Source organism: Pagrus pagrus, assembly GCF_965226575.1.
Source record: "Pagrus pagrus genome assembly, chromosome: 18".
NCBI lineage: Eukaryota > Metazoa > Chordata > Actinopteri > Spariformes > Sparidae > Pagrus > Pagrus pagrus.
In genome coordinates, this window is record NC_140202.1 from 18,574,536 (window position 1) to 18,718,714 (window position 144,179).

Consider the following 144,179-nt stretch of genomic DNA (forward strand, 5'->3'; position numbering starts at 1 on the left):
ATATAAAATCCTCGGCATTCTTTTTCGACAAAGGGGATCGTCTTACCTTATGGTCTCCTTATTGAATCCTCCGCCTCTCTGTGGTAGATATGCTATATGTAGTGAACAATGTAACATTGTTGAGGAGGTGCACTAGCACTCTACCCTTGGGCTAGTCTGTGAAGGAGCATGATTTGATTGACAGACAGTTTCTATGGGGGTAAGTAATAAAGTCAGAGTCAGAAACAGTGCAGCTGCATATCCACCTTTCACCTGCTGTGTGGCTGAACAAAAATACAAGATATTCTTTTTCAGTTTTGCTCATAAAGTAGAAAGACGCCTTTCTTGATAAAAATGTAAAAAAATATTTTTGGGTAAATGAGTACAGGCACAGTAGAACACATTAACGGAGATAACTCTTGAAAAAAAATGTTTTTGCAGGCAAAAGAAATAAAATAATCAAAGGCACATTAAATCTATTAAATAATATTGTAGATGATTAAAATTCTGAGTTTGGATTTAGTCTCCAAAATTACATACCGCCCCTTTAAAGTGGGCCAATCATAGTGTCCACCTGTAGAAATCCTCACCTTTTCACTTCTTTCATTAGAGATATCGACGTAGATTGCTCGACTCCAATCGCGCTACGCTAATGACACACACATGGAAAAATACACAGTCAGACACACAGATGCACTCATCTCATCCTCTGTGTCCTGCATCTGGAAGTTGCTCCATGAAAAGTGGCTTCTTCCTGCTCTCGCTGGAAACATTTTCCAACCAGTGGAAGGCTTCTTCTGGGAGCTGGCCCACATCCAGGAACACTCAGGCTTCACAGCTGTCTTACAGCGTTTAAATGCAGCATATGGTACCCAAGTACCATTGTTTCACCACTAAAGACCCTGTTTTTTCATCAAGGAAGAAAGTCTATTTAATGTCAGTTTCACTCGGAGAGAAGAAAGAAGTTTTCGAAAATGAAAACTAGGCTGTGAGAAAGGGTGATGCCGTTTTTTTTCCTGTTTTTTTTGGGTTATTTTCTCAGACCATCACTAATTTTGGCAGTGATGACATTTTGATTCTCAGCCTGTGAGTTTGTGAAACAACACCATCTGTGTGCTTTCCTCTAATTAGGGTAATAGCCACAAATATTACTGCAACAGTTCCTCATGACAAGCTGTTACATGCCAATGTGTGAAGACTTTTCTGGGTTTGATAGGCACAAGTTAGCAATTGCACTGATGTAACCGAACAGCAATTCCACATTTTAATAACAATCAGGAGACCACGTTTTTATCTCATTTGGCACGGTTCCCATGTAATAAATCACATTTGCAACATAATAGTTTTTCTTTTAATAGCATTTTGTAAACACTATCAGTGTATTTCTAATTTTCTGCATTTTCAGAATGCAGTTTTATAAGGTCACATCTTGTGAAATGGAAAAAGACAGTGCGTATTACCATGTTTTCTAAAGACAATAGGACCTTTGTGCTGCATGTGATGAGTGCACGACTGCAATTACAGAGCTTCACCTGCTTCTCAACGCGCTTCACGTTACCTCAAAAACAATATCATATTCATCATCAAAACCTGACAAAACATTTCATTTCAGGACACACGATACATCACATTATCTTCTCAATCTCCTCACTTCATTTTCTTCGGTACCATTTGAACCCAAAATCTGACATTAACAAATGGAAGTTAATTTGCCTCCCTCAGAACACGTTATAATCAGTCTAAAGGTTAATGTTTCTGCTAATTTATAAATGCAGGATTGCTGTCAGCATGAGGGGGAAATGGTTTTGAAAGGCCTGACATTGTAAATTAAGCCTGTCAGATCGTCTCTCTGTGCCGGCGGATCAGAAGATGCCGCAGTCTATGATGTCAGACAGGCAGGCAAACAGCCCTGGGGGACAGACCTTGCTCCCTCACTTCCAAACACCGGAACGCTGGGAATTATGTGGCTTTGGAAAGGTAGCTGGGCACACAGGCAGGAAGGCGGGGGGTCTCACCTTTAGGGCCTGCACCCGATGGTCGAAAGCGTCTGTGCGGTTGATGGCTGATGAGATTTTAGCTAATTTAGGGAGACTCACAGGGAGGGATCGCTGGAATGAAGATGTCATGCTTTGCCAATACAGTGCATTGTGGGAGCATGGCAGCCAGACTCTCAGACCATGTGTCTGTGATTAGATTTGCACCATACAGCTATTTTTCCCCTTGTCCTTTTTTTTTTTTTTACCACTGCAGAAAAGAAAGGAAAATAAGCTCCGTCCATAGGCATTCTTGATGGATAGATTAACTGGATAGTTAAAGTTAGTAATGACTGGCATGTGTGGAGTAATCTTGGGCTATTTCTGTCTAATTCAGACATGGTCAATAATTCAGGACTTAGTTTCAATGTGTGTGTGTGTGAAGTCATTTGTTTTTAGTAACAACTAACTACTGCCTCAAACAGGTGATTTATTCAAGTTGGTTGCACAAATAAATCTGAAGAAACACCTTAGCGTGTAAAGAATTAAGCGGTGGGCAATTTGTTGCAATTTTTCACATGGGGGGCAGCGCAGTGCTGAGCAGAATGCACAGTTTTGATTGGTTGTGTAGAATCACATGAGATGATTTACAGCGCATCAGATTGGCCTGTGAGTGTCCTTGGCTGCTAGAGCCGTAAAGGCTAGAAAAGCTGCACCGGTTAAAATAAAAACACTCAGAATTTAATGATTCTCAATAGTTTATCGGTTATAGTTCTGGGTCCAGATAGGCAACATCCAAGTCCAGTGTGAAGCTTTTTTTTTTCTCGAACATCGTAGCCGTCCCCTCAACCGTCTCTGCTTGAAGCCCTTAGTATTCAATGACAACTACCCTCTACGTAAGAACGTATGTGCAACCTTTTTTTAATCAAGTAAACACTTCAACAATATTACTCGACCACGTGTGAACTAGAAAGAGCTGGTGCAACCAAGTACAGTTTCTGTCAAGTTTCTTCAAGTTTGTCCATGCTCCCTTGTATATCCACATGAATGTTGGATCGCTAAGTCTGCCCGTGAGGAACAATACTCAGCAATGCCAAGTTCACATCAACTATCTTTCCCCTGGAATCGCTCCGTTCATGCTAAGTGTTACGGAGCCTTGTGGGATGGAAAGAATTACAGCCCTGTAGCAGAGCCTATAAGCCAATCAGACATTGGGGGGTTGTTGCAGAGGTACAGGGAAACAGCCAAGCTCTGACAAGCACCAATCTAGTCCTGCTGGTGAGATGATGAGGCCAAGAAGTAAGATAAAGATTATGTCAAACCTGTGGTAGAATCAACCCCGACAAAAAAAAAAAAAAAAAAAGATTTGATCCGGGCAAATTTCTTCCTCAGTGGGAGGAAATGGCAACCGACAGATTAGACATCTTCTACTGTAATCTGTATAAAGCTTTGAAATATATGTCGGCTGCAGGCCAATTTTTTTGGTTCTCTCTCTCTTTCTTTTTCTGTCATCCCATCACAAACCCTCTCTCTCTCTCTCTCTCTCTCTCACACACACACACACACACACACACACACACACACACACACACATAAGTCAAATGACCAGAAGAGTTAGCATAGCTGCAGATAGAGAGAGGCCTGGAACTAACTGGACTCTTGTCCAGCAAGCATCTGTAACAGCAGCACAAGTATGTGTGCACATGTGTGTGTATGTGTGACTCCTGTGCGAGTGTTCACCCTCTCCTCCTACATTGGCTGTCATTACTGCAGCCTGTCAAGACCCAGTCTAATGATGTCTCACCTGACAGCCTCACAACCTTGCACCAAACAAGTGGCACACTATAGGAACAGGAGACGGAGGAGGGGGAGAAGAGCAGGGAAGAATACCAGCATCCCCTGTTGGAAAATAAGAAAACCTAGAGGAAAATACAATAGATAAACCCCATATTGTTTTTCAATGAAGTGGCAAAGTATGAAATTCATGGTCGAGATGCAACTTAAAGAGAGAAGTGTCCTCAGTAGCTTGTAGGCCAGTGCAATTGCCATGTGATACAGCGAAGACGGCCGTTGCTTAGGCAGCAAGTATGTCTTAAGGAATAGCCATTATGGTAAGCAGGTCATTTTGCTGTCTGAGTTCTGGAGCAATTTGCTTTATTCATCCAGTTCTGCGGGTATAAGTCTTGCGCTCCCTCAAGACTAAAAAGTAGGAGCAGAAGATTCTTTTGATGAGGGACAAATAGGAATATTGCTGCGCTGTGTGAATAGGGTGCAATTCCCCCGGGTTTCCATTGTCCTTGTAGCATACTGTATCTGTCCGGTCTGTACCTTCCCCACTCCTCTGCTGCTGCCCAGAGACAGATGAGGAGAAGAATGTGCAGGTGTGTTGGATTTTTCCGCCTCGTCATCCCTTTTTAGATTCAGAAAAATGAGCGTGTTGAAAAATATGCAATTTGTTTTGTTGGATACAGAATGAAAAATCAATTTTCAAGGTGTGATGTGAACGTTAGCAGCCAAAATACATTTAATTTAGCCTTCCTTTGCCATCATTAGTGAAGGACAGAGTTTTCTCCTCTTTTTTCTTTTCCTGGAGCCTGTACACGTCTGGTTATGTCTTTGAGTTGACATTCCTCGCTGTCTGTATGTCCCTGGGCTGTGATGACCCCATGCTGGGGCTCCAGGGCCCCGCCATAAGGGCCTGAAGTGCTTTGCCAGGGTGACTTATAGCTGCTACAATGAGAGACACATTCAGACACAGTCATGCACTTACATGCAGACACACGGAAACACTAATTCACACGAGTGCGTCAGACTCATGTACGCAGACACAAACATACATGTTTCCACTCTGTCAAGTGTTTTTTTTCACAGGCTGGATGCATGTTTTCAACCACCAAACCAAAAATGGTAAAATTAGTTTAATGCTGTATCTAAACTATTTTGTTAGAGTAAGTGGCACTTTTTTGCAAATGGAGAGAGAGGTCTTCATTCTTTCTTTCTTTCTTTCTTTCTTTCTTTCTTTTGTTCGCTAATCTTCCTGGGGTCCTTACAGCAAAAACTCAAATTAAAGTCACAGTATCTAAGAATTGCCCACCTGTTGAAGGTCACTCACAAACAAATAGGCTGCTAGCCGTTAGCTCAGTTAGCCGTGAAGCTAGCCATCCAGACTGGATTTTACATAACATCAAATCTGTCCTTTCTACACATTCTGTTGATAATTTCAATTGTTTTTTGGATGTTTTAAACCAGATTTTTGTTACGTATTGCACCTTTAACATCATGCTAGCCGCAAAACAAATACAAAAAACACAAAACTGGCACGCACACATGTGCCGTCAAGAAAAAAAACAAAAATTCAACAGAAAGATACTAAACCGGCAACAACATCTATGTTTGATTGCACGGTTCCAGTTTCAAAGACAGCTTGAAAAATAAAATCTATCCTGAATCTGACTAGTATTTTAAAACCCGAAGCAACAGCAGGAGGGACGTCAAATGGCAAACTCCAGCTCTAACGGCATACTCCCATAATAAATCACTCTCCGCACAATAGCAAGCACGTACACACATGTGTAGACACACCTGGCCACCCCTTTACTCGCTCCATTCTTGCTGCTCCATAGCCCCACCCAGTGTAGAACAAGAAGTGCATGACGGTGCTCTCTTGGACATGAGGATTTAATAGGTGACCCTGGGCTGCATGCTGGGTCCCCCGCTGCCTGGGCTCATCCAGCCGTAAAATGAGGCACAGGCAGGACCCGGCTGGTAATGAGAACTGGCATTTTGCGCAGGATAACCTCGGGAAAATCGCTTCTATAAATACCTTCTATAAATAAAAGTGTACCTTGGCCCAAGACTGCGTAAGGGGCTTTCTCTGAAAAGGTCATCCATTGCCCCGACTCCGCCGCGACTCACCATGTTCTTGTTTTCCTCCTCTCCCGTACCTCCCCGTCTGTCCTGTGTGTCTCCCTCTTTTTTCTTTCTTCTTCTTATTTTATAAGGTCTTTGTGTTTTAACTGCACAGAGGATGGTATGTTATCATTTATGTCATACGACCCTTGGAGGACCCGTTCATCCTTCTCACGTGAGTCCCCTCTTCTAATGATTCTGTATCCTTGACCTTGGTCAGCCGTCAGGACGTACATCCGGAATTGAGCGAAAAGGAGACAGATGAAGGGAGAAAGAGGAAGACACAGATTGAACAGGAAAGTAATGAATAAACTCAGCAAATTTGCTAAAACATGTCAGAGGAGGAACAGGTTTTGGGGTTAGCTAAACTGGCCCTGTGTTAATTACCCCCCAAAGGCTTGCATGTGTGTGTCTCTGTGTGTGTCGACACCATGGCCATGTCTCATTCGTCAGTGCCACGAGTAATCTGTCAGATTTAACAGTAGCAACCATGTTCTCTCCTAGGCGTACAGTATTTTTTGTCACATTCTTCCATACACAAAATTGTTGTGCATTTAATCTGCTAAACAGACCATCCTTCCAAGGAAAATGAATTAATTATTACAACAAATTTCATCTGTTTATTGCATTCCAAGTGAAAATGTCTGAAAGGAGAAAGAAGTTGTGATGAGAGCAAAGGAGAAGGTCAGGTGATTCACAGGTTTTGGAGTTAGTCCAGTACATCGCATCAGCTGGCAACTGCAACACATGGCTGCAATGTAATCCTTAGGGGAATCTCCGACTGTCAAAGATACGTCCCCTAAAAGGGATTGTTTTTGCCACTGACAGGCTGAGGTTTTTTTTTTAAGTGTCTGACAACATTACAGAAACAATTCCTATGGAGATTGACCTGTTTGTTTAATGATGAAATCCTTTTTGTAACCAGAAAACACGAGAGGAGAGGCCTCGCTCTAAAGTCTTGCGAGAGGGAAGTTGTTGCAGGAAGAAATGCGAGTCAGAGTTGGAGGAAGAAGTTTGGAGGCTACTTAGACAAACTGCCAGCAATATTTTTTTCTTCTGGTTCCAAAACTTATTTTTCAAAAGGTCTAATTCTGTAGAAATTGTTTGTTGTCAGACATTTAGAATAACAACCTCTGCCTGAGTGGCAAAAACAGGCACTTTTCGTGGACTTTGACATGCGGAGTTGCCCCAAAGGATTACATTGCAGCTATTGCAGCTGTGTTGCAACTGCCAGCTAGGGTGATCTATTAGACTGATACCAAAACTTTTGGTCGGAATAAATCATTCATACACCAAAACATGGAAATAAAGGGCCCAGGTTTAAAAATATTGGTATTTTAATACGAACCATGCTCTTTCTCTATACTTAACAATGTTGTTTTTGTGCCTGCTCTTAACCAAAATATAAATGGAGTATCCACTCATCAGTTTTGGAAGGCACAAACAAATGATAGCCAATAGGGGCATCAGATCAGAAAAAGCTTCAATGTGTTGTTCTTAAGGTCTTTATAGCTAAATAATGTGTATTATCACATTTTCACTGTACATTAACTTATTTATCCCAAGGCTGGGTCATTTTCAGTGAGGGTTAACTGAGAGACCAAGTGTTACTTGGTTTGAGGAAATGCTCCTTCGTCCTCAGTTCAATAAATTATTTATGTGCCCATTACATTACCTGGATAATGCATCGCAAGAGAGATTAAAAAATATTGCCATTTTTCTTAGCTCACGAGAAGTTGATGTTCGTACAGATTAGACTGAAAATTAAACTGCAGCGTGAAAGTCTGCGCGACTGTTGCATAAGTCCATTAAATGATCTGACACTTTCCTTTTTTCATTCCTCCTTCTTTCTCTGTGGGAGCTTTCATGACACAGAAGGAGCCAAGGACTCTCTCTGCAGGCCAGGTCACTTCTTAAACTTCGCTTAGCCCCCATTTTACTGCCTGCGGGCAGCTTAAACTGATTAGCCTCGACCCTACTAGGACTGGCTGACCTCCCAACGCATCCAATACCACTTATTGATCAATATTCATATTGATTCCAGGCCCCCTTTGCCGGATCAAGGGCGAATATTTCTATTGATTTAACCAGATTAGAGAAGACAAAAGGTTGCCAAATCAGTTTAGATGCAACCTGCCAACGGGATATGACAGCAAGCTGCATGGGGATTTCCAGCTAGGATTAGATTTGATGAGTGTTAACTGTGGAATTGATATAGCTGTAGGACTGTACCGATCGGTAGCTAATCAAGTAACACAGTATGTTAATGCAGTCGTGCTTGCCCTTTAAATGCATAAGGTTATAGCAATCGATTTACCTTGCTAAACCCAGCGTTAGATCAAACGCAGATAGTGGTTCATAAGTTATAGCTGGATTTTGATGATGGTGAAAAGAACAACAGCGCAGGGGGATATTTGTTTCATAACCAACATAATCACTTAATACTACTTAATACAAGTGAAATTGTGTGGGTGATAATTTTACTTGACAAGAAATTTTGAAAGGAAGTAGGTTCAGTCAAGAAATAAATTGTTTTAATAAGTGTTAAACTGTGAAAATGTGAAATGAAATCAAGGCAATTTTAAGATTTCATGACTAAGACATTAACGACATTCAATTTTAAAGGTGCAATATGCAGGAATTTTAGTTAAATACATTTGAAAATTAACTAACATAAGTCCAGCTCACTAGCTAACGGCTGCTACAGTTAGCGGTTACTCTGGTGAAATGCTGCCCCCTGTTTGAATTCAACAAGAAGCTAATTTTTACATATTGCACCTTTAAGAATAAACCACAAATTCCAAGATAGAAACTAAAATTAAATAAAACTGGTTCACAATCCCAGTTAAACTGATATTTTTAGTGCTGCATTTAATATCAATTAAAATGACTAATATGTCTGCATTAGTTAGACATCACCTGTGTTGTCCTTGTCCTAACTAGACTCTGAAGACTCCACTGACACGGTTTGTTCGACACCACAGTAAGAGAGTACAAGCTGTTACACTGCAGACAACACTCTCACATATGCATTCACATACTGTGCGTGCGTGCATGTGTGTGTTGTGCATGCACACCGCATCCTTTATTAAGCCATGGGAAAACATGCTTCCACCCCCATTAAATATTGATGTCCTTAGTGGGCTAAAATGAGTGAATAAGTCATGAAACACTGACAACACAACACTCAAAGAAATGGAGAGCATGCGGACATTTGCAATGTGTGATGTGTGAATGTTACCGCAGAGAGTGAGAGTGCTGGGGAGAGAGAGATGCGATGAATAAGAGAACATCAGTGGTGGTCTTTCCGAATGAAAAATGTGTTTAGGAAGCGGGACACAAGAAAATGTGGCCTTCCATTTAGGGCTTTGAGGATCACTGACAGTGAATAGACCCCACTTTGTTCCTTTAAAGTGGTTTTTGAGCGCTATATGCTAATAGTATATCTAGTTTTACCATAATAGAGATGTTTTATCCATACCTTTGCTTTGGCTAGCCTTATGTATAAATTGGCAGCCTCACATTGGACAAAAAACCCTTCGCGGACCTTTTCTCTTTGTGAGCTAAACGACAGTAATTGAAAGATCGAGGTTCACCGGCTGACATTGGCTCCAGCAGCTGAAGAAATGGCTGCCTCTCTTCCGCTGTCCCCGGTGGTCTCATTTTGCGGACATCACTTTTTTGGGTCAGCGAGTTAATCCCAAAAATATGTCCTGCCAGAGCCTCGCCATTTATCTGGGTGGGTATTCTGTGTCAAGCTCAGCATGGCTAATTCTCTCTGGGACTCCCCTCTGCTGTGGAAGACAGACCTGACTGGCAAACTCGCACATTATCGCCACAGTCATCTGATCCGTCTCTGCTCTTCTACTCCCCTTGAGAGATCTCCAGAGATCCAGAGCGCCACAAAACAGCGGGTTAGGCATACATGACAATGAAGACTTGCAAGACTACAAATACAGCTTTAATGTAATAAGGGAAACCATTACGCAAACCTTATTGTTGCCCTTGGCCAGATGTTTGATCTTCAAGGACCTTTATATCATTTCCAGTCTTCATCAGTCTGATTAATCACCCAGAATGGCATAATGTTTTTGAAACCTCTCACTTGCCCACCACCAGTTCCAATTTCACCTTTTTTTTTCCCAACTCTGTTTGACATCCAAAAGAGAACTTACCATCAAGCTGAAAACCATTTAAGTTGTTCATACAAAGTCTAAGCGCACTTACAGAATGCCCTCCCACTGCACCCCGGCGCAATGTGTACTTTTTCGCCACAGGCCTTTCAGGAAGAAGAATTCATAGGCCTGTCAAGTGCCATACAGGGGTTGAATGTGGTCATTTATAAGAAGCCGACTGGAGCACAAAAAAAGCAAGAGAAGCCATTTTGGTGCTGTCAGAGGGGTTTGTGGCTCTAAAAGGCTGTGGCAATGTGCTCTGACACTCGGGGTCTTGTATGGTGCTTTTAAGAGCTCTGCGTGGGCACTTTCGGCATCACACACTGCCGAGCAAGACAAAAACATACCTGTCACTCGCAAACACTACAGCTGCACTTAAAGAGATTCCTAGCTGATTTCATGCCAGCAGAGGTCTTGAGGTGACTTTTGTGACAGTTTTGTTGTACAGTAAAGCTTTCTTTCTTTCGCGGCAGCTGGACGTGAAGCCACAGCTCTTCATGCCTTCACGCGCAAAGATGTTTGTTTTTATTGTTTCTCTTAAGAAAGAGTTTGCTGAGGTGGAGTTGGAGTCTTTAAGCTGAGAAGTCTGCATAAAGATTTATATCGGAAAATATAGAAAAATGTATTTCTCTCTTTTTGTGAAGCTTTACATGATTGTTTCTCTAGTGTGAATACTGATCAGTAAACAGAAACAGAATAAATTAATAATAATACTAAACTAAATAATGCAAACCTATTGTTTTTTTGCACATTATCACTGCCACAGTCCTAGAAGTGTAGTTGAGTTGACTTATATCATATCAGCTCATCCTTAAAGCTCGCTTTTTGTTACATCTTCCTGCATTTTTTGATGAACTATGACAATTACACCTGAAAAATAAGCATTTCACATCATTCCTTTGGCACGATATCAAGTTTTGGTGAAGTTCACCTCGTTCTTGTTCTACTGCTAAGAAACGTCTGCTTCATGTGAGCCCTTAAGTGAGTCGTGATGCCTGTGTACGTCATAGGGGCACGGCATAGTTTGCGAATCGCACGCATCTTGTCAAGTATTCCGTCTCGCTTGAAAAGTCTGAAGCGTCACCGAACATTTGATTTGAAGGAATGTGGTGTGACGTGTTGATCTCCCTAATCCGTGTGAGTCTTAAATGCACCTCCGTATTAGCCGGTGGAGATGAGAGAGTGCACTTCAGAAAAAAATTTAAAGGGTAGGAATCGGTCTAAACATAATATCAGTGGTCACAAATTATTGTTTGCATTCTTAATTAACAAAGGCATTGTGCCTTGACAAATTATATATAATAAATCTGATTTTAGAAATTATTATCATCACGATTTCTTCACAAATTTTTTCGTGAAGCTCACTTTCTTTTTGCTCAAATAAACTGTCCATTTAAATCCATTGCCTTACAGGAAGGTCACAGTGTGCAAAACAAACAACACAAGAGGACAAAGGAGAGACAGTCCTCCATTATGCCCCCCTTACTTCCTTCCCTCCCCTGCTTTTTCTTTCCCTTCATCCCCTGCTACCTTTATTTGCTGCCCTATTAACAACTGTTACTGCAGCTTTAATTACGCCCCTGTGATCTCCAAGAGTGGCGGGCACGTGTCATCTCCTTCCCAGGGGAGCCTGGGTAATTACCAGCATCCATCCAAGGGCCGTTGCTCCTGTTCCTCGGTCGCCGTGGCGATAATCACACTGCCGCCGCTAACATCTGTTCCTTGGGCGAGAAGTCCAAGTGGCCTAAGCCTGTCACACCATGCCTCCCTGTGTCAGGCTTGACCTCTGACCCCACCCATGGCTCCAAAGGGCTAATTTGTTTACTCAGAGACAGGAAGGGACAGATCAGAATCCCAGCAGAATGCAAAAGCTTAGTGGTTTAAATTTGGATATTCTGTACGTGTTACTGTTACATACATATGTGTGTCATTACTCATTTCTCTGCCTGTTCCTACAAACATAAATATACATGCTCAAGTCCTTTTCTCCTGTTTGCAGCAGGCTGCATCAGCAGTGTGCAGTATTCTCAATCAGTGAAAATACAGTTTGAAGTAAAATATATCAAATACGAGCTACACACTACACTATATAGTCAGAAATTTCACATATGCTCTGTCGACCCTCTTATAGGCCTGTGTTTGAGCCCAAGAGACACTATAGGGACTAGACTTACAGCAAATCTGTCTGATGGGACCACTTGACCGAACCAGAACTGAGATTTTACAGCAGAGCAGGAACTTGTCCAGTTCCATACATGTCTCCTCAAATTCTTCCTCTCAAGTGCAGCGCTCTGCAATTCTTGGCCAAGTTTTCATGGGAAAAGAAAGGCGCAGTCACAGAGCGGGAGTCAGAATTAGGGAGCAATCAGCATACAAATCCTCAGAGACTATAAAGCCATTTCCCTCTTTCTCACTGATGAGACCCAGCAGCAAGTTTTTGCCCTGCTCGCAAACTTTTCCCATAATGAGAGCACTTCAGAAGTCTCTGGCCACACTTAGACATAAGAGAAAGAGGGAGGATTAAGTGTAGGTACGGTAGATGAAGGGATAGGTAGCTACTCTAAATAAAGATATATTGCATATTTGCAGCAGATGAGGTGGCAGAATATAAAGAAGCGTGGAGGCTTGAATAATGAAAAGCTTTCTGATCAAAGGGACAGGAAAAGCGATGTATTTAAGCAGGTCAGAATCTTTAAAAGCTGTTTTATTTATGCGCTTTTTAAAAGAAAGTCATAGTCAATATTTGGCAGCTGTGACATTAACGAGCAACGTATTATAAGGGAGGGGGATTCATAAATATGCATAAAGATATTAGTGGGGTGTTAACAGTAAGCACCTGTCTACTTAACCGTGACAGGAACTCTGTGAGTGACTTTACAGAGACCCCCCCTCCTCACGGAGCCACATGTGTCCTTCTTTACTTAGCGTCGCCTCTCCCTGCCAGTGACAGTGCCGCTGACAACCCACACTTGGAAAAAAAAAGAACATGTTTTCAGAGATGTCAACCAGCGATGGTGAAAGCTCAAGGTTAGAGTTGCTCGTTGGCTGGCACATCCGCCAGCCTGCCTGCCTGTTCTTCCTTTGCACTCTATGAATATTGGCTATCCACATTGTGAAATTAATAATGCATTTTCATATTTTTTCCCATCTCGAGATGTGGGGAATAGCATAGCATCTGTCAAGTCGGCTCCTACATCCGAACTGTCGAAAGTCAAAGGGTTATGTATCTTTTTTTTTTTAATGTTTTGTCAACGAGAAGTGAGAAGCTGTCAGGGGTATTAACTTTGACGGCGAGTGCTTCTTTGCAGTTGGCATGTGCATAATTACGTTGGAAGTTTTATTAGAGGAGGTTAATCATCATTCTTTGTCCCCTCTGATGTGAAATGTGCAGGTTGTTAAATATCATTTCTCTCAGTCGGATAAAATGCAACACAACAGTTCACGCGCAGTATATTACATTTCTGCATCAGTAACAAAAACACAAAAACTTTAAATAAAAACTGAATTATTTTAAAAAAGGAAAAATCCTATCATCATATCCCAATGCTGTCTTTATTCTTATTACGCTTTCCAACTCTACACTGTACATCAATGTTTCTGAACTGATTCAGATTTCAATTTGATCTCTAATTGCTCGTCATTACACTGCTGTAATAAATTTCACAAATAAAAACAATTCATAATTCACATTAAGAGGCAAAATATCTAATGAACTGAGTGGATTTGTATGTGGGATGGACTGATTATCAGCCATGTAAATGTATTGACACTGAATAATCTGCAAAGAGTCTGCAAAGCAACTAGAAACAAAATATATCAGATAAATGCAGTGGAATGGAAGTATAATGTAACAGAAAATGGAAACGCTCAAGTATCTTAATTACCTGAAAAGTGTACCATCTTGGGTACTTGGCGCCAGAAATAACAAATAAAAATAATAAATTCATTAGGTAACTGTTTACTGAGGTAATAAATCAAGTTAGAGGTCGGGTCATTTTCTCATAAGCTTACATACATTCAGACTTCTTTTTGCAACCAGTTTAGCCCCCTGGACATTAGTAGGAACGCAGGTTGAAGACACTTCCACATTGACCTCACTTTTTCGGACCTGGAAGCTGTGTCCGCTCTTATCGTACCGTCTATGTCACTGTGCTGTTAACCCAATTGTTCGTTCCCATTCCTCAAAGTCACACCGGAATGGCTGTCCTTCGCTGATGGGAGGTGGCGACAGCAATGGAGAGATAGGGAGAGTGAAAGAGAAACAGAGACGAGGAGAGAGGGGAGGAAAAAGTGACGGCCATCTGGGATGACTCAACATCCATGTCGGGGATCGCTGAATGTACCACATGCATCTCTAACTGTCACACGCCGTAGGATGCCAGGCTCAGACAGATGCAGGACAAAAGGTGCTTTTGTTTACCGCTATGTTCCCTCTCTCCTGCCCTCCCTTCATCCTCCCATCCTCTGTTTGCCTCTACGGGAGACGGGCCCCTTCCTGCTTCAGTCAAGCCGGCGCTGTGTGGCTGATCTGAATGTGACGGCGGAGGGAAAAAAGGAGGGCGGTAGGGTTGGTAGAGATTGAGGGCTGCGGTGGGTCAGAACCCAACAAGCTGTGCTGGGAGGCTGAGCTCTCTCTTTCTTTTTTCCCCCCCTTTTCCTCCTCTTCCCCAGCGCCAGGTGGTGTGTTGCCTGCTTCCACCTGCTCACCCGAGATGCCACTCTGCCTCTCCTGGACAATCAGCACGTGCCATGCAGATTACTTACCAACACAAGGCGAAGGGGCAGACATGTCGGACAAGGAGGTTGGTAAACAGGCGTCTTAAGTGCCACCTGCTCATGTCAGAGTTGACTTCTGCTCCCTATGTGCCTTTAAAATAACTTTGAGGACTGGAAATGCAAATTCAGTCACAGACAATAATAGTAAACCACATGTGCTACCTGCGATTTGTAGCATATTATGCTGTTTTATATAATTTCAATATTATTGTTTTGAAACAGTCCCTTTCCTTGACCATGTGATCCATCAAAACGCACATCCTCAGCCTCGCCAAGAGTGTGTTATACGTGTTCTTCCCTTCCTCTCTCCCATCCGCTGTGTTTGTTCTTTCCTGTGTTCTGCGCTCTTAAAGGCAGAGAGAGTTGGGCCTCCCGACGCCACGTGGGACCACTGAGAGCCAACCTTCTCAGACTTCTGGCTAACCTTCATGTTCGATCAATAACTCTCTATAGAGGCTCCATCTTTGGAGTTTGTTTGTTTCTGTTCTCCTTGCTTGCCGCGCTACTTACATCACGACTAAAGATGATGAAATTGATCAGGCTCGATGCTTTTAACCCCAATGTGAACTGGAGCGTCTTTGAGAGGAGACTGTTGGATACAAACATGGAAAAAGAAATAGACTAGAATAGAATCTTGACTTTGTGTTTGTACGCTGCAATCATTTTCCCTGATCCCTCACCAATCTCTCTTCAGTTGTGCGGCATTGAGTTCCAATTAACTCTTTATGATGGTTTAGAAAGGTTTCCCCCTCACCACCAGCTATTTGATACCCAGCAAAAAAATACCTTCCGCCTGCAAGATGGATGGACCCTGGCTGCTCCGACAGAGGTCAATGATTTCCCTTCCCATGTCAGCTGAGAAGTAAACACCAGGACACAGGCGGCTATTTCAGCTCAGTGTCTGGACCCATGAGCTCTGCTGTGAAGCTCAAGATCCCTATCTCTGAGAAAAGAAAGAGCGCCTGCCCTCCTCCCACTCGCCTCGCCTTGCCCCCTTCCCCTCCCTCCTCTCCTCTCCCCTCCCCTCCTTGCCCACCCCGTCCTCTGTCCTCTTATCTTCATTACGCATTTTTTGTTTATGCTTGGGCGCAACTGTGGCTGCTCCTGATGGTTTGAGGTCAGGCGTGACTGGCCACGGGTTACTCTAAATAAATACACATGGACTAGCCAGGAAGGAGCGGGTAGGCTGCGCTTGCCGCCGGATCGCCCTTGATTAATCAGCTGGCAGATTCAGGGTGACTTTTTATGTACGCTCCCCACCACCGCCATTCCTCACCCCCCCCCCCCCCCCCCCCGCAATCGACCCACACTCCCGCCACCCCTCCGAACCCATGGAAGGTGATGAAATCGGGGCGGCACGGACAGGCCAGTCCAGGCAGTCGGGCAGATGGAGCGTTGCCACAAAGTCCTGCCCGTGCAACAAACATACATATTTAACAAGCACGCACAGAAAGACATGCACAAATGCACAAATATGATTACACACAGCACGTCTGACCAACTATTCCAGCTTGTGGTCTCTTGCGAAAGTGACAGAAAGTCCTATTTTCGAGGCTGGAGTGGAGGAAGAACACATGGCCTGCTGTCACACTCTGTGGAGCCAGCGCAGTGAATAAAAACAGCGTTATTACCGTGTCAATGGTGGAAAGAGGAGGAATGTGAACTACTTGACTTTCGGTATTTTTTTACTGCAAATACAAATTATGCCTATCAAATGCATTTCTGTGGATTTGGAAGTGAGATGGATAATTATATGGTGCTGCAGTGTAGACACGCTGCGGCCTGCGATTGATCTTTGATTTGAAACATCGGTATAAACAAAAGCTTTTCACGCAGCAGGCTCTAACAGTCGATTCCATCACTGTCCACCTCTCGCTCCTTCTCCATCAAACAGTGCAAGAGCGCACGCCAACCTGCACCAACATCTCCCTGCCTTGGCTGCCATCATTAGGGGTGGTGCTGTTCTCTCACCTGTCAGCTCCACTCGACCATGGATCAGTAGAGCCTCAGCTGGACCATGCAGACCCCTGTCACTAACCCTGACCCTTCCCTCTCTTTTTGGCTCCACATCTCGGCCCCTCACCCCTCTCTGCGCCCCATTCCCGCCTGCCCTGGCCTTCAGGCTCATGCAGCTGCTGTCCCAGCATCCAGTCCGTTACCCCCCCCCCCCCCCCCTCCCCACTCCTGCTTCAGTTCAAGCTCACCAGCCCCGACTCTAGACCTAGCCCCCGGCCTAAGCCCCCTGGCCCCTGTGCCTTTCTGTTGCCCCCAGCATGGATGGACCTATCCTCGGGCAAGGTGTGGCCCCATGTGGCACGCCTGTCCAGAATACAGGTTATCAGCTCTGATCGCCGCAATAGACTTCTACCCGAACCTGCTGCCCTGAGGGGACGGAGAGATGGAGAAACAGAAAGAAGAAGAGAGAGTTTGAGCAAAAGAGGGAGTTGATGAGTGAGGGGAGGGGGAGAGTAGTGAAAGAGAAAAAGAGAGGAGGTTGGGAAAGGGATGGAGTTTTGCCTGGAGGCAGGGATGAGGCAATGAGTACCCCTCAAAAACAAGCTGGCAGTTGGAGACCACCACAGGCACTTCTACAGAGAGAGAACATGGGGGCTTTCAGGTGTGCTCTCTGTTCTCTGGCTCCGTCCCACAGTGACGTGCTTTAGCCACCCCACGGACATCCTGCGGAAAACTCAAACCAGACAGCTGAACTGCTGTTTTGATGACTGTTTGATTTAGTAAGCTCCTCGTTTTCCTTTTTTCTTTATTTTCCTCACCTTTTCTTTATTTTATTTTCATTTGATTTCTTTCAAATTTCCCTTTTGACATTTGTTTATTATTATTTTTTGTTTACATCCTCTGAATTAACTCCTACGTGGTGCCATATCACTCCCACTCCAACAGATTTCATATCTGTTGCTGGACATCGAGTGTAAAACCAAACCATATGTCACCAATTGCCGCAAATTACCCTGGATCCAGATTATCAGCACTAAAAAACCTGTCCGAGTTTGAAGCGTCATTAATTCTCCAGCAGTTTTGTTTTGCAATGAGATTGCCAAGCACTCAGTGAGGGTTGGTTTGTTATCGTGGTCGCAGACATTGTAATCAGGCCTCAATAATCACACTTCCAGAAGCGGAATGCGCCTGGGGCCCGCGCCAACAGGCCCTAATGTGGGGCGCCTCGGGCCGCTAGCCTGCAGACACACAGGGCTGGCAGATGGAGGCTGCCATTAAACACGGACAATCAGAGAGCACAATCACTGAGCAATATGTTGTGGAAAGAGAGGAGGAAGATGTACAGTCCGTCTGTGGATTAAGTGTCATTACAGGACTCTGTATGATCCTTGCTTATGTTTGATCCAACAGATGCAGGTTTCTTTATGCACCTCAGCAATTCTCTCTCCTATGGAAGCCCATTACCACCAATGAATAAAATGAAGGTGAATATATAATTAAAAAGATGCAAAAAATGCTTATGTCAAGTCAAAATGATCTCATAATGACTGCGTGTCAGACATTTTATCTCAAAATCATGACATTTTATATCATAATTGTGATTTTTATCCCATGATTTAGAATTTTTATGCTACATTTTGACTTTTTATCTCATAATTTGGACTATGTATCGCAATCATGACTGACTTTGGAAAGTTTTCATCATGTTTTTTTTTTTCCTTTACTGGCGAAAATTAGCTTCTATACTCCCCCTATCATGCAGACAAATCTTTTCTCTGTGTTACAGGACTCCTGGTTCTTGGAGTCTTGCAACATGACTACAAGTGTTTCCTCTTTCTCTTCCTGAGTGCAGGGGTGGTGTGTGTGTGTGTGTGTGTGTGTGTGTGGGAGGAGGAGGGAGTTAGTAATCTGAGACACTATGTAATGAGCAAGCTCTGCCATCAAGCCATATATCTCATTGTGACTTGTTTATTACATCTGCCTATGTTAATGTCAGAAAAGCAGCAGTGAACAAACAAAGAGGACATGTCAGTCACAACACAGGACCACGGACCATGAGGGGATGTAATGAGGCCAGCAGTTAAGTGACACCTGAATGAACCTGACATTGCCCATGTGACTGAGTCCTCCACTGGATCAGACCATCAGCACTTTCTAATCAGACTTTCAATTTCAAAAATAGCACCTCTGTAAACCGTAAATCTTTCTGTGGAGAGCTCCGGGCTTTTGTGTTTCCCTTTCTCTAATTGTCCTGTGTCTCTGGATCGTAAATCTCTCAGGGAAGAGCCATTAGCAAAAATGGCTGGTAGGTACTCTGCCACAGGGACGTTGCTGCTCCATTCACACACACACCAAGAGGATGTCCAGATACTGACTCAAGACCCATGAGTACTCGCGAGTTGCAGTCCATTCAGCGGGGTCAAATGACAGCATGTCTGGCTTGGCAGCTCTGCGTTTCATGTCAGCAACAGGCCAGCTGGTATTTGGGATTTCTGTGGTTAGAACGGCTTCCTTTCCAACTCTCAGAAGAATTGAATTTTCGCATAATGTGCCGCCTGAATGTCATTGTGTTTGGTGCTGCATTCTAACGGCTGCAAATAGTTTACAATGTGATCTGTTTCCTGAGCTCATTTGCTTGATGCAGTGTGTCTCAACACTGTAGGTATAACACAAGACTGACTCAGTACATTGTAGACAAAAACAATGGCATCAAACAAAGTCAGACCAAAATTGGTGCCGCTGAGCACTGCAAAGCAAGTCTCTAATGACTAGCAGGTCTTTAATATTTTTCTACAATGTAAGCAGCGCTGTGAGTTGTGTGTTTCATGTGTTTATGGCTTAACCCAGGGTGACGGCCAGCTCTGGGAAAACAACATGGAAAAGACTTCTCACAATCAAATATCCTGTCTTAAGTGTTTTGGGGGAGTTTGTGTAAATAGGAGCCAGTGAGTACAGCAGTAGAATGATTTCCTGTTACAAGCGCAGTGGTTTGCTGATGAACATCAAGAGGGACACGACAGGAATTGGCATCATGTAACACAGGCATGAAGCAACATGGAAGAAATGGTTAGGCACATGTGATAAATATAGATTATTTCCATGCGGGGGTAATTATCTTTTCTCTGGTGCTTTTAACCAGTCATAGAGGAAAAGATCATTTATTTTTTAAGGAATGTCTTTCTCCGAATTTTCCCATGTCTTTAAATAGATATAAGTAATTCTGTACCATGCCTGAAGTGGACAGTAATATTATCTTTAATATGGTAATCATCGCAGAAAAACCATCTTTGTGCCTTGACTTTAAGACTGTAGAACAAGTGTGGGGAATTTATGACTAATCTATATAAGCGCACCTTATTATTACTATAAATCATCTCAGAGCTGAGGAACAGAGGTATAAATGACCTTAACCATTTCATTAAATCTAATTAAATTGAATTGACATTAAAAGTCATCATTTCTGCTCTTTTTTTCATAAGTGCAGATTAGATATGAGCCACGCTGGATCTCCTCAGTGTTAAACACATACTGCGTACAGTATTACAGAGTTAATGGGACAGATAATTGACAGTGAACCATAGGAGGTTAATAATAGATGCTTAATTGACTCCTATCAATTTGTTACACTGAACATCACTGTCTCAAGATCGCATTCATACAGGGAGCAGGCGTATTCCCAGCAATGACCATATTTCTTTTTAATGATTATACACAACGACAATGAAGTGCTGCATGAGCCAGTACAGTGCGAGACAGACAGACAGACAGACATGGAAGACAGAACGAGTCGAAAACAGATTACATGAACAAAGAAAATGCATACACATATCCTAAATACAGCTACATAGCCTGCATATCAGGTGTGAAGTCACTTTATATTGAACATATCACTGTGGGCACAGGTTTAGGCATAAGGCATATGTAAATGTTTATTTTAGCAGGTGTTACATGACCACACACGATATATATTATGTACCTGCATACACAAAGCATAGAATATAATCATAAGGATGAAGGAAATCTACATTTAAGATATCATTTTAAAAAAAATTTTAAATAATTTTTTTTATATATAGGTTTTTAGATATAGGACCACAAAGTGAAATGGTGAAATGGTTTGGTTCTCTTTAATACAAGTCTTCCTGGTCCTTTTATAACTGTTGTTTGGCAGTGGTGGAATGTAACTAAGTACATCCACTCAAGTACTTTTAAGTACAATTTTGATGTACTTACGGTGGCCCTGAGGGTCAAAACTCAACCTCATTTCAGAAAACACAACTACATGTCACATTATGGAACATGTGGGTCCCTCTCCCTGTTTGTTGTTATATTTTCTGAAATGGTGTCGTGTTTTGACCCTCATGGCCACCGTAGCTACTTTTTACAGCACTAGAAATAGAGCTGCTCAGCTTATACTAATGTCCGTAAATTTGTTGTGTTTTCTAATACAAGTCTTCTTCCTGGTCCATTTATAGCTGTTGTTTGGACCGAGAGAGAACAGAAGGCTTTTTATTTACTGTAAACTACTTGAAGCATAAATTTGGACTGGCTGCATTTCATTGACTGACGGACAAGTCACGATGATCTTCTGTATACGCTACTGTATTATCTGTTCTATGACTGTGTGTACTCTGGACAGCCTGACTTCTTCAAAGCCAGCGTGTATGAGAAGTGTTTCCCACTGGAATATAAATTTGTCCATCAACATTGAGGAAGCAAGAGTTTATTTTCACTGACGCCACTAGACAGAATATGGCAGCCCTGACTCCTCAGTGTGAACGCTGAATATGACAGGTCAGCTACTGTCCCAGGCCCTCTATGCCTCTCCAGACTTTCTGCAAGACCTCCGCTGTTTATACATATCTGTTTCACCTTTTTCCTCCTAAACAATTAGAGTGCAGGCCAAGAGGAAACCCGTCCTGTGAGAGCTCGACACACATTCCAGACAGTGCAGCCAGCTGGAGGACATCAATGACATGCACATGGACAGGGTAAATGTGGATAAACACTTAATAGTCACATTTAATCACTTAATAATTAATAGTGAAGTGTTTGGAAAAGAAGACAAAACAAAATGAGTTTTGATGTCATCATTCCAACTGACGCGCGGGGAAAATTTCCCTTTATTGCACAATGAAGTTGAAACAGTTAAAAAATAAATACTCTGATCCTCTCCCTCTTTCGACCCCTTTAACTCATGCTAATTTTCTGCACCGGAGGCTCATCGACTCATGATTTGAATGAATGTAAATAGTTTGCATTGGAACACAGGGTTGGCAGCGCGCCATGCATCACTCGCAGGACCTAAACAGTTTGAGAGCAGACTGATAGATGAACCTCGCAGGAGATGTGTGGCTGGATGGAGAAGGGAAGGTGTTGGACGGTTGAGAATATTAATCATAGCAATTATTGAAAGTGTTTTTCGCTGACATCATCGTGCAGACCCATATATCAGCCGGGAGCAGCATGCTTATGACTTAGTGACACGGGCTGAGTGGAGGACATTGAGCAGTAAAAATTAGCAAGTTATGCCGAATGAAAAATGAAGCCATCAGAGAGCCATAAGCAGCCAACATTTGTTATTCCAAAGAATCCATTTCAGGAAGTTGGCTTTGTCGTTGTTACATGTACGGTATTGTTTGTATCGTGGTTGTCTTTACTGTGAAATACATTCCCTAACAGAGTTACATCCATTGTGTGCAATCACAGTTGCTTAGGAAATAAGTGTGCTAGAAGAGGGAAGAACAGCTGAATGCTATTTCATATCCGCAGGAAACCAAAGTACGGACGTAAATTGATCATGTCAATGATTCACACGCAAGTCAACTAAAAATGCAAGAGGTTTGTCCTGTTACAGGAAGCAGCAGATACCAGGCTCTTGAATCAGTGTTCTCAAGGCCGGAAGAGACTTCCTTAAGTAGAAATGAGCATTCACAGTCCTCCATGGAATTGGTTTGACTCTCAAAATTCATAGAAAGAGAAATGCAATCCAGGTTAGATGCTTTCTGTAAAACACTTCTATCTATTTAAACTATTTTGTCTCCAACTGGTCAGTAATCTTAAAGCTGGTCACTTAAAGCTGGGGTTGGTAATGTTTTCAAGTATCCAACCAAAGAAAACACCCTCCCTCCATGGCCACTTCCCCATAAGGAGCGCAGCACAACGTTGTCATCGCTAACTGTGTCCAACTACCTGATGTGTCATTCACATGTAACAAACCAGCAAACATTAACATAATGAACGTCTGAAATTGTGGCTGCACATTGTCTGCTATTCTCTTGTGACTAGCTCGCTAATAGCTTTAGCATTCTGTCCAACGAGCCTTGTGGAAGACTCCAGTGAGTGCACAGATACCAGATTTTTCAGAGTAAAATTTTAACACATCTAACAAGAAATGCATCTAAACTACATTACTTACCCTTGTTTTAAGAACACAACATTTGATTTAAAGGCAGTTTGTGCACACTTTAAAAAATAATTGGGTTCTATTCCTTGGCCTGCATCAATGAAAAAAATAATGCGCATGTCAGTCTTTTATCTGTCCTCATTCAGCTGTTTGACTGCAATGAAAGAACCACATTCCTCTTTTTTACGTGACACTTATTTATACACTGTAGCGCTCTTTCGTCATGCTCTGTGTAAGCCTGTGCGTCGCTCCTTCCCTCCTTAAATTAAAGATGTTGTAAACACGCCGCAGCCTCTCCCTCTTTGGAAACTCTCGGGAACATCAGAGGGGTCCCTGGGTCTCTTACGTCTCTCCTGCATCAGCTCCTCTGGGCAACCGCCCAACTGGCTGGGAGTCTGCTGCCCTGACCCTGAACCTTGGATACGAGGGGTTAGCCAAGGGCCAGCGACGCAGAGGCTGAGGGTGGGTGTGGTGGCGAAGGTCAGGATGGGGGAGGTGGGGGGGGTGTGTGTGGAGGGGGGCGGGTGGGGGGGGGACAGCTATTAAACACAACAGAGGAAGGCCCATCAGGATGTGTCTTTTATAGCTGGCTGGTACTTGAAGGCATCTAACCCCACTCCCACAGATGAGAGGCAGGCAGTCCAGCTAGCAGATGAATCCTGTAAGGGTGGAAATGATGGGGTCAGGGTTTTTACAAGGTCGGGACGAGGTTAGTGGAAGGTTAGGGACTCAGTAATCCCTCCTTTTTGGTCTAGGACATTGTATGTCTGTTAACTCCCTCACACCAGTAACCTCACACAGTAGATCTTGATGAATCAGGGCCTAGATGACTGAAAACTTGAAAAAGTCCAAAATTTAGGGATACACATACTTAGATGAGAAGATTAGTGCCGTTCTCACGGCTGTACAGTAGATATGTAACTGAAGCCAGCTGGAGCCAGCAGCTGGTTAGCTTAACTTAGCTTAGCATGAAGACTGAAAAGGAGGGGAAACAGCTATCTTGTCTAAATGTAGAAAATGTGCCCTCTAACACTTTTAAAGCAGTTATCAGGGAACCAGCCAAGAAATGGTCCAGCACAGAAACACAATATATAATGGAGAATTTTAGTTTTTGCACTTTAACCTGGCGCCTACATTACCCACAATGCAACTTAGCCACTGAGTTGCATCACTGGTGTTTATATGCAGTTTTGTCCTGCGGCGCTTTATACTACTTTTTCCACATATGCAGTAGTACCCCCCAAGACCTGTAAACACACTTAATGTGTCAAATTGGTGGAGTGACCCTTTAAATTCAAACCATCTGGTAAAGTCTTCAAACCAGGCAATGTCATATGATGATGATTTGTTCACAGGGATTGTTTGTTTTCATACCACAGTGAAATAAATGGACCTCAATGGCTCACCAGAGGTAGGAAATCAATCTTTAAACTCATGGCATTCTTTAAACATCATCTCTACCTCGTTTGTAATCAGCAGACAAAAAGATGATGTTTACCCACATCCACAAACTGAAAATCTGAATCGATGCACCACTATCATCATCATCACCCTCCAGATGACCCCGTCCCACTCGCGCCCCCTACCCCTTCACCACCCTTTGACCCTCCGGCCCTCCAACCTCTCCTCCCTAACACCGTCTCGTTCCTTGTTTCATTTTCATTACAACCCTCCTGCTGGGACTTGAACTTGTTGCCCCGCCTGAACTGGGGTGACAGCTCACTAAATCACTGCCTTTTAGTGGTGCTGCCCCCTTTTTTATACACTTTAATCACCAGACTCCAGTAACCGGGAATATTGGGCCCAGTGTATGGAATTCGCCTCATAAAAGAGAAGGCAGAGGCCACTGATGTGCTTCTCATGGCAGAATCGCTGCTAGAATTCATCTCGTTCTTGCTGAGACGGTGGCGGGGGGATTGATGGAGGCGGGGGGCTCTCTCGTACTGGTGACAATCAATTGCTCAGGATCAACAGGTTTGAGGCCGTAAACTTGAGGTCATCTCCTATCTAGCCGACAGTTTCTCATCTGGCGCTGCCGGTGTTAATGCTGGTGGGAGGCCTTGGATTTTGTTTGTTATTTATGGTTAGTCACAGGTTTAGAAATGGTTCTGAATGATCGGGGGCTATCTTTCACACGGGGCCTGTCACGGCTCTAAAACGGTTAACCCTCTGTGTGCATACTGTGGCTGGGAAGTGTAGGGAAAATGGTTTATTTTGAGAAACTTTTCTATATGGAAATGCTTTTATGATCCAAAGTGTTACCTTATTGAGGAAGATAACTCCACAAATCCACTGCTGAATGCGTCTTTCTTTTCATCCTTCTCCTCTGCTAGCTTGTCATCAACACACACAGTGCCTGCCTTGATCAATCCCTTTTCTCAATGCTCATCCCTGCTCTGTCCTCCTCCTCCTCTCCCTCTATTTCATCTCCAACCCAGCATTAATCCTTATCCTCCCTAAGGAAGCCCACTTCGTGCAGCAGCAGGGGTATTTAGAGCCAGTGTTGACATTGGACAGCACGTTAGACAAATATCCCCAACTCAAAAACCACAAGACAAATGGCAGACCCGGGCTCGCTGTGTTCTGGCAGGCAGTCTGCTGGCCTGGCTTAGCTGCGGCCAGCCATTCAGCACAGGTGACGTCTTACTGCGGGGTAAAAAAAAACTGACCGCTGAGGAGGGTAGGTGGATGGATGAAAGAAAAAGTGGGGGTAGAGGAGGAAAGAGGGGGAGATGGATAGAAAATGAAAGGAGAGACAAGTGATTTAGCTTGAAAATAAAGGAAACAAAGTCAAAACCAGAATGTTTTAGGATGGCTCTATCAAGAAATAACTTAAAAACAGGTAAACTAATCTGTGGCTCAAGTGTTGTGGTGATGATGATGTTTGATCGTCAGATGGAGGGGAAAAACAACAACATTACTAAATCATTTGTCTCCAGAGACCTTATGTGGAGGGTTTTGGCAAACCAGCAACTCCCACAGACGACCAGGTGGCGGCTTTGATTATGGGTGCACATGACATCATTTCAAGGTGGAAACAAACACACACATACCCACACACACAGACAGCACTCACACGCAGACAGGGCCCTGTGACTCTGACAAGCTATCTACACACGCTCAACACATTACCACGCAGACAACACGCACACACACACTCTTCAGAGATATGGGGCCTGTTTTGACAACCGCCAAGTTGACTTGGCGTTGGTCAGACTGGAGCGTTCCAAGAAAAGCAAAGCGGACCCGCGAGAGGGCTGGGGCTTTTGTGTTTGTGGAGTGTCACACTTCATCACGAGGGAAACCCGTAACAGGCCCAGGAAGACCTTTGAAGCTACGGGAGGGGTGTGTGGGAATCGCCTCTGTGGCTACCTCTGATGTCAACTCCAATATTCTGATTGCAGGCTATTTCCTGGATTAGGATTGTGTTTGTCGGCTGCGAGGGGAACTGTCCGAGGATTGTATGTCAGAGAGCAGACGAGCTAATTACAGCATCCCGCCAGACAATTTACAGATTACAAAGTATTTTCACCATTGTAATACTTAGTCAGCTCGGTTACAGCATTTATTTACAAAGCCAAAGCCAGAATTGATCCTTTAAATGCGTTTGATGAATGAAGATGCATGGAAAGAAAAATAATCATCATCTCGTTCTCGCTTCTCTCGTTTTGTCTAGAAATGATTATATGATATGTTCATACATTTATTATTCTGAGGATTTTATTTAAGACATGATATATTAGTAGGGCTTGTAATGATGGTTTGCCCGTAGAGACAGGTACATATAACTTTTTTATTTTAAGTATATAGTGTATATTACAGGGCTTGGAGGCTAAATGTCCAGCGGTTTGAATTACTGTCTCTGTAAACCATTAGACTAAAGATCCTGTATGTAGAACAGTATTTGGCAGCAGGGCCAGGTGATAGCAGTGCGTGCAGCTTTGCTTTGGCTGCTTCATAATTAGTGGAATGGTGGCGTACTTTAATGGACCACATCCTCTTGGCTGCAGCTTCACAGGGCTCAACCGCTGAAACCATAATTTGATTCGAGGATGCTAGAAGCAGGGCAAGACAATTTCAAATCAAGGAGAAGCATTCAGGATATTACATTTGTACTTATGGATGGTTGGCTGAGTCTTTTGAACGTTGGAAAGTCTCTTTTCCTGCAGAGTTGGAGAGGTCAGACTGACGGCTTTATTTATTTTGAAAATCTTGATTCATGCAGAAATCCTTTTCGGGCCTCTCACTTACATATGTTGTGTATATTTATTTCTCCAGATTAAACATGGTTAAATGAAGAGTTTTACCAGTCTGTCAGGTGGTAGGTCAGTCAGCCACAGCTGTAATATGTGTTTATACCATTATATCTGCTAAACATCAGCCTGTTAGCATGCTGATAGTAGCATTTAGCTCTGAGCATCGTGTGCCCCCAGTGTCATGGCTGTCTTTGTTTAATAATAATAAAATTGTCCACATATTAAGACCACATTTCTTAACTTGCTTGGACTTTCTCCAAAACCCATATTGTTGCTATTAAATTATTCTCAAGGAAAACAATGCAGAGCCTTCAGGAGCATAATAGATTGTTTGATTGTAGTTGATTGTACAGTATGACTCTTTTTCCATTTCAATCTATTTTTCACTGTCATCATGTATTAGGGATGTGAAATATTGTAAAACCCTTAATTAAATGGCTGCCAAATCAATTAACGTTGGATCAAAATATGCAATATAAATACAGGCAGCACTGAATCAGCACCACTTTTCCTAACCAAAGATATTTATTATTTTGAAGACCAAATAATAGTTATCAGCAAAAATGATCTCAGGGCTTTCACAAAAGAGCAGCAGCTTAGGAGGCAAAACATATTTCATCCATTTTAATGCTTTATGTAGTTTAGACGCCAAATGGAACGAGGGTAAAAGCCAGATTTTCAATTGAGGGATTTAGAGGAAAAAAAAACCTCAATTACTGTTTGCAGACTGGGGCTGTTGTTAAAGACGTTGCCATGATCAAACACAATTTGGATCAAGCCACGACTTTATTTCACATTCTCCCACATTTCCAATCAAGGACCGATTAGCCTCAGACATTAATGAGCCTACTAATCCATTTGGGCCCCTCGTGATAACAGTTAATTGTCTGTAAAAATGTGTACAGATCCCCGTTTGGGTTGTTTACTAACTGATTTGGATGTGGTTAGGCCCTAAAGAGGTATCATTATGTTGATAGTTCTTTGGAAAATGAGCCCCTGATGGAGGCAACACCAGAGTGGAATAGAGTTAAGAATACACAGGACTGCTTTCAGCCACTCACTTGAGTGCAAATTTATCACTGTTCTGAGATAACATTTGGCTGTCATCAGCTCTCATTGAACATCATTTGTATTTAGCACGAGTTTTCTGTTTTTGCTCACTACATATGGCTAAGAAAGAATACATTTTTTGTGCTTTTTTTTTAAATAAACCTCTGACATTTGGGTAGACATTGATGCACACTGCAAGGTCCAGGAAAAAGAACTGGACTGCCAGATGTTCCAGTCAAACATCTTAATTTGGCACCGCATCCTCTGTATCCCCTGCTTCATATTTGTGGCTCAGCTGAAACTTCAAGTTACAGTTAAGTTCAAATCCAATTTGTGTTCAGCATCAAGTCAGAGCAAGAATTGTATGTTGGCTTGAGCTGTAGCAGAAAGTTCTGTTTGACATCAGTTGCTAATGTTCGCTTGGATGAGAGGAAATTCGGATAAACTTTGTTGCTCTTGTTCCTTTGAATCAGAGAAAAAAGGCTCAGGAAATTAAATGTTCTAATTTTGCTACTGGAGTCCAGTAGCACATGTTTGCCTCAGTCGTTATTATTCAGCATCTCTTTGACAGAAAATCATACAAAATTGTAGTAGTTTGACAACACAGTCGGCAGAATAAGAATTAGTTAAAAGTTTACCTTTCTTTAGGTTCAATTTTAAACTTTTCTCAATGCCATGCCCATGCTCTGGTTAGGTTCAGGCACAAAACCACTTGGTTAGGGTTATGTCGCCACAAACACGGCGGGAGATGTCCCAAGGTCTCGTTAAAAACAACCTGTTTTGTCACCACAAACATGGCTGCAGATAGCCTGACTTCCTGTCAATAATATCCGTTTTTTGTCGCCACAAAAGTGGCTGGAAATTGTACCGAGGTCTTAAAAATATCCAGTGGTGTCACGTTTACAAATACTGAGTGGTAGCACATTTACAAATCATCTATCATCTATACCATTATACGCTCCAAAATCACAGCATATTAAAACAACAAAGTTGTGCCTGCTTACTGTTTCATGTTTAATCAATGAAAATAAATAACAAAACTTTGAGCTTTTATTCCAGACACATTACAAGCAAATGTTTTGCAAATACCCACAGCCCACCACTCCTATTCAGAAGGAAGTATACACAATGCACTGTGTACTGTGCAGCTTATGTACTTGCTTTGTCATGTTGTTGATGGGACCAGAAATATGTGGGTGTGTTTGTATTCTGGCCACTCAGCGTGCAACCTTGGCTGGCCTGTTCTGACACTCAATTTATCGTCGTGTGATTTGAGGCCTTAGTTTCTCATTACACCCAAAGTTTTTGTGTCCTTGTGCGACAAAAATTAGTTTGTGTGTCTGTGTAAATCACCTGTCATATGCACATGCTCCTTTAAGAAAAGGCCAAGGGTGTCATTTGATTCCCGCTGCCTTGCTTTCATATTTATGCGTCTCATATTCACGTCCATTGGCTGTGTCTCAGTTGGGCTATCCATCAACACTTTTTATCCCCATCGCACCAACAATACGGACATAAAACGCTCTTTTACGTCAGCAAAATGCTGCCACAAATAAAACCGGAACAACACACCTCTTTATTTGTCTGGGTAATAAACTACATAAATTAAAACTGATAAGTGACGCAATTTGCGTTGGTCATATCGGCCTGGGCTTTAATGGAAATTACCAGAGGCAGTGAAGCTGTATTATAAAGTATTACCCGCAAAATTGGAAAACATAGGTGATATATTAATGAGTTTACAAAACTGAAGGACAACCAGACCCAGAGGGATGTGTCCTGCTCTCTCCAAGACATGGCCATTTTTCAAACCCCACATGTCAAAGATACATTTTGAAAACTATATCACTCATTCTGTCAAATGAAATTTCCAACACTTTGTGATATATTCATTGTACAAATGTATTTGTAGTTCTTATTTGTTGTTGTGATGCATGGATTTATTTTGGCTCCCCTGTCCAGGGACAGAGGATGAATATTGCCTGTCCCAGTATCTCAATAAAATAGTCAGGGAAGTTTACATTTTTATTGCGGCTACATGAACCGATAAAAGAATAATGAATCGACCAGAAATGAATAAATACTGAACAAAGAAGGAAACAAAGGAACAAGGAATGAAGGAAAATACTCTGAATTTAAGACATCAGGATATTTGATTATTTACTCACCTTTTAACAAAACTTAGGAACAAAAAACCATCAAGTCTAACAGTACATATGACGTAAATTAAGAGCATATTCATCCATTAGAAAAGTAACCCCTGTTCTCAGTCTCTACTGCCTGTGCCACAATGCAAATGGTGCTCATCTGCAGGTTGTAGATTTTACCATATATTCAGGATGAATAAAACAAAAAAAACAAACAAAAACAAAAAAGGGAACCTAGTTAAAAGCCATGGGATGAAGAGACGTCTCTCTCAATTTTGTACACTCAAACAAAATCAGTTGCCGTTAGCCTGCTTAGGGGTAGAAGGTGAGGGAAGCACACAAAAGCAGTGCAATTATTCTGCTCTGGCACAACAACAGAGAGCAAAAAGAGCATCAAAGGCTTTCCTCTGAGCAAAATAGGGCTCCCTCAGAGGAAAAGTGCAACCTGTGTGTGAATACCAGTGCACGGACCTTTGGGCCTCTCTTGAGACACATAGAGGCAAAGGATGTGTGTTAGTGTCAGTGTTAGAGTTACACCGCATATCCACTTTGATTACATTACAGAACGGTGTGCCTCGACGGTACTTTAAATGGCACTTTACGAAATTTGCTTTGAGAAAGGTGAATTTATGAGAGCTCAGATTCATGTTTTCACATGTAAAATGTGACAAAATGTCCTAAAACCACATGTAACTTTTAATTCATCACATGTAAAATGTGTTTTTGCTTATATTATATGTTGCAATATTATATATTAAAATGTAATATTATATTTTACACTGTCTAAGTATTTATAGCACTGTTTGTATGTATTTTTCGTGTGGCTGTTTAGGGCTGAAATGACAAAAAAGACAGTCAAATAATTGTTTCTTTCAAATTTGATGCTTTACAATTCATTCAAATTGAACATGCAAAATAAAAATAAAGACAGTGCACACTAGGTCTGCCTGCATTGTTGTTTGTGTGCGCTGTTGTGTTGTAAGAAAGAGAGATTACATTTTTTTCGTATTTATCTATTTTTATAACATTTGATTTTATCTTTTATTCATTGATATTGGTCCTTTTATTTATTACTACTCATTTAATCACTTTAATTCTGCATGTTTTTCAAGGATTTTTTTGTCACTGGTTTGTTTCCTTAATTTCTTTAGTTATGGCCATAGTTATGTAAACACCATTAATTCATATTCTTATAAAAAAATCTCAATTATTATACTTTCACTCTTTACTTTGAACAGCCTGTCATTGCTGCACTTGATTATGGCCGTGTGTGTGTTTTTAAATGTAAAAATGAACAGAAAGAGAGAAAATGCCAGTGACAGTGATTTTCTATCAGGCATATTTGAAGGCAGCTTGGTATATAAACGGGTCCTTTACCAACCCGGAAGTCTAGCTCTCACATGTTGTTGTGTACAGGCACCGGTTTGCAGAGCATAGCTGTCACTTTGTGCACTGTTATCGCAAATACATTAGTCATTAAACTCTTGAGAGAAAAATAAGACGATGAAAGTGGTCGCGTTAATAAGGTAAACGCTCTTCTTCGTTATAACTGTCTCCCTGATCTGTCACGGTTGTTTTAGCTAGCATGCCTCTAACTACATCTCAGATGTATTTCTGTGAAGACATGCAAGACAACCTGTCCCTATGCAGTGTTAGGTGTTTTATTACGCCCGTGGAGTGTGTTCAAACCCAGAATATGCCATGTCGCCTGTAAAAGTCCAAAGTTATCGACTATAAGATATAAAAGTTACAAAAGAAAAAAAGCCCATACAAGAGTGGCACTTTGAAATAGAGCATCCTCAGTACAGTAGCCAAAGTACAACCACAAACAGGTTCATCATCACTGAATATTAATGTTGCTTCATAACACACACCCCGTGATAATGTATAGCTCTGCATGTTAATGATTCAAATGCAGCTTTACCTCTGCGCCTATTTCTCATTTTGTGTTTCAGTGGGGGCAAAGACAGCTGCTACAACATGATGCAGTGTGTTGCTGCTGGCCACCGGATCGTAGCTCTGGCCAACCTCCGTCCTGCTAACACAGGTGAGGAGGATGTGCTGCCTGGGTTTATGATCTACAGGGGCAAGCTGGGCAATGTGGGCCAGCCACCTGCTCTTCTGCGGACCAGCAAACTGTGAACTGCACATGAACAAAGTGCTGCAGAACTTTATGTACTCCGAATCCCACAGGAGTGTTCGCTGCATGCCATCTGATATGCTGTGGCTTAGAGCTGCAACTATAGGGCGATTAATCAAATATTTAATCCATAGAAAATGTAACTGATTTATCCTTAAACTGTATAGGGAATATGTTGGGAATTTTTGACTATCTGTCAAAGAATCAAAACAATTGAAGACATCACTAAATTACTGAATATGGCTACATGATGATATTTTTTCTTTATTTATATGAAGTTATGAATTGTGTTACCATCTAGTATGCACTGTTTGGTTCCTAGTCCGTAAGTAAGTGAATAATACAAAACACAATAAGGTAAATATTCATGCGAAACACAATAGAACATAATAAAATGAAATTCTCATGGTGACTGATGTTTGTTGGAGTTTTTCTTTCATTAAAGTTTTATTTTGAAAGCCTTGTTTTTATTTCACGCTGACGTTTTTCACAGTGACACTTTTATTTCATTATGGCACTTTTCAGAACAAAGTGAATGAAAATTGTAATGAGTTGAGTTTGAAAAAGCTTCATTTATATATTCATATATATGTTTTCGTTATTGGCTGCATGTTATGCTGTTCCTGACAACATGGATCTTAATGTAACTATTCAGCAGGTCCAGCTGTCCCAGTAGCGTATTGTTGTGTAATAAATGGTTGATTCATAGCCATGTAGTCTGATGAAATCTATAGCCATAGACCTATACCCTATCTGTCAGTTTCAACATCAGTTTTGTTAACATTTGAAATTAGCTTCTGGTTGTTTGCCCACACTTAACTATTCTTTAACATACTCATTATTACTGTTTATCCGACACATAATCAGTAGCTCATCACCTCACAGTGGCTCAAACTTCTTTTCCTCCATGCCACAGATGAGTTGGACAGCTACATGTACCAGACGGTGGGCCACCAGGCCATAGAGCTGTATGCTGAAGCCATGGATCTGCCCCTGTATAGACGCACCATCCAGGGCTCTAGCCTGGACACCAGCAGAAACTACAGTAAAACGGAGGGAGATGAGGTGGAGGACCTATATGAGCTGCTGCACCTTGTCAAGGTAGGCCTTCTGCCCCCATTTCTTGTGAGAGATAAAGGGTTTTATTCTAGCACTGCGAGTGGATGGGTTCGTTGTTCTTGACTTATTTATAGAAAGCTATTATTTTACTGTTTGTTTTCTTTTGTTGTTACATTTACACATAAATGATGCTGTATATATCTGTCTATCAACCCAGGTCCTGACCCCTCTTATTTTCCTTACACACAATACACACGCACACATAGACATTTTACTCGTTTATTTATCGTCATAATTAGTGATACTTTATACGTAAGCATTCTGTTGAACAATACGATATAATTCAAACTGCAGTATATTGAACATATAGGTCCAGAGAATTCCCATAGCAACAAGTGTTCATAAATGTCACCTCAGCTTTTTTTTTTCACATTTACAAACAATTGATTAACTTTATTTACACACAAAGAAGAAACAAATCAACACTGGCATCCCACATTTGTCTTCCTGCCGAACTTAAGCCCAAAATTCACATGGTCGTTTGTCTCCTTAGAAAAATACCTGGGACTCTTTGTCTTGCTATATGATAAAATCTCTGTTAGAGTGGAAAAGGTCCTTTAAAGTACCTATTGTGACTTTAATTAGGATACTTTGTATGTAAGTAAACATACTTTGAATGTAAGTGCACTCAAGCTTTGCAATCAATAAGTTTACATTATTCCTAAATTATCAATATTTTTCATTCAGCACCACACAAAGATTTAAGTTTAGGTCGGCCTATTTTTTTTTTCTGCATTATTATATATATTTTTTATTTTATTTATGTCCATGTTGAAACATATTGCAATCTAAAAGATAGATATGCATACACATACATGTACATTAACAGAAGCCTACATATGCGTAATGTATACACATTATAAAAAGTGTACAGGAGTAATTGCGCAAGACTTCCTCGAAGAACTCAAAGCAAAATCAACAGAATACCTCAATTAATAACAGCATCAGGCCATAAATATGCAATAAATATTTTTTTATCATAATAATTTAAAATTTTTCCACACATGATGTCTGATTCTTCACACGTTATTGAAAAAGAGAGTGACACTTATTCATATTTTGAATACAATGCACCATAATTATGTGAACTCACTTTTGCAATGCTTCACTGAGCGTACACAAAAGCAGTCATCGTTCTGACTCCTTGCCACCACTGACTTATGCTTGACTGCTTTCTAGTGAACAAGCTCTCAGAGCACCACTAAACTTCTCATCCCGGCTAAGGTTCGTGACATATGTCACACTGTTGAGATGTTTTACAAGTCATTCTCTGTGGATTCAGAGTCACTTAGTAACCCATCAGCACTGTCTCAAAGAGACCCAGCTTGTCTAACTTCATCTGGCCGGCTGTACACTAACAGTCCTTAGCACCTATTGTGAAGTGCAATCAAGCTGCTCAGGAGATTAAAAAGCCATGTTAGTGCTTTTAGTCTGTCCTATTTGGTATGTCTTGATTTCACTTTCAAAGTGGAGTAAGTTTCCCTTTTATCTCACTCCGGGAAAATAGTGTGCCTGTTCTATCAGTTAATGAAAGTTTTATGTGTGAAGTTGGAGCGAGGTGCCCTTCAACAACTGGCTTCACAGGACAAACTCTATCCTTTTTTTTATCTCACTTGACAGAAGATCAGATGCAAAAATTAATCACCAAATTAATATTTCATCAAATACTACTTTTGCCAGGACGTTGTGAAAATATTCATTTGATGCCAAATTATGTATGAGACCTCGGTGGTCTGATGTGGTGCAGGGTGGCTGACTGACAGGTTGGAGACAAGCGCGTGTGTGTTTAACACACCGCTGGCACCGCCTGGCTACCTGACCGCCTGCAGCCATGAGGAAACTACCTGGACGCACACTTCAACAGCAGCAACAGCTCTCCCTGCTGTCAGCGCAAACAGGGTGTGGGATTGATCCTGTGTAACACTTTTTCCCCTCTGCACCCCCCAAACAACCTCTCATTTTAGCTTGCAGCATCAAAATTTAAGAGCCTCTTATGGGATGGTGGATAGGAGTTTGTTGTTGAGATGGGAGTTGGCTTGACGTGGTGTAAATGAGAGAGAGAGAAGGAGAGGGGGGATGCTTGGTTCTTCCTGTAGGTCTGTGTGGAGACATGTTCATCCGGAGCTGAGGGCTGCTCCAGGGCCCCCGCATGTCCGCACACCGCCTGGGTGGCAAGGGCCAGTCAGCCTGCCTCGGGGCATTTCGCGCCCTCTGCCTGACTTTCTTTGTCGTCTTCTGTATAAATAGAAAGCTTTACACATGCGGCTACATGAGAAAGCTCTTGTTTTTGTGTTTTTCTAGTGAGAACATTCACACAGTCCGATTTCTGCTTTTTGGGCTCTTACGGTCAAATAGTGGACATCTCTCTCGTGCATGATGCAACATACCAACTCTGCCTGTGGTCAGGGCTCTAATTGCAAAGGGCTGCTAATTTCCTATTTCCAGGGCTTCTCTGGTTTGACCTCAACAGTCATACAGGCCATAGATCAGGGCAGCTGGACCCCCATGGGGCCCTCATGGGCTAGCAGACCTCCAGTCGTCTCCCCATTTACCCCTCTCACCGCCATCAACAGACCTTCACCATAAACAACAGGCTTCCTCTCTCTCTCTCTCTCACTGAGTGACGTCAACCATAAGAACACAACTTTCTATCTCAGTTTTCAAGCTACTGCTCGCTGAGGTTGCTTTTTTGGCATTCTTAATAGTCTTTTCCATTTTTACCACACTGTGAAGGGTAGTAAACTATGGCTGTCATGATACCTGAATGATAAACTTTGATATCATTCTAGTTTATGAAAATAATACCTATTTCAATACCACGGCAAAAAGAAAAAAAAGTCCTAGGCACACATAATAGGACACTTTCCTTTCATCGTACTGGTACAGAAAAGTGACTGGACACAACCAACAAATTTGTAATAATTCAAAAAAGAAGAAGCCAAGCACTCTTCTGGCAAAAAAAGGTTAAAAAGCCTTTATTGGGATCGCTATCTCATACTTAAATTCTTAAACTGAGACATTTGTAACAGTGTTACAGTGTTAAAAAATCTAATCATAGATCTGTTTTTTTTTTTTTAATAGCTCCGGTACTTGGATTCTACTTTATATGAGCAATTCACAGAGATAGGATCATTTTAAACTTGTATCGGAAATGTATCAAGGTATTTCTACTATTGACAACCTCATCAACCAATCAGCACAATTCAATTCAGTCAGAGCATCTCAAATCCCAGCTCAAAAAGTCATAGATTATGGTCATATTCAGTCATGTCCAACACGTATGCCTTGTTGACAAGAATATTTTTTTTATTTATGATTTTACCACCAGAAAGTTTGTGGTGTTGTTGATTGGTGAAGGAAATGATAGAAGAAGGAGTAAGAGAGAGAGAGAGAGAGAGAGAGAGAGAGGAAAAAAACCCACTTCTTCTGATAATGAGCTGTTAAATCACCCTCACTGAAAAAAAACACTTTTAGCATGAAAAAAAATGTGTTCTGTTTGGGGAAAGTGTGATATTTTGAAAGATTCTTTCTAGCAGTTTGAATTAATTAGAAGTTACAAGATTATATTTGGCAAATGACACTTGAGCATAGATGAAAGAATTTTTTTTTCTCAGATCCGGAGTTGATGAGTTTTAAGTGGATATTTTTCCCTCCTTCTCCTCCTCTCACAGTGCTGGCAGCAGACCCGTAGCATGAGCCAACAGTGCCATCTACGGATCAGTCTCAGAAGCTGACGAGGCTTCTCTACACTTTGGCCTCTCTTGGAGAATGTTTGGAGCCATTCAAAAGACTCAAAGGAGGAGATCATATTCTTCAGAACCATTGTTGATAGAGGGGGAAAAAAAGTCTAATTATAATAGAAAAAATGAGCCATCCATCCCCTGGCAGTAGTGATAATGGCAGAATGACAATGTGGCCCTATCGTTGGCTCCTTTGCTCTCATCGCTGGCTGTGTATGGCAGCTTGTCTTTGAAGTTTGTAACCTGATAGACATGCAAGCCACTGCATACCCCATCCCATCGTGCGAGGTGCTGATCTTTGAACCCGCTCTTTGAGGGGGAGGAATAACAGTTTTGTCAGCGGCGGGGGGGATGCTTCGCTTGTGGACATCTATGGCTGTAAAAGGTATATTTTCATAAAGCGGATGACGTCATTGCGTCCTCTGCCAGGCTTCAAAGGCAAGCAATATAAACATAATGTAAAAAGGTATGAAGCATTTTGATCCATAGCTTGTAATTCAAATACAGTCTTTGTTCATGTCAAAGTATCTTTGTTTGTGTGGATTCTGGATTTCAAACTGGATTTCGTCAGTTGTGTGTCCATACTTCATGCGTGTGCTGGTCGGTCTGCTCTCCTCTGCGGTGATCCGCTCTGATGTGTGATACAGATCAGCAGTGTCAGTCACCCCTGGCTGTAACGCCAGTCCCCCCGAAGGCCCGCAAAACCCCTCATATTAGTCATATCACATCCCTCAAGTCCTTTATCCTCTTCTCTGTGCTCTGTGACCTGACACAGTGGCTCTTTATGCCCCATGACCCTGCTTGTGTGTGTGTGTGTGTGTGTGTGTGTGTGTGTGTGTGTGTGCCCGCGCACGCTCGTGTGTTCAAGGTCAGGTCAAATCAGGCCTCTGTTACATGATAACAGGTCTATCTCTGTTCTCCTTACACACCTCTGCCTCTCTTTTTTCTGCCCCAGTTTCCCCTCATTCAACACCCTGCGGTAGAAAGAAGTGCTGTCACTGCTATCATCCCCCTACACACTCTTTTTCATTGCGCAAATCCAACTGCAAACTACTTGATATTGCACATAGTATAGTTATGTTTTGTATATGTATATGTTTTTATGTACAAGCTATTTCAAGATGCTTTATAGTGGTTTCTTTTCATATTTTTACACAAAGGTGGCAGTCAAAAAACTAATACAGCAATGTGTTCAATTGCAATGATGATTCATAATCAAAATTGCAGTCTTTGTTCTCCATTTTTAAATGTAGACTATAGCCAGAACTGAAAGAGCCTATGAATTTCTACTTTTCACAATAAGATGTTACTACAAGCCACAAGGCTGCCAATCAAGCGTCAGCAGTTCATGTCTGTGGGGACATTTCCAGTCGTTCTTGTAGCGACCAAAGCTGGCTATTTTTCACCCAAAGTCAAACCATCTCCAGCCGTTTTTTGGGAAGGAAAGCTGGCTATTTTTTCCAGGAAGTCAGACCGCCTCTAGTCGTTTTTGTAGCGATCAAAGTCGTCTATTTTTCATGGGAAGTTTGACCCTCTCCAGCCTTTTTTGTGGCTACCAAAACAGGTATTTTAAGCCAAACTCACTCTAACCAAGTGTTTTTTGTGCCTAAACCTTAGCAGAGCATAAGCACAGCGTTGAGACAAAAGAGAAACACATACTAAACATTTGTCAAGTTGCATTAAACATTATGGTTTTCCAGAAAAGTACTTGGGTAACATTTATCCTTGCGATTGGGTTGTGTAACCCAAAGAAGAACTATGTGAAGTAATTAACTCAGTCGGCACAACCGTCTAGTTGCCTACATCGCTCTACTGCCGTGTTCACATAGCGTGGATCTGCTAGTTAATGAGGTTATGTGAAGTTTGGAAACAGAAGTAAGAGGACATTAAATGCTGTGATCTCTAAGTTTCACCCGAAATGTAGATCGTGGATGCCTTCAAAATCAATCACACAAACATTTTTCAGATTGCCCGCCCCTGCTTTTACCTGCTATTTTTAAAGTTGATTTTAGGCAGATGCAGCATTTTACAGCACATAGATGTTGGGCCTTGAAAGCAGCACAGCCTATAGGGCGCGGATGGCGGCGAGCTTTGGGGCGACGAAACTCGAGCTTCAATCACTTGATGTAGTAATAGATAATTTATTAAAAAAGATAGTGACTCTATTGCAGCAACTCTGCAACCTTTGAGCTGATGAATAAAGACAAAGACATTTAAGCTCATTAGAGTGATGAGGAACAATAGATGATATCTACGCACACGTTCCTTTCTGCCAGCTCTAATTAGCCGCACTGTGACATCTCTGTCGTACCGGGACCCGGCTTTGAGAACGATGGAAATGTTACTTTCAGATCTAATTTCCCATCCTGTAATGCATTCGACTTTTCAGAAACGCTGTTTTTCCCAAGTTCTTTTATTTTTCGGATAACTGATATCGCGGGTCAGTTAACACCCTCCCCCCCTCTCTCCCTCCCTCACTTTTCTTTTTATCAAGCCAGTATTTTTTTTTTTTCTTGGAGATGTCTGGGAAAAGTCTTGGAGAGGCGCGCTGAGACCTTTAGGCCTTTGTAGATGAAACATTCCTTTCCGTTTGTGTGTGTTAAAACACCTTGTTTTTAGTGAGATAATCCTCTTCTTAAACTCACACACCCTCTTCCTCCCCCATTCCCTGTTTGACCTTTATTACACACACACACACACGCTCACACACACACTCCCCCCTCATCCTCAGTCTCTACCGCCGCTCCGTTATCGACATCAGCAGACAAGATTGGGGCCCTCTGAGATCGCGAGGCAGTCTGTCCACAAGTCCAAACATTCTTTTTCATTCCTCCCTCTCCCTCGCTCCTTCTTTCATTCTTCTACTGGCATCTTTGTCTCCATTGTATTGTCGTCGCACTTTCATCCGGACCCTTCAGAAGCCTGGCACTGCGTTGTTGCGAGTGCCCTGATGGAGGTGTATCCTGCTGTGAGGAAAGGAGGGAGAGGAGAAAGAAAGGAGCGGTGGAGGAGGTGGAGGGCAGAGGCAGGCAGGCTGGCTGGCTGGCTGGCTGGCTGGCTGGCAGGCAGGCGGAGGAATCTCCAGTTGAACCAGGAGCTCTGTGGTATCGATTAGGGAGCTGAGGTGTTGTGAGACACGTCGCTGAGGAGGGGTGTGAACTCCGAAGGAAGGGGAGGGGTGGTCAAAATCAAACACGTAGCCCTTCTCTGATTACCGGCATGGTGCAGCATTAGACGTACATTGGGGGCTCAACAGGAAAATGGATTTCTTTAAAAAGCTGCTTAATACATAAATCATGACCTCTGGGGTCACAGCGAGGGTTTAGGAGATCGGATCAATAACAAAGCTAATGCAAGCGTGTTGTAGCTGGTTTGTGGTGCAGAGAGACCTCTAAATGGTGTTATTGGATGTAGCTTACATCCCAGTCTTAAACCGATGGATAATCGCTTTGTTGAGAGTTTTGTTTTATTACATTTTCGGTGCAAATGTAGAGAATTGCACTTATATTTCAGCATGAGCCAGTATAGATTCCTTCAAGCAGCTGTATCTCTGTGTCGCCTCTCTGTGTGATAGCCATTGTTATCTTTTCCTTTGGTCTGAGGCCGCTTGTATTTATGTTGGTCGCCACGGTGGCAGTGGGGTTGAGATTGCAGGCTTGTTTTGCACATGAGGAAGGATAGCATTAGCGCTGAGATAATGGCACTGTGCATTGTTTCGCTGGCCGTGTGGAAGTGGTGGGACAGGATCTATTAGATGCAGGCCCATTTCCCTCCAACTGACGCTAACAGTCCCCCACAAACATTAGATAAAGAGCCTAGCCTCAAGCCTTTGTAATTTGTTTGTATTTTTCTGCTTAATGTACTTTGCTCAATCTTGTTTAGCGATGATGGAAGCTGATAGCCTTATCTCGCCTTGCCAAGGGCATGAGCCACTACCACTGCTTGGTTGAACATTGTTCCAACGAAGAACGTGTGCGTGTATTTATAGTCTTTTTTTTTTCTTCTGATTTTATTTTGATGCTGAATGAATTGTGCGTGTTTCTAGGGGTTATTTGCATTTGAGATATTGGCTAATATGTTCTATTATGCACTGATGTAAATACACCATTATGGAAAGTGTATTACTATAATTTCTCTTCTTGGTTGATTGTTGATATTAAAAATTAAGGGGAATCTGTGATCATTTTCTAAGCCTGGCTGACCAAATTTGATTTCTTTTCTCAGTTTGTCATTGTGTATTTTGTCACTTTTTCTTTAAAGTGACTTGTCTTTCCTTTCAAACAACTGCTACTTTTGATCATCAGAGATCTATTGTCACATCTTCGCTGTCACCCTTGATGAAAATCATTTTTTTCACTCTCTGCTTTCTTCTTTTTTTTTTAAAGACACATTTCAAGCGAATCTGAAATACTAGATTAGATTTAAATGGCCACCACAAGCCATAATAATTCTCCATTTGAATTCTAGAGAGTTGTTTTTACTCTGCAGCCCCCTGTAAGAGTGTGAAGGATAATCCAGCCATTTAAGAAAAACAGAAGCCACTGGGGAGGCTGGGTGTGTAATAAAAACCTTTTAAACTCACCAGTATCAACAGCTAGTCAGGCTCAATACTGCATGTCTCAGTTCAGACATCTGAGCAATAGTGCTAAGTCTTTCAACTCCCTGCCATTCATCTACTCCAAAATTAAGAGGGCTTTTATGTTTTGTTTTGTGAACCATTCCCCTCAAGAAATATTTGTGGCAGGCCCCATCACCTCCCGCAGCTAAAGTCATAACCAGCCGTAGAAAAACACTGTCTGGAGTCTGGAGAGTGGGTTCAACCAGCATCATTGCTATATTTTCCTCTCGTCTCTCTCTGGGGAAGGATCGGAGGGGAAAGGGGGGGTTTCATGATGTCTGTTGGCGCAATGGAGGAGAGAGGACGGGAGAGCCAAGATGCCAAGAGCCTGGAACCTGACCTCACCAGAAAAACATTTACATTTTGGAGTGTGTGTGTCTGTCTTCAGACCGCTGCGTGACTGTGTCTATATACATGGACGTCAATGCATGTGCGTGCATATACACCCTGTGGACTAGGTGGTTGTTACGGACCATGAAAAGCAACTGACGTAGTTTACCTCTCTGTGGCGTGAAACTCTTCCTTTGATTCCGTCCTACTCGCTTTCTGGAAGCAGCTTCCTGTCTGAGACGCTTTTACCTCAGCCAAGTGGGAATGTCAGAGCTGGGATTATCACTTTGTTTTATGCCCTACAGAAACTGCCGCCGATGCTTATTTATTGGAACGCCTTATCCTTTTAATGGTAAGAGGCGAGACCTTGAGTGTTTTTGGAGGAAGTTACACGATTTCCTGTCATCGTAAAAAAACGTCAGATCATCTGAGAGGCATAGAATGACAATTTGTTTAATCTAGAAACAACCATTTAAAATATTGCAGTTTTTAAAAGGCAGTCGTAACTTCATTAGTTTGCTTGAATTGCAAGTATTCATGGACATCGATAAACAACCTAATGTCTCCCTGTTGCTTCCTAACATTTGGTTTTCCATGAGTGTAGATATGGAAAGCCTCCTCGTCCTTGGCCTGATGAAACTAGGGCTTTGTGCTTGCTTTGGCCAAGGCCCTCTCCCTCCCTGCCTGACGACTGGCTGGGCCTGTGTTTACGTAACCATATATATCTGAGAGGAAACTCGTGAAACGTTAATCTCTCTACTTTTTAACCCTGATGAATTTCTACATTTTCCAGCTGTGCGGCATGGCATATTTATGCTCAGGCTCTATCACTGAAAACAGCTCTGTCATTGTAAATGAATCACTACCCAAGACTAAAGTGTGTGTGTGTGTGTGTGTGTGTGTGTGTGTGTGTGTGTGTGTGTGTGTGTGTGTGTGTAAACTCCAGGCTGTACAAATACAAACTCAGCCATGAAAAGCTGCAGGAGTACTGTACCTCCATGGATAAAATTTTTGAAGCTTCTTTTTCATTCTTCTCCAGGCCCAAATCGGTGCGCGCTGGCCTGTCACTCGTCTCGTTGCTGTGGGCTGATAAGCATCCCTCACTCATCGCACTGACGAGACAATGTCTCATGTCATATCCTCTGTTGACTGGTCACACCTGCATCGTGGCCTCTGCGGAGGATAATACTTTCCCCTATTCTGCTTCCTGTCTCGCCTTCTTGTGACTCTGGCCTGCATCATCTCAGGAACCGGTTGGGGTATTCAGGTTTATGAGCAGCTGGCTTTGCGAGCAGTTTGTTTTTCTTATTCTACCACTCTCTATGGTCGAGGACTGACACGTGGTGAGTCATCCCGCCAGCCCATCCACGAGCACAAAGGAAGAGCCCGTCTTTCAACAGCTCCTTCAAACAGACAGCCCCGCCAATTTACCAAAGGGAATGTCTCTGAAAGCCTTTTAGAACAAGATTTGGGCTGATGTTTGTTTTACAAAGACATTTGCTAAGCTTGCATGTCCATTTGTTGCTTTATTTTGACGGATCAGACATTGTACATAGTGTTTTAGTCTCAGTACGTATAAGTAGCGTATAATCTCGTGAGCATTGGGTGTAACCTAAACAGTTTAATTGGTCAAAACTATATCTTGCACCTTGTGTGCACATCTTCCACATCCTATCATTTCTTCCTCAACTCTGGGAGTCACCTTGGAGCATAACTGTCCGTACAGAATGGTAATGAGGAAGCTGATTTAAAACAAATAACCAGTGTCTCCTCCTACTAAGCTCATGCTAAGCTTGCTGTCAGTTTGGCATGTCTGAGTTGTCAGGACAGCCGAACACGCCCCGGGACTATGTCCGCATTACATTAAACACAATCGCTTGACCCTAGCTGGCCCTATCCCCTGTACCACATCTACTTGAGCTGCTACAACAAGGTCCAACCCCCTTCTCCATGTTCCCACCGTGTAGGGGAACCAGGGAGAACAATCCCATTACATTACAACAGGCCCAGAGCTGATCTAATGGAGAGAACATTAAAATCATGTCGCGTCCGGTCACTTACTTGATGGATTCTGGGAGAGAGATGGCGAGGAGAAGGAGTGTAGGAGAGAAGGGGGGAAGGGATAGGAGGCTGTTGGGTTAGAGGTGGTGTCGATATGACAGTGCGGATGCGGCAATGGAAAGCTCGTGATGGTACCCCGGTGCCCTTGAGCAAACTGTCATTCAAACCACTTTAATTAATTTCTCCACTTTGTCTTCTTCCCCGCCTTCCTGCCATCACACACGAACATGCTACACACAGGAGGCAGTAATATAATAGAAAGTATGTGTCAACAACTTTGGACTCGATTTAAAAAAAAAAAGAGGATTTTGTAATGGAAATTTGTGGCCTTGTGTTTTTAATAGGCAAGATCTGCCAACGCCGACTTCCTAGTTGTCAGAACAGGCTGAAGCAGGCATGTTGGAAACCCACCATTTTGCAAAATGGAGCTTTGTATTGTTAGGGGTGTATAATTAAGACCTCATTGTGACAGCCATTGAGAAAGAGCTAATGAGGGTTCTGATGTATTCCATATGAATATGAATATTGAATTTTTAATATTTTATGGCTTTCTAATTGCCTTGGTTGCTGTTAATGGCTTTGACTGTTGAATATTACCCAGACTGAGTGTGCGGCGTGCGTAAGTACCTTTAAGCTGAGCGCTGATAAAATAGGCGCATTCTCAAGCCGAATTCTTTGCTTTATGATTGTCGCGCATGTGTCTTTGGGGCAGATACATATCTTTGACTGAAGGCATGTCTGTGACTGTGAATACATTTGAACCACTCTTTTACTCCCGTACCAAGATGAATGTATATATAATTACAAAGTATATCACACGCACTACCTTGATATAGAGTTTAATGGCCGTATCGTTTCTTTGTCGAGCATGTCTGCTGGCCTTAATCTTCCCCACAGCTGACATCTTAATAACTCAGCCCTCTCCATCTATTTCCACGGGAGACATCCGGATGTTGGGGAAGGATTAGTTTAATGAATTTGACAATTAGTAACAGAAGTTAATGACTGCATGGGGCTAAGTACCCTGATGGACATGGCTGGGGGGACTGAGGGCTTCCATTGCTCTGGGCCATAGATCCTCATTAATAGCTTCTCTGCCTGCTGGAGAGGACAGGGGAAGCCAGACCAGGCCTTTGTTTAGTCTGCCTCTGAAAGGGCTGCTAGGGGGTTGCACTGTTGCACAACGCCACGCCAGAATTAGTCCCGCTCTGGGCGTGAGTTAATGCAGGGCCTCAGGTCCTGGATCAGGTGAAGCTTCCTTTAATGAGCTAGGGTCATTAAACGTTGAAAGAAGAAAAGTGACATGGAATCGGGGCGGGCAAGGAGCGCTTTCTTCGGATCTTGTGCCAACAGTCATGAAGGATGAAAAGTGGCTCGTGGGTCACAAGAGTCCTGATGACCTCTGCCTTGATTTATCGTTATGTTAGCTTCTTACCCAGATTCCGCCTTTAATGCAGTCAAAACATCGTTTAGCCAGATAGCTCTCATAAAGATTTTATTATTATTTATTATTATACTGTACTTCACGAGCTACCTTGTCATTTTGTCAGGTATTCCCACTATAAAGCATTTTGATAAATTTTTCAGCTACCATAAAATCAAAGTTTGTATTTTTTATGGTATCATGAATACACATGAAACACATCCCATAAAATCCATCAATTCAGATTTACACATACATGTACCACTTCTTCACAATAATTTATCCCACCTTTCCCACAGCAGATGAGAAAGTATGTCTAGAATTTGTAAAATCACGTCCAGAGCAGCATTAGCTGCCCCCTCATTCCTGCCTGTCTCCTGGTGATAGCTATAATAACAACGAAAACATAACCGCATCCAAGAATAATCGTTTTCCAACGCTGTTTGCCAAAAGGTCCACTAGCTGGAGTCTCCATTGAAAACAAGGGAATGTGTGAGAAATTTGTCTTGTTGTCATTAGTGGCGAGTAAGCCCGGGCTGCGTGATGTAATGCAATGAGAGCCGGTGAAAAGAGAAGCCATTTAATTGGTCAAAGCAGAGTTGAACCTCAGAGGCTGGAGTACCTGCAGCAGTCAGAGAAGGTGAGACGAAGAGACAGAAACACAAGAGGAGGATGTTGTTTGCTGTTGCACTGACGCTCTGTTATTCTGTCAGGCTGAGTCTGGTCCTGCCAAGTTTAAAGCCGAGGGACCAAATTGGTGTTGATGTAGCGCACTCCTTCAACACTCTCATCCCTTTTCCTCCTTCTCTCCGTCTCTCCTTATCCCGCTCTTTACCTCCTAATATGCCTCTTTAGGAAGTGACAGTTGTATTTAGGGAAAAGGTTATCATTGTATTAGAATAGAGTGCTGGCCCTGAGGCTTACCTAGAATTACATGACACTGCCTGCAGCCCCCTTCGCTCTGTGCTGGGCTGAAATGTTATCAGTCTGACTTAATTACTGTCACTGGGCAGTGGAATTGACTGTAATGTATATTCCAGCGTTGGACACAGTGGAGAGATATTAAAACTTGAGTGCTGAATCCCAAGTTAAGATCTCCTGGCGTTTAACTTCAGGTCAAAGAGTTAAATTCTGGCTGTGTATTTGTCTGTATGTGTTTAGCTTCGGCTTTATACCTCACATCCTCTGCTGCACACGTGCACGTAGCTGCGCGCACACACACAGAGCATCCTTTATCTGATTAGCTGGCACGCCTACGTGGAGCTGTGTGTGTGTGTGTGTGTGTGTGTGTGTGTGTGTGAGGCACAGTGCGTCGCAGCGTCAGGCCCCAGGCAGGGCATGGATTTCATTTAGGAAAGTATCAAAGGTTTACACGCTGTTCGCTTTAATCAGCATGTTTATCAGGCAGAGAAAAATTGCAGGAAGGGACCACAGGGAGAAGGAGGGGTGGGGGGGTTATCTTAAGGACCAGTAGCCAGGGAAATTGATAATGGCTACAAGGTAATTTACTGGAGACTTGTGCATCCCTCCACTGCTTCTACCCTCGCCTCTCATTCTAATTACAGCCCATGTAATGTTCTAATGAATCTGCAGGTGTGTGTCTGTAGGGGAGGGGCGTGACGGCGGTTGTGTGCGAGTATGCACCGCTGTTTGTTTGTGTGCGTCACTCCGGATCCTTTTTTTTTTATTTCCGTGAGAGAAGACTGAACGCATCTCAGGGCTGTGTCAGTATCTCTCGAGTGCATAGTTGTCTCACTGTTTCTGAAATATGAATATGATATGAAAAGCAATTAGATTAGCCCTCAGCAATATTAAAGATACATGCCACTCACAGACACAATGCTCCACTGATACTTCAAGTTGTCACTGCGGCACCGTCTTGCAGCCGGGCGTGCTGAGGATGGAAGCTGCGGCCAGACACACTCATCTCCTGCTCGCTCTAGACTGCTGATAAGGTCCAGGAACTGCCTCTGGTTGTGCCTCCAGTCGCACACTCACATGTCCGCAAACCTCCAGGGGATATGGGCTGAACCATAAAGGCCTTGATAGGACCAGAGTGTAAACATCCCCACAGGATTGCGGTCCAATGAAAGGAAAGAGCCGTCAGGAATTTGCTTTCTTTGTCTGTTTTAGTCTTTGTGTGTGTGTGTGTGTGTTTACATGTGTTTGTGTGGTTTTGTTCAGATAACACTTTGGGATACCATTGGAGGCTGCGCGAGGAGTGTTTGGCCTCACGGGACGCTGACGTCATGTTGCTGTTACAATGCACTTTGTATTGTAACATACTGTATAATGGAAAGAGCATGACATCTTTGCGGTTTCCTCCATCTTTTCCCCCCCACAGGAAAAGGAGGGTGTCGAGGCGGTGTCTGTAGGGGCCATTCTCTCCGATTACCAGAGGGTCCGCGTGGAAAACGTGTAAGTCAAACACACGCGCGCACTCGTGATGGAGAACACTCTTACTAACACACACCCGCTGCGTTGAGGCCTCTGAACTCAAATGACGCACACTCTGTGGTCCATTGAAGGAAAAGAGTACATCCTCTGTAGTCTTTACCTCAGCGTGTGTTCCAAACTTGGACTGAGTTTTGTTTAAACACACACACGCACACATACAGACTTTTGTTTATGCCATTTTATTTAGACTAGCTTTGATTTTCTGGGGCGGCTCAGTTTTTATGGAGCAGCGACTTCACGTGGAGGAATTAAACTGATAGTTTCATAATTGTCTTGTGATTTTTGTTAATATTAAAATTGCAGTTTTCTCATCTTTCTTATTCGCAGAAAGACGAGATGCTTTCCTTCCTTGTGACACAGATACGAATATGTCTTTGTTGTTCTTATTCTTGTTCTACTCTTTCTCTCTTTGTGTTTCGTCGCCTTCCGTCCTCTCTCTTTGTTCTCTCTTGTTCTAAACTTACACAGACTGGACACAAAGCTCTCCTCTTATTAACAAATCCTGCTGTCAGTCATCTATTGTTTCTCCTCATACAAACTAGGTGCATACACATAAACATCTCAGGCATTTCTTGAGCTGCAGACTTTTTGTCTCCGGTTACCTACCTAGTTTGTGCAGCAGCTTACGATGGAGTTTTCGTGCATGTCTTGTCTTTGAATGAAGCCACTGGCAGTGGTGGCAGGTGGTAGCATGTCCTGTGGTCCCATCAGGGTGGCAGCCTTCCCACAAATGGAGAAGGTGCCCACCTCAGGTTGCTTTGATGTTGTTCTGAAGCTGGCAAATATTCAATATTAACTGCTTTGTAACCTTCTTTTCTTTCTACGACCCACTCCTCTCCCTCTCGCCCTTCACCTGTTCCCCAGATGTTTGCGGCTAGGTTTGCAGCCCCTGGCCTACCTGTGGCGCCGAGACCAAGAGTCCCTGCTCTCAGAGATGATATCATCTGACCTCCATGCTATCCTCATCAAAGTTGCCGCCTTTGGTGAGTTTGTGTCTCACTCTTTTGTGTCTCAGGCAGCTGGCAAGAAATATGACGTCCCCTTCCCATGTGCTCTCCCTTTTTACTTTCTCCCGAGGTGCCATGTTGGTTAAGTGGTGTTTGGCATGAGGATCGAAGGGACAGAATTTGGATTAGTGAGGGAGAGGAGGAGGAGAAAGAGAGAGGTGTAACCAGAGAGAAAAAGAGAGACAAGCAGAGTAATGCCCTAATCATCAATCCGTGGCTTAGCAGCGGTGTTGAGACTTGTGCCAGCGGCGAAGGTATTGAAGCAGAGAACAATATGAAAAGATAAGAAGCACAGAGGGAGGAGGTGTGAGGGGAAGTGCGCGGTGGTATTGGAGGGAGGAGGGGAGGGTTGGCAGTTGAGAAATAATCACAGGTGATTGCCCCGCACATTAATGCAACCTGTCAATAAGCGGCGCACGTCGCCATTGTGTGAGAGAAACACTGCATTCTCTGCTTATGCATAGCTCAGAATACCCGGTCCTTGAAGCGAAGATTAAAATCTCTCATTTACGGTTTTCAACTGCTTCAGCACTGAGGGAAGAGGTTAATGTGGTGTCACCTGCTCTCTACCTGCCTGTTTTGGAGCCCGAGGACAGGAAGATCAGATTACTGAATAACAGGAGAGAGTAAAAAAAGAAAAGAAAAAAAAGTTTTCATTTTCTTTTCTCAGGTACATGACGTTAAGCTCCCTACCTGTATGTACTTGACAGTGCAGCCGGAGCCCTTTTGACGGTGCCAGTGATAAATGATAATTACGGCTACAAATGGTTCTTTTTAGTCTCGAACTACTCACGGCGATAGATCATCATGTAGACACTGTTTACGTGCTGTTAAGTGCTTGTTGTCACCTTTGGTAGCAATCAGTCGAAAAAGGGGTCCGCGGCTGACTGATGACCCGCAGAGCTGAGCAGCAGCGTTCGAGATATTCGGTGTATCTTTCAACGCTGCTCAAATGGCCTCTCGTGGAATGCACTTGTCAAGCCATTCATCTTTGGTACTTTATTTGCTGGACCCATTTCTCATTTTTAATGGTCTCATGATAAAGGACTTTCTGGTAATAAACAAAATGACTTGTCAGATGCCCGTCAGAGGAGGGATGACATCAGAATCCTTTTTTTTCCTGTGGGATTATAATTATTGTTTATAAGTCAGAATGTATTTTTATTTCCATGACACATGTAACCAGATAAGATCTGAAAGTCTGCATTTAATGTTAATTGAACCGTCATAATGCGAGCTTACCTTTCTGGAATAACACATAAAGAGAAACCACACCTTAAAGACCTCAGTCACCTCGGTAACCCAGCTACCGCCGCCAAGATTTCTTCTCTAAACACAACGTCGTCTAAAAGCAAATTCTGAACATTTTTTGGAAGATTATAATTAGAAAGGAAAATCACCCCGGGTGCCTTTTTGAGTGTGTAGCTTGGCCTCCCACTGGAGGTGTTTGTGTGAGTATGTGTGCATGTGTGTTTTGGCTACAGGTAAAAAGGAAAGATCTTATCAGCCCTGACTCCTCACCTGTCCCGAGGCGGTGGTAATTAGAAAGGAGAGAATTGAATAGGGGTGCAAGCGCCCGAGGCATTTTAGGCAGTACTCATATAATTGCAGCTTTGGTGGGAGCAGGTCTGAGCAGTGAGGTGTGCTGTTTAGGGGAGATTGGGTGACAGAAGGGCGTACCTGGTGGCCTTTGGTGTTTGCGTGCGTGTTTGCGTATGTGTGTGTGTGTGTGTGTGTCAGTGAGCGAGAGATTTGGAGGGATTTACTCGCGCAGACCCATGAGGAGAAAAAAACAACTCTCTCAGGGCAAAGGTTAAGTCTGCATCAGAACTGACAGCCAAAACGGCTTATGATACTCTGTGGTAGTATGAAATGGGTTTCGGTGGGCTCTGAATAGTGAGAAGTCATTCAAGATTAATATTCCTTCATTAGGCACTCAGAAAGACAGGTGGAAATTAGCAGTGAATAGATAAAGGAAGAAAAAAAAAGACTTTCTTTCTTAAGGGTGGATATATTCCTTGATGACAAATCCGTGTGGTGAAAAGACAGCTGTCCAAACGCAGGATGATCCTCTAAGTGAATTCTCTGGAAGTGTTCATTTGCGTGCTGATGGCAGCCTTAAACCACAAAAGAGAGAAAGAGGATTTTAGTCTTTGAAGATGGCAAATTGCGTGTAGCGAAGTAAGTTCAACTATCCGAGTCTGAGCCGATGAATGTCACAAAATGCTTCTAATTAGCAAAAAGGGGGAAAAGGGAAATGCACATTTTTGTTGGGAAACTGTCTCTTTATAATGCAATATCGCTTGAGCTAACCGCGGTAATTGGCAATTCCAAAAAGCTAGTATTAAATATTCATGTAATTAGTTAATTGATTGATTAGTGCAGGTGTGTATGAGGGCACAGGTTCAGCAGTTAATTGGTCCTCAGCTCCAGAGATAATTGGCATGTGTGAAATCAAGGTCTGTACGCCGGAAAACCTTTTATCACTGCATGATCTTTTACCCTTCACACGAACAGGGCCTTTGTGCTTTGAGACTAGGAATTTATGTCACAAATTTGCTTTCACTGATCCCCTCACCCACTTAAGGACATTGGATATCATTTAATATATACTTAAAGAGCAATTAATGTTCAGAGACATTAAAGAAAATGCACTGAAAGTCTTCCTGCCTTGTTGAAGGCAATGATTTGGCAGCCTAATTGGCGTTCTTTCTGCTCTAAAGAAACATAATACAACCTGTTTTTTCAATTGCGACCATATACCCTATAAAGGAACGTTTGAGCTATAGTTCCAAGGCATGTAGATATGACAAACAACAGGCGGAAGATGTTTTTTTTATTTTTTATTTTGTCCAGTTTACACTCCAGTATGTATTTTGGGGGAAGTTTGTGACTTTGTTAGATGGCGTGGGGGGACAGAGGGTCAGAGGATGACATGGTCAGAGAATGACATGCAACAAGATTGTTATTACATGCTCAGCACCTTAAACCCCTCATTGCTGTTCCTCTTTGCTTTTTTAAAAGAAATTGATCACCTCCAGATCATTTAAAAATTTCCACCTCACAACCAGACCTGTCACAATAATTACATTATTGATTTATCGTACATATCTTATTGACGTGTCGATACATGCGCGTGACCTTGATCGTTTTTGCCGGCTATATTAAATCTAATATTTGTTTATTGTCCAACAGAAGTAGTTTTCATGACGGGCCTACTCACAGCAAGAATATGTACATGAAACAATAACTCATGACGTTCAGCACCTCGACAACTGTTTTACCTGCCTGACCTGTTAGACACTGACTGTGACCGTAACTGTGACAGTTAAATCAAATTGACATTCTTGAGCAGTTAGTGTAGGGGTCAGAGTTCAGCTGAAGCAGTCGTAAACAGTTTAGGTATGATGGGCAGAAGTGTTTCTCTTTTTTAAAATCTCCTGCCACACGTTGGACATACATGTGAAGTCCCTAAAACAAACAATCTATTAATTTGCACAGGTTTTTTTCCCCAGTCATGTACTGCATGATTGTAAGTCCTCCCGGTTACTCCTTTTTTGATTTGTTGGACTGAAAAGATTTCATCTTGATGTGATTGCTACACAACTCATGCTGCCTATTATTCTGTTCACAGACGCTGAATTTCAGATAAGAGCCTGACAAATTTCACATATAACCTTAATCTTATCATCCTTTGTACGGTGCCGCCTCCCTCCCCTCTTCTACTCCGTTCTGTATTCCTCTCTCTCTCTCTTTCTCTCTCTCTTGCGAAGATATGGTGATAGTGAACAGCTATTGTTTCGGCGGGGGTCTTTGAGAGTGTTGTTTAAAGGCTGATGCAGCTCACCTACCTGGGAGGAGATGCTCATTTCATCCATTTAAAGGCTAAAATGTTACACATCATGAATCCAATTTTCTCTGCCTTTTCTCTCTGAAGGCAGGGATTAAAGCCGAGCTGTCAGCTGGCACGCCAGATCTTAAGACAACCCGCGGATGTCTGCGATACTGCGCTCAGCTCAGCTCAGCTCAGCTCAGACAGTATCTCGAATCTCCCAGCTTTTAATTTAGCATTAGGCTCAGTAAGCAAAATCACAAGCGGTTTCAATTAAATAGGTAACGCACTGCTGTGGGTTTAAATTAATCAACTTCTTCGAGGTAGGAAAAGGCCAATCATGACCGTTAAAAAGAATTAGTGCAAAGGTGTGCTCTGGAAATAATTGCCATTGACTTTTATAAGGTTGGAAGTGAGAGCGGCATTGTCTGTAGAGTTCAGAAGGAGAATATGTTATTTATCTTTTTCTTTTGGTCCAAGACTTGAAAAAGTGAATTTTTCAAGCAGAATCAAAGGCTTTTCCAGATTTCACTTGTTATTGTGAGGTTTCTGCTATATGGTTGACTTGTATTGAGTCTTATAATGTTCCGCACAAAGTTTTAAACATCTGTTTTTTTTCATATTTCAATATAGAAACCAAGTTTAATGTCCCACTGGCTCTCACTTTCCTGGTAAAATTTTTGTTCTTGGCTAATTTCAGCCTACTAAATGTCAACAAGGTTTTTAAAAAATGCTCTCCCTCATTACCGAACTCCCCGGTTTTTAAAGTTCACTGAATTTAATTGGAGTTTTATAGGATAATACGAGGTAAAAAGCCCTTTTACAGGAGGGCCATACCTCTCAGTCTCTCTTAAGGAAGGTCCTCTCTCTCCAAAGTGCGCTCTTGCTGTCTCTGGCGGCAGACTAATGGCAGCTTCTAGTGAGCTTATTTGGGTTTAATGTGGCATAATGAGGTTAGGTAATTGGGTTTAGGTCAAGTTGTAAAACAGGTTCAGAGGAGACAGAGATGTGAAGATCATGTAAATGAGTGGCGTCAGATCGCTGAAGGCTCGCACTGGTGGCCACTCGAAAGACTTCTCAAAGAGCATGTGTTGCACAAAGACGAGCTCGCTCCACCTATCCTTCGTTTCCAAATGGTTTCGGTAACCTTAAGTCAGTCAGGAACATCAATTAAGAAAACACTCATACAAGTGCTAAGTGGTCTTGCGAGAAATTCCTCCACGTTAATGCCATCTTCGTATCATTTTATCACTCACTCCTGTCTCACCAGATTTCCATCGTCCTCGTCCCTCCTTGTAAATATCAAGTCATGTATCATATATTATTTAAGAGCAGGGAAGTTAATGAACATATTAAAAAACGTGGCATCCCCTCAGCAATTTGGAGCCAATTATTAAAATTTGTTAAAAGGCATGACTAATTAAAGAGGATATTTAAATGGGATTGAATTTTAATGCTTTTTTTCTCCCTCCTTATTACCTTTGTGGCAGGGTTAAGATGAGAGGATGTTGAGATTAGATATTCTCACACTAATTAAGACCACAGATCCCCTGGGAAGAGAATAAGGGCCTGCTCATTCTCTCCCTCCACACTCTCCTCCCTCCCTCCCTCCCTCCCTCCCTCGCTCACTCCGCTGTGGCCCCTCAGTCTCTCCCCCGTAGTGCTGGACCACCGGGGCCCTGGAGGAGAGAGACACAGCTGGGATTAAGATGAACCCGGGATGGGATGCGATGTCCCGCCGCCACGTCCTCTCCACTCTCCTCCTGCCTCCCATCCATCGCTCCCCATGGGGCCTTGCTGATGACACGTTAACCTTTGAGGTTGTCAGGCCATGAGAGGAGAGAGATTCTCACATTACGATTAACTTTGTTCCTTTAATTAAACACATGAACGTGCCGATGAACAGGACCACGTGACACCTCGGAATAGAGGAGCTATATTGGATTTTGTAAGACATCATTAGGGTCAATTCAGCAAATTTGTCTTATCGCGATGGCATTATGGTCACAACTGCATGTCACTCCATAGAAGTCATCAGTAACTTGTTAATGATTATGTCAATCAATTAAAGATAGGAAAGGCGATTCTGGAGAAAGATAGTTGATTGTTGAATCTCATTTCCAGGTTGTCAAGTTCCAGTGCTTTGTGTTAGAAATTCGGGTCGAAAACCAACCCAAAAGATTGTAATTTGACGACCAGGGGAGGAGACTCAACAATCAGCTATCTTTCTCCAGGATTGCCTGAGAATGAGGCAACTCCAGTGACCCCTAAAGGGACAGTTCACCCCAAGATCAATCCATCCATCTAGATTGCCTTGTGTGCATATTTACCTTAGCGTCCTGTTATGTTTTAACTGTTCTATTCTTTGTAGTAATCACCTGGCCTTTTTGTTTTCTTTCTTTTCTCTGGAACAGCGAAGAATGAAGGAAAACCTAGTTGTTGTTGACAGTGTGAGATGGAGTTTGGTGTCATCAGCGACAGATAAGATTGGGATTAAAACCCTTGGACACTGGTTAAGTGCACCCTTTTATTCCTGGTAATATGTACTGTACTTAATCCCTAAATTGGACTGAACACAGTGCTAATCTATGGGTGAAGCTATGGTCTTTGGATGTCTTATTAATAGGGCAGTAGTGTATGACAAAGGGCTGCTTTTCTACAAGTGCACTTGGTTGGTTGGTTTAACTTGTTTGTGTCTGGGGAGTGAGCGGCAGTGAGCTTGTATTTTAGGAGCGTGGCACCACCGGGTATTCATACAAAAGCTCTCCTCCAACCTCCTCTCCCCTCCTTCTTTTCTCTCCCATGCCTCTGAGTCACTTCCATGCACCATTTCAGGGGAAGGGGAGGGAAAAGGCAAATAAACAAGATCTCTTTCCAGAGTTTATATTCTCAAAGGGAACTCGACGAGGGGGCGGCGGGGTGATGGGGGCGTGGGGGGTCTGCGGCCAGCAATTGAAAACTGTTGCCCTTACCCGGAGAGATCTGTGTACACTACTTGCAAAGTCAAACAAATAGATCCAGGGTGCAGGTTTACGTGTGTGTTTGTGCGACTGCCCGTAAACCTCCCTGCCTGTCATCTTCAATCACTGTTCTCTGTTCCTGATCAGAACCCTCTCTCTCTCTCTCTCCCTCTCTTTCCATACGTGTGCCTGTGTGTGTATTTCTGCGTTTGTGTATCGCTGTGTGTATGTTTCGCATGTTGCCGTGCTGCGTTTTCCCACGTGGGTGCCAGGCCTGGATCCAGAGAAGCACTTGGGAAAACCTCTGGCTGACATGGAGCCCTATCTGAAACAGGTCACAGACTGGCGGATACTCTGCCTCCCCGTTTACTCTCTACACTGCAGTACTTCCATGTATAAGTACATGAACACCATTTCACAGTCAGGTTACCTGATGCTCACGTACAAAGTCATTTAAAGTTTGAAATATCTAAAGTCATAGTCCATCACATTCTTGTACAATCGCTGCTTTTTATCACACTGTTTTTCACATATCACATTTTTGGGGGTATTTTTCATTTAAACTGGCAGAGGAGGCAAAAGTACACACATTCTTATGAAAATAAATAGAAGTACAGATAAGTAAGAAAGTACAGGCTCTGAAATGTACTTAGAGTATAAAAGTAAAAAGTATCCCTCTGAAGGACATTTCTACCGTCAATTTCTGCGCAAAGCTAACTGAACCTCACGTCATACAAATATACATTCCCAGGACGTGAAATGCCAACATTTTGGGATGGTAAAGCATCCCGAGCTCAACAAAGAAATGAGAAAAGAAGAAAATCCAGGCAGAGGGCTGCAGGGTCTCTGTGGATAGAAGAGACACACAAACGCCTTTTCTCCCTTTTTGTTTTGAAAATGTAAGGAGTAGAAGGTACAGATATTTGTGTTCAAATGTAGAGTAAAAGTAAGAAGTTAGAAAAATAAATAAAAGTACAGATACCTGAAAAACCTACTCAAGTACAGTTGCAAAGTATCTGTACTTCGTTTCTTCCCACCTCACCCCAACTGGTGTCAAAAATCAGATAGTTTTAAACTGAACATGAAGACACTAGTAATGAAAGACTTGTATTATTTGTAATGGCAATCTATTGTGTTTCTAGACTTTACATTTACATTTTAGTTGAAATTATGGACATTGAGTGGTCAGTTACAGCGACAAGTATTTTAATAAGGTGTTTTGTTTTCACTGATCAGCTCTCCCAGAAGTATGGAGTTCATATTTGCGGAGAAGGAGGTGAATATGAAACCTTCACTCTTGACTGCCCCCTCTTCAAAAGGAAGATGGTTATGTGAGTAAAGCAAAATAAACTTGCAAGAATTTGTCCTTACTTCTTCTGTATGTGACCGTTTTTTGTGTGTGTGTGTGTGTTTTCAGTGATGCAGCGGAGACAGTGATCCACTCAGCCGATGCCTTCGCTCCAGTCGGCTACCTGCGCTTCACCGGGATGCACACCGAGAGCAAAGACAGTGTGAGTCGAACTTCTGAAGGAATCCATGAGTGTAACTTGTTTTACAAATAAGATCAGCGCCGTTCGATGCTGAATCAATCATCTCACAACAAAAGTTTGAGCGCTGCGGGGTCGAGATACTTTAAAAGCACTCTGAGGGCAAAACAAATGCAAGAACAAAACCTTTTGGTGTCTGATAACTTTGTCGAGCAGAAGAGAAACACAGCACTGCGGGGCAGAGTTCAGATCGACCTCCAGAGGGCCTCCCTCTCTCTCGCACTCTCTCGCTCTCGGTCTCTCCCTTCATCCCTCGCTCTCTCTCCTCTAGCCCCACATGGCCTACTTTGACGTCTGCAATATTCACTGCAGCCCGAAACTAGGCCCAGCTTAATAAACATGTCTGCTCACATTAAGGCGCTTTGCATTCAGGTAGCTGGCTAAGCGGACACAGGCGGGGGTTGCGGGGAGGCAGTAGGAATTGGCTTTTGGTATATTAGAAAGAGCTGAATTGGGCTTTGCAGACAAGAAGGGTGACACTTTGAAAAACACTTCACTTCCCCTGCAAGAACAGACAACTTTATAATTCTTAGTTCATTGTGAAAAAAACCTGCAATAGAGACGCTGACCTCATTTTATGGGTGCTTTTAATTACTCTGGTTCAAATTGTCGGCTTTAATAAGACACCTACCGGCTGATGAGCGTTCCTGGCGACAGGAAGTGCTGCTTGCATGCCGTTATATTTGTTGCAGCGGGGGTCACACCGAGGGATGCTACTCGCCTGTAGCTCGACATGTCTCCGGGGTAAAGCATGTGTGTTTCACACAATAATGTGTACATTTGATGTAGTTTGCGTGCAGGAAAGTGTGTGTTTGTAGCCGTGTGTGCATCTGCATGTGTGATGGGGGCTGGGACTGTTATGGACAGAAAACATACCCCCATCCCACAACCTCCTTGACCCTGCAGCCTCACTCCCTACAGCTATATATTTTTTCACTCCCGCTGCTTCCAACCCCCATCACACAAACACACACACACACACGCGCTCCTACAGCCCCTGTAGCCCCCCCTAGGTTGCTGGGGGAAGAGCAGGGAGATCCAGGGCCTGCGAGGGGAGAGGAGGGGAGGAGGGGGGGGGGCAACCAGGGGAGAACCTGCCCTGGTTCAGCCTTCTGAAGCTCTTCTCGTCAGGGTGACAGATCTGCGGTGACACCAGCACTAGAGGAAACTGCACCGAGCTCAGGGGGTGGGGATGGACCACCATCATTTGCCCTCCGTTAATGCTAGTCAAGCTATTTTTCATGCTGGCCAGGAGAGAGGGGCTGAAGTATAATTAATTTGATTATCATATGGCCTAATGCGGTTGACAGCAGATGAGGGGGGTGACTGAGTGTGAGGGGGGGGGCGTTGAGGAAATATGAAATATGTATTCAAATGTGTGATGCCCCAGCAGGATTTGGCAGGTAATATGTATGCCTTAGAGAATGGTAATGATTTGTTATTTAAAGAAGTAGCGAAGAGAGTAGAGAGGCAAAGTATAAGTAAACAGAAGGAAAAAAACTGAAATCCAAAACATGTCTCACCCATCCAGGCATGAGTTTTGACTGACAGCCAGCATGATTGAATCTACAGTATCAGAAAACACCACTCCCTACTCGCCTGAGCCGCGAATATGTTAGCATGTTGTTTCATATTCATTCACCTTGAAGTTATGTGTGTCTGGGCCGTTGTCATAAAAAGAATGACACACACACACACGCAGCCCGCTTAGTGGGGTATTTGAAAAGGCCGGCTAATTATACAGCATTTTGTCTGTCTTTGCAAAAGGCTCCGCGCTCTTTGGTGGGCGTTTGGCCTGATGTATTCCCTGTGGTGCTTTATTGCAGGATGTGGTGGCGAGAGCTTTGCCCCATGGTAGTTGTCCTTGCCAGAGCGCCATTGACAAGATGACTGAGGAGGTGGAATATGCTGATCAAGCTGAAGACAACCAGCAAGAATTTACATCAAATTGTGACCTTAGTTGTCAGCGGGGCCACGGTGAGATTCATTTATGGTGAAACATGCACGTGCAGACATGCATGCTCGAGTGTGCGCGTCAGATGATATCTGTGTGTTGTGTGTGGTCCCTGAATCTGTGTCATGCGGCCAGCATCATGATGCTAGTGTTCTTTGAGTGATTGTTTGACAAGAGCTGTCATTTCCGCCGCGTGTTTGTGACAGCCTCTGAATTCATTTCTTCTTTGACATAAACCACCTATGCATGAATTGCTCTTCATACATATTCCCTGGTTGTAAATGAAGAAATAAACAGCCTATTTTCTACGTTCTAAAAGTGTTGATCAAGCGTTGGACCAACCGTTTGTACTACTGGCTGCACAACGTACTTGTTGAAATCCAAACCTGCTAAACCTCCCCTTTTCATGTTGCTGTATCTCTTCCTGCAGATCTCCCTCCATCCTGCTCACCAAGGAGCTCCAGAGGCTATCAGTGGATCTCTGGCATCAACGGCCTTCAGAGCCAAGAACCAGGGATCCAGGGCCAGACACAGGCAGCTTTCACACTGCTGCAAAGTAATACTTGAAGATTCTTTCAGATTCTTTTTTTTTTTTTTCCCCCTCTTTGAAAAAGCAAAAGGCACACAAACGACATTCACAAGTAAACCAATCTTTAATAAGTCATGTTTTCTCCGATCAAATACAGATTACATCTTTGATATGATCAAGGGGAAGATGATACAGAATTCCTTTGTCCAGGGGTGATTGAAGGAGCTCAGTAAAAAAAGATTCTGCAGGGCTTACTGTACCTCCTACTGAAGAGCCAAAAAATTAAATGGAGAGAAGCATACGGGGGAAAACTTCTCTGTCCCTTGGGTGTCTTTCTTTCTCCTCGCTGTGTTTGCTAAAGACACACGAGGAGGTGTGGCAGAGCTTGAGAAGTCGTTTCTTATTCAAAGGTGCTTGTCAACCCAGCAGGCAAAACCCCGCGTGTCAAAAACGCCGTCCGTCACGAGAATGCTATAGCGAGTTGGCCACCGTACAAGGACAAGCACTTCAAATTAACCAAGCCTCTTTTATTTAAAACACACACACTCAGACAGTGCAGTCATGTTGGGTGGGTTATCGTTTTTGCCCTGCAGAAGTTTAAAAGTGCACGCTTTTACAGTGCATCTGAGTCTCTTTTTTTCCTCTCTTTCTCTTTTTTGATGGAGAAAGAGGAGCGAAAGATGAAAAGCATATTTAATGTTTATCGTGGTGCTCGGCTGAACAGCCTTCACAGTGCAGAGACAATATTAAACAAGTTAATATTTAATGAACAACCTCTTTGTATGAGGGCGAAGTAGTCTGAGACGCTCGTGTTGGCAAAGGAAAAACAAACTTGAAGCTCTTTCAAATGATTGTAGGGAGAAAGGCTTTTGCTTTGAGCCCCCGTGCCTGCGTTTGCATCTAAAGCCTACGATGTGCACACATACTGTGTTAGACCGCACTTTATAGAAGGGGACAAACACCATTACCACTTTAAAGCAGTTTCAACGGATTTCAATGTCAGAAAAAAAACAACTTCTGAACTATCACCTCTTAACTACGATGGCATTCAAATGACTGAACTGTTGGAACAAACTGAATATGTGGCAGGTATAGCACCGACACTCCTACACAAGCAATGCCTGTACACCGACTTAGACTCCATGAGTATTTGTTTACTGGCAACCTTGCTTGTTGCAGTGGTAGAGGATACAACTCATAATTACTTCAAAATATGAGGAAACCAAACAAGAGAAACATACGCAGAACCAGAAGAGGTTTATAGAGGTAAACCAAAAACACGAGTCTCCAAGAACCAAAACTAGTGCTCGGGCCAAATGGGGCACTTCCTTTGGTCACAAGCCTGCAATTTTTCTTGTGTAAACACGGATTTGGATTTCATTTGGGATATATTGAATTTTTTTGTTTGGGCTATACTGCCCGTATTATTACATGCGGTACATAACAGCATTTACTGAGCATGCTTCAGTTAGCTTAGCCAAGATGGGATCAGGCTGTGGTCGGTTAAATGATGTTACTATGATTTAAATATGATGCTACACTAAATTGATCTACCTTATGATGTGTTTCCTGTGTCCAGGTGAGTTGGACAGCAGAGGCTGGAAAATGAAGGACATTATCCTGGTCCACCTGTATGTGAGGTGCATGGAAGACTTTGCTCTACTCAACGCAGTCTACAAGAAACACTTTGGCATGAACCCTCCAGCCAGGTAAAAACAGCAAAGCATTTAGCATTTATTTTTAATTTGACTTATTACTGTAGCATTCATCCCCCTCTTTTCCTTGTAGGGTGTGTGTCCAGGCTCCTCTACCTGCAGGTCAGCTGCTGCAGATGGACTGCCTGCTCCATGACTGGAGCGAGCCCCTTGAGGAAGGCTGCTTCCACCAGAGGGAAGCCCTGCATGTCCAGAGCCTGTCCCACTGGGCCCCAGCCAACATCGGGCCCTACAGCCAGGCACTCAGGGTAAGGCTCCAAGGCCCACAACAGGGAGAAAGTGGAGTTTTTAAAGGAGAAGTTCACCCAAAAATGAAAATTCAGTAATTATTAACTCACCCCCATGATGATGGAGAGTCGGGTGAAGTTTTGTTGTCCACAAAACATTTCTGGAGCTTCACAGCAAAACAGCATTGCAGCATTCTCCTAATTAGTGAAGTAGCTGGGGACTTGTTTTAAAAAGTAAAACAAGAACAACAACAAAAAACTCCATAAAGCTTGTCGGATTGATTGATTTGAAAAGACATCATTTAATCCCTTGATGTGCGGTCGAGCTTGTGCATCCACTTAGGACGCTTTTAGCCTGGCTTCGCAACCATTTTATGCTTTTTTGTTTGTTTGTTTTAACACAATTCTCCATCTGTTTCAGTTGTTGCAATGCTGGTTTGCTGTGAAGCTCTAGAAATGTTTGTCGACTATGAAACTTCCCACCTTTCCATCGGCAAGGGGAAGAGTGGATAATGATTAAATTTGAATTTTTGGGTGAACTTATCCTTTGAGAGTGTTGACAGTTTATTTTTTGGTGTAAACTAATCAATTATTCATTGATAATGAGTTTTTAACATTACAATCTTGTCAACGGATTACATTTTTTCTCTTGATCATTTTCTGTTTGTTTCAATCTTGTTCTTCACATTACTTGTTTGGCTACTGATTGCAGTTAATCCCTTAAACCCTGCCTGAGAGCCCGTGCCAAAACAAGGAACATTATTTTCTTACGTGTCATTGTTTGCAAAGCAATTCATAGTATCACTTGAGGGTGGTTAGTAATGGATTAATGGTGGCACACCAAGGATTCATTTGGTGAATGATGAATCACGCCTGTGATTCTTGTGATGCTTTATTGTGCTTGACTCTTACAAAGCAATTGAAGTGTCCCAGATTACGTGATTTGCTTTGGGTTTGCTGTGTCGTCTCTGTTTATGTGTAGGTGAATGCGTGCAGATGATTGTGATTGTTGCTTTGTGTGATAGTTTGTTCTCATTACTACTTTTATGCATAGATGTAAATATGTATGCCTTTTATAGCGGACACTGTGTATCCATTTTTGCACTTGTTTGTAAAGCTACGAATTGAACTTCTTTCATATTGTTTCAAAACCCAGAAAGAATGCTGAATTCAAAGGCAGAGCAGAGGAAGTGTGGGCCGCGGTTGCACGGTTGGCTTGGCGTTTTGTTTACCCAGTGTGTATTATATGGGATTACACTTGTCAAGGTACTGTCAACAAGGATAGTGTCCATCTCCTCCACACTGTCCTTGATCCTGCAGCCAAATCCGTCTATGAGTGAGAACATGTGTGGATTAGCCATTCGTTCAGAGCTTGACGGCATATCTCAGCAGTGTGTCACTGAAGCTCAGAGGATCTTGTGCAGTTTGGATTCCTGGGATGTAACCTACAGAGTCAGGTTTGCTTTTAACATGCCAGCAGTGTTTGATTTCCTCAATGGGGTCTCATTGAGACATGAAATTGAAGTCAGCTGTGGGCATGTACTGTTGCCTCTGGAAAACCGTCTAATCTCTCATTCCTCTAATGATCATTCATATCCAAAGCAATTTGAGAAAACAATGAGAGGAGTTTGCTCGCTCAGAGCGGTGCACGCCGCTTCATACGACCCCTGCGTCGCCTCTCAGTGTGTCTGCTCCTCCTCCACGCTACAGTGACTTAATTTGATCAAAAATGTATTAACAACTCTTCAGTACAGCTAAAGATTTTTACATATTGATACAATTACCCCCTCGCTGTGAGCACGCATGCATTGCCACCCCTCCTCTCACCAGTACCACGTTGACTCCATCTTAATGACAATTTTGCTTGGTGACTCGCCGTGTGACACCATGGCGACCGGCTCTGGTTACAACAGAGACAGAAAAAGCTTCTGTGTGAGACCAAATAACCTGGAGCCCTCCACACTCACTGTGGAAAATAATTAGTAATTAAAAGAAGAATCCATCTACACAAGGGGGTTGGGAGGGGGGTTGAACTTGAAATAATTAAAGGACGGATGTGTGATCTTAAAGCAGCGATATGCAAGAATTGGCAATTTCTTTTTTGGTGACACGGCATCCCTACAGTTTTGGGTCACAATTCATTGCGATTATGACAGGAGTCAGCGTTTTTAATGGGAATGGTAAATATTGCATTTGATGTTCACTGAAACAAATATTAAACCACAAAGCTTAATTACCACAGAGATTGATTACCTCCGCCAAGGTTGCTACGTTTTCACCTGTGTCCGTTGGTTGGTTGGTTTGTCAGCAGGATTACACAAAAACTACTGAACGGATTTCCACAATACTTGGATGGAAGATGGGTTTTGGCCCAGAATAGAAACTTTTAATTGTGGATTCAAATAAAGAGACTAGAAATGTTTTCCCACCTTCTTAAACATTATGAGATAAGGTGTTTCGCCATTTACTTTCATTTTAATTTCTCAGAGAATAATGCATGGATCTTGATGAATTAAATCAGCCATGCTTAGGTGGCTGGTATCTGTGACTGAGTACAATATGGTGCGGATCCTTGATCTGGTACACTTTGTTTAGTTCTTTAAGGGGGCAATGAGTTACGACTTAATGGAGGAAATACATAGCAAATGACTGTAGCCTTTGATAAATGACTCTGGTTTATATTCTTGTTTGCAAAGCGTAATAATGCTAACTGTGTGAATGCGCTGTAGTCAAATACAACTGTAAACTGACCAACGTCCATCTCTATCGGGACCAGCGTCTCCTTTTGTCAAGTGTCCATTTGTTTGAGAGACAGCACATGGCTACTGACAGAACATGCCACTGTGGCCCTGCAGGATTTGACTGCAGTCGGCCTCCTACGCGAAAGGGTGGTACTGGTGGAGGTAGAGACGGACGGCATCGGGGATTGGCATGTGATGGATGCTGGACCTTCAAACTCCATCCATCTCTTCATCTATCTGCCTGGCTTGTCATGTCTCTCAGCTTCAGCTCTCGGGAGCGGCATGCTGACTGAATGTCGGCTCGGCCTGGCGAGCTGACAGATTCAGATCCGACTTGATTTAAAGAATTAGTTAACCTTTATGATGTCAAAGCTGGGGGCCTCTTGGTTTATTGTATGTTAATGTATGATAAGCCGGTAGTTTAGGTAAAAGCCGCTAGCTATAAAGACAAAAACAGTGATTTAATTTATGCTTTGTTTGTTCCCTACCTGATTGACACTTTGTTGAGGTTACATTCAACATAATATGTATTACTCGCAGTGTAATGTATCATTTATGAGTGCAGTGGTATCAAAGTTCTTGCCACTAATTGTTTTGTTTTGCTGTTTGCTTGTTTTTTATCAGCGATCTGATGCAAATTTCTGTCATTTATTTCAGACACAATTTGCATAATCTAATTAAGATATGAGACATTTCACCCTTTTATTACATCAATCAATTCAATAAAAACAAAAGATGCTCTCAGACATCCGGCTTTTATTTCAAAAAATAAAAAACAAATTCTCTCACTACAACAAAAGCAAAGTAATGGCATGCTTTTAAAGGAACTAAAAGTTATTACTGCATTGTCTGTCAGTTGTTTCTTAGGAGAAGCTTTTAAACAATTATGTTGCATTAACATAAGAGCCGGAAAAAAAGGAGCACAGACTTGTTTCTTTAGCCAGCATTGTTCCACGTCTTTAAACAGGAATCCATTTGTACAAATTACAGACTATTACACTTATGAGATGCCAGACGGGAAAAAAAAATCGACGTATCATTTACTGAAGTCCGAGTTAACAACAGGAGTCTCAAACTGCAGGATTTCTCCACGTCTATTTAGATTAATGCTGCCTGTTCCGTCGCATTCCCTTCGGAGACGCGTTAACAGAGGCAAACACAATAGCCAAAACGGGTCTGAATAGAAAGACTATCAGTTGAATGGTTGTTAAACATCTCCTCTTTCCTGTTAAGGTAAGTGGCTCACCCCTGGGATATTTGCAGTGGAAATTATACTCACTGATCAGATTCTGCGGGGTGTGTTTTGGGAGCAGACTGCACTAGCCTCAGGTTGCTGGTGAGCACTAACCCCTTGCCTCGTTCCCCTAATTGTGAGTGACAGTCAATATTGTGGAAGGCCGCCTCGCACAAGCCGGCGACAGGATTTGCATTGGATTTTGAAAATTGTCAAAGTGGACTGTGAGGCATCGGGAGGGAAGTGGATCTGACGTTGCCAATTAGTGTCAAAAGGGAGGAGTGTACTGTGGCGGGTGGCAGAATTTGAATAATCTTCTCACGGGAGTCTTAATGTTTAAAAACAATGAGCTGAACTCTGTCCGGCCCACTTGATGAACAGTTCAGAGGTCAGGCTGAGTCACAGTGAGGTTGGGGCCACCCATGTAGGGCCAGAGAGTGGAGCTAAAAGTAGAACATAGGTAAAAGTGTCCTCATCTTGTTGGAATTCTGACACTTTGGGCTCTGGGAAACATTTTTTTTTGACATTTTACAGACTGAAAGATTAATTGTGACAATAATTGGCAGATTAATTGAAGGAATCAGTTGAATGAAATGTGATAAAGATCCCCAAACAAAGTTGAACATGGACGTTGCGGTTACGTGGCATGCATCTGAGACTGCCGTGTCACACCACAAGATGTACTCGTTCTAACCTATCGTTCGCCATCTGTGTTTTAAAATAAACGTACGGATGTGTCGGAGCGTTTTCCATTAGAAATGTAGTGGGAGAACAAACAGGCCATGATGTGTTTGTGGAGATAGCAGCCGTTCTTTATGTTGAACAATCAAAGAGTCGACAGCTAAAAATGAGCTAGCGTGGCGAGTGAGAAAGCAAAGGTTTTTAGTGATGAATTGCAGAAATTAAGCTAAGTGCTTCGGTTTTATGGTTTGTTGTTCTCACCCAGAATGTTTCACTACTGTAAAAGAGCCAACACGCACAATTCAGCAGCCCCCCGTTACATCAAACATCCCCCCACCTCCCCAAACTTCCTTAACCTACATCTAGAGAATACATCTACCTCAATTACCACAGAAGAGTAATTAGCCAAAAAACAGTGTGTGTGCGTGCGTGCATCTGCGTTCAGGGAGGTATTCATGCAGCACGAACAGATTAATTAGGACATTTAACTTCATTTCTAATATAACAAAATTAATCCCATAAAATATGAGGGATCTCGGAGGAGGTGCCTGTCAGCATCTGACGCCTCTCCCCTGTTTGCCATAATCTATTAAAACCTTGCTTTTATCTCACCTCTCCCCCTGTCATACTTTATGGATTTTTTCATAAACACGGCCCATACTTCATAAATGTCTCAATTTTCTAGTCTATTAACATTACTTCAAAAGCGCTTGATAAAAGAGGAGGGCATGCGTGAAATAATGCACCAATAATACGAAGCGCTGGAGGCTAGAACAGTAGGGGCGGCTCTCCAGCGTGCGCACTCAGACAATGCAAGGGATGTTATCAACTTTAATAAAAGAACAAATGATCACTTTCGCCCAAGGAGGAGGGGAGATGAGGCAGGGAGGAAGGGGTGGGGCCAGGAGGGGAACAGTTGTCGAGTAATTGAGACGATGAAAAATGAGGTCTTGAAGGCTCAGCGGTTTGAGATTGAAGGCTACTCAAAACTGCGGCGCTCTTCCGTACGTGTAGTTACTTGCTCCCAGTTGCAGCGGAGGATGTTAACACAGATTTGTTTTTCCTTTTCATTTCACTGTAGGCACAAGTGGAACAGGCTGGCTGCTTCCTCTCCTGAATGCCTGAATTGTGTGCAATGAGTTGAACCTTTTGTCTGCAGAGAGTCAGAAAGGTTTTGACTGACAGTCGGGCTTCACCTCACAGCCTTCTCCCCGGCGAGCATCGATTCAGTTCCTGTCTCTGTACATCACCCGAGTCTGTCTCTGTGGGCTTTACTCATCCTGCCCAAACACTGGGGTCAACTGTCTTCACTTGAACTGGACACACACGAAACACGCTGATCAAACCCAGTAAGGCCTTAGCGCAATGGCATGTCGGGCTGTATGCCCCGAGGCCAGGTCTTACAAAGACACACACAGACACACACATGCACCTGTGTGTTCTTTGTGATAGGCCCTGGCTGCATGACAAGGTAAACTGGTTCGGTCATTAAAATGAGTCACGGGTGACTCACTGTAAGACACTCATGACTGACTGACAGGGACAGGTATGCAGCATTCAAACCGCATTCTGTGACATGCAAATATATAAAGATGCATGTGTAGACAAACAAAATGAGCAATTGAGCACACAGATAGTATCTCAAGCCATCTGTACCTAAACATTTGTTGACAAATGTTTGCTCGTGTGCAGGTCTGTGTACCCACAACATGTGTGCATACTCTTTCTCCCCCTGTTGACACATGCTCATTGCTCCGTCCTGGGACGAGGCTGGAGCTATCGGATGTGAGTTGATTACTTGTGCCGCTAAACGTGTCCAAATCAGACCAGCTTTTTAATCTGACGAGGGGGCAGATTTATGGGAAGTGGTCGACAACAGAGGAGGTAATTATGTTCCTCCCAACCCCATCCCACACGCCCCCCCTTTCCCCCCTGCTGACCTGCCATGGCAATGGTCATTTCCCAATGCTTTCTATACTACATTATCCTGCGCTGCTGCCACTGATGCTGCTGCTGCAGCACCACGTGGGAACAGGCTGGTATCAGCTTGTACCAGGCGAGGACAGGGTAAGGACTGGATCTGTCAGAGTGCATCGACTCTCGGGCGGCCACGTACGCCGGCGCTGTGCCTCTGCCCCGGCCCCTGCCACACTCCCACTCATTAATGGGCCCGGCCCTGACAACTGATCCTAATTGCCTTTGAACAGCTCTTCATGTATTATTGGTGCCTGACTGCCTTGGTTCATGTCAACAAGCCATGGGAAGCAGGGACAGGATAGCCATCGTCGCCCTTTCCTCTTCTACATACTGGATGATGTGGAGAGACACTACTAGATATGCATACGTCGTGTGTACGTGGACTTATAGGTGGACATGTACCACTTAGCCATCCTTAATCACCCTGGAAGCCTCAAGGGACACAGGTCTCTTGTGTCTCTAGTGAATGGTCAACATCCTCAGTGTACAGGAGTGTTTCACCTTTGTGTGCTGACCGTGTAAAATTAACATTTAATGGATTTTAGCTGAACGTAATCAGTAGAAATATGATTTTCTGAGATGAATGGTGGACATGAGTGTGTATGTGTGTGTGTGTGTGTGTGTTTGTGTGTGAGATTGTTTTCTTCTCACTTTGTCACTGCTGATGAGCAGCGGAGGGGTGAATGGTTCAGAGACATCAGGAAGGCATCTGAGAAGCGTCATGTGAAGATCCCACCACGGCCGAAATCCACCAAGACACTCGCGCTATTACAATCGCAATCACAAACACTCAGTCAAAACGCATCATTATTTGTAGTGCCGCGTGTGAATTATTACCCCATATCCAACTATTTACTTCCCATTTTACCCTTCCATTTGAAAACAGGAGAGGGAGAGGTGGGGTGGCGTGGCTTTTTTTATTTGCGGAATGAAATAACTGAATAGCAAATGCATAGATAAAAAGCATAGCGGCGTGTCCTGTCCACTCCCATCACTGTCTGAGAGAGGAGAGACGTATGACCATCCCATTACTATGGTAACTAGCCACTATATTCAGAGCTGCCCGGGTGTGTTTCTTCCCCCTGCAGTGACGAGAGGGCATAGCTGACAGGGCCTACACACACACGCACACGCACACACGCACACAATCACACACACATGTATTTATATACACACACAGATGAGGAGGGTCTGGAAGATGCTCCTTGTGAAATATACACATGTGTGGCAAATACAGACAGAACAATACAGGGGCCAGTTCCCACACATACTAATGTGATGACATACAGAAACTAATAGGAAACAGTGTCAGGGAGAAATGCAGTCCCTTACCTTTTCGATTTTTTTTTTTTTCCAAATACACAAGCATTAGGGGAATGTAGCAGTAAGGGAATTAAATTAAATGAAAAGAAAAACTGCATTATGCGTTCATATTTTTGAAAGCTATCAGCCAAACAAAGAATTAAATATAACTGTCCAGCATTAAATGAATAGAGTGTTTGTTTGTGGTAACAAAGAGAAACCGTGATTGATGTTACCAACAAACACTAATTGTCACCTACCCAGAATGGGTTAGTGTGAAAGATGGCTTGTTACTGCAGCAGATTCACCTACTGACTGCTGTACAGCACCGTTATGTGTATTTTTAGGAAGCTGCTGTTTAAGAGGATCTCTATCATTATTAAGCTCTGCCATGTTTCTGCAATTCTCCAAGTTGCACACGCCTCTGGTTAGAAATGATTATTACGACCACATGCAACAGCGTGCGAGCATTCCCATTTTGTCTTCATTTATTAAGGGTTTTTTTTTTTTTTTTTAGCAGTGCTGCAGATGACTCAGAAAAGAGTTAGCGTTCACACTCCATTTACTTTTGGCCACTCGCTTCGTCATAAATTTCACATGGAGCAATTCTTCTGAGCAGTAACTTTTAACCTGGGTCATTCATTTTTCAAATGCCATTGTCATCAAAGCACGTTTTACTGAGTTAAAAACTGCTGCAGATGAATAAAATACGGTCTCCTGTTTTTTCTGCGGACATATCAGCATGTTCACTTTTAATATATATTTATTATTGATAATATGGATTTATTATGTAAGGGGATGTCAGGCCCTGCAAGTCTAGGTAATGTAATGAAGCAGAGATGCTCAGGGTAAGAGTTCATTCAATATAAGATAGAGAACACAATATTTTCCACATGTCAAGATTTATTGAGTTGAATTTGATGCTGACACAAATGTTAATATTTGCTCTATTTTTCAGGAGGGATTTAGTACATTTTCAGAACAGTGTTTTCTATCAAATTGCCATAGTGAGAATATTATTATCTCTGGTGCACATTTAAGGTAAAATGGCGTTTTTTAACCTTAGTAAAGTTGGTATAAGCAAATATTTCTTCCTTTGTGTAATTTCATTTTTTTTACACTTGTCAGCTGCAGTACACTTTTAATATTTGATGATAAAAATAAATCTAGAGCAAAAATTAGTGCCGATATCACAATGAAACCCCCCCAAACTCTTAGCATTTTTGCAATTTTCCTACATCAGTATTTCTCTATTCCACTGGTGGAATTTGTCTCTTATTTATGCAAACATTTTGACTTAACTAAAAAAAAGGAAAAAGAAAATACAAGAAGACTTGGATGCTGTCTAGCCAGACTGTCGATGGATTGAGTGGACTGTATGAATAGCATTGTTGATGCTCGCGCTCCCTTTTTAATGCAGCCATACTGCCATCTGTTGAGATGAGAGGGGACTACACCTCCTTGTGCTCTCCTCCACTGTCTTGTTTACTCTGTCTTTCATTTTTTTTGTTTGTCTGTTAGTCATCTTGTTTATGTGAACTACATGTTGTGTCCATTACAAGCAACAGAGTGGCAATGGGGCAGGGAAGAGAGGCTGTGTGTGCTTAACTGGATGTTTTTGGACACAGAGGACTTTTCTCTCTGGACCAGCAGCTTCATGTCGCTGGGGCGCAGCCTGGTTTGTTTTTGACGTTCACGCTGTCACATGCAGCAAAGACATTTCACACTGTTGTCCTATCCTTCATATTGCACCCACACAGACACAGTTGCGCACACATACTTAACTTCACCACTACTGACAGTTACACTTTAGTGCTTGTGCCACGGCACTTTGCATTGACATAATTCTTTTGTGCCCAGGTTAAGTTAGTGCTCCAATTACCAGCCGGACCAACAGACGTAGCTTCAAAAAGAGGAAAAAAAATATGAAAAGACAGAAGAGACGAGGTGGTCACAGCTGGGAAAGGAGAAAGAACGGGGGTTGAGGGTTGCAGTTTCAGCATCATTCAATCAGACAACATGCCCCTCAGCTGAAACAGCGAGACCCTCCCCGATTCTCTCGAATTAGGGAGATTAGCAGGAAAGCGCATAATGCAGGATGATGGAATTTGTCATAATTTGCATTGTCCTGGAAAGATTCGGTTTGATAGAGCGATGCATGGAGGGGCTTGTCATGTCCCACGGGCAGGTCATAGAGGAAGCTTGGCAGAAATGATTTTTGCGATATGTGCATCAGTCGTAAAAGCCTCACAACCAATTTGTCAAAAAATGTGAGGTCGGGACAGTTGAAGGCAGCAGGGCATTTTGCCTAACGCAATGAAAAACCATGCCCTTCCATCACTCTTCAACCACAGCCCAGCTCTGGTGTGGCACAGTTCTCCACAGCAGCAGACAATGTTATTAAATCAGCTTTGACTAAATGTTGTCTTATTTCTTTTTTTTTATATATGTATCAGTTTATCTATTGATTTTAAAATTATTATAGCAGCAGTGAATATACACAAAGCAAAACACAAAAATGAAACCAAATTGTGTCAAAACTGGTTATATTTTGTTGCCGACATATTTTTTTTTACGACGGTGGACAGATTTATTTATTTATTTATTTGTTTATTCATGCCCGTTGGCATTCAGATGTGTCTCCCTGAGCATCCAGCAGTCAGGCTCCCCTGACCTTGGTTATAGTACTGAGCGGCAGCTCCTGACCACCATAAAGTTGACCAGAGCTGACATGACAGTGTTACTCTTCCACACGGTTCAGTGTCTATGCAGTGGGCATGTCGAGGGCAGACATCCAGGCACAACAGAAAAATACACATAAGCTCAGAGAAGGTGGGGGTTGGGGAAAGGCCAGTGTCCCTGGCCCAGACTGACCATACGTTGCCTCAACAATGCCTCATTATAGTTGTGTAATTTATAGCATACTTCTAAATTTGTCCTCGTTAAAACCCTGTGTTTTGAACATATGCTTATGGTTTGTTTTATGAATAAATGTGCAGTTTTAGACCTGAGAGAATGCATTCAGAAATGCCCTATACTTGCCTTTCTTTGTGCACTTCATACGGCTATTTATGTCGCCGTTTAAGTAACGCTGATTTTGTGTGACAGTTGAGCATACAGGGGTTAGGCTCAAACTGGAGCACAAACAGGAAGCAAAAAATAGAGATAGTGGGGAAAAAAAGAGAAGGGAATAAAAAAGGCAAATATCTCCCTCCCCCTTCCCATGGAGCCTTAAATGAGAAGCCTAACATGGGGAGAGAACGGTTGTGGTTCTCCTGAAAGGTTTGTATTTGTAGAAATGAGGTGTCAGAAGAGGCAGGATTTCCTCAGGGCGCAGCACAACATGAGCCCATCTCTTATCATTTCCCACTCCCAGACGTGATCTGCTTTGAATGCACTAATGCTGAAAGAGCCCCACAGACTTGAAGCCAGTTCAAGATGAAATCACAGCACACATCCCTGACAAACTGCCATCCACCACACAAGGATTAAACAGTCGTTGCATATCAAATCCCCGCCAAAAAAGCAGAAATAATATATGCACTTAAATACATTCAACAAAACTTCAACCTCAGTTTTTTGATCCCCACATTTTGAACTATTTTGAGCTATTTGCCATCCCTAAAATATTCAAGAAAAGAAGAAAATTACTAAACTGAAAAAGTCAAGACGCAAATTTAGAAATTTGTCACATATATTAGGAATGTTCCATGAGGGATTAAAAGTGAACCAAAGAGTGTCCCATTTAAAGTAAATTATAGTTTATATATCAAGTTAAGTCTCAGATGAAACGTACCATAAAGGCAGCATCCTGGATTTTAATCTGGCCTAGTGCTACTCACACGTCATGCTTCTTTAAAAATGTCTCTTTATTCACTATGAAATATTAAATAAAGGCACATCAACTTTGAAAAATAATCTTTAAAAAGTTTTGAGTTGCCCTATTGCCCTGGAGATGCACTCAGTCTCCCCTCACTCACCCTTACTCCGTGGTGAGGCTGTAAACAGCACTCAAAAGATGTAGTAACAGCTCCATGAAAGGACATATCACAAATATTAATTACATTTAGCATTTAATTACCCACCCGGTAGCTTTTACTGTGCTGCCATTACCCTTTTAGCTTGGTTACATGTGTCCTTGCATGAGGGAAAAGTTACACCATATTAATCTAACCTATTTTACACATTTTGTATTATCATTTTCCTGGTTAAATTATGCATGAGGTCTCAATGGGGAGAAATGTGACCATTAGCATATCTGATAGGAGCGCTGGAGCAGTTTTCCACCTCTCTCTGTCCTTGGAACCAGGCAGAAAAACCTGACTGTTCGTCAATACCAGGTCATTTTATCCAGGCTGGCCCAGTTCATCTATACCATTCCAAAGCTCCGCTAATGACACTTGGAGACGTCTTCGACACGATGGGGGCCCAGAGGGCTCCGACACCGCTGTGAATATAGTCTAGCACTGTCTGGTCATCTCTGGAAGCTCTTTGACAAAAACTGCAATTAGAAACACCTCAGACACACCAGCCTGAAACGAGACACCGTTAAGGGTTGGAAGTGGACACGGCCAGGCGCTTCCTGAGCACATTTACATATATGTTACTGTCTGCAGCTGAGAGGGACGGAGAGAGAGAGAGAGAGAGAGAGAGAACGTCTTTGGGGAGGGTGACCTTTTGACATGTCATTGGGTTTATTAGAAAAGGGATGGTGTTGTAACCATTAAATAAAGGTTGATAAAGCACGAGCATAAATACAGCTCAGTAACACTGTTGAAGTCACTGGATTGGCGATTTTAGATCGTGACTGATCTTGAAGGCGTCCAAAGGCTACTTCTCAGGCAAATCGTAGAGATTGCAATATTTACTGTCCTCTTACCCATGTTTCCAAACTTCACATGACCTCACTGACTCGCAGATCCACACTATGTAAACACACCAATAAAGTAATGTAAACTAGATGGCTATGCTGATTGGACGAATGACTTTATATGGCTCTTTCTTGACGTGACGTATTGTGAATAATGCAACGTCAGTTATAGCTAGCGGCATGGCGGATGAGGAGCTTGTGCCAAAAAGAGCAATCTTAATGCAATACGGTGTTTTAATGATGCAAATGGGGAGATTTATGGGCTGTTTCAATTATGACCATAGTCTACAGGGCATTTCAAAATCAAGATAACAGATCGTAATTTAGATCAGAGGTTGTGATTGCAATTAAATCGATTTTTATATTATTTTTTGGCCAGATTGCTCAACCCTGCTTGGCCAATTCTCAGACAGAGATGTTGTGATATTGTTTGCAATTCATGTTAAAACATCAAAAACAGATTAAAACAAACATTCGACCAGCCGACTTAATGGGACAAAAACTCGATTAACTTTTTTATTTATCTAGAAATCTTTAGTAAACACCATCAAACATTGACAATTAGAAACTGCTCTGATATTTGTGTGACATAAATTTTGCCTATCCATAGTTTCCTGCTTGTGTAATCTGATGAAAAGAATTGATCTAAGATATGATAAAAAATATTCATTTTCTACTCCAAAAGGCAGCCACTAAAAACTTAAATTTTTGAAAATCTCTTAAGTTATGGTAGCAAATATAATTAAGAAGCAGTAAAACAGTAATAAACCAACAGGAATATGCTGTATTGATTCACAGGCCCTTTTCTCTGTGGGCCGTTTAGACTGCTAAGGCTAGCATTTGAAAAATACTTACCTTGTTATAGAAAGTTTAATGTCATATGCAATTGTTTGACCCTTATGAATATTAAAGGATCCCATCTCTGGCCTATTAAAAATGCATGTGGCATTGTGGTTGTTGATCACGTTTAGAACGCCCATGCAAATTGGACTGTCTTCCCTGTCAAGGCCTAAGATGAATAATGTAGTTGTGTTGTATATTCAGGGACACGCCATTGACAGTCAATTAACAAGTTTGATTGGTGTGTGAACTCATTCTTTTGAACTGTTAATTTTATGTAAATAGTATTCGCTCTCCCCTTCTCCACTGTCTCTCCCCCATCCAGGTTCACCACAGAAAGATGTGCCCCCACCACCACAAACCCCCAAATCCCCAATTCCACCTCCCACTAAGAGTAACCAGAGCGGGATCCTTAATAATTGATCATCACACACCTGCTTGGTAGAAGCTATGGGAGTCTGCCTTTAACAGTCAAGGGGCCCCATGCTAGCCCCTTTTGATATTCAAATAGACAAATGGTAACCAGCCTTTATGAATTCAAAATGGAGCGAGCTCTTTTCACGGGGACGGACTTGTTAAGAAATTCTGGCCACCCGTCCAACCTGATGGAGCCCTTCTTTGTTGGAGTGGATATGATGGCATGTGATGGCTCATAAATGGAATGCCAATGACAATTTGTTGTTGATGTGTGGGAATCTGGCTTTCATGTGAGGCTAGACATAGTAACGCAGGCGCTCGGGCAGACCGCGCTCGCAGGTAAATGATCCGATGATTGATCCAAGTGGTTGAAAGCAGCGCGGGCCTTATCTCCTCCCTCTCTTCCCCCTCACTCACTCGCGTCCATCTTCCCTCCATCTCTCTTGTCTCCCGCACTGTCCCAGTAATTTGGAGCAGCAGAGATGGAAGCTGAAGATTCATCAAAGTTGACAAGTGAACCCAGGAGCTGGGGATCATGGCAAACCCATCTGATTATGGAAATAGCCATGGCCATGTCCGCCCTCTAGCTAAACAGTTGTGCGGCTAGCATCTTGTGCTGCTTGTAACCCATAAAAAAAACATACATTTCAGCAAGAGGAAAATATTCCTTTTCAGTTGTCTTCCTTTGAACAAGTTATGTTAAGGCCTATATGTGTTTTAGGCTTTATCAGACAGGAAAAGAAAACGGAGGGCTCGTCTGAAATCAGAAGAAGTTTGGTTGAAAGGGCGCTAAGTCTGACGTAATACCTTTGGTCCACACTAACCCTGCTAATCTCGCTGTAAAACATGATACCCCTGGCTGTGTCTTTGCTAATCAGTAAAGGACCTTGTCTGAGGCCATGTATCAATTGATTCAGGCCTTTCTGATCCTCCCTGGAGATCTGCATGTGCTCCGGGGTCCCTGCAGAGGCCAGCAATTATCAACATGTCATCAACAGCTATTTGCATTGACCAGCAGCCAGTGTCCAGCGCTAATGCCATCCAACCTCAAACACTGGTGAACTCCAGGGTCTCTAAAGGCCTGACCTCCTTAATGCCGCTCCTCATCCCCACTCATCTCTCTGCATTAAACAGATAGATTTTCTTCAGGCTTCATTATACATGCAGCTTAATTCTAACGGACGTATTTAGCGGAGAATTGAGCTTATTATCACATGGTTAATTGTGCTTATAAATAACACTGGTGCCGCGAAGATACATTGGCAGGCTTCTCGCAGAATACCTGCTCGTGAAATGAGAATTGTTGGTGATAAGATGTTGAAAAATGGCAGAGGTGGAACGTGTTAATTAATGCAGTGCTACTCAAACATATAAGCTTATAATTAATGTTAATTTGATTATAGCACCTCGCTGATTAATATTGTACTTGTTTTTTTTATATAAGCCTCAGTGCGAAGTTTGATTACTTTTTTTTACGGATGAATGGAAACTCTGTTCAAGTTCATAACTGTCTAATTAAATATTCTTATATATTACTGACTAGGTTAACACACACTGCAGTGCTGACAGGAGTTTTGCACTTTGTTGAAGTCTTGATAAAACACTATACAAGATCTTTGCAACCTTATCAGTGACTGCTTTTTCTACATAGGCAAAGTTTTCCACTATCAGTGTTTGGGTTTAAACTTCATATCTTGAAATAAACATAAATGTTGCCAACTTCATGTTTGGTTTTATTTGAACTGACAGCTATGACTCACAAATTAGACTTTTTGGCCTTTTGAGTACGATGAAAACATTTGTAGTCCTTTTGTTCAGTCCTTTTGATCACTGCTGAACACTACCCCACCAGAACAGTTCTCTATAATGCCCAAAATAACAGCTTCAAAATCATTTTGATGGCACAGTGTCTTGTAATAGGGTGAATGGTGTCTTTGTCTCAGCCACTCCGCCCCCTATCACTTGTTTCTGCACTATGTAACCTCAGTGAGAGGGTAGGATCACAGCGTTACATACATGTTCACTTCAACATACAAGTTTTCAACACAGAACACTGTTATGATGTAACAGAGTTTTGTTTGTACATCTGACAAATTGTTGCAGGGATTTGTATTTAAGACAGTGGTGTTGCACTTAGAAACTGTGGGGGGTACCAAATTGCACAACATTTCTTCGTAATGATGCTTTAAATAATAAAATATAAAAATAATATATTTACTTTAACCAGTGGTACCAGATTGGTACCAAGTACCTGCCAATACATAAAGTTCAAGTATTGGAAATCATTATCGGTAGGGAAAAAGTGGTATTGGTACATTTTTAGTAAGAGGGTAAATCCTAATGACTGGTGATCCTCTGACTATTAACCTAGCACAGCTCATGGATCGAAGTTTTCATTTATACAGTGAAATATCTCAAATTCCATTTTTGATGGGTTGGCACAACATTCATGGTCTCCAGACGAGGTGTATCCTACTCCTTTTTTGGCAATCTCCTGGCTTCTCATGCAGCGAAACTATGAGGTTCACATTAGAAGTTCTGAGTGAAATATCTCGACAAATGTTGGATGGATTGAACTGACATGTGGTACCGACATTCATGTTCCCCTCAGGGTGAATCATACTAAATTTGGCGATTCCATAACTTTAATCTAGTCCGACCATCAAGTCAAGGTTTTAGATTGTTTATGGCCCAATACTTGCAAAAAAATCCAATGAGCCTAATCTGTACTTTATGTTTAGTGCTAAATGGCAAATGATAGCATGCACATTAAAACTAAGATGGTGGAAATGAAAAAACATCATACCCACTGCATATCAGCATGTGAAAATTGTCATTGTAAGAATTTTAGCATCCTGACGTTCGCATTTAGCTCAAGGTGTGCCAAAGTACAACCTCACAGAGATGCTAATTTGGCTATAGACTCTTAAATTTGCAGGTTTTACAATAATAAAGCCAACATTTCTGTATCTTCTGTGTTTTCTTGTATGTTTTTTCCTCCAGCTCGATGAGTCAGTTTTCTGCGCGGGCCAAATCGCTCTGGTCCCCTGTACCATGCAGCTGGTAAAGGCCGGCACCAGGACGCAGGCCCGTTTGTCCTTCAGCTATGTGAAGAAGGTTCTGGAGGCGGTGATCAGCAGCCTGACTCTAACTCATGTCGTCCAGGCCCACTGCTACGCCACGAGACGCCAAGACATCCCCATCATCAGGGCCGCGTGGGAGAGCATGCTGAGGGCCGCAGAGGAAGAGAAGGTCAGCCACTGTGGAGCGTTGTTTATGAAATATATACCAGTGGTTAAGAAGAAGAGCAATGACTGGCTGTTTTATTATAGATGCAGAGGAAATATTGATCATACTTACAATACGATACCACTCCCACATAGAATGAACACATGTTTAATGGATTAAAAGACAGCGGGATTCATGTGTCGATGAATAAGTAAAAGAAAGAGAAACTTGATATGTTCTCCAAGTTTTTCAGAGAGGCCTTTCAGAATTTGTATTTTACAGTTGTGAAATAAGGGAAAGTTCCTCGCCCCTCTCTGCCCCCTTGAGACCCAAGCCGCTGCGACTGATATTTACCAGTGAGTGCGCTCATGAAAAGTTGATGATGTGGGAAACGCTGGTGTCTTTGATAATGTGGAGCTTGGCACAGAAGCAGATGTCTTCCTCAGAGCTTCCCTAATCCTTTGCCCCCACACACCATTTTGGAGCTCCGTTCAACTCTCAGAGCAGCTTATCCCCCCTCTCCACCCCTCTTTCCTGCCACCTCCCTCCATCCCTCCCTCCTTCCCACCGCCCCGGCTTACAACCCCTGCTCCATACGTCTAATAGGGGCACCAGTCTCCCCTGGCAGCCCTTCTCCTCCCACAGTAATCTGTCTAGCCATGGGAATAAGGCCTAAGGGAGAGAGGCAGGAGCCCACCTCCAACATGTGGCTCTGCTCAGGGGTGAACTGCGTTAAAGACTAGAGAGGGGGACGTCAACTTTGTGTCAAAATTATGTGTGTTATTTAAGGCCAAAACTTATAATTCCTGAATTCAGAAACTTAAGTTTAGCTTATCTCAGTCAAGAGCCGTGAATGTGTTTGACATATTGTGCTTTATCATAACTCACAGTGGAATAGAAATCTTGAAGGCGTTGACAGTGTACCATCAATTTAGCATGCAGATTGGGTCGTTCAGATAACAAGGCTAATCAAGGGCAAAGCTTAGGGACGTGACAAGAGTAGCCTCGTGTCAGAGGTCACCGAAGATGGACAACATCGTCCATCTGTTGTGCTTCCATGATGCGGTATGTCAGGACGATCAAAAACATTCATTTAGCTGACCCAGGTTTGCCACGTGGAGGCCATGTTTTATTTCCAGATTATGCTGCTCTAATTGACAGCTCCATGTGTAAACAGGTGAGTTCTCCCCTAAAGAATAGAGCGAGCTCAGGTGGAGGGTTACTAACCTGACCTCACGTTTTCTGTCTTTGCTTGTGAGGCGGATCATCCTCAGTGTGACTTCCCAGTATGGCCCTCACACTTTCACACCCTCTCTTCCACTTCAAATGCAGATGTGTAGCAGAAGATAGGGAGAGATGATGTGGAGGGAGGTGGGGGGGCTACTGTTTCATCCCAAACTGGGTGAAATGCTCTCTCCCAGGGGTGGGGATTATACAAAGCACCGGTGCTCGTTTGAACTGATCGTAATTAAAATGTTTAACTTAGGTCAAACACTGATGATGCAACTCCCACAGACAGACAGGACTCTGTCGACTGGCATTAGCACAAAGAGTCTCGCTTTACTTATCGGGTCCGTGAGGTGACATCTTCAAACATACATGCGATTAAAATGTGCAAAATATAAGAATTTAAGTTTAAAACGTGCAACAATTAACTAAAATTATCAACAGAATGTGAAGAAATAAGAGTTTTGATGTCATGTCAAAGTCATCTACAGTATATATTATGCCGCAGAGATATCTACTGAAGTTAGCATGCTAACCAGCTGGCCGCGGCCCATCCTTACGTGTGATGCCACTCCGAGATCCCAGTGTGGACAACTAGCTGCAAGGCTAACTGAGCTAACTAGCTTACAGCAGCTACATTTACCAGTAGTTGGTGTATGAATTTGAGAGGTGGCCAATTCTTACATATTGCATCTTTAACTCAAAATAAACCGCAAAATAAGATTTAAAAAACAAAAAAAGGGAACATTATACCAAATACTTGATGTTAAACTGACATTGGCAAAAAATATTTTTCTTTAAGTCATTTTAAGTACTTAAATAAATCATATTGCATTTTATTTTGAATATATCAGTAAACATTGTGTTAATAATACTGCAGATTTAAGCAACCAAATAGGCAAAATGTGTCTGTTATTGTAATGCATCCTGATTACCGTGAGCACAGCATGTAATACGTAGTTAAGTTATGGATGCTGGTTGAACTCAGCTGTCAAATGTTGTTTTGTGTCGCCTCACAGTTGTGCACAAGATAGACATGGTATACCTTTCAGTGTATTTTCTGACAGCGGACCTGTGAAGTGAAATGATAGAAACACCAGTGCCTAGCGTGTCTGCGAAGCCACAGGGCCATGTTGTTGTTGTGCGTTGATAATTTCTCTAATCAGGTGGATGAAGAAGCTTGCGGGGTTAATTGGGAGCATGCTGGAGTCGCTACAAGTGTGAAATTGTATTTACGGTGCATTAAACCACAATGAGACTGTTTGTCTGTGTGTGTGCGCGCAGAGGCTTTGATGAGCAAGGAGATTTTGATGTGATAAGTCAATAAATGTTAAACAGATGTCCCTTTGTGGAGAAATAACACGTCAAAAAGTCAGAAATAATTATTGAGCAAGTTTTAAATGTTTTTTTAGTTTTAAGGCTAAAATACTTATTTATTTTGACATTTACTTTTCATAAACACCGGGTTGTTTTAGAAATGTGGAGAAGATTTTATAGAAATTGTCAGTTTTAGAGAAATTTTGATTAGAGTTCAAATGTGTAGTACTGAATTTGCATTGTTGAGAGTTTCTTCCCTGCGTACCCTATTTACATCAGTTCTCTTCTGCTTACTTGGCACTTTTGAAGTAACTCTGGCCTCTGGCACAGTTTTATAATGGCCTCAGACCCTTAAACCTCTCCTCACCCCACTGACACGGCCCTGTGTGTTTCATTTACACAAACAGTCTGACGAGCTCCGGAGCAGACTCTTAAGAAAAGAGAGTGAATGAGGGAGTGAATGGGAAGGGATATTATAGCGGACTGACAGCACTACAGTAAGTGCTGAGACATAGAGCCACATGCTGAAGGCGTCCCGCTGGGCAGGAAATGTAGGGGAACTGGCTAAGCAGCGCAGTCCCATCAGCTCCCCGCTGTTCCCCGCCTTTACACCACTTCCTTATTACCGTGTTTACCGTTCGGCTTTCACGCCTCTCGGCCCTCCAACCCGCCGCACGCTCCAGGCGCGCGGGCATGAGTTAGAGGGAGGAAAGTGGGGAGAAAGAAAACAAACACGAGGAGAGGCAGGTCACACACCATCAGCGTGGAGAGCTGAGCGCAGCAGATCCAGACTTCATGCGTTTACCTGCTGCCTACGGAGTGAGAGAGCACTGGGGGAATGGCTGCCTGCCCTGGAACTGAAGTGGGATGAAGTAATGAGATGGATTGTGTTAAGTGGCTGGTGCAGAGCGGAACAGAGCCCTCTACACTCACACACACTCTCTGCCCTCCTAACTTGCCACTCCAGCACTCAGCTCCACCGTATATCAAAGTTTGTATTTTATTGGATTAATTTAATAAATGATCTATGGTCAGGTACGGATGGCGGCCACTGTTCCCCCTCTCACTCCTCTAGCTGGGAGCTCTGACACGCACGTGCACATACAAGGACACGTGCACAATAAGGCACCATTAGCACTTTCAGTCCCACAGAACTGCTGAACAAACTTCCCACCTAGTGTAACATTTTGGTCGGGTACATTAATAAAGAAACAAACGGCGACTGATGTAACCTCGTCCGACAGCTCTGACGAAAAGTCAGCAACTGTGCCGTGTGACTGTGACAATAAAGTCCTGCCAGAGGCTGGAGCTGCAGTGCTGGAGTCCCCTGATCTCCTCATGGACGGTCGGTTCGGTATAGTACCTCAGCACCCAAGGCCTGCAGGGTGGCCTTTAAGCCTGGCTGAGCAGGACCCCCTATGCTGTCACTTCTCTCCCCAGTTCCCCACTCTCTGTTCCATGTTCAATCACTATTGACAAGTGCAGGAGCAGTTCCCTCTAGGAGAATACCTAGCCTGTGCCAGAAGTGCTAATATAACATTTATCAAAGCATAGGACACGTATGTGTGCTGTCACTTTGTCTGACATGCTAAGAGCTCCCGCGCTGACACGGCTATTGTTCTCAGCTCTCGTGATTGTTATTGTTGATCACCGCAGGCTTGGCGCTCTTAAAAAAATCAGCAGAGTATAGAAATCTTAACCTAACCCCTGCAGACATACTCATTCAGGACACTCTCCAAGGCAAGAGGTTAGCTGTTGATACACAATTAAGCGTTTGCTAAAGTTTAATCTGAAGGTAAGTGCCGCTTCAGTGAATCCGGCTGATTGGGTCATGACGGGCTCGTCTGTTGAAGGGACAAAGAGGCCGTCGTCTGCTCTCGTCAATGATTTCTCTCTTTTTTTGTGAGTGAATATCAAAATAAAATGTAAGTAACCTGTTATTATTCTGCACTTACGAAGTGGGGTGTAAGTGGATGAAAATTGATCCAGCAAATTGAAAAGGGGGTTAAGTGTTTTTGCCCTATCGACTCCGACTGAAATGACGGTTATATAAAACACTCATTTCTCTCCCATTAGCAGATGAAGCCACAGCCAAGTATTATTAGAGGGCCACATTGTAGCACTGCTCCAAGACATTTTGTTACTGCTAATGGCCCTCAGTCCAGAGGAGAGAAAAACATAAAGAGATTTTGGCTCTGTGGATAAAATTGAGGCAGTTTTCTCACTAAAAGTCTGTGTGGTGAAGCTGCCATAACATGTTGTGAGTGATCTTCTTAGAAAGGTGAGAAGTCATCTTGGATAGGACCTGTCATGTTAGCAAATGCACCTCAAAGTGAAAGCATTTGTGTGTTTTCGGTGGCTGCAAGCAGTATGGATTCTTCCTGAATTGTTTGTACACTATCATTACAGAGGGTCACCTCACAATCTCACGTTAATTGATAGCCTGTCAGTCCGTCAAGTAAAAAGCCTATCTTAGTGGTTGTATTTTATGATGTGCTTTACAATAATGTTTAGTGTTGATGGAGTCGTGTTTGTGGTCAGAAAGCACAGCGTGTTTCTCAGCAGGAGGGCCATACATTTGATTGTAGTTTGCGACACAACACGGTATATAATTTGCCAGCCATTTCATTTGAATACCATCTGTCTGCATTGCAGGACTTGTCCTGGGAGCCTGAGAGCAAACCTGCGTCGTTATTGGTCGCCGTGGTACCTGCCTTACCCAGGGGTGCAGCCGTTGAGCTCCATGTAACTGCAATTCAGGACGATCCCGCCGAAAGGACTTCCTGTCACGTGACTGCAAAGGTGGCATGCGGATCCATAGAGTGCCACACTGTAATGTCTGCCGAAAAGTGTAGTGCTTCTCTTTCACTATCCCTGGCTGTGTCTGGCGATAACCTGGAGGTCAGCGGCGTGAAGGATGTAACAGAGACAGTCGGCGCAACATTCAAGAAAGCCATGAAGAAGATGGATGCTGAGCTGGTGCCACTTTGTGCCAGGGTGTTCTACAAGTGCAACCACTCAGTGGGCCAGGAGATTGTTAAAGGTATGTAACTCAGTGATGAAAAGTACAATTTTGAGCTTCTTTGAGGTACTACTTTATTTAAGTATTATCATGTTCTGTTACTGTATACTTCCACTCTACCACATAATGTACTTTTTACTCAGCTGACCCTTATTGTACAGTGTATTCATACATTTAAATATATGTGTAATTTACTTTTACTTGTACTTTCCTTTTTAAAACTGGGTGCCTACATTACCCACAATGCAATTTAGCCACTGAGTGACATCATCAGAGGGCAATTTATCAGATTATATGCAATTTATTGTGTAGCCACAAAAGTCTTTAAGCTACTTTTTTCCCATATGCATTGGTACTCCCCAAGACCTGTAAACCCCATTTAATGCGAAAAATTGGTGGAGTTACCCTTTAAGTACATTTATTGCCAGAAAATTACTTCTGATACTTACTTTTTATGACACTCATTTCAGTGGACCTGTACCTCACTCAGGACACTGCACATAATCCTTGATTGATCTAATATTTACACCCATTAAGAGGATTTATCCTTAATGAGCTGTTCTGTTGAAGGCAACACTTCTGAGATACGCTGCTCCTGCAAGTTAAGCTCTTCATCACCGTATTAATGGAAACAAAGTGACAGCTCGTCTCTCTCTGCACTCTCTTTTCAAAGAAAGTTTGAGCTGACATCGGTTAAGTAAACTCCATAAGGTATTCTCGGAAGCAGTCTCCAGAGGATCTCCTCTTCTTCCTGTGTTTAATTATTGTAAGTCATTTGTTGTGTCTGCAATGTGTACAGTAACCCAAGCAGCTGGCACAGTCTTTTGTCATCATTACACTTTTATACACTGCCATCTCCTGCTCCCAGGATCCTAGGTTTCTTGTCGAGGCAAATGTGGAATGGTATTTGTTTTATCCTGAGAGATGTTCTCTCCGAGGGAAAAGGGCGACGAGCACATCGATCACACAGGCTCAGTTGTCAAGTCATCGCTGAAGCAGTCAATTAACATTTTTGAATCGGAGCCAAACCAACCATCTTACTGTCATTTTTAGCTTTGACATAACTCATCTTTCTGAGGACGTGAAATTATGGTTACCCGTGATGAATGGGAAATAGGTTGATCTGTTTAGAATGTGTGTTGATATGCATGACACATGAACAGTGCTATCTGTTTTGTTACCTAATTATATAATAGTTATTCAGCATTGTTTCATGATATATGATGCATGTCATTTATTCCTTCTGTCATTTTCACAAGAGAAGAGTAAGATGGTCTAGCAGCGAGGAAGGAAAATATCTCAAGTTTTATATGCAAAATTCTATTGTTGAAAACAAAATAGATGTTGATATAGCAATAAATGCTGAATGCATGTATTTTAGTACAATTGGAATCAAATCTTTTGATTGAAATGTCTATAGAAAGTACTCCAAAATGTTAGTTTTATAGAAAACATTAACTGTGTTACTGGGTCATTCGTTTACTGGAACAAATTCAACCCCAATCTTCACCCTTGAAATGTATGTTTGTTTGATCATCAACCCTAAAACCATTTACTGACTCATCATTGAGCTGGATTCTGTTACCTTACCCTGCATGCACAGCCAAGCCCTGGAAGCTCACCCATGGGCGTTTTTATGGGTCACAGCCTATGCTCATCGGGTGATGAATCCGAAAAGTCAAAGGAGGAAAAGTAACACCTCTGGCGCTAGCAGTCACAGCCTCACAACTGCTGCTGTCAGCGGGCAGACAGACAACAACACTGCAGCAAAATGTGACTGCACAACCCCCCCCCAGCCCCCCCCCTCCCCTTCGGTTACTTGCGTCAGGATTCACAGCTGATAGACATGACATATGCTCCAAATGAAACCTTTAAACATCTTGTCTCAACTTGTTACTTCCGATAGAAAGGTTCTCACAAAGATAGGCCCCACAACTCAACTAGAAACCTCAACTTTTAGCGAAGGACTTAAATGTGACCTTGTGATGGTATTTATCTGAAAATGAAAGAATTCCATTATTATACACAGTAAGTATCAATGTTTTTATGTCTTTGCTTCTATATACCAAAACTAAAAAAACACAAGGGGACCTCATATAGTTAAACATGCAATGACTGATTTTGGCCTTTTGGTGCCAGCAGAAACAGGCAGCGAATGCAACACTATCATGTTTTCACATTTTAAAATTATACGATGAACTTGTTAGCTAACAGTTGCCTATTTATGCACCCAACAGATACGGGGCAACATTAGCATTTACTGGAAGTTGTGTTTGTTTCCACCTGAGTTCAAAATGCATTCTCCTTTTAGCTCGGTTTTGGTCTCCACCACCTCCTGAGGAAAATAACTGCCTCGTAAGCGACTTTTTATAGGGAACCAATGTAAATGCGGATGGCTTCATTATTCTATATCCTTTACATTGTGCAATTAACATTTACTTCATAATGATTTCATCTGAAGACATGTCTTTTGCCAGTTTAAAGAAAGGTGAGGAACTTTTCCATTATTGAGGCTCCACTGCCCATAACCAGCGTCTCAGCCCCCTTTGTTCAGTCCCCTTGGACTAAATGAACAATGTTCATGAGCCAACACTTGCTAATTATGACCTCGTTTACCGGATAATTTGACCAGTTTGGAAGTCAGTGTAGCACAACTAAAAACCACTGGCTCTGGGCCTTGGCCACTGCTTAAAAGCCCCGTAAGCCCAGCAGGCATCAACCACTCCACACAGGAACCCCCTCTTTCTCTCCTTTTCACCACTGCTTTCACTGACACCCCTCCTTCTATTCACTTAGGCTTACAATATTTATATATTAATCAGTTCAAACTAAAATGGTTGTTGATGTTTAGCATAAAAGGGTGTTGTGGGCATTAGTAATGGTTTGGTTTTTGAAAACACAGAGATTTAACAGCAGCCCCTTTCAGCTCCCTGTGTGTTCGCCATGAAGCAGAATAATGGCTGGTCCTCTTGGGTAGATGGTTTAGTTCCATCCCATTGCTAATGTGATGGCTTTTTGAATCTTACTGCCTCTGTCCACTGGGCCTCTCAATGAGGCTCCCCGTGTTGCCTGAAGGGGGGCTGAGAGACCAGGGGACGGGGGATTGGGTGTGATTTTGTGATTTTAGAGAAGCATTTAAAGTGCTTGGAGCTAAATATTCTGTGTCTTTACCCACTTTTCAACCACAAAGACAAAAAAAACACAAAATTGCGTGGTCACTCAAGTCACCTTCACCCCCCTCATGTCTCTCATTCATGCATAAGCAGGCGCGTCGGTGAACGCAGACACTGAAAGAGACTCTCAAAGAGAGAGCGCAATTATTTCCTATCTGTTAGTACAAAGATTAAAACATCCTGACATAAAACAGGCTTAGTGTGCAAGGTGTGATGAAGGGTGTGTTTCTTCTCCTAATGAAACCATCCCCTGTCTGTGATCTCCCGAGCTCGTTCAGTTGTCAGCTAGCCATCTCCAGAGGATCCTGCTTCCCAGGGTGCACCACATGGTCTGATAACACATATTTAGGCTTTTAATGCCCTCCAAAAAAGGCCTGTGTTCAGTGGGGGTATTTTAAGCTGTAGTGCATATTAGCTAATTAGGGTGTGTGGGCTCTTTGTAAGGATGTTTGGCATGCTGCGTGCGCTTCGAATGAAAGAGAATGAGGCTTATTAAATAGTGCTGAACTGCTCGCGTAACCTCTCTGTCCTGATTTCTCTCTCTAAAAGTTCCCATAAATGTCACAGAACGGTGCTGCAGTACTAGTAGATGTTATTCAAAGAACAAAAGTTTGTGTTTGTCTACTGAGACTGGTCAGGAATGACAGTTTGACATCACGTTAGGCAGATGTTCTGGATGGAAAAAGACAGGTATTTGCAAGAGTGATGGGACAAAAGTGATGTGGCATACTTTCCCAGATGTTTAACTCAGATCACAGTGACCACACCCAAGTCGCATGCAACATGCTGCTAAATCTGAAGATTTAAGCCAGGACAGTCAACCATGAGACAGGAACACTTGTGACCAATTAGTGCACGGAGCAGAGGAGGGAAGGGCCAACATCCCAACGGGGCTGCTGCTAAATAGACAGGCTGTCATCAAGACCAAGCTCTGAGACGCTTGATGAATTCTCACATGTCCGCTGCCCGTCTGTAGTCCGGCCACACACACACACACACACACACACACACACACACACACACACACACACACACACACACACACACACACACACACTAACAAAATCTCTCAGCCCCAGCAAAACTGAGAGGTAGTCCCAACACAGCTTCCTAACATCCCAGCACAACAGGAGCAGAGGATCCATTCCACTACATCCCCCCCCAACAAGCTGCTCAATTGTCCAAAAGGGTATTGGCAGGGGTGCCCCCTCCCTTTCTTCTGTGTGTATGTGTTTGGTTGTGTGCGAGGTTGGGAGGGGTAGCTTAGAGTTCAGTCTTTGCTGACCATATGCCTGCACTGCAGGGAGTTGAATGGGGGGGCTACAATCTGCCAAGGATTTAAGAATGCCAATAATTTGTAAATAGGCCTGTGTTCCCTGGTCGAAGGGTTAAGTGCAGCCTCTGTAGTCGGTTGGTCCCAGAGGGACGGCTACATGTCCGACTCCAGCCAATGTTCTCTTGAAACTAACGCTTCCTTCTTCTTTTCTCCCTCCCCACCTCTACCTGCCAGGACTTGAGGAAAGTTTGAGAAGCTGTCTGGGAGAGTCCAGTCCGTCCGTGGCTCTGGTCCCAGTCTTGGACTTGCCTGACTCCCAGATCCTCCACCTGTCCTGCTGGCTCAGTTTATAGACACGCAGCCAGAGTCAACAACCCGACTCCAGTCATCCACGGCACTGGAATTCAGTGGGGCTTTTCTGGAGGCACGACTCTTACAGCCCCAACACATAATGACTTACAACACGACATCGTGAATGCGGAAAAGGGAAAACTGCTTCACTGCTCATGAATTCTTGTTGAAATGCAAAGCTGTGTCTGTCTCCAAGTGGGTTTGATGATGTGCCGTTTTGAGGGTGTGTTTATTCCACCTCATATCCCAAAACTTAAGCCAGTAATTCACGTTGTCCTACACTAGAGTTGTATACTGCCTGCAGCAGCTGTTACTATGCCTCGGAGATGAGTCTTACGGAGCTTCTGTAAGCTAAAGCTGCATACCAGAGGACCGGAGACCATGGCCCACAGTAGAAGACACAGCAGTGTGTCATTCCACGAGGAGATAAACTGTATCCCCTGATATCCCACTGTCTCTGCTGGAATTTCTCTTAGCACGCTAGCTAACACCCCTCATAAAGGCCTAGTGCCACCGCTAACACCATCTGTTCAGTTGTAAACCTATAGATTTACTGTGTGGCTGTGTGTAATGTGTGCGGATGAGGTGACTGCATTCCTCCCTCTCATGCTCCATGGGATTCAAGGTGTGTTATTATTGTGTAATAGGCAATCAGCGCAGAGCACCTGAAAAGATTAAGCCTCTTTATGTTTTCTATTGATTCTAAGGCAACCTGGTTAATAGGAGGGGGACGCTACAACACACAGCTGCGGGGCACGTGTGTGATCTGTCTGTGTGTGTTTGTGCGTCGGGGGTGTCAGTGGACACAGTGTGACGACGTGGGAAGAAAATAACGCCATTAACCATTGCTCCTGGAACATTTCTTTTCTCAAAGATCATGAACCGTATTGATGATCTGAGTTGGAATGCATCTTCACTCCGGCTATTCTCTTCATCGCGCTCGTGATGGCGGGAGAGTGGAGTGGGCTATTGATCTTTTTCACCCACCACAATGTTGTTTTGATTGTTGTTATCAAAAATTGAACAATAGAGGCGGCCAATAGAGCCTGGAGATTTTTATTGAGGGTTGAGAAACACAAACAAGCAATTATTTATGAGAGCGAGCAAAGCAAATGCCCGGTAAATATACAGCGTGTGTTAATGTTCACCTATTTGGTTTTAAAGGGCTCGACCAGGGGGGGAATCAGAGTTTTTGAATGATGCGGGACTAAGATATGGATGTTTTTTACGTGTACTCTAATACATCTCAGTCAAGTAAACACAGTAAATTTCATCCACAAATATAGCAGCTCCAGGTTTGGCAATTGCACCAATAGTCAAATTTTTGTAGGAGACATCCCTCCGAGAGTGTTTTCTCTTTCAAATTACATGTTTGTTTTTTTCCACAACCAAGCAGGGCATTGCCAAACAAGACTCGTTGTACGTTCAGCAGTCATACCCGATAAAAATAGTTTACTAAGGAAGATTGAAGAATATTTTCGTTCAAATTGAGCAATGGAAATGAAGTAACGACTCGCATCAGCTTGTGGAAATGTACTGACATTTTTATTAAAATTCCATATTCATAAAACATTTCTTTGTTTGGTTTTGAATCGTGCTTTTTTCCCATCACAATACAAGGATTTTATATGTAACGAAACGTTCAAATACAAGAGTCAGCATTTCGGTGATCACAGAGGAGCCATGCCACTAGGATTCAGTGCACGACGCACACTTGTCGATCACCGCTGTAAACATAACATTCTGTCTGTCTTTCAGCGGGCATGTTTTCATACAGACACAGGGAAAGCCACAAGTACTGTATATCATCACACCCTCATCATAGCCAATGTGATGGCCTATGGCAGGCACATTTCTTTGTGTCTCTACCACTGCGTTTCCTCACAAAATGAATAAAGACAGGGTGACATTTAGTTTTCTCATGTGTTTTGTCAAATGTACGTTTTCTACCGAGCTGACCTGCAACCACTCTGCAAACAAACTGTCTGTTGTGGCTAACATTGTCCTTTGTGCGCAGTGTACCAGCCTGCGGCCCTTGTCATTGTGGCCTTGCACATGGACTTTAACTGTGTGTTTCTTCCTCCAGGCTAACCAGGCTGATGTGTGTGACTCTCTTTCCCCACAGCAGTGGGCTACAGTAGGGGAGCCCGGCTCAGGACCGGGCTTGCTGCACAAGACGCCTTCTGAAATTGCGGTCTGTTTGCCTCAGTGACTGTGGTTGTGTTTGTTTTCGTGTTTCAATCCTTTTTGTTTCATAATGTTTTGTTTTGCACTCCTGACGTACTGTGAAAGCATGTCTGTACAGACACAGCACTGACTTCACGAAACTTGTTCTATCTGCTGAACTGGCAAGCTGTCACATGCTATTGAGTGGTGTGTGCCGCCCTCTTGTGGTCGACTTAAATAATGCAGTTTAAGGAGCTTTCAATTCTATGTGTACAGTATTTCCACTGATATACTGAGTGCCACAGTTGATAAATTAAGTAACCACCATTGCATATTAAAATCTATGTGACTCAGGTGGAAACGCTCTCTGACTTTAAGTTTTATTCACATACTTTCAGTCTCTTCTCAGGCTTAGTCTGACTCTCCTGAAAATTCTAGCAACAGGCGACCACATGAAACGCACCATTAACTTATAAAAAAATTATGAATTTGAACATTGTTTGACACATTTATGATTATGTAAGTACACAACTCATAAAAATTAAAGAGTTTTTTTTATATTTTAAGGCAAAATTGTTACATATATCTTTAAGACAATAAAATATTGAATTATTTTCAAAACATTTCCTTTAGTAAAAAAAATGTTCTGTCTGCTGTCTTATTTTTACCTTATTGTATTTTCTTTTCTTTTTTTAAATGGGCAAACCCATAAGCTGATGCTGATGATCTGATATTTTTCTATGCACATTGGATCTTTCTTCCACTCTGTGTAATGCAATGTTTTGTTTATAGTACTCTGGCACAGGGATGGAAGTAACTAATTACATATTCTCAAATTACTCATTTTTGGGGGTACTTTGGTAATATTTTGAAATAAAAGTTTTTTTTTTACTTGTAGTATGTATTACAACATGTTATCATCAACATGTTACCTTTCATTTGCAATTTTGTAGCTAGTAAAGCTATCCAATCACAAACAGGCCAATGAAAACCCTGACGGACAAAAAAAACACAAAACTCTGCAGCAGGTTTGGAGAGGTGACTATGACCTCTGAGGAGAACAGAGCAGGAGTTGGGAGCAATTTCGACTGAAGATTTGGAGAAACAGAAACCCCTTTGATTGAATGCCTGCTGTAGATATTGCATTAAACACCAACAGTTAAAAAGTAAGGGTTAGGGTTAGACACCCTAATGTATTGCAGCTATTAACAATGTTACATACTGTACACCAAAAAATTAAAATGCAAAATTAGTATTTATAAATATTTTAAAGCTGCCAAAACACAATCTGCTTCTGACATTAAAATATAAGATTAGATTCATATTTCATTTTATTTTCATTGCACAAGTTTTGAACGAGTGCAAGTACTGACACAATGAAATGCACTATCAATATGTTAACCGAAACAACCAAAAAAACACCAACACTCCAGCATAGAGGAGCAAACCCATCAGCTCTGAATTGTTTATACATTTCCAGAATGATAAATAAAGGTTTGCGGCAGAAATGAACATCATCAGAGAAAACAGATGGTTTACAGTAAATGAGGAGGGAACAAGGCCATACAGTGCATGCCATAGTAGAGAAACCCTCAGTTAACAGGAGAGGGATATTTTATTCATACAGCGGTGTGATGATGTGAAATATATGGTCTTTGATAAAAATCACTTGAGACATGGGTATGGTAAGGGACTATATAAATCCTTTCCTCATTAATAAAACGCAGTGGGTTGGGGATATCAACCTCAACACTTAAATCGAATGTGATTTAAATAAATTGCTGTATAACGAACACTATTTTATGACCGTGGCTTTGTGAGAGGCCTAACTTATTTAATACTTCTAAAGTTCATATGGCAATAGATACAGATAAGTCAACTTTGAATAGAAAATAGTTAGTTTTCATTTTAATTTGTTGGTCAGAACAGACTCGACACAGAAGTTGAATGAATAACAACATAAAAACATATTTGTTTTTTGTCTAGTTGTAATATTGTTGCAATATTTACAACAGAGCATTCTCTCTAACTTGTTCTCACACAGTAACGTAGATAGCCTACATATCATTGCTTCACTACCTGCCAAGAAGTCATATCACTGTTAAGATAGATTACTTAAGACATTTAGCATGATACCATTTTGTGATACCCAATCATATTACACAGGATTCCAAAATACCATATAACACAACATTACATTGCAACTTGACCAGCTACAGCCTTTAACATTAAGTCATCATAGTGGCCAGAGGGCATTCATCTGCAAAAATCTATGGAAAAGTCTCCACAAAGTCATGCATGTAAAAACACATTTGCAGAAACTCAGTGCTTCCAACAGACCATCAATCAGATGGCATTTAACTCATAGCCAACATCCAAGTTCTGATAAACCATCTGCAGTTATTAACAAACATGTCAATAGTAATAAATCTTGAATGGCACATACTGTATCATCCTCTGTGGCCTCCCAGCCAGAGTGGCAAAGGGAAATTGTGACTCACAACAATTTTCTTCCTTCCTCAGTGATTGAAATTCCACCAAAAACTATGCCGCATGCAAATGACTGCTCAGTCATTCAGAACACTATCTCAAACGGATCCAGTCCCTCGGGAGCAAGTTGACTCTGCAAATATAGACACATCTGTAGGCAATAATCACAATGGATACACCTGCAAAGTGTGCTTGAAGACATTTACTTCATCCCTTCAGCTTTGGATTCACTCACCAACTCACAACAAACCAAAATAATTTAAGAGGGGCAAAGTAACAGGCCTGACTTTCTAAAAACAGGCAATTTCAAGGTGCACCTGCAGTCACAAGATTTGAGCTCCAGCAGAGGCTAAAAGACTTTGTAAAGCTTAAATGTCTCAAAAGTTTTTGTTCACCATCCAAATTACATTGTTCAATAGCAGTGCCAGAATTAGTCCTTATTCATTTCCCTCTAAACTTGCCTTTGAAATGAATAAGTTGGTCCAAAATAAAAAATAAGAAAATAAAAAATGCAGCTCCACCTTTGCTACATCAGGATGAGGGCAATGCATACCATGCCAGACTAAAGGGGCTACAGCTATTTCAGATAGCAACAAGCTGCCCAGTGATGAAATTGTGAGGAATGTGGTTGAGAATCAGATGCATCCAGGTGATTAATAGTGTCAGCCACTAAATGTATTTGAATATGACAAGTGCACTGTAAGATTTACAAGCAAAAGCAATATTAAGCAACATTATTTGTTTAACTTTAGTTTGACCTAAAATAAAAGAGTCAGCTAAAAAGAATAGTTGAGATATTTGTTTCAAATAGTTTATGTCTCCCTTTAAACCTAAACGGCATTATCTTAATCCACACAGGTCAGAGGCTGGTATATGTGATATTTGTGGCAAGACGTTCAGCACATCAGATCACACCCACTTAAATATTTGAAATGTTAGTGCAATGTTTGTTTTGTGTTAAATGGTGTTTATGATTATTATAATGTTTGTGTCTACTGTTTTCATATAAATTATGTGATAGATTTGTGATAATGTAGAGATGTGTACTATAAATTAAAAAATACTAATACATTAAACGTGTTTCATATGGTATGTTATACTGTCTGTTGTTAAATATGATTCAGTCTTCTGAAAAAGAAATATTTAACAATGATTTTCGTACTTTAATTCAATCTTAGTCAAGTTGTCTTTGAGAAATGGGAAAGCTTTCTCAGTAGGAACGGAAGATACGACCTTGTTCTTGGGGACGACTTTTAGGGACGTACCAATTCAGGAAGTCGGTCGCATACAGCGCGTTTTCGTTGTGTACATGCGTAACCTGCCGTTCAGCGGCACTTTACGCTCATGCTGAAGTAAACTAAAAGGTAAGTGAGCTTACTTTATCATTTTTATATGTATATGCGTACGAAATGGGACTAACAATAAAGTTATTGTCAAAAAAATATCTCTCTGTCAGCCTCTGACTGTTCAGAGCTGCTAATTAGCCTAGCTCATCATCTGATATTGAGAAACGGCTAACATTTACTAATGATAACATAGTATTTACCGCCGTTATATTAAAACTAATATCGTATAGGAACGATGGCACCAATGTGACAATTATAAAAGTATCGGGAAGACATTTGAGTAGTTATAATGTTTATAATTGCCCGCAATCAACTTTGATTCTCTAAAGTTTTTAACCTAGCTAGCTAACTTTCTCAGCACTGTTCTTGCATATATTTTTTCAGACATTTGCTGAGTACATGAAGTTCAATTCAAATCCTGTTTGTCTTAATGAGTAGCTATGATTACTTTCATACTATCTTATTTTCGCTCTTTTTCTCACAGTCATTATTAAAGCTGTTTTGAGATGGCCACCACTGAGAAAGAGACCCCGGCTAAGAAGGCTGCAGCGCCTTCTGTGTCCCAGATAAATGCTGAATATGTCACACAGGTAATTATTGTGACGTTACATTACACATGTGGTCCAGCACTGTATGTTGAAATACGTTTTTCCATGCTGAATACATCAAGAGTGTGTCCTCACCTGCAGTCAGTTTTGTACATTGATCCAGTGAGTCTGTTTAGAGGACATGAACTCCAGTTCCACAAAATAATAAATTACTGCATCCTGTGTCATCCCACTACATGTAAAAAGTATTAATGTGTGGGATGGGGAGATGGAGGCAACTAGGAGGAATGGACCAGTGATATAGCATTTGTTCTGTTACTCTAGTAATGTTCAGTCTTTGTTCAGAATTTTCTCTTGTCTCGATATTTCTCTATTTGGTGTTAAACCCGAAGAGTATAAATCCAAATCAGACGACCACAGAAGTGTTTATCTTGTTGAGCTTTGCACCCATTCAGCATCTTGTTAATGCATCATTTGTGCTCACCACTGTGGTGTTGAATGGGCTTTATGTATGGTCGTGCTGCCATGTTGACTTCTATTGATGTTTTCCTCATTTCCTTTTTTCAGTTGGCTAATAAATACTGGGCTCCTCATGCCAAGAATAAACTACCCTTTGACCCTAAGGTGAGTTATAGGCACTGCTGGATCTTAGAGGTGTCAATATACTGTATAGAATGTTTATTTGTTGCAAAACATTTGTTCTACTGTATATACTTTATTTATCATAGAATGTGTAGCATGTGTCTTGGTTCTAACTGGAATGTCTGCTAATCATTTAGTTAGTCAAAATAAAATAGTAAAGAGGTGTTATATGCTGCTTCTCCAGTCAGTTAACACATTGAGGGAGGGGATCACCTGTGTCTGCCCCTGAGAATTTTAACCTGCTTTTCTTTTTGTTTAGGTGATGGAAGATGTTTACGAAAAAGAGATTCTCAAGTCTAAGTAAGTACACATTTTTTATTTTATTTTATTTTTATTTTTATTGCACACAACATTAGATACAATAATACAATGCCATCAGCCTTATATGAAGGACCCCCCCTCTCTTACAGAAAAACAACAAAACAATAAAAATGAATATAACATGTATGTATGTATGTTTGTAGTATCTTCAACTGTAACTGCTGTATTTAATCCAGTGAAAACAATTCACGCTAATTTATCTCACCCCATTGTTGTTGTTCTTTCCCGTCTGTTCACAGATTTGCCATCAGAAAAATTATGCTGCTTGAGTTCAGGTGGGATATTTCACTTCTTCTTATTTCCTCTTTTCTATTAAGCATTAATGAATCAACAGTGGTAACACGGCTTGGTAAGTAGATATTCATACTTTTTTTTTTTTGCATCTTTCAGCCAGTATCTTGAGAACTACCTGTGGGTGAACTACACTGCCGAGGTGTCGAGCAATGCCTACCTCATGTCCATTTGTTGCATCGTCAACGAGAAGTTCAGAGAGAATGTCCCAGCTTGGGAGGTAAGAAATGCAGTTCCTCATCTAAGTTTGGACTAATTGTCATTGACTGGTGACCTAGCTTCTGAAGACTGTATGTCACCATCGCTGATGATACCATTACCTAACCCTACCAACTAATTGCTTTCTACAACATCATTCTATCTTTTGACAATCATCAGGTGTTCAAGAAGGAGCCAAACCATTTCCCATTCTTCTTCAAATGTGTGATGGAAGCTGTATTGGCAGGTGATGAAGCTGGCCTCACATTGAAAGAACAAACCGTTCTATTGGTCTTCCTGGACCACTGCTTCAACAGTCTGGTATGTAACACTACATTGATATCCATATTTCCCTTGGGCGTATTATGGCGCTGCTAATCAGCTTAAATTTTGATTACACTATTTACATGGTTTGAAGAATGATGATTTCTCTACACAGATTTATTAAAAAAGTTCTGTATTGCTTATCACAGCACCATGAAAACAGCCCTGATAATATGAACCACCAACTAAAGCATTATTTTTAAACTTTTTAAATACAAATTAATTTTATCATAAAATTACAGTTAATGGATTGGCAAGAGTATTATTGGTGTACGTCTGGATAAGAAGATAAATCAGATGCTTAGCCTGAGAGTCCAAAATACAGTTAAACAGTTGGAGTACTTCCTTTACCATGGTATATTAATTTGCTGTGTCTAGGAACAGATTTTGTCAAATTACCTGAAAGATGGAAAGAAAATCAAGTTGTCAACTATTCCATATTTCAAATATGCTCTACTGGGAACTGCATAAGAATTTGAATAATCAGGGTTTAGGTTAAGAACGGCTTCTTAATTGTGAAAGGGATAATTTGCCAAATTATAAGTGGATGTCGTGTCAGTGTTGGCTGCTATATTGCCAGAAAAAGCTGAGTTCTGCTGCTGTAAAATATGTTCTTCGGTGGACACCAGTGGTGTATTTGGTGTAAAGGAAAAACTACAAGCTATTCCAGCCTGTTTCGTTACCCCTCTTGGTAGTCAGGAGGCCTGCTGTCACTTATTAACATGTTCTCTTGCTTGTAAACTAGCTACATTTCAAGCAGTTATAGCATCCCAAAATATGAGTACAGAGTATATTTTACATTTCTGTGCGCAATGGATCCTAGTTCATGCAGGCAATGCAGCAGCATAACTCGGCTTTCTTTGTTAAAAGCACGCACTGAAGAGTTTCATTGCTTCGGTTGACTGCATCTACCATCAACACTGATTGGACTTGCGCATAAAACAAAACAACACATTTTCTGTGTAATCTAGGCAATGCCACAATGCCTTGTTTATAAATGTAGAAGTTGAGGCAATTATTTGTAATGTCCACTAGGTGGCAGTAGTAGACCAGCCAGTACAACTTGGGTCAGATCCCACCCATCTGTAGCCTCTGCAGCCGCATTAAACCACAGGGAAGCACTGCAGATGTCTCACTTTAAAAATCTGCTGTGATAGCCTGCTGCACTTTGATTGTATCCTATAAAGGCCTCTAAATATTTTAGTTGCAGACTTTTATTATGGGCTGATGTGTAATAAAAATCTGTCATACACAGTACATTCTGACATCTCTTTCTTTCATTATCTCTCTCTCTGTCTGTCTTTGTATGCCTCTCTCTCAGGAGGTAGATTTGATCAGAGAGCAGGTGCAGCAGCTCATCTCTCTGCCTATGTGGATGTGCCTCCTACCAGTAAGTTGTCTACCTATTACCTTAATTAAGTTTCTCTGGTGGTTAACGATGCACACCAAGTAATGACGTTGTTTGATCATTTTGTAGGACACATTCGCCTCTTTGCTTTAACACTAATTGGTTTCTGTCATGTTTGCAGTCCAGACTCCAACACGAGCTGAAGAAAGTTCCAAAGCTGCAGAAGTTCTGGAATCTAATCAAGAAGAAATTTGAAAAGATGGATGCTGACGCAGCTGAGCTGTAATATTATTTTCTCTGCTTGTGTGTTCAGATCTATACAGACGAGAAAATGATGTTTTGTTTCTAAGCTTCTTCTGATTTGCTTTTCTTCATATCTTCCTCAGGGCCAAAAAAGAGAGGACCTTCCTCTCAGCTCTCATTAAAAAGTTTCTTGGAGTTCTGGGATCAATTCCGCCATCAGGTAAACAGGAAAAAATATGTTTATTTCCCTTGGGATTTCATTGTGGTGCTGTGCACATCTGCCTCTCGTGGAATTCCTTCAGCAAAAGAAATGCCCATTAGATTTTGGTCCTGTTTTAATTAAAAAAATTGTGTATCCCACGTGTGGATTTCTACCTCCAAATACTGAATAAAATGAATGACCCAGATGACTCTCCCTGTGACTGTGGTCCCAAAGCAGGTCTTTGCGTGTGCTCTCTCTACTTCTCTACTTTTCCCGCTATGATTAATGTACTGAGGCGTTTCTAGAGCTTGCAGAATGTTAGAGAACACACCTCTTCAGTCCCAGGCCATATTGCCAGTATGAAACACAATATTACCCCTTTTCATCGCTATTTCAGTTGCAGTTACTCCCCTTCTTTCTTTCTGAGTCGTGCAGCCGCCGAAGGAGCATGTGCTCCAGCTGCCATACAGCCACCGGCACAGACTCCTGTGTTGTAATGCAGGCCGACACAGAGGCCCCCCACCTGGTTGCTAAAAACAGAACAAGCTTATTTGTGTGTTTAGGTAGAATTCAAACCTGACAAAGTAGATAACAATCCAACGCCCAGCAGGATCCACATCACTCTAATGCTTGCTGCATGCCTCAACTTTAAGTGCACACACTCACACACAGACACACGCACCGACATACTTAATGAGGGCTGAGGTCCCAGCATGCTGCTGTGCTGGCATTGCAGTATCTCATAGTGAAGCTCAGACACTCAGCATGGCACCTCTGAGTTGTCCACATGCGTTTGCTATCCTCATGTCCTAGGTGATAGCTACAGTGCCTCCTTTCCACTGCTACATCTTATCGTTCCCCATCTTTATTTGGCCTTGTTTGTTCATATCATCATGTCTGCTTGTCTGTCAGATTGAGTTTGCCATCGACAACAAGCGTCCCCTGATCTAAAGTGAAGTGCTAACTTCCCTGATTTCCCCCTTATTTCTCTTAGGGCCTGTATCCATGGACAAAGTGCATTACTGCGAGAGATTCATTGAGCTCATGATTGATTTGGAGGTAAGACACATCATTTGCCATTTTTATTCCCTAGATTGGATAGCTTTATTGGGAATTTACAGTGTAAGATGATGCACTCAATCATTACACAGACTAGTCAGACCCTCAGAGTGTAGAGCTGCAGTGTATTTGCTTAATCATGGTATCCTGATGAAGGAAGCAGTGTAGACATCAATTTCTGCAGAGCTCATTTGGCTTTTGTCCTTCACATTTATAGCTAACTCAGGTCAGCAGACAGTGGATAATTGTTGACTCTCAACTCCACACAATGCGTCTCTGTCACTGCTGTCTGCAAAGCTGTGCAGTATTTGAAACACTAGTCTTTGATTGCAGTCTGAGAGGTTATTTTCAGCCTTATGGCTTTTGACATCTGGTGTAAGGTGTAAAGTGATGTGCAGTCTGCTGGACAGATGGGTTGATGGAGCGATGGAGGAAAAGCATGTTTACTTTGTTTTATCAACCATTTTTAAGTTGACAACATCCTGTTATGAATTAATTACCTCCACCAAGGACGTTATATTTTCATCTGTGTCCATTTGTCGGTTGGTTGGTTTGTCAGCAGTATTACACAAAAACTACTCAGCAGAGTTCCACAAAACTAAGACGGGGTCTTGGCCCAGAATAGACCCCATTAACTTTTGAAACAATTAATGTATTTGAGTAAACATTTATCACCATTTTCACCATTTTCTAAAATTTTATAGACTAAACTAATTAAGTGATTAAATGATGGATGAAGTCATGCAGTGGAGTCTATTCTTCATCTCAGTTGCAGAGGATAACTTGGCGTTTTCAGGGTGATGAAATAGCTCATAAAAATGAGGAACCTTTATGAACTATCATCATATTGGTTCATTTACAAGATTTCATTAAGGAAAATAGAGTTTGACATAATGTTTCACGGAGGCAGCGTTGCCAGTGAGGTTGTATAAGTGAAGACACAATGTCACATAAGATTGTTTGCTGTGCAGATCTCCTGTTACCAGCGAAGGAGCTCAATAGATTTCATCTGGCTGCCTGCTGACAGGCCGGCCTTGCCGTTCCTGGCAGCAGCTAGTGGCCGGCCAGCTGACGGTCTCTAGAGACATCTTCTGTCCTTCAGCGCTATCCTTTTACAAAGCCTCAGATGCTTGAAATCCATACTTCCCCTCTCTGATGACGACCTGAAAATTAACGCAGGGAAAAAAAGATCCCCGTTTTCATGGCTGTTTCATGCCTGCTGTCAGGACTGTATTGAGATCAAAGATGCTGGTTGGATATCAAGGTATCTGTTCTCACAGTGTTTAGGTATCACTTGCTGCACCTGCTGCCTTTTGAAGAGCAATTTTCAATGAATAAAATAATAGATTTTTCATTTTGTTGGTGTTTTGCTGTTCCATGTCCCATATCATATTTCACAATGCAGTTTTTTTCTGGGTATTTCTTCATTTTCAGCCTTTGTTATTTGATAGATTGAACTCCTTTTTTGTTCCTAGTCCACCAGTCATTCTCTCATTCAGACTGTCAGCTTATCACCATGTTGAGTTTTTCTTTCTTACATCGCTACCAAAGCAGCTCTGTTATCTCATTCTGACAAGTTTCCTCTGTACTTGCCTTCATGTCGTGTCTGTGTGCTACAACAAGCAAATGAATAACAGCTATAGAGGTAGCCTGTTTTTTTCCCCATGTCTTCTTCACATCACACTGCCATTTTGCCTTGTTGTTTGCTGCTCTACCATTTAAAATAACCTCAAGACAAGAAAAGACCATGGATCAATAAGATGTATGGATAATCGTGGTCCAGATGCTGGGAAATGTGGTTGTTGTTAAGTCAATTGATATATTTGACCTCTGAGAGATGTCCATTCATACAATACCGAATTAGTTTTTTCTGTGATGGAGTAGCTATTTCTTCCTGCAAATCTAGAAAATCTGGCAAATTTCTTCAGTATTTAAGTTCTGACCACTGAATTCACCCTCCATGTTTTATTTTACCAAAAATATTCCTGTTATATAGAGATACTGTCAGAAGGTCAGATATTTTAGCCACAACTGTCAACATATAGTCCAGTGCTGTAAACAAGGTGTCCTGTGTGTCCAGGCCCTGCTGCCCACCAGGCGTTGGTTCAACACCCTGCTGGATGACTCTCACTTGGTGGTCAGCTGCCACCTGTCCAGCCTCTCCCACAGAGAGAAGGAGGGACATCTCTTCTGCCAGGTTAGCACTCTTGTATATGCATATGCACTTGAAATTATTGTATCCTTGCACACTGAGATACAAACTAACTTACTTGTATTATTGTCGTTTCTGTGTAGTTGCTGGACATGCTGAAGTTCTACACAGGTTTTGAGATCAATGACCAGACAGGAAACGCCCTGACAGAGAAAGAGATGACCACTCTGCACTATGACAGAATCACCTCCCTGCAGGTAAATACTAGACATTTCTCTGCTATGTTCTTTGCCCGGTCTGCTTTGATTCTGTAGTTGTTTTTCACTGAAAGTGTTGTGATTTTCTGTATTGATCTCTTTGGGCATGATCGTGCATCTGGAGTAGATCTGTGGTGGGAGAGAGCAACAAGAGTAGAAAATAATACTGCTATCTACAGTACCAAATGTGACTTTTGTAGTTATGATAATAGATGTGAAGATTTTCTTTATCCATAATTATTTTTTAACCTGCGTATCCTGGTCAAGGCAGGTTGGCATGTGCAGTATTTTCCCATAGAGATTGTGTGTATTTGAACATCAGTCTTAATGTTGATGCTCAGTCATCCAGGTCATGGAAAATCAGGCTTAATGTTTTGCTCTGTGTTTTCTGTTTTGCAGAGGGCAGCTTTTGCTCATTTCCCAGAGTTGCAAGACTTTGCTCTGTCCAGCGTAGCAGCAGTAGACACTCGTGAATCCTTGACCAAACAGTTCGGGCATCTCAGGTAAATCACAACATCCGGAATGAATCATGAACAACTTGTGCGCTTGCAGCTTGGCAGTGCACAGATGGAGGGATGTGGTGGGAGGGTATGCATGATTGGACTGAGTACAATTACAGTGAACTGTTAATACTCACATCCTGTTGCACCAGAGTGTTGTTTTTGCTAACAAGGATTTGAAAATGTACTGCATGTCTAGTTAGAGGTGGCTCACCCTGTTTGCTTTTTTTACCAACTATATTTACTTTATGCCCTTATGGAACATACCATCATTTATAAAATTACTGTCTGTGGCAAAGAGTTTCATACGAACAAACAAAACTTATCAGCACACCTACAGATCTGCTCTTATTATTAAGTTTCTTCATCACGAAAATATGCAAGCCCCAGTTTAAGTACAGACACACATGCAGACTACCCTGAGCTGTGTTGCAGTATAGCATCAGCACCACCGTTGCTGCCTGACTTCCCTGCTAAATGGCAGCTAGTGAGCCCTTGAACAGGCAGCTGGTACCAGCCAGAGAGCGCGGCACGCCTCATTAATTTAATCGATTTGCAGTGGCTTGAGAATAAACTCTTTGAACAGCTGTGTTTGTCAGATCATATTAGCGCGCCAAAGAGCCAAAAAGCACCCTCGCTTTGATGAACTGGCTGGTGTGTGTTTTTTTTGTTGTTTTTTTAAAACCTGTGCACAAGCTAAAGGGTAGTGAAGAGACATTGATTTATCAGTTATTTGCAATAACTTCAGGGTTTCTAACCTTTCTTGGCATTTCATATCTTAATGGAAATTTTGAATTATTGATTGGTGCTCTTAGAAGGTCCTAAAACCTGATGTTTATTCTCTAAAGCATTCTGACAATGAGTGACTGATGACTTATTTATTTGTGTATGGTGTCATTATTAGTCATGATTTCTCTGAGGTGTTGGAACAACACAAATTTCCTCTTTGCAGTCAATGTTTGTATATCCATCACCCTCTCCTTAGTGGATTATAAATGCTTTAAAACCCAATCTAAGTTTCTTTGAGTCAGGCAGAGGGTTATGAGCCACGCTGAGCTGAATCAGGTACAGACTTAGCTGAACCATTTCATGTATTTCTAGAAGCTCTGCTCCTTTCCTCAGAATTAGGGTTTTGAATATAGCAGGAACCGCATTGTTCCCTGCTCCGCAACTGTCACCAAAGCAGCTCCTGGGTAACTCCAAATATGCCGATCAGATTTAACGAGGCACTTTTCATCCAAACAACTCACGCTAATGCCAGTTTATTCCAGCTGCACTACCCACGGGCTAAGCTCCCAGTCACCCGCCGCTCTGAATTTATCCGCTAAGTCCCCCAAACACACAAACGCAGCATTATTGCATAGCCTGCCCACACATGTACACACCCATTCTCACACATACACACACGTACACACAGACACTTATTTCAGTTACATAAAACGTGTTGAGTGTCATTTCAGGCCAAAGAAATGAATTGACTACAAGATCAAAGAGTATGCATCACTTTGAAATGCTATCAGAAATTGAAGAGAGTCATCACTACTGGAAATGTCAAAATAATTGGTGTAATTAGTTCTGTGGATTAGTTCCTCAGTGTTGGGCTGTCATTGGAAAGGGTGTTTCCATTTTATGTTACTTTATTTAAGAATGCCCAATGTAAATCAGATTATTAGTAATACTGCACTTAAGGGCAATTTTGAAGCACTTGTACTTGAGTATTTCTAATTGCTGCTACTTTATACTAGTGGTTCTCAAAATGGGGTCCTTGAGGGAGTTCCGGGGGGTCCCAAGCAAAAAGGGGCATAAGTTATAATCACTATAATTTCATCCATAAGCAATACAGTGACCTTATATGACTAAGTTGGTCATGTGTTTCATAAACTTTCTGTAATAAAACATCTGAAAGCTAAATTCTTATCAGATTGGGGTCATTGGTCTAATTTATGCCTTTGATATTGGTCCCTGACATGAAAAGTTTGCTGCTTTAAACTTCACTCCACTACATTTTGAAGGCAAATATTGTAGTTTTTCCACCGCTCCATTTATTTAAAAACTTAAGTTACTTTGCAGATTCAGATTAGTCACTGTTGATAGGCTGTTACTTGAAAGGCAAAAGCTGCCTGTTTTTCCTTAAGCGATGACATTGCACATCAGCTTATTAAAAGTGCTTACTCAAAATCTGAACAAAACAGCCTTCATACTATAGAGTAAACTTGCTGTAGACCAGTTTCTATCATGTCCCCATCCTTACCTTGCCTTGCCAGTAGCTCATCTGTCAGTCATGACCTGGTCCAGTCATCTCCATTACGCAGAGTGACTTCTTGTGCTGCTGTTATTTTGTTGCTAAGGGAAGGAATGTCCACATGACCTATGGCAGGTCATCCTCTGGGCCACCAGACTGCAACATTGGCAGAATTGCCACCCCACTGCCCAAGCGTGGCATCACAAGTAGCAGAATGCATGCACATACACGGATACAGTCGCTCAGTGCCACGTGTGGCTGTCAAGAGCTGTCACAATGTGTCCAGGCCCTGTCCTTCGTTGTGTACCAGACCCTGCCTTTGTCACACTGTGTCAGCCTGATTAAAACAGGTCTGTATGCAGAGAGCCATGCCTCAGCTTTCCGAGATGGAGATGGGCTTTGATTTTCATAATCCTGTCGCATCAGTGCGCCCTGGCCCCTTAACACACACATGCTGACAGGGCAGGAGTGCAGTGTCAAAGCAAACAGAAGTATTGCTTTGTGCCGCAGTGCTAACAAGCACAAAGAATTTGATAAGGCTGTGTATGGTCACATACATAGTGTTGTTGCATTCGCCATTTGCAAAATGTTCAGGAGCGAGGTAGTGTCCCAGAAAAGAGGCTGATGATCATGATTTATTTTTATAAATATGGTGCACCAAAGCAATTATATAAAGTCAGAATGTTATTTTTAATCATTGTGAAATGAATAGACATCACATTGTCCCAGTCGTAATCTTAATCTCCACCATTTCAGTCATTACCAAATCATTGTCATTGGACGGCAATTAGTTATTATCTGCTTATTGTCATTCTGCTCTGGATAAGAGCGTCAGCTAAATGTGTCATTTGCAAATGCACATTTTCTAGCTGACTAACCACTTGTTTCTCATCTTTTTCCATAGTCCCAATACACTCCACCAGGTGGCCTCGTATCTGTGTCTGCTGCCAGAGCTGGCGGAAGGGCAAGACACCCCCTATGAGAAGGTGGTTCTCTTGGAGCTGCTGGTAAGTGCAGTCTTAGCTCTTATGAAATTGTCCATGCAGGCATTTGAGTTCTTAAGTCTTTGTGGCAGTTATCTGATTTTTGGGAGACGGCCATAGCATTTAAAATTAATAAGTAAATACTCTATTGGGTGTCTTGCATACCATGCAAGACTAAGGCTTCACAGTGGCATGTAATAAATAATGAGGACTAATCTGCTGCGGTACAGTAGTACAGTGGCACACTTTTCTGTTCAAAACTATGAACTTGGACCATATTTTCTGCTGAGTATGATCCTGATCCTACACACCAAATATTAATCATATTTATTGTTAAATATCTATCAATATTTAATCCCTCAGACATCAAAATTAATTGGATGGAACTCTCTTAGTTGTTTGAGGGAATGAAGCAATAACTTTGGCACTATGTGCTTGTCAACTGGCAGTATTAAGATGCATAATTTGTCTTGGTGCACCTCTACAAACAATGTGGGTGAACAGTTATTTTCCAGAACAGTAACTGGCCAGTCAGCGCTTACGGCATATTCGGTTTTGTGTTTCTCACTTTAAAGTAATTAATTTAAGCTCTTGACCTTGGAATACATATAGTATCCCCTCTTCACCGCCTGCCCCTCGTGAATTTGCCTTCTAATCCAATTACAGCTTTATGTGGGCATTTGTGTGGCGTGGGGTGACTTGAAGATAGAGAGCCATGTTTATTTATTTAAAAAAAATATATCTCTTAAAAGGCTAGAGCTAGTTTGATTGTGCACTCTGGTTCCCCTTCCCTCGCTCTTCCAATTTTTTAAAACCCCTCCAGGATACTACTGGACCCTTGTCCCGCTAGTCTTCCCAATACACACTCACACATGTGCTCAAGACCTCTTCATCAAAGTGGGTGTTTCAAGGCTGTCCGGCGGTTAGTCATAATTACCCACTCAGACCCTCCCCAGGTCCTCTCCGAGAAGCGGCGGAGAAGAGCTGTTTCATAATTATCTGATTAGATTGTTGCAGGAGACAATGTCAGGGGACTCATTTGTGTGCGCCTGAGGTTGCCCCCAACAACCGACATCTCTGACCATGTGGGTTTAATAAGAAGCGGCCACGGGACTAGAACTCTGCCACGCGGTAGCAAAACAGTCGTACTCGCTGCAGAGAACATGCTCATGAATACGCTCACGGAGAAGGAACCATTCTTTTCGAGAGATAGTTGTGCCAATGTTAGGCTAGTTCAGGCTGTTTACCTTCTGTGGTGGAACAGATGAGCTGGTTTGTATTCAAGCAGATAGTACTCCCCTTGAGTTGTAATAGTAAATAACTTATGTAACTTATGTTTTGTCCCTCCAGAAGAGTAAAAACACTGTGGCCAAAATGAGTGTGTGCATCAGCAACACCTCGGTAGGACAAATGAGTACAAAGAGTACAGATACGTTCAGAGTATAATGCAGTTACGTAGAGTCGCACACCAGACTAGAAGAGTCATGTATGTTAGAGAACAACATATGAAGAGAAAAATGTTTAAGCACACACACTTAAAAGACATTGGCCAACTGAGGTCTAGCAGCAGAACTGCATTGAGGATGTCAAGTGATTAAAAGCTTCAGTTATACCATACGTTTGCTGTGCTTATGATGTAACTGATTTCTTTAGTGACCTGATTTTGTGGCAAGGTTTTTTTTCTTCATTCTCTGGTCCGTCTTCTAGTAACGGATAAGATACAGATCCTAGACACTGAGCCAAACAGGCAGAGGGGCAACCGTTCATTAACCCAATTTCTCTGTGTCTATGTCTTTGTCCTCTCTGTTTGTCACATACACAGGTGTCGCGTCATGAGCGCAGAATCTCTCAGATTGAGCAACTTAACCAGATGCCCCTTTATCCAACAGAGAAGATAATCTGGGATGAGAACATCGTGCCGACGGAGTACTACTCAGGCGAAGGTGTGTGTGATTGTGTCACAGTTAAGGTGCACTAGAGCACACATGCTACGCTCAGTGTCTAGTCAGTGTCTCATTCTCACAAGTATACACCCACACACACCCTGTGTTATCCCTTATCCTGAGGGCACTCATCTGGCACTGAATTGGCACCTCTCTCTTGGGGAATCCTCTTTAGATGGCAAGGACACCTTCAACAACTCACCAACCACTGACCATTCAAGCAGCATTCCTTAAGCATACTACTATTTGGCTGTAACAATAGTCTGTTGTTTGACCTACAATGTACACAGATGATCATTTTGAGATGGCTTCATACAACTTTGACTATTCAAAATCTTTTGTAATTGTTTTGGAAAAATATTCTTTAGGACCTTATGGACTAACTGTAAGTGTGCATGTGTGTTATTACTCACAAATTTAGATTATTATTAACTGTCTGTCTATTCTTTTGTTCGTCTTCTTAGGCTGTCTAGCACTGCCCAAGCTGAATCTCCAGTTCCTGACCCTGCACGACTACCTGTTGAGGAACTTCAACCTCTTTCGTCTGGAGTCCACGTACGAGATCAGACAGGACATAGAAGATGTCGTATGGCGTATGAAGCCATGGTGAGATGTCCTCATTTATGTAAAGCTACAGGAAACATCTGATGCTTGATCACTTGATATTAGAGCTGTCACTTTTTTGAAGACATCAATATTCAAAGTTTCATTAATCACATACTCATATTTTAAAAATGAGAAATGCAGGGAGTGGATACTCAACAGGAAGTGGTAAAAGTCTCATGTGGATTAATAAAAGTTTGAATAAGATTAAAAAAATGTAACATCACATTGAACTTACAGGTTCTGAGTTTGAAATAGGATTCCAGCACACTCACTGATAAGCATCTCTGGTTTCTTTGTCTACCTAAGTAGAACAAATTCCTACCATTAGCTCAGCTCCAGCATACTTTGTCTCTTTACTTCAATGAATGAAGATTCTTATCCTCTGTCTACCTCTCGCTTGGTGGCATGGAACAGTGATAATATTTTATTAAAAGACTGTGACATTCGGTACACCACATTTGGAAACCCATTGCTTAACATAATAAGTGTTCCCATTATGTCAAGTGTTGTAGCAACTTGCTTGTCGTTTCCTGCAAAAGTAAATAAGTAAGCAGTGGTGCCATGTGCTGCCCTAAATCCAACTGATTTCAATCTTGACAACAGCCCACAGCGCCTGTCTTACTTCTTGTTGTCTGTCCCTTTGCACAGGCAGTCAGAGTATGGTGGAGTGGTGTTTGGAGGCTGGGCCAGGATGGCTCAGACGATCACCTCTTTCTCCATAGTAGAGGTCGCTAAGCCCAAAATCGGAGAGAGCTGGCCTGCCCGTGTGCGAGCTGATGTCACTATTAATCTCAATGTGCAGGATCATATCAAGCATGAGTGGGAAGGTAATATTATGTGTGTGTCTGTCCTTTTTTGGGGGGAAATTGTCTGTCCACCATTTATATTTCTTATGCTAATCGCTTTTACTCACAAAGAATAATGGTAATGGAAATTAACAAAAAAAATTACTTGATCACAAAACGCATCCTCAGAAACATTTTGACTATTCCACCTCACTACCTCCCTCTTTCATTCTGCCTCGCTATACCTTTTCTTTTCCTCCTTTGTCTCTTATTGTTTCTTCTAACAGTCAACTCATAGTAAGCAGTTTATAACCTCCATAAAGTCTTCCCTCACCTCTCTTTTTCATCCCATTGGGCCTTGACTCATGACCCTTGCCTGCCTCGTGTCTCTGTGAAGACATGCTGTTTCTGTGTAGCCTCTACCACCGAGCCTCTTTGTTTTATTTTCTGATCGTTTCCCCCCTCTATTTCTCTGTGCGGCTGATAAGAGCACTGTAGATAATGTTAACAGGAGCTTGTCAGCCTTGAAAGATATTGATTCACTGGGACATAGAAAGCGCAACGAAGCCATTTGCTATAGCTCTCCAGAGAAAGATGTAGGATATGTTCACACTCTGATGTATGCCAATTGTGTATTGCACTAATTAATATAGAAAATAAATGGGTTCTTTCATCAGACAAGTGGTGTAGAAGTAATGGGAGGGATAACTGGATATTAAAAAAGTTAGCTTAATGTATCCCAAATTGATGTTTTCACTTTCTTCATACCCGCTTTTATGTTTTTTTTTTTCAATTTGTAATTCAGTGGTGGTATGAAGTATAACTTCCTTCCATCCACTAGCCATTTCCCTATCGTATAATTAAAGCTTCATGTTTTAAAGATCAGGCAAATGCTGACAGAGTGGTTTCTCTTGCATCTCTAAACTCCTCCACACTACTACTCTGTCTCGCTCCCCCATCACCTCTCTTTCTCCCTTATAACTCTTTCTCTAAAACCCTTTCTCTCTCTCTTACTCTAACCCGTCTCTCCATACTCTTTTCCCCACAGGGCTGCGGAAGCATGACGTTTGCTTTCTGATCACGGTGCGGCCCAACCTGCCCTACGGCACGCGTTTCGACCGGCGCCAGCCCTTTGTGGAGCAGACCGGCCTGGTGTACGTGAGAGGCTGCGAGGTGCAGGGTATGCTGGATGACAAGGGGCGCGTCATTGAAGAAGGTATGCTCATATGTGCCCCTGCCTGCACACACACACACGCACAGTGAAACACGACATCCATCCACCCATCAGACCTTCCATACAACCCCACCGACAGATGCTCGGGAGAGGGTCAGGCTTGTGTTGTCATGGTGACAGTCACAGTGAGACCTGACCTGGTCACATTAACATTCCATTAACCTGAGGTCAACATCAACACCTGAGAGCTTTGGGCCCTGCCCCCTGCTTTATTTATTGGATTTAACTGAAGAGCTGCATTGGCTATATCGGGATAGATGCTTCTGTAAGAGAACACCGAATGTGCTTGTCCTGCAGAATACAGTCATGTGTCATATAGGAAACACTCACCTCTGTCTCTGGAAGACGGTAGGTTCCCGCATTCAGCTCAGTTTACCCGTAGTTTATTTATTAAACAGTTTAACACAACTACAATCACACAAAACAATAAAGATTATCTGAAGGTTCAAGGTGTAATTTGTAAAATATGGCCAGAATTCAGAAGGTAGCTCCAAAAATATTGTGGGCAGCATAACGGCAGAGTAAACGACAACTGCTGCTCATTGGTAGCTATCATTGGCTGTAGATGGTTACTGTTAGCTAATATAGCTGGATTCTCCCTTTTACTAAGGAAACTATAAGTAATAGTTTTACATTTCTTGACATTTTGTTTCTTTAATTTCTTAATCAACACTGTTGTTGCAATATTATTATTATTTTTTTTTTTAATGGTTTAGACTAAAATTCTGGCTATATTTAACAACTTGCTCCTTTTAAGAAAATAGGGGCTCAGACCCTAAGCAGATGGTATTTAAAACCTATGTACACCAGCACGCTGTCTAGATTTTAAAAGGTTAATGTATGATAGTGTGACATTTACACCTAAAACAAAAAACCTAACCTAACTACAAAATGGTCTTAATATGTCTGCTCTATTAGTCGAAAAAACATTAATTAAATAGGTAAAATACAACGAATATAAGACATGGCAGCATAGCACCATTCAGTGGACCTCAGAGTAGAGCAACTGGTCCGACACAGTACAAACATTGTATCTTTAAGCTACCATATTTCCACACAGGTTGAATCCCCTCAGACCGAATCTCTGGTCTTTCCTGGAAAGTAAAATATGTTTATACAGTAACACGATCTCCTCTATTTACCCTGTCGTGCTCTTCCTCACGGCCCAAAGCAGTCCCTCTGAGGGTTTGGTTCACCCAAGTTAGCCTGCAGCACTGCTATTCTAAGTGTTTCCCCTGTGGGAACATGTGTCCATGCAGTGAAGCACCCTTTCCTCTATCCTCCCTCATCTGTTTGAATTAAATATGCAGAGGGCAGGGCTTTCTAAATAGACATGCTGCCAGGGGAACATGCCCTGCCAGTGTAGGCTTGTTTAAACTTTCAGATCCCCAGCAGGGCTAAGTGGTACTCTGGCTAACAGGATGGTGGGGCGGTGTCACATAAATCACAGGGCACCTGGTGGAGGTGTGGGGAGACGAGCTGGGAGGTGCATTCTAAGGCACTATAATTGACTTATGTCCTGTTCTAAAAGCTGTATTGTTTGTGTATGTGTTAGAAAATAGGATGTTACAAACATACAAATTCAATTCAAGTTAAAGGAGCATACATTTAAATCATGTACTGATTTAATCCTACCTTTCAGTAACTGACAGTTTTATACAATGACACATACTCACACACCTTGGCCCAGCTCTCCACATTGTTATCCCATGGTGTTGAGGGTGTAGCTTCAACTCCTAAGCTATCACCACACTCCTCTCAGTAAGGCAGATTTGACAATCCCCACATAACTGTACAGATGTACACATTTATGAGCCCACACACACACACACACAAACACACCAGAGGCCAACAGGATTGAGTTTCACTCTCCTGCTCTGTGACCTGCGGCTCCATACAAGAATCTATTTAGACATCTGTGAAAGCTGCACTTGCTGCTCCACTCACGCACCCTATGGGAGTAAGCCTAAAGCCTGTGGCCTGTCAGTCAAGCATCTACATTTAATTCCTGTCCCTGGGGAGGCATAGTACTGTAGCAAGGCAAGCCAAGGTGAGCTCTTTTTAAAGGGTTTTATTTTTTTAATGTAAGGATAGGATGGGTATGGCTATTGAAATCATGGTTTTAGAATTAGCCCATCAGAGTTAAAGCTGCTGTAAGTGATGTTTGCTTAAAAATAAGTGTTAGAAAGCTCTATATTCACACAGGAATCACTATTAATAGAGTGTTTGGTCTGTAGACCATATCTCTCCTCCACCTGCTCATGCAGTAAAAGAGAGGAAATTTGGTATCCCTGCCCACTTTATCCAATCAACTTTAATTTGACCCTTGTTTTTCTAAAGCCCCACCATACCATTTTCTTTGATTGTCCTGTTTAGTCCAGAAAGCTGCCAAAATGGCTTGCTATGCTAAAATCATCAATACATACATTAACGAATAAAGAGTGAGCTACCACGTCTTTCGTCATTGTCTTATTGCCATGGGCCATTTAGGTTTATGATATGGCAGCAACTAATAATGATTTTAACAAATATCAATTAGTCGTTTTGGCTATAAAATCCCAGAGCCCAAAGTGACTTTTTCAAATTGCATAATTGGGCGAACCAACAGTCCAAACCCAAAGAATCATCATTCACTATGAAAAATGAATAAGAAAATGAATCCTAACATTTAAGAAGGTGGAACCAGCATGTTTGACATTTTGTTTGAAAAATTACTGAAACTATAAATTGATGAATCGTCTTCTTTTTTTTCAACTTATTGTTGCAGCTCTAGTTAACATCATGTAACACTGACTTGAAATATGGCAGACAAATTTAGATTTTTTCATTGTCTATTTATCACTAAAGGCCACCATCATAACTCTGTTGCTATAACAAGTATTCTCCCTGCCTCTCTGTTCTAGGACCTGACCCGAAGCCCAAGCTGCGAGGAGACGCCAGAACGTTCCGTGTATGGCTGGATCCGAACCAGTATCAACAGGACATGACCAGCAGCATCCAGAGTGCCACCGAAGACCCATACGAGACTTTCAACATCATCATGAGACGCAAACCCAAGGAGAACAATTTCAAGGTTTGACTCTACTCTACATTGTGTTTGAGTGCTTTATCTTCAGACCTTGAGCTCTGGTCCTACCAACACCACCCCAGAGTGATGTATCGCACATATTATACTCTCTTGGGTATTGCATCTGTGAGGTTGGGGCCAGGGCAGCCCTGAGATTACCAGCCACTCAAGGCCCTCTCGGTGATCCCAGTGAGAGACACTTCTCACTGGATATTCATGTGATATTTACCCCCACCTCTCTCTCACCTTAACGAATCCCCTTGTGGTAGCAAGGCACTGTTATGCTTTCTGTAGGAAAGCATGTAATTTTATCAGTATAACATACAGGTGCCCTCAGCTGAACCCTGCTGTTAAAGGAGGTAAAGAAAGATAAACCTATGTTGGCAAGTTTTTCTGCAGGTCACAGTAAAGTTATCCACGTGTGAGTGTGAAACTTTTTCTCCCATCTGTCTATGTTGTTTTTCCTTTGAATGTTAATTGCTTTTTGTCTCATACTTTATTTGAGAGCTTCTGATTACTGCTTTGTCAAATCTGCTGTTTCCAATTTCGCCCACCCATTTCTGTCTCTCACAGCGGGAGAAATGACAGATAATTTTGAAGTGTTTCTTTTTTTATGAATTTGAAAAGCACAGGAACTAATGGGTATTCAAGAAACATTCTTCTCTATCTTTGATGTGTGACACAGATAAAAGTTAACATGTTTCCCCACCCAATGTTTGACGCTGCTGAGGGTATTAGACAGGTTGCAGCTCATTAAAATGTAATTGACAGACATACAAATTACCTGCTGTCCCATCAGCCCACCACGCAGCTATTGTTATCCAGCAGAACCACCTCTAATGGGATAGTTGTCTGTTTTCTGACGTGCCTCATTTAGTTGAATTTTTTTACCTTCAAATTATTATTAATTGTATTTTTTTTACAGGGTATCTTCACATCTATAAAAGTCTTAAATTGCGTTTTTATAAATGTAAGGCCTTAATGGTCATTAAATATTCATACATTTGAATTTGTGAGTTCTTAATTGCCACAAAACGTTTATATAATTCCATTCATCCTTTCTTTAACTTGTTTTTTGTCAGAATTAGTCAAACTTTCACATGAAAGTAAAATTTTCTGACGTTACAACTCTTTGCACCTACCACTCATCCTAATTCTGTCTTTTTGCTTTGAAATTGCACTTACCTGTTGGTAAAAATAATTTTAAAATATGGTAAAAAATATCGTAAAAAGTATTAAGCATTACATTTAATTGTCTGATACCTGTAGACACCCTGTTTTTACTTTGCAATCTATTGGTTGATTTCCATCTCATATGTCTTTGTGTTAGGCTGTGCTGGAGACCATCAGAAACCTGATGAACACAGAGTGTGTTGTCCCTGACTGGCTTCACGACATTATCCTTGGCTATGGCGACCCAGGCAGTGCCCACTACTCCAAAATGCCTAACCAGATCTCCACCCTGGACTTCAATGACACCTTTCTGTCTCTGGACCATTTGCGTTCATGTTTCCCTGGTTATACCATCAAGGTCACAGAGGAGAACCCCGAACTGCAGGTCTTCCCTTTCAGGTGAAACTCAAAGATCCAATAATTAAATGATAAAGACACGAGTTGATGTTGATTTCTATTATATTATATAATGGCCATAATAATCCCTCTTTGTCTTTTTCCTTTTGCTTTACCAGAATTAAGTTTCCCATCTCAAACAAAGCAGATAAAGGGAAGAAGAGAAAGGCTGATGAAGAAGTGGAGGACAAAGCGGAAGACATGACCTTAATCGTTGAGCCCTATGTCACCCCGAACCGTGGACCGTATCCCTACAACCAGCCCAAACGGTAGGAGTTCAAGGCCATTACTCAGGCCTTCCCGTTCACAACCTAATGGGATTAGGGGTCCAAAAGTTGTTCAGTGTTTGATTAAACTTTGACTTTCTCTGACCTTAAATAGCACTCACTGAATATGCAGTACATTAACCCTCATTCCCGAGTTCTGGCTGAAAGTGTGAATTATATAGCAGCATATTTAACATCCTTAACCTCATAATAACTTTGAACCCTATAAAACAGCACAGATGCACCAGTCAAAATGCTTATTAAAGGTACCCTACTTTGAGCCTCTGAGTATTTTGTTGGTCTGTGCCTGTCTCCATGGTATTTCCTCTGACTTGTTTGCCATGTAATCTTGTGGTGCTATTTTGGTCGTTGTTATGCCGACGCTTGGAAGATTTTATGCAATTAAAGGTGAACAGAGAGCGCTTTAATATTCCTGTACTAATAATAACACCAAAAAATAATTGCCCTTCATGAAAGTTTAAGATTCATCTTTTGGTGCTTGAGCATGTTCGGTTTGCACTTTGATATTTAAATCTTGATAGAAACAACATGTCCATGGGGAACCCCGGAGATTAACAATCTTTCAAGATGGTCTCAAAAACACCACAACAAAACTTGCAGCATTAAGCATCTCTTTAAAAAAAAAAAGCTAATGAAAGGATTTGATCACAAATTTGTTTATGCCGTCAAGGATATTCAATAGCTCCAACTAATTACTTGATTTATTAATATCAGCAATGTGCATTTCTTACAGGAATACGATTCAGTTCACTCCTACTCAGATTGAAGCCATTCGGGCTGGGATGCAGCCAGGACTCACCATGGTAAGGACTTTGTATTCTGTGTTTTAAATGTATGTTTCTCACATAAGATTCAAGATTGAATGAAAGCCACCCAAAGAAAATCTGAAACATATAAATGATCCATTTTAAATATAAAATGGAAAGATTTCAACAGACTCAGATTAAGTTGATCGCTGTACAAACAAAAGATACTTTATACATTTTTCATTTTAAAGTCACACACAAACTAATGTTTAATTTTGACAAAGTTAAAGTTACAAACATAGGGGACTAAATTAGGAGAACAAGCTATGTTTTAAAGTCATCAGGCGTATCATTGGGTGTGATGCCTTCTGAGCAAAGCCTCTAGTCGGTCCAGTGAGAGCTGATACTGCAGGTGCATACTGTTCCAGCTCGCTGTTCTAAAGCCAGCGATTTGCAACCATTAATCTTTATGATGTACACCAAGGGAATTCCCTTACCAGTAAATATGCTGCTGTTTGGTGTCCTTATCTCCATCACTCATGTAGAGGGGCGACAAATTTCCCTGAACTCCTCTGTAATTTTGGCATTGCTAATGAAATACTCTGCCACACGTATAATGACATAGGATTAAAGCCATGGATACACCCAGTCCATATGCACATCCACAGCGATTTCATTCCAGCGCGCTGTTATTGCGCTGTTTTGACATAGGTAGTGTTCTGATGTGGTGTTCGGGAGCTGGCGGTGATGTCTGAGTTATTTATTATGCAGCTAGCTGAGGTAAATATGGCAAGTGGGCTATCAGCAGAGTCGTAAAACAACTATGTATGCATGCCTTTCTGTGCACCTCTCCTCACCCCTCTAACCTTCCTTCTAGCACATGTTACAGTCGTTAGCAGCCATAACAAACACACACTTCCTCCCTGTCTGTTTTACTTTCATGTAGGAAAACCAAGGAGCTCATTATGTACTGATTTATGCAGGAGTATCTAATTGTGCTTACTATTTCAGCAGAAATTACTCACCTGAGATACCCACACCAAGACCAACCTGTTTCATGAATATTTATTTAGTAGATTGGTTGTGCTATTCCCTCCAGTTCAGTTAATACAAGGCTTATTATCATTGTAAGTTGTATACAGAGATGAAGTACTACTAGGCTTGAAAGATAGCTATGCCTCCTTTTAGCTTTTCTCCATTTTTAGTAGCTGTCTGTGTCTTTGCCCATCTGTACAGTCACTGGGGTTTTGGCACGCCAGACAACACCACAGCCTTGTTGCATTGCATTGGCACTGCCAACGATGGCGCACCAGCCTAGCCCATTCTGACAAGCCAATGGCCTAGCTGTCGCAACCACTAGGGTGTTTCTAATGCAGGCGCCGTTGCGCTGTGACCTAACTTGTGATTGTGCATATCTTCTCTTCTGCTTCTTTCTGTTAACATTTATCATCTCTTTCTTCACACCCCCTCTGTAGGTTGTTGGACCACCAGGTACCGGAAAGACAGATGTTGCTGTCCAGATCATCTCAAACCTCTATCACAACTTTCCTGAGCAAAGGACCCTCATAGTGACACACTCGAATCAGGTTAGCTACCCCCCCCCCCCCCCCCCCCCACACACACACACACACACATACACACACACACAGTCCATCTACACATAAACCAGCACAGCATACATCTCTCTGAAAAGTTTCCCCAACATCCTGCTCAAAAAACTGTTTAGCTGTCTGGAGAATTTAGTGCTTGTGCTCAGAGCTGCCTATTAATCAGGCTATAGTCGCTTTCAAACCATGGAAGAAAAATTAACATCTAAGCTCCCTTGTGCCCTGGTCTGCCACCCCTCAGTATTTAATCATAAAGTAATCGGCTGTTGTTTTAGACCAGTGGAAGCTTGCCAAAAGGAAACTTGGCCACAAGAAGCATAGCTGATACAATGATGAAAAACCTTATAGTTGAGTTGATATTAAATTTACATCCCTTATACAGGAATATACACATGCTTTTTAGCATGCTAAATACCTCAAATATGATGCATCAGTGGTACGGTATGAAGAATTAGAATGAAGGCAGTCAAAACATGTTTATATGAACAAGTACTGTTGGTAGACAAATTACACACACATGTCAAAGTAAGGATTTTCCAGATCTGATCATGTTTACATTGTTGCCACAACTCTACACCAGGCTCTGAACCAGCTGTTTGAAAAGATCATGGCTCTAGACATCGATGAGCGCCACCTCCTGCGTCTTGGCCACGGAGAAGAGGAGCTGGAGACTGAGAAGGACTTCAGCAGGTGAGGACAGCAGGGGGACAGGTTCAGAGAGATCACACACACTGATGCACCTAAACAAACAGGAATGCACACGTAAAAGCTGAGACAGCTTGATTTCATGCATGTGTGGAAGTGCATCACAGACTTATAGTGCATATACACTGCAGTTTGATCAAAGCAGACAACACACACACACACGCACTCACATACGTACAGCGCAGCTGCCCAAATACATACTTAGTATGAGCCAACACAGTGACAGGGCAACTTGATACTCTTATATGCCGGGACATGCCATGGACCTGGTTTATCTTCATTCGGCATCGTTGGCCTCTCAGGCCTTTGCTCCAGTGAAAGGGATCCCTCCCTACAGCCCTTCACTCAGGCATTTCCTGTCTGACCCTGTCATCACTGTTTGCACAACAAATTACTTGTAGTAGCCATTTTGGGGATAATTTCCAAGAAAAGCAGTATGGCAGCAAGCTGTATGAAGAGAGATGGGTGAATTTATTGCAGGCAAGGAATACAAGAAAAAATTTATTTTTGGAAAATTTCTCCAGGGCTGACTAAAAGTCATAATTATACATTTCTTAAATAATTTAGAAATTAAATTTAGGGTCAGTCATGTGCGTGTTGTGATCATGTAAGTCTGTAGTTACAGTTATGGCTTCTGGTATAAGTTAAACAGTAAAGTACAGTGGTTATGATAATATAATCATTTTCCAAACTTTGGGATGCATTAGCCCTTTTATTGAATAATTAAGTTACAACAATGACTGGATGATAACATGAATGAATACGTTTAATTTCTAGTTTTTAACACCATTAGACTTTTATCAGGTCACAAAGGACCCCACTTAAATCTGTGATGGGCGTAATTACCTGACAGTGATTTAATGAGGCCAACATAAAGTTTTAACACCAGTTGTTTCAGAACTTTCTTTGTCTACACCCTAATGGACACATAAAACCTATGCTGCCTTTATTTCACGTAGCACTGGTGTCAGGGCACAGAACAAATGGCCTCAGACAAGAACCACTAGAGTCCTGTTAAGGAAGCCCCAGTAGTTCTCCAGCTCTCTCACCCACGCCTTTGTGTAAACTCAACTGTCTGTTGCGTGTGTTTGACTGTGTGTGAGTGTGAGAGATGCCTTGAAGGATTGTGACTCAGTCCTTGCTACTGAGACATAGTGAGATGGGAAAAGAGAAGAGCACACTTTCAGCACTCATGTCAGACTTAAGAAAGGGAGATTATCTCAAGATACCCAAAACATTTACAGTTCCACATGACTGCTGTTATATTTAACTCCATGATTAGATGAATCAGCCACAACCTTCTTTTTTTTTGCTAGCAAAGCCCTTTAGCCAACTCCTGAATAAAAATAGCTCAGTGTTATTGAATATTAAGTTTTCATGCTGTTACTATTTATAGTTTCGTTATAGCCTACATTGTTAATTACCACCTTATCCATCTGTGGCACTGAGCAAATTGCACCCTATAGCTCTTAGCAACACTTCCAGAGGAGGAAGGGAGGGGCGACGTATGTCGCTCAGTTGCTATACTCGTCTATGACTACTACGCAGTGTACTGTGTGACTGTAGTATGAACAGCACTGGGGTCTGCACATGGAAGCAGTCTGTTACAATCCTAAATTATGCAGCAACACAGACTTAAAAGAAAGAGCTGTAGCTAGCAGCATTGAATATGTTCCCGCCTGCCTCATAACAACATGCAGACTCCACACTCCTTCCACCCCACTGACACCAGCGAGAGGAGAGAGCCAGAGAGTTTTAATTAACACTGTATATGAGATGACAAAGTGGAAGGCAGTGCTCCTCAGAATGCTTAACAAAGGGAAAGCTACAGCACCATCAATTAACAATGCCTCCCTACACTTCAGGATGGATTTTGTGCTGTTTTAACGAGATTTTGAGAGTGCAAGTCGGCTGCTATAATTTTGTGGAAAGTCTATATGTGTGCCATAGGTTCTAGATTAAATGTTTCTCTCAAAAAAATGTTACTTTTGCTCTTGGTAGACATAAAATGCAGCATCCTCATTCAGGTTCAATCATTTTGAAAAAATCTAGTCCTCTCGATAAATGCTACTGTTCACACCTGTGTGTCTATTCTGGGTTTTCTGTCTCAGCAGCTGAATGCTTCACAGGTTTGTCATCCTGGGAAGCAAGGTCACTCCCCATTTTTATTTAATTTTATTCAGGCCAAGCAGGCAGAGCACTGTGATTGTCTTTGAGTCATCTGCTGACTGAGAATCTTTGCAGAGGGTCTAAAAATAGTGTTCACCTCTAGTATTACCCTGTGACCCCTCCCACTTCCTGTCTTCCTGTACATGCTGCTTTTTTTGTTGCCACCTGATAATTGCTTTTAAGCAGCATTGTTTGGCTCCACAATAGGACACATGATAGAACTTTAACACTTTTTGTGTACAGTCAAGGTCAGTCATTGCCCGCTTTAAACCTTTGTGCTCCATTGTGTCATATTTACAGTATAATTTACTTTTAAATACACTTCCTTTCAGCCAAGGGCACAGGCACAGCTGTGGTAATTTAACCACAATCACATAACAACCAACAGACCAAGATTGACTCTTCTGTTTATCAAAGTCTGAATCACACAATAAGAAGACACAATATTATGTTTTCAGGTTGTCCGTCCATCACGAAATGTCAAGAACGCTTTGAGGGAATTTCTTCAAAATTTGGCACAAACAGCCACTTGGCCTCAAGCATGATCTGAATAGATTTGTGGTGGTCAAAGGTCAACGTCACTGTGACCTCACAAAACCCAAATTTGGCAATTTCTCAACAACTCATATGTGATTACTGCAACTTGACTGGTGCGTGGAGGCATACAACCATAAGGCAGTGACTCTAGTTATAGGCAGCAGTTTGTTAAAAGTCTCTGTCTGGTTTGGCAAACCAGCATGTAGGCCGGGGTTGTGACACCAGTTGGTTCTTGTTGAAGCTGAAACTGGAGCGCAGGAGCAGGCGAGAGTCAATCTCAGTGCATCAGAAGTTGAATAATACATAAGAGTAGCAGCCTTCATAGAGTCAGTGTCTTTTTGAATTAATGAGACCATGATCTGTATCTTCCTCCATGTGTTGGTGAAATATATTTCCTCAGATCAACATATCCTAACAATTATGCTTATTTCAGTCCATGTTTAGATATTCACATATCAGGAGTTGGTTGCATCTTCCTCATGATTATCCAGTCTATCATTCTTAACCTGTGTTACTCGACAATTGCTTGTGATCATTTTAACAGTTTGTTCCTTTATAAAAAGGTAAACTGTTTGAATTGTAGACTAACTATGCTGTGCTGTCTGTCTGTCTCCAGATATGGCAGGGTAAACTATGTCCTAGCCAGACGACTGGAGCTCCTCAGAGAGGTGGGGAGGTTACAGGAGAGCTTGGATGTCCCTGGAGATGTTTCTTACACCTGTGAGACGGCTGGACACTTCTACCTCTATCAGGTAAGACTATAACTAGCCCTAACTGTGTTTCTTTGCGATGTGCAAATGAAATATTCATGCCAATCATATCCAGACAGTAATACAATTTCCATCTCCCAGACCTACTGCTCTTTTTCCATAAACTGCAAATAACAAGAAACTGTCTCAACCCTTGGTGTTCATTCCTGTCACCTAATTATCACCGTCCTCTCAGGCAACAGGAGAAATACCACTAAATAAAGACGTGCAGGGTCTAGCTGTCTATCTTTGGTGTAATGAGCAGCTCGAGTTAATATCTAACATTTTCGTCTTCTTTCACTTAAGTAACACATCACATCACACCAGTAATTTTAGACATATAAAACAGTGTAAAGATGCCAGTAACATAGTTTTTAAAGGTGGTCATAGCTCAGACTATATCCCATAGCAGATAGTTGTATGGCGAGACAAAGCCATAACAAACACTATACAGTGGCCCTGTTATCTGAGTTCATGTTTGAAGATATTCATGCTGCCATTTTTGCACCTTGCCAGAAGTCTGTCACTTCTCTCTTTCTCTCTCTCACACACAAACACACACCGTAGTTGAAATGAAGGTTGGGTTTGAGAATCCAATCTCCACACATTTCTGTGACATTTGAGGATGCAAATGTCAAGAAATTGTTAGCGTGTTGTGTCTGAGCATGAGCAGACTACTCTGTGATCAATGATAATATACACACATAGACATACTTATGGTTTGGATGGGGGGTCTTAATAGCCCATACAGACAGATACTTAACACATAATTAAGCTAAGTCCTCTAGCACTTTCATTAATGTTATCCTTTAAGTTGTTTTTCCACAGGGGTACAGTATTTATAGAACCAGACTGCCCTGCTGTTTGGTGGAAGCTGGTTTATTAGGTGCTCAGCAGGGGCACCTTTGTACAAGAGAAGCTATCAGTTCTCATTTGTCCCTTTGTGTGTAATGTGTTTTTGCTCGTGTTTTGTCAAATAATTACAGGGAAAAAACAGAGAATGCATCATTTAGGTTGTGAGCCATGCAGAACACCCACTGTGAGACGGGCATCAACACATAGAACCGCAAATTCATACAACCCTCAAGGATGTGTGGGATTCTCTGGCATAGGCCTACACTAAACGCAGACTATAACAGCCCCTTAGTATTTGAAAAAATACTGACTGTCTGCTCTCTTCCCGCCCACTACAGGTGATATCTCGCTGGGAAGAGTACATGAGTAAAGTAAGGCCCAAACAGGGCAAGGAGGTGGAGGTGGAAGCTGTGGCTGCACACTTTCCCTTCCACAAGTACTTCTCGAACGCCCCCCAGCCCGTGTTCAAGGGCCGCTCATACGAAGAGGACATGGACATCGCAGAGGGCTGCTACCGCCACATCAAGAAAATATTTACCCAGCTGGAGGTAAGAGTGTCTCTCTCTCTCTCTCTCTCTCTCTCTCTCTCTCACACACACACACACACACACACAACACACACACACACACACACACACACACACACACACACACACACACACACACAGAGTGCACTAGTTCCCTCACTGCTTAGCAACACCCAGTGGGATCTAAGGAGGTTATTTTAGTGCAGTAAAGCAAGGTCATTTTATTTAAAGACTACATGTCATTTTAGTTAATTCCAACATGCTTTAGATTAAAATGCGTTCAGCAACAAATTACATGTACAGAAGCACGCGCACACACACACACACACACACACACACACACACAAAGAGGCTACATCGGCTATATTTAATGACCAGCTGTGTGCCCAGGTGTCGTACAATCTCCCATGAACAAGTAATTGTGCCTTCCTGGCCACCACAGTGGCAGGTTGTTGAACATTAACAGTGATAGGTACCGATCATTAACCATGTTTGTGTGGATATGGCTGCTTATAAGCAGCTCTTCTGCCACTCTGCATCTCTCTGAGTTGTAGTCATCATCTGTCTCTTTGCTTCAGCTGATAGAGTGAATCATTACATAAGATACTTGACAGCACATGTGCTGTTTATTTGTGGATATGATTGCTGACCCCTTTGAAAAGATAAGAGATATAACAAAGTGATGGAGGCCATTACCACTTATCTTTTTTACTCTCTTTCTGTCACTCTTTTTCACACTCACAAACACACACCTGAATGTGTTATGGTTCCTCCTCAGCTCATCGAGTATTTCTATAGGGATAACAATAACATCCCAGATTTATGGGAACACCAAGAAGGTCTCAGAAAAGCAATAAAGAAGTTATTGGCTGGAGGTAATATCCCAACACGTGTGGTGACCTTGATTTATCCGGCTGGCCTCTGTATCACTGCATCACAGCACCTCTCCCTCCTCCCTCAGCCTCACCCATGCTGCAGTGAAATCTGTACACCCATTAAGAGGTATTGCTGTCTGTGGTGCAGGGTAGACAAAGTAGCATTCTGCTGAATTTGCTTATCTGTCTGCCTTTTCAAATGTAAAAGCAGTTTGGAATAAGCTGTCACAGGAATATCCTTAGAATTTATTGCTCGACAGACAGATACACAATGTGCCTCCTGGGTTCCTCCTGTACAGACATATCCTGTTTCTCCACTGCAGTCCCACCACATCTTCACCGCTGTTTACTTCTTTTTGTTATTGCCTCTCTTCTCAGTGTCCATGAATTCTTACCGTCTTGATTTCACCCGTCCACCGCTCTGGAGCCACGGGGGTTAAAAATAGATCTCATCAATATTGCATGTTTTGATCGGTTTAATATTAATGCTGAAATAGTAACACATCAAAAATTTATACCCCAGTGCTGTCCGAGTCTACTTCTCCCATCCTCTCTCTCTTTTCCCCCTTCTTTACCCCTACACATCTAGTGTGGCAGCCTGAAATAGCACGCCTGCTTACCCATATTTCCCCTCTGCGCTTCCCCCCTAGCCTGTTTTTCATAGTGCCATGATATCGGCTCTCTGAAGTGAACTGATTCATATTTAGTGTAAACCCAGCTCCTAAACTTTCCACTCCAGTATAACGCTTGTAAGAAAATCTGAGCTCAAGTGCTCTTAAAGCTGCAGTTATTGAACAGCAAACTAAAACCAGTATACTCTCTGCAGAGCAGCCCTGTGACTGACTGGCTTCTATATCACTTCATCATGGGAATATGTTGATAATATGTTTAATTAAAAGGTGGGTAAGATGCCAATCACCTTTGGAGTCATGAAGCATCTCCAGGGAATCAAAAGTAGAGGCAGTTTGAGTTATTAGAGGGTTAAACCTTTGAGTTTTTCAAATATTATATTATACTTTTGAAATGTGGGTGGACACAAAGATGTATTGGTTGTGTACCTAATAATTGAACTGTGCCTCTTTAGAGGTGTGATTATTTCACCTTAGATAATCATGTTATCCATCATCTTTGACAGTTATCATCCATCATTTTGTCAGTATGCGATTTTAGTTTCCCCTCACAACCCCACTGCATAAAACATGAATGAAAACTTCTTTCACATGTATAGAAATCTTTACAAAGGTCATTATAGAAGTTGTTTTAATTGCCTGTGGGAGTTTTTTGTATTTCTTTTTCCTATTTGTGTTCCCAGTCTGTTCATAAAACATTTCTTCTGACCCTCACCTCCTCTCTTGTCTACTCTGGCAGGAGTTTCGGGCGTTTGAGCTGCTGAGGAGTGGACTGGACCGCTCCAAGTATCTGTTAGTCAAGGAAGCCAAAATCATTGCAATGACCTGCACGCATGCTGCGCTCAAACGTCATGACCTGGTCGAGCTGGGATTTAAGGTAGACTCTTATCAGTTGACATAAAAATAACAGGCACGGTTACGCTTGTATTCACCGCAGTTACTGTAAGTACTTCTTTTAAAATGATGATTCTCTTTATTAGTATGACAACATCCTGATGGAGGAAGCTGCTCAGATTCTGGAGATCGAGACCTTCATCCCTCTCCTGTTGCAGGTAAGCCTTAAGATTTTAACTTAACTAATATGCAGGCTTTGGGCTAGGACTGAAAATGTTATCAGTTAATCTTGATTATTGAAAAACTACAGCCACGCCCTGGCTGGAAACTCACTGCCAGGCCTGAGCACAGTCGTAATTTCCGACATCAGGCCTAGTTTAATCCATAACTCACGACTCGGTCTTCTACCACCTGACTTTCTCTGTTAAGGTCTGACTGATGGGCTCCAAACACAGTAATGGTGCTTGTCCTTGGTAGTTGTGCCTAATTGTCCGAGATAGTGCTAATGTCTGTTTACAGATGAGATCATTAAGCACATCAGCCCATCTAACAACCTCGCCAGAGCTCCTCTCTTTATCTCTTCTCTAGTGAGCCACAGTCAGAGCCTTCTGCCAGGTATACGTCACTGTGAAACAGTTTATTCCTCCTCCTCCCCTTCCCTTTCATTATGCAGCCATTCAACCTTTATCAGTAATCAGAGTGATTAAATCAGATCTTGGCTTACAATTGTTGCTAGATCAGATTTGTCTTAGGTCATGCTCCAAATAAACCACATCTTATTAGCAAAATCTGGCAGCCAGACATAGATACAGTATGAGTAAAAAACTGTACTTGCCCCTCATGATTCACTGCCCACCTGGATTTAAATGTTATTTTCTGCTAAAAATCTGATTTCATGTACAGTTTATAATATTGTCAAGTCATTAGACAAAACCAAATTGAATAAAGTTGAACATGAAGTAGTGGTTTACATATTTTTTCTGTCTTCCCCTCTCTACAGAACCCAGAGGATGGCTACAGCAGGCTGAAGCGTTGGATCATGATTGGAGACCATCACCAGTTGCCACCTGTTATCAAGAACATGGCCTTCCAGAAGTACTCCAACATGGAGCAGTCACTCTTCACCCGATTTGTGCGCCTGGGAGTACCCACCATAGATCTGGATGCACAGGGCCGTGCACGTGCGAGGTAGGTCACCAGCTTAATTTCACAAAGGATGCAGTTTCTTATACCTCTCATACCAACATCTGGGTATTGTCTTCAGAGGTAAAGGATACAACCATCATTTATTCCCAGGTCAAATGACTCTGCAGTAGTAATATTGGCTTCAGCTCCGATCGGCAGTGATGGCAACATGACACCCGTGTGGACAAGCTAATTTTCGCCCCTTTACAATGCTATAATGTACGTTGAAGTCCCTGATGTTGGCACAGAAATAGGTTTTCATCCTTCTCCGTTCAAGCAGTGCTCAAACATCGTTTAATCTGCGTTGAGTTTGCAAGAGAGACTGAAGTAAAAGATATTAAAAAGTACTGTTACCACCATGACATTTTCACTGACTTCCATGCTACTTTCTTTATTTCCTGGTGTGCAACGCATTTGTGGCGTTGAATGTGACAGACAAGAAAAAAAGAAAGCCAGCTTTGTCTACTGATAGGGGAAAAGAGTCAATCGCCTCTTTGTAGTGGCTTTACCCATGCCTGAAAACCCATGCTAATTTTGTGGTATTAATGATTGGTACTTTCTCTTCATAGAAAGAACATAACAACAGTGTGACCTATTGTGTTTTTGTCCCACAGCTTGTGTAACCTGTACAACTGGCGCTACAAACACCTGGGGAACCTGCCTCATGTCCAGCAACTGCCTGAGTTCCAGGTGCCCAACCCTGGCCTGACCTTTGACTTCCAGCTAATTAACGTGGAAGACTTCAATGGGGTGGGAGAATCCGAGCCCAACCCTTACTTCTACCAGGTCAGTGGTAGTACACACCACAGGTCACAAATACACTCACAGCACAACTGTTTCTGTGTCTGCTTCCATATCACACATTTAATCTTTTGCTATGACAGAATATCAACTAAAATGAGTGATGTCCATGAAATAAAAGCTGTTAATGTATTGTAAAACAAAAAGCTATAACAAAACAAGGAATTGAATCCTAACAGAAGAAATGCTTTCAACTGTAACTACAGGTACAAACACAATGTTGGAACAATGTGTGGCAGCTTCCAAGCACAATTTATAAACTACTTTACACAGATACACACTCATGCACACTTAATTCCACCAGAGCAGAGACCCATATTCCTCCCCTGCCTCCATTTCCTCTGAATTGGCTGTTGCACAGCACTTCATTCATTGTTAAATGTTAATGGTTTAGCTACCAGTCCATATGATATATTCATAACCCTGCCTAGTCTGCAGCTAACACTGGCTTCACAGACCAGCACAAACCAGTGGGTTTGTCCTTCACACCAGGAGCCAGATTGTGTTTCATCATGACATTGCTGAGGCACTCAAGACTGTGCGTGGGTGGGGGCAGGGTTGATAGGGGTGTTTACTTTGGCACCACACCAGCACAGGAGCCAAAATGTAACTGCCATAAGTGGATGCAAAACCACCGAGTATAGCGGTATCATTTTAAATTCTGAACTGTTGGGAAATTAACATGCAATCAGTTACTTTTACGTGATTGTTTAGTCGTTCTATAAAGCTGTTTCCTTTTAATTCAAGGAAGGAAGCTACTTCCAGAGTAGTTGTTAGGGATAACACATAGATTTCGCAATAAACACACCAACTGCAAGGACACAATGGAGCCTCTGGTCTTCAAAAAGTCAGCTCAAAGGCTAAAGTGAGTAAGTATGTGCTAATTGGTTAATACATCCATTCAGACACTGATTTGTTTAAAAGCTGCATGGCCAATGAACATATATCAGTGCTTCATGGATGTTACTGCAGCCCTCAGCGCTGTGCATGATCTTGTCCCTGAAGCCTCTTATTGTTCTTAAATCCGGACCATGTGCGCTTCTCGAGGCGGCAGGTCACATGAACCTCAACTCCATTTGCCTGTTGCCATTTTCAGGCTCCTCAAGGGAATTGCCAGTATCACTCACTATGCTTTACGCGCATGCACACACACTCTCACCCACATGTGTGCACTTTCCTAAGACCCAGAAGGGATAAATTGGACACTAGAGAAGCAATTGTATCCAGTGCATGCTGAATGCCTGTCACAGCTGAACAAACACTGCCACAGCTCAGCTTTGCACTTACAAAGAAACTGTACACCCATCTTATAAAAAAAAAAAAAACTCATGTACGTGCACTCTGTCATACTATTGCATTTGTTAAAGCACTTTCCATATTGAGTCTCGGCCCATTGATACTAGTTCCCAAGTTGGCAAATGGCTCATAAAGGGTAAGATGCTTATCTAAATCCACATCTTCTGTTGTTAGAAAATGGCTTTTCTCAGCCACTAGGCTTGTTAGTCTCAGCTTTTCTGCTTCACAAGCTACATTTTAAATTACATAAAAGCAAAAAGCAGTGTGGGCTTCACTCACAGGTAGTCTAGATTTACGTGTCTTATAAACACTTATGTGTTTGTATCTACACCACTATGTGTGAGCCTCTCTCACCTTCTGTCTCTTCTCCTTCCCTGGTTCATCCCTCCATCCTCTCCAGTCCTCATGTAGCCTCGAGGCAATAGGCTCAAACTGTAATGGGTTCTCTGGGATGTTAGGGCATTAGATCACGTTTATGTTAAATATGCATATGAGGTAGGCTGGAAATGCCAACCACATGTCTACTTAGATATTACTCCTCGTGTGAGTGTGTGAGAGTCTTGCATATATATTTTTCTCTGCAGCCAAACTGTAAAGCTCTCTGATTAGTATTCTTCTATGTATTCAACTGAAATAAAGGGCTTACAGAAACAGTAATGATGGCTATTTGTATGGTGTTTATTTTGTGTAGTTCCTTGTGAAACATGATGTTGGGACAGGATATGACAGCAAAAATCACCTTTTCACTGACATACAGACATTTTGGCATTGTGGTTTTCAACCTTTTTCAGATAATGTTGAATATTTCCCCTTTCAAAACCCCTTCTCATACCTTATGTAGCCAAACGTGAATGTAACATTTCTATCAGTAAAAACCTGGTGCGGTCATTAAAGTTATGAATCTGTGCCATTTGGAGACAGGTAACAAGGGAGGAAGAACAAAGGCTGTCACTGTTTTTGATGTGTTGACTCCAGTGCAGCTGGATCAGGAACTGTTGATGAAGCTGCATAAATTATTATCAAAGATGTGAGGCTGCAGTCCGGGCTTAATTGAAACTGGATGAATAATGCATACTGTTGGCTTTTTTTCTTTCTGTTTTTTCTTTTTTTTTGGTCACATTTGAAGGGCAGAGTGTAGCCTTGGAGTCAGGATGCACATGCACATGCAGAGGAATTTGTTTATTGTAAAGTGGGTAAATAATGAATGCAATGGTAGCCTTCACATTTAGGCAGATTTTGAGGTCACGCTCTTGTGATGTTGTCCTGGGGGGCCTGGAATTGGAGATGAGAGATCAATAAATATAGCAAATGGGTATGTTTACATGTTTAGGACACTGTTTCTCTCTATCTGTCTGTCTGTCTCTGTGAGGGTGTGTGTGTGTGTGTGTGTATGCTCCTGCTACAATCATCTTTGCATAAAATCACAAAACTACCCTAAAAATCTTGCCTTTCTGAGTTAAAATGTAAATGTGGTAATGCTGCTACAATATTATAACATTCTGCCATCAGACAGAGTAATGAAATTTCTGATGATGCAGCCTTCTCACACTTCCAAAAACACAATCAGCTATTCCCCACTTAATGAATATCAAAGTAACAGTTCAAATATGCCATTTACCCTCCTCGCTTCTATGCAGGGAATCCTACATTGGGACATTTTGTCCCGGCCTGGCAAGTGGTGGTGTTGGGCTCCATCTGAGGCAATTAATTCCAACCCAAATCAGCTGGCTACTCATGCGTGAATGAGTGGGCTTTTATCTGTCTGAAAATTTAAACACTTTACAGGCAACAGTAATATGTTAAAGTACAAGAGAATGTGAACAGCAAGGTGTCAAACACAGTACACAGCCCTGGGTGTGCTGATAGGAAGAGACACATATGTATTTGGGTAATTAAGCTTTGTCCGGGGGTGTAATGGTTCTGAAACAGAGACAGAAACCATCACACAAATATCCACAGTCTCAAGTTGCGGTTTTGTTTTTCGATGTGGCCTGGTAGCTCAGATCAACACAACAACTAATGCTATAGAAGTGTTCTGCAGATATGTGTCCATACTCAGTCTAAAGAATGTAGGAAAATATGATCAAGTGCTTTAGCTCTGCTGCAGTGTGCCTTCCCATGTGCATGTCAGTCAGTTTGTTGTGCCTGTCCTGTATAAATGAGCACAGTTGTTGAAGGACTGTCAGCAGAGTCTTACGATGGAGTATTACTGGCATTTGAAGGTAATTTTTTGTGACAGTGTTTGGGTGCCTTAACTGTAATAGTAGGAATTGCGGACAATGAGCTTCTGTTGAATGTTTATGCAAAAAAATATATTGTAATATTAAATATTGTATATTTAAAATTTAATAATCCAAATCCCTTCCCTTTCTCTCTCTTCTTGTGAAGAACCTGGCAGAGGCGGAGTATTCAGTGGCTTTGTACATGTACATGCGTCTGCTGGGCTACCCTTCTGACCGCATCAGCATCCTCACCACCTACAATGGGCAAAAACACCTGATCAGAGACGTCATCAACCAGCGTTGTGCTGGCAACCCCTTCTTTGGTCAGCCCAACAAGGTAAGGACACGGTGAACTTTACACACAGATTGCATTATTGTTTTTATAAATTATCATTATTGTAAAGCAGGATTAGAAAAACATATGCAAAGTGAGGAATCTGACTCTGCAAGCTGAGTTGTGCTAATGCATCACCTTGTAGGATGACAGATAATGGTATGTAAATGTACTATCAAACAAATATCACATCAGCATAAATCTACTGTACATTATATCACAGCGTTTGCTTGGCAGTCTGAGCTGCAAGTATAAAGTCTAGCTTTGTTTAATCTTCATTGTGCTGCAAGAAATTGTCTTTAATACACCTGAAAAGGAGCTTCACACATATTCTGGTTCAAGGTTCTGGTGAATCACCATCCAGGCAAGCGCATCTCCAGTTTGTTTAGCGATTCAAACAGGATTTAACAAAATGGAAATTCAGTCTGAAGGATCAAGCTAGTTAAAGTGTATTCATGACGTGTGGGCATTTACACATTTCATGGAGCATTCTAATCCTGAGACACACCAGCTCCCATATGCATGAACTGTGCACTCTCCTAACATCACTTGAGGGTGACACATTTCTTCTCTCCCTGTCAGGAAGGAACCACAGACCCAACAGACATGTTTTCACCTCCTATATAAGTAGAGGGCTGGGATAAGTTTCAGTAGGAACATACTTAACACACATAACATGCACACCAACACGGTTTCTTCACACCTTCAGATGTTGGCTAGAGTCGGTGCACGAGCCTTCTATCCTCTGTTGCACTTAGAGAGTAAATTCACAGCTCTAAATTCTCCAAAGGCATTACTGTTACCACAAACACACACTCTTCTCTCCCTCCCTGTGCAATTTTAAGTAGGTTTTGTACATTTTGACTCCCAAGTTTTTCCAGCTGCCCTTACCCTTTTAATTTTGTGGATCTGCATGACTCTTGCGGGGTGGAAAATTAATGAGCAGCTTGTGAACTTTCTTTTACCTTTCCAGTGTTTTAGGCAAAGCAAAAGACTGTTCTTTTTTTTTTTACTCTGGCCTTCATTGTCCTGCTCCATCAAATCATGAGACCATCAAGAATGCTGCAGGTCATAAGACCCAAATAGAGCAGGACACTCTGTGCCCTCTGTCCGCAACCGTTCACATACCAGCCATCTGCATACCTCTGTAAATCAAACTCACTGAGGTGTGTGTAAGAGTGTGTGAATATGTTCGAGGAAAGGATTTAAATGTGCATACTGTGAGAGTGGGTGTAAACTCAGTGCTATGTTCATGCCTGATAGATACCTTTGGATTGTCTTCATCCAGCCCACAGTGTTTCCCCCCAACTCCTCTTGTCTCTAAGCCCTCTTTCCTTCTTTTACACTGTTAAGTCAGCAGCCCGTTGGCACAGTTTTCCATCCGTTTTCTGTTTGCACTGCTAAATGCTTTTATCCGGTAGCCTCAGGTTATGCTTTCCCCTACCCACATTCTCTCACCTTTCTCTAATCTCTGTTCTTTAGGCTTTTCAGACACTTTACAATACCAGACTGTTTATGCATGCCAGAAAAAGTTGCAATATTTGACTGAAAATGGCACATCACCAGTCTGGAGGAGTGTCATTGTGCCATGGGGCAGAGGGCTGCCATACCTCCACTTATGTTGTGATCAATTGTGTTTTTGGTTATTTGTGTTGTGTGAGTGGTGGTTTTCCCCACCGGCCATGAAAATTTCAGCATTATATTGTCCGATGAGGACTTTTGGGGCCGTTCAGCGACTGCTGGAAGCGGTCTCGGATGATTATATACAGCATTACTGATATATCTACAGTATGATAGTATCCATGTTCAGTAATGATGGAACATGTAATCCAGTGCAACATCGGGCTCACAAACATGTTTTCAGAGTTTTTTCACAAAATGGCAGTCTATAGCACAGTTAAAAACAAAAAAAGCTGTATCATTGACCATTTTATTATTGGGTTTTGGTTTTGACACCAGACTTATCTTTCAACAAAGGCTGTTTATTTATTGTCTCACAAACAAGCCAGGCAGTGAATCCTTCCCCTGTCTTTGTGTGTGGTTAATTCTATCACCTGCCGGCTTGGAGAGTTTAATGATACTCTGTTGTTGTGTCTGTATTTTGTGCTGTGCAAGGCTACCTTGTTGCTTTGTCGTCAAATTTATGTCATGTTCTGACAGCTTGCCAGAAATTGTGCTTGGTCATGTTAAATGTCTCGCAATGTGAAGACAGAGTGTCATTCATTGTGCTCGTGGCCTTAGTCAGTATGCAAGCCCAGTAATAAAGTGACTTGGGTGACAGGCTGTTAGATTTGCTGAGAAGAAAGATGGCCAGAGAGGCGGAGAGCTGGAAAAGAAAGAGGCGCTCCTGTGAGAAATGCTGAGCAGCTAAAAGGTCATGGCGCTGAGCTTTGGGTCCACAGCGTGTCTGACAATATGCCACAATGGCTAAAACCCAGCAGATGTCAACAGTCAGTCCATTTTACTGCGATTACTTTAATTAGACAGAAAAGGAGAGGAAGGCTAGTTCTCACCAGCCAAAATAAACATATTGCACATAAATACCCCAGCTTAAGATGTTCACTGAATCTCAAACAACCGGTAGTATACATACTGTATGCATGCTTTTACAAACTTATGCATCTTTAATGATGTTTGTTCTTTAGTTTATTCTGTGAATTTGAGTCCTTTAGAGTTTCCCCCTCTGTTGTGTGCTGCATTTTAACAAAACAGTGTTGGAATTGTGACTCATGTAAACAATGTTTTTATCTCTCTCCAGTTAGTTGGGATGCACATCAACAGAGTCAAGGAGGGATGATTGAGAAGGGAAAGGTGTGACTGTTTAAGTTTTAAGTCCAACGTCTGCATCCCTCTCAAGCTTTTCCATAAATAGACATTTTCCCCATCCCTCCAGTGCATTTCCTTCATTTTCTGAGCGCAGCAGCCTCTTTATCTTTCTGTGTGCCCGCAACCAGGAATATCTTACAGACAGATATGTTGACATCGATAGGAAAGCATCTTCTTTACATGTCCCTGTGTATCTTTTTTACAAGACAGATATGAAATCCTGAGACACATGTGAATATGAAGGCACAGGAAATGAGACATTACACTGCTAACGCAGCCATCCCAGAGAGTCTTTTGTGAAAAACAGAATAATCCGATCGTCTGACTTTTGCACATTCCAGGGCTTAATTGCTGTGAATAAGACACTGCAGGGTGGACAGAGTGGGTAACAAAAAAGAAAGAAAGAAAGAAGGGAGAGAACCTCACTTGACCATCAACTGAGAGTCTTTGTGTTATTGTCTTCGTGACAATGAGGAGAAGGAGGGCAAGATGGAAGAAATAGTCGGTTCAAATAGCTTCTATTAGCAATAAACTGTGTATTTGGCTCGCAGCATATTCTGCGTGTCTTCGTGTGCTTCCTTGTATCCACAGACATGCATGTGCCACAATGACATGACCTCTGTAATTCACTCCCTGGAAGATTTCTCATAAATAACTAAACACCATGCAAAATGCTACGCCTGGGGGAGATTCTGTATCTGGGCTTTGTTGTCACTGTCTGTGGGCTAAGAATAGCTCCCTCACTTAGGCACTCCTTCTCTGCTAAACAAGTTGCACTGTTTGGGTTCAAACCATGCAGTTTCATACAGTCATAGCCTACTTTAGCAATGGGTCTCCTGGAGTGGGACTGTGTATGTCACGTTTGTGTGAACATGTGTGTGCATGCATACCACGGCTGTTAACATTTGATTTGAACATACAGCCCGTGACACCTCATGCTATTGCAGAACCGACATATTGTTGCCTTAGGTGCTGCACCTGTTCTACATAGCAACAGGGAGATTTAAATAAATATTGGTCTACTACATCATTTTCCCCATCTCTGCCTCTTTTGCACTTTTGCACACTCTTCCCACACTCCTAACCTGGTACCACAACCTTTTGTGGTTTGAGTTTTGTAGGGATTTGGCAGGATGACTGAAAGTTACATTAGCTAAAAGGAGGTAACCGTGACCACAGAATGATTTATTTAGCATGGCTGGTTCATAGGTCGGTTGCAGTAGCCTTGGGTCTGTGTGGCCTCTTGATGTTAGCTGATGTCCTATTGATCCTCTGTAGAGAATTGATCCATAGAGGAAAGGGCAACCTTTTCTGCTGGGCTTTGGATTTCTTAGCATGTCGCCTCTATATCCGCATGGTGCGGTTAAAACCTATTCATGGAGACTACTGATGCCACGAAACCAACCCAAAGCGTCGATATTAACGACTGAATCAACTGTCTTTGTCCAGAATCATTCCACTTTAATACAATTCAAATTTTGCCCGTGTTTATACAGAAAGCAGTGCATATTTCTGCCCTTGGTTGAGTTTGGCTGCAAGATTGTCTGTGTTTATTCAACACTTACAACCTTACTGTACATTAGCTATAACATCACTTGCAGCAGCAAGCTCTGAGTGTGTCTGTCTGTGTTTGTGTCTAGCTCAGGCTCTGACTGTATGCAGCACTCACTGTGTATGTGACATTTGTGCAAACATGCGTGTGCATGCATACCACGGCTGTTGGAGTTAAACATTAACGTTTGACTTGAGCATGAATGGGACATAGCACTTCCACACAGCACCCTCCAGTCTTTCCCCCTTTGCTTTCTGTACATTCATGAGGTAAAGTACATTTCCCCTCCAGTCAGCAGTCAACAAGGGTGAAGAGAGACTAACTACAGTACATTACACCTAAGAGTGGAGGTGGCCACCTCCATGGCTCGCTGCTACAGACAGGTTGAGACACAAAAGGGAAGATAAAACCACTTTTCAATCCCAAAAGATACAAAAAAAAACAACCTCTGAGCTCTCCTGACACCGTGTGAACACAAGGGAATTATCGTCAGTGGACATTATGACTGGAGAGATTTAAATATGTTGGTAATGTCATTAATTACCTGATAACGGAAACTCTGTTAGGAGCAGACTGTACACCTCCACTACAGTTTTTCCATGGTTGCATCTCAATTTCCTTGTTTTGTATCAAGTTCCAAGTGTAAGTGCAGTATGTTGCCTCTATTATGTAAGGTGTACCAGCAGTGACAAAGTCAAAACACAGCTCTCTTCCTCATGTACAGGAATGAGCACGCTTCTCAGCAAGACAGGATTACCAGGGTATAAAAGCAAATTGGCTGACATGAGTTTCCTTTTGCTTTGAAAAAAAGAAGAAAATCCCACAGAGAGTCACTTCTCCGCCGTTCCCCGTCTCCGTGAAGTAATCTTTGATCCAGTCGAGCAGCGTGGCCCCCAGTACCTCGGCCCCCCAAGTCTCAGGGGCCCAGGTAAGAGGCTAGTGGTAGCAAATGCCCTCTAAGCCGTATTAGCCCAGCTGGCTTCCCATGTGGCCCACAGCGATAACGGCAATAACAAGAAAACACAGGCACCATCGTTCATCTCACTCAAAAATAAATAGAAAAGAATTTAAGACGGAAAGCGTTCACACTCGTGTTTCTCAACATTTCAGCTAAATCCCCCCCACCTACCCAAAAATGCACATTTGCTTTGCAGAATACATCAGCTGCTATAGCTTAGTTAGCATATCTTCGACATTCATGTGTATATTTGTGAGGTTTCTTTGATCAACATTGAGTATGTTTGTGTGTCTGTGCAGGTGACAACAGTGGACAGGTTCCAGGGTCAGCAGAACGACTACATCATCCTCTCACTGGTCCGCACCAAAGCCGTGGGACACCTGAGGTAATTACTTCAACGCCTGCCAAGCAGAAAAAAATCGGCTCACCCAAAAGTGGACACCTTCACCAGCTATTCTTCTACAAATATACTTGTGTATGACACCCTAGATGCACTTCCTCTGAGGACGCAACAGCAAAAATTGTAGGCACTTAACTCTCTTGAGACAGCTGCTCTCGGGAGGCGTTCTCATTTTGTCGTGTGTAACTACTGAACGAAGTTTGCTAAAGGAAAAAAGAACACAACAGAGTCGCTGCCTTGAAGTATGTATGAGCTTAATGTGAGGCAGGGAGGATAAAGAGTGCTTCAGGACAGGAGTGTGTGGAGCTGACTCTACTTTTTTGTCCTGGTTAAGAGAAGCTTTTGTGCTATGATGATTGGGCTGAGACTGTTAAACAAAGAGCCCTGTTCTGATCAAAGGCATACCATATAACAGTCATTAAGAGGCATGATGGCTAACCAAAGTGCAGCAGTAGGTTTTATGTCTTTTCATTCCATGTCCCATTGCTGTCTGCTCAACTATACTTCCTCCTGGCCTCTCTTCTTAGTCCTTATCTCTCTGCTCCCTCTCCTCCAAACTCTCGCCCCCTCCTTCATTTGACTGAATTGATTTGTAGTGAAATGGCCTTTCACTCCTCGGCTGCCGTGAGATCCTGACGGGCTCTTCACACTTAATACGCTGCATGTTTTAATACCAGACAATTGAGGCCGAACTTTTCCACAGTACTTAGACTTGCTGTGCCGGCCTCTGGCTGTGATGTACAGTAGCTGCTGTTGGAATTGCACCGCTCACAGCTTTATCACAGCTGCACTGCCAGTGCACTCACCCACCATCTCACTGGACAGGCTGCAAATTGGATCCCCACCGCGAATAAGAAGTCATTCCTTTTGTAGCTAAATACATGAACCCACAAGCCTCTACACGCCATCCTCGAGCGTGGTCATGGCAGAGAAAACGGTCAAAAACTTGATTTTGTTCTTTCCTCATCTCACAGATAAAGCAGTGAATTGATGTAGCTGGGAATAAGAAGTGCAGCGGGCCTAGAGAGGGGTAGTTTATCTTGCTGGCAGCTCCTGCTCTCCTCTCGATATCACTTATTTGATCTGGTCTTACACTGGATATTGCACACTGCCCTACACACAGGCCACTCAAAGCAGAAAGATTGCCAAAGATTGTCCCTTTGACAGTGTGATACAACTCCAGTTGTAGTATCAATACAGAAGAACCAGAGATATCATCTTTTTCTATAGACTGTATAAAGATGGATGACGTGTCTCCACATCCCCCCACTGTACAAAAATGAAACCAAAATATCCTGCATATGAGCGCTGCCGTCTTGTGCTGGGGATGTGAATTTGAGCGCAGGAGTCATGGTATCGAAGTCCCGCCAATACACCCACCCAACTCAGTCAACAGGGCTCAGCTGTGAAGAGAATCAAATAACAAAGTAGAGCGCATACCTCCACCAAGGCCCAACAATCCCCTTTTAGTCAATCAAGCTTTGTTCAATATCAGACAAATAATATTATATCCACTAGATCCGGATTTTTATTTGGATCTGCATCAAATTGCAATTAAATGTTAAAAGATGTTAAAAAAAGATTTTGTGGAAACCCGTTCAGTAGTTTTTGTGTAATCCTGCTGACAAACCAACCAACCAACAAATAAACAAAAGGACACGGACAAAAACATTACCTCCTTGGTAATTAAAACCAAACTTAACAGAAAAAAGTCATGTCGCCCATCTTTATATACAGTGAATGTGTTTTTTCTTCTTCTTCTTCTTCTTCCTTCTCAAAAACCAGCGCCTACATTACCCACAATGCGACTCAGCCATCGACAGTTAGGTCAGGCAGTGGGGTGTGTTATGCTACTATTGGCTGTTGTTGCTATGAATACCAAGCCTCAAACAGAAATGAGGAGCGGGCTACAGACATCTGATGAGCTCACATCTTTCTTACTCCACATCAAACCTGTAGTCCTCAGCCCCCACTGACATTAACCAGGAGCCACAAAAATAAAACGTTAAATCGGCCCACTCCCCCTTTAGAAAATAGAGCAATTAAAAAAACACAAAATGTCATTTTAATGCCGTTGTTCATAGTTTGTCTTTGCCTTAATATTCATTCACATATTGGTGTCCCCTGACACTACTGAATGGTCTGCTTAGTGGGTGAAAGAGCAGTGGTTCATGGGAAATTCTTGTGCTGTCCGCTGTGTTTTTCTTTAACTGGGATCACTGAGGTGCACCACTGAGTCCTACCTTACAATCCTCCTCCTCCTGCACTTTCCCCTCTTCCTGCATCCCTCCTCATGGCAGTCTGCTGCCGTGACAACCACAGGGGAGGGCAGCTGACCATATGACGAGCTGACCCTTGCTTTGACAGGAGAAGCATTCCTGCTGATACACACAGGCACGGTCACATGCAGGAGCACACTCTTTGACAGGGAAGCACAGATCCAGACGCACTCTGACATGTACACACACGTGGGAACACACACACACAAACGGTATTTGTCCACTTTGCTCTGCCATGTCACCGCACAGCCCAGGTGGGCGTCTCTCAGTAGTGCCATGTCCACAGGCTATAATGCTTCCCGATTGGTTCATCTCTTCTACAGCTCTGTGCTCATTGGCTGCAGGTCAGTGTAGTTTGTCTCTGTGGAAATGTTCAGGTTTCAAGTTTTTGAAATGTGCAGTAATTTTACATAAACCCATGGTATAAACCCTGCACAATGGTTTCTATAAGCCTTTTTTTCCTTCTACATATTCATGGAACTCATCATGCATATTGCAAGGATTAATCCTCTTAATCTCATGAAGTGCTCAGGTGGACGTATTCCACATTTTTTGGCTGCATTTCAACGTGAATATGTGTTGATGTGTGTTGCATATAAGCATGGGCGAGTGCCAAATTCTTCTGCATCAAACCAAACAGTTTTTAGTATCATCAGAGCTGCTTGAATCAGCCAAACCCTTCTTCCCCCTCATATACTCTTCCATCGTCTGTGCTCTCAATAAGCCAGAATGCTTTTGTCTCTGAGATTTATTGTCCAGCTAAATTGCTACATTTTGCACAGCTCCATTTGGTTGCCACCTTAAAAACACAATATGAAGATTTATGACTTGCTAAAATTGGTTGAGGATGCCCCCTCAGTCTTTTTTTATTGTCTCACTTTGTGAAAGAACACATTTTTTTTTTTTTGGCTTTTAGAAGCTGTCAGTGAATTTCCTCCCTTCTGCTATCAAGCATAACATATGCAACTTTAACAACATGTGGATGTGCATTCAGCATTCATTTAGTGGTATTCCTCTTAAACGTGTCAGGTAAACAACCACTTTGGCGACTACAGCCAGCCAAGCAGGTTTCCTCCATTCTGTGGGAAATGACTCCTCTGCCTCTAATCTCTTAATTCTACTGGATGGCGAGGGAAAGTTGCTTCTCTGCCCTCTCTTGTACTCTCCCACCTTTCCTTCTCTTTGTCTGCCTTGTTTATCACTGCCCTTTGCCTTTCAGTCTTTTATTTCTCTCTTGTCTTTTAGATTTTTTCCCCCTCACCTATTGCTGCTTTACTAAATCCTTCACTAAACCCCTCTCCTCCTACACCACACTGCCTTTTCCCTTCCTTTACAATCTTTCCTTGATCCTTTCACTTTGATCCCTTTACTTCAGTATTTGTTTTTGCCCCTACACACGATTTCTTCTCCTCTTACAATTTCACAGTTTCCTCCCACACCCCTGCCACTTCTTTGATTTTTTTCCCCCCCTTGTGTCAAACCAATTTTCAATTTTTTTCCTCTCGCTCCACAGGGATGTGAGGCGTCTGGTGGTAGCCATGTCAAGAGCCAGGCTGGGTCTGTACATCTTTGCCAGGGTGTCGCTGTTCCAGAACTGCTTCGAGCTGACTCCCGCCTTCAACCAGCTCACCGCCAGACCTCTGCAGCTGCACATCAGACCGCACGAGTACTACAGCCAGGAACAGCCTGTATGTACAGTATGCACACATCAGTTTCTTAAAGCTCAGTAATCCTCTTCTCCATTGAATTCGGCTGATAATGAAGCTCTCAAGCTCTGAATTTTCTGATAAGAATTTCACATATAACTGTTGCACCCTCCAACATCCTTCCACGTCACTGCTGCCACTGCCCCCTGACTTTCCCTAATCCTGCCTCTATATTCTGAATGGCATCTTCATTCCACTTGGGTCCTCACTGGTCCCAACTGTTACTGCAGCTTTACCCATAGGCCCCCGGTCTGTTAACGGCATTCTGCAGGGGCCATCTGCAAACATGGGAAACACGGGCCTGGCTATAATTAACCCTAGAAGGTCAGAAGGCAAAACTACTCTCCCATATCCCGCCAGGCCAGCATGAGACGACTGTTGTCTGGTCACTGTGTCTCGCTGACTGGCGTGTGTGTGGCAACAGGGGTGTCTAAAATACCCCACAGCCTCTGACACTTTCTCCGACTCTAGAGTGTTCATCCCCATGGGGGACAGCTCTTTTGGGCACACACATGCGGCCCCTGCTTAGCCCGTCTATCTGGAGTTAGTAAACCCCTGCTGCTTACACGCAGATGCAGATTAAAATCAGATTTTTGTCTGGTAACACTCGATCAGAACTTTCACAAGCCACTTCACAGTGCTGATTCAGAAGCAGTTATAAAAATAAAGGATTACACTGCTGCCTAATGCTCCATGTAGACATATTCTCAGCACTGATAGATAGTATTGGACAGACAATAAAGCTTGATATCTAATCGCATTCAATCACAGGGAAACACATTAATACCCTGATGTTTTTACAGCAATAAAACCACACACAGTTAAGTTTTACAGTACTGAAGCTGTCAGTGCATTCACTTTGACATGATGCCCAAAGGGCCTCTGTGAGCATCACCCCTGTATTTAGGAGGTAACAGCCCAGCAGATTGAATATTCTGCTCGCCTCAGTCCTCAGTTTAGGCTGTAAGACACTGTCTGCATACTAATCTTGTCAAATTACAAACTCTGCATCCTCTCGACTCCTTTTGAAGCTACGTGAGGAGCGAACACGGGAGGCAGAAAGTGAGAAATTGCTTTTAAATAACAAGCCAGTAACAGGCAGGTGAATTGTAATTTCACTGCGCAATTGCATCACATCAATAGTTTACTACGACTGCTAACGAGACAGGGATACTTCTTCATTGTCATTCCTTTCACATCACAGTGTTGATTCAAAATAATCTTGTCTTTTTTTGCTTCCTTCACTCAGAGAGATGCTTCTGGACAGCAAGACCAAATCACCAAGAACATGCCAGAGATGGCAAACCTGGTGTACAATATGTACATGCACATGATCCAGACCTCGCAGAAGTACAGACAGGTAAAAAAAACAAACCGTGTCAAAGAGATATACTAGCGTGTCATTAAAAACATGCAACAGTGCAATACTGTTACTGTCTCATAGTAATATCTACCTGTTTGAAATTGTCTCAGATGTATCATAGAGGTGATGTTTTACATTATACTAGCACATTAACAAGCCTCTGTCTTTAACATCATTGAAGTCTTGAAATCTCAACATCTTGTCCTAGTCGCTATTTTGGTATTTTTAACCTTTAAACTTTGATGCAGCACAGTAAATAGGTCAGGTGTATGAGAAGTC

At 42.2% G+C, this 144,179-nt stretch overlaps 2 protein-coding genes across 3 annotated transcripts in view; both read left to right on the forward strand.

Moving 5' to 3' along the window:
- Nucleotides 1–32,027: 32,027 nt before the first annotated feature.
- On the forward strand, nucleotides 32,028–92,693 carry dph6 (diphthamine biosynthesis 6). 2 transcript variants are annotated; one of them, XM_084380505.1, is made up of 15 exons: nucleotides 32,028–32,153; nucleotides 32,583–32,674; nucleotides 33,684–33,868; nucleotides 48,403–48,476; nucleotides 49,380–49,498; nucleotides 56,587–56,648; nucleotides 57,551–57,645; nucleotides 57,732–57,825; nucleotides 59,688–59,838; nucleotides 60,246–60,371; nucleotides 61,924–62,053; nucleotides 62,133–62,307; nucleotides 79,352–79,600; nucleotides 84,776–85,163; nucleotides 89,826–92,693. In XM_084380505.1, the coding sequence occupies exons 1-15, from the start codon at nucleotides 32,131–32,133 to the stop codon at nucleotides 89,942–89,944; spliced, it is 2,082 nt and encodes a 693-aa protein (XP_084236631.1). In that variant the 5' UTR covers nucleotides 32,028–32,130; the 3' UTR covers nucleotides 89,945–92,693. The 2 variants fall into 2 exon arrangements, with proteins under 2 accessions (XP_084236631.1, XP_084236632.1); XM_084380506.1 differs by lacking the exons at nucleotides 59,688–59,838; nucleotides 62,133–62,307; nucleotides 79,352–79,600; nucleotides 84,776–85,163; nucleotides 89,826–92,693 and having other exon boundaries at nucleotides 61,924–62,048.
- A 3,178-nt stretch (nucleotides 92,694–95,871) lies between these two features.
- Nucleotides 95,872–144,179, forward strand: part of aqr (aquarius intron-binding spliceosomal factor) — a 49,154-nt gene continuing 846 nt past the window's right edge. Inside the window, exons 1-35 of the mRNA XM_084381666.1 lie at nucleotides 95,872–95,962; nucleotides 96,429–96,534; nucleotides 97,060–97,116; nucleotides 97,394–97,434; nucleotides 97,695–97,730; nucleotides 97,846–97,966; nucleotides 98,125–98,265; nucleotides 99,590–99,658; nucleotides 99,798–99,898; nucleotides 100,003–100,079; nucleotides 101,056–101,120; nucleotides 103,201–103,317; nucleotides 103,416–103,529; nucleotides 103,929–104,032; nucleotides 107,176–107,278; nucleotides 109,077–109,197; nucleotides 109,662–109,803; nucleotides 110,452–110,630; nucleotides 111,637–111,804; nucleotides 114,726–114,895; nucleotides 116,220–116,461; nucleotides 116,578–116,727; nucleotides 117,479–117,548; nucleotides 118,967–119,077; nucleotides 119,679–119,788; nucleotides 123,126–123,261; nucleotides 124,452–124,661; nucleotides 126,884–127,021; nucleotides 127,125–127,196; nucleotides 127,979–128,166; nucleotides 128,778–128,949; nucleotides 132,649–132,819; nucleotides 138,452–138,537; nucleotides 142,345–142,519; nucleotides 143,787–143,897. Of these exons, the coding sequence (XP_084237792.1) occupies nucleotides 96,451–96,534; nucleotides 97,060–97,116; nucleotides 97,394–97,434; nucleotides 97,695–97,730; nucleotides 97,846–97,966; nucleotides 98,125–98,265; nucleotides 99,590–99,658; nucleotides 99,798–99,898; nucleotides 100,003–100,079; nucleotides 101,056–101,120; nucleotides 103,201–103,317; nucleotides 103,416–103,529; nucleotides 103,929–104,032; nucleotides 107,176–107,278; nucleotides 109,077–109,197; nucleotides 109,662–109,803; nucleotides 110,452–110,630; nucleotides 111,637–111,804; nucleotides 114,726–114,895; nucleotides 116,220–116,461; nucleotides 116,578–116,727; nucleotides 117,479–117,548; nucleotides 118,967–119,077; nucleotides 119,679–119,788; nucleotides 123,126–123,261; nucleotides 124,452–124,661; nucleotides 126,884–127,021; nucleotides 127,125–127,196; nucleotides 127,979–128,166; nucleotides 128,778–128,949; nucleotides 132,649–132,819; nucleotides 138,452–138,537; nucleotides 142,345–142,519; nucleotides 143,787–143,897 (4,152 nt within the window). The 5' untranslated portion in view covers nucleotides 95,872–95,962; nucleotides 96,429–96,450. The remainder of the gene's footprint in view (nucleotides 95,963–96,428; nucleotides 96,535–97,059; nucleotides 97,117–97,393; nucleotides 97,435–97,694; nucleotides 97,731–97,845; nucleotides 97,967–98,124; nucleotides 98,266–99,589; nucleotides 99,659–99,797; nucleotides 99,899–100,002; nucleotides 100,080–101,055; nucleotides 101,121–103,200; nucleotides 103,318–103,415; nucleotides 103,530–103,928; nucleotides 104,033–107,175; nucleotides 107,279–109,076; nucleotides 109,198–109,661; nucleotides 109,804–110,451; nucleotides 110,631–111,636; nucleotides 111,805–114,725; nucleotides 114,896–116,219; nucleotides 116,462–116,577; nucleotides 116,728–117,478; nucleotides 117,549–118,966; nucleotides 119,078–119,678; nucleotides 119,789–123,125; nucleotides 123,262–124,451; nucleotides 124,662–126,883; nucleotides 127,022–127,124; nucleotides 127,197–127,978; nucleotides 128,167–128,777; nucleotides 128,950–132,648; nucleotides 132,820–138,451; nucleotides 138,538–142,344; nucleotides 142,520–143,786; nucleotides 143,898–144,179) is intronic.

Excerpts from the sequence above, each read along its gene's own strand:
- dph6 (XM_084380505.1), top strand. The coding sequence starts at position 32,131 with ATGAAAGTGGTCGCGTTAATAAG. Across the intron at positions 56,649-57,550 it reads TGGAGCCCTATCTGAAACAG|CTCTCCCAGAAGTATGGAGT; the intron begins GTCACAGACTGG and ends TTCACTGATCAG. Across the intron at positions 62,308-79,351 it reads CCTACAGCCAGGCACTCAGG|CTCGATGAGTCAGTTTTCTG; the intron begins GTAAGGCTCCAA and ends TTTTTCCTCCAG.